Source organism: Drosophila ananassae, chromosome 3R, assembly GCF_017639315.1.
Source record: "Drosophila ananassae strain 14024-0371.13 chromosome 3R, ASM1763931v2, whole genome shotgun sequence".
Classification (NCBI taxonomy): domain Eukaryota; kingdom Metazoa; phylum Arthropoda; class Insecta; order Diptera; family Drosophilidae; genus Drosophila; species Drosophila ananassae.
The window spans coordinates 27,530,343-27,650,585 of NC_057930.1; the positions used below are offsets into that span (position 1 = coordinate 27,530,343).

Genomic DNA, 120,243 nt, shown 5'->3' on the forward strand with positions numbered 1-120,243 from the left:
CATTTGTTGCAGGCAGCTTTTTAGCATTTTTTGTTGGTCACTTTGCATCTTTCATTTTTTTATTGCTTGCGTGAAGGGTATCATCAGCTGGTCATTAGTTCGATGGGGGCTTGACTCAGAGGGTATCACAAAAAAGAGAGGGAGTTCCTTAATCTACTAACTTCCTTACAGGGCCAAGTCTTGCTGGATTCTCCTGCCAGAGCTCTATGAGTCACAGTTTATTCTACGACATTACTTTGATTAAAATATCCGACTTACACGGTATTCCAGAATCCATTCACTTCCAGTTATTACATCCACTTGTAGTTTGTTTAATGACTCGCTTTATGGGCGAATAAATAGCGATGGCTTGGTCCGGTTCTCGTTTCATAATTCAATAAATTCGCCAGGCATTCACCTGGCGGCGAGCGAGCGGTAATATTGTCATTACCCCTTCCTCCCGAGGCCACTAGGATGGGGCCGAGGCGCGGATGATCACTGGGCGGAGCGCATTCGTGACCCGTTATCATTTGGGGCAAGCGATTGCAGTCCGCAGCGGCAACCATTCGAGATAACTTGCCTGTGTGCGGTCGCGGTCAACTGGAAGCCATCTGTTACCCAGCTCCCGCCCGAGCGCTCCTTCGCCACAAGGCTGCCACGCCCTCCTACGCCTATTCGCTCCCCCGCCCAGAGATCGCCCTTGGGCCGGCCAGAATGCGTTCCACATGGCGGCAGGCCTAATTACATTTCCCGGCAAATGGCAAATGGAGAATGGCGTGATTGCACACGCAAATGCGCTCCGTTGTTTATATGCGTAGCAAATAGATTTATGCGCTCGTATTTTACACGCTTAATTCCTTAAGGGAAGGCCCAGAGGAGCCGCAACTGCATAAGCAGCTGAAGCACTTGCCCCGCCACGCAGAGAAAAAATGGTCACTTGAGGCAATTCCAGAGAATATGTAGTTTCAATAGACAGTCTAACCGTAGCATTCACGCACTTTACTTAAAGATTGAATCTTCCGAAGACCTAAAAATATACAAAAATATGTTAATTCTTTAAGTGCATCATCCCTTTACTCTCCTGTTCCCATTGTATATCCCACAGTTTCCGTATCTTGCTCTGAGCATTTCCTGCCTTTTTGCGAAGGAGTGCAGTGCTCGCACTCCGAAGGGAAGTGGATCCCTCCGTTTGCTGGGGGCATGCCATGCCAGTTCTTAAATTACCAAGTGAATTATTAGCCAGATCAGATTAAACAAAATTTAGAGAATAGAAATAGGAAAGTGTGGAGATCCATCTATGAAGATCCATCGCCACCCATCACTGCTTTGCAGTCAAGTGTCGCCGGCACTGGGAGTGTTGTTTAATTTTCAGGACTGTCCATTAATCACATTTTTCGCTATTTTCCGTGGCGTTGCTTTATTCATGTGCCCACATTTTTTCAGCGAGCCTGCCATTCGAAATTCTCGAGTGTTATAAATGGACTACGAAATGGCCTGGGCATCCCACCGCCCAGCACCCACCATCCTCCCTGCGCCAATCGACCGCTTAATTTATTTGTAAATATTAACACATAAATTGCTCGTGGCGAGCGCTTCGCGATGCTATTATTCCGGGGGATTTGTGTGGGCTCTCCGGACATTCATCAATATTTTATTGGCCCCATAAGCTTATTAATTGCCTGGGCTACCTTTCTGTGGGGATTTAATTAGCCGGCATTGGCATTGCAATTGGATTACCGATACTCCGGCAGTCCTGAAATCCAGTCGATTCATCGCCACGGATGACGGATGGCGGGAAGAGCTCTCCTGCCACATATGCGGAATTCGAATGCCTCGTAACACTAACCACAAAACCAGAGGGAGTGACAGTGCTGATGGGACGGAATGGGATGGAATGAAACGGAAGGTCAGGCCAGGAATGGAGTGGAATGGAGTGACAGCTGCGCCTGACAAGTGCACAAAAATGAGTTTCATGAGCTGGAGTCATCCGGATGGACTCCGAAAATCAGGGCTTGGAACAATGTTCCTTGGATGGACTTTGGATACTCTATTCTACATTAATCATAAAGTAAGAATACTAGATTAATATTACTTATTATGACAAATAATATTAATAGTCCCTTTTCAAAATATTTCCCTTTAATAGTTAGGTACGAGGTACCAACAGACCCCACCATCCTGAAGGGCATTCAAGCATTCCTTGTTCCGGCCTGGTTGAGTGGCAGCTGCTTGGCACTCGGACATTATGTGTGGCTCCAGCTAACCGTTTTGCATTCCTCCCCGCAGGCAGATAAAATCCCTCGTCCATCCCCCGTCCGCCCGGACACATGAAGATGACGTGACCCCCACCACGCCGCCCCAGGCCCCACCCGGCGATGATGATGGTCTCTGGCCTGGCAAGCAGCTCATGCTGAAAAATCCTGTTGACGAGGATAAAATGCAAAAACAGAGTGCGCCCGGCTGGGAAGAGGAGTTAAGTGAAGTGTAGACACACTGTCGGGATCTGTATCCAAGGACAGGACTTGGCTCCGGATAAGTTTATTGTTGTATGTGCCACACGAATTGTTTTCTGGTCAAATCTGTCACTCGGCCTGTCCAACTGTCACAGACCGAAAAGAGAAAGGAAAGTAAGTTTCGGCCCGGGAAAGGACATGGTATCGAGCCTAGGCCAGGACCAGTTGAACTTTAACCCCGGCAGCCGGATGCTTGAAGTAGATTGATGATTGCATTGTGCTGAACGGAGACGGAGCAGTGTCATAAGCCCATAAAGGCGGAGGAAATTGAAAATAAAATGTGGAAAACAAGGCCCACCTGATGACTGACCGGGGGTCGGGAGAAATAGGAAATACATTGCATTCTGGCCAGTTCCTAGTGAGCTCATTGTAAACGAAACCACTTCGATTACGAGCGCAAGCTCACTCGCAAGGAACTCAGGGCAGATTGGGCTGAGAAAATAGGCCCCCGCGGCTTGTGCTTATGGTCGATTACCCACAAAGACATTTCGCCGACAGCTGTCTGGCAGGCTGGCAGTCTGGAGCTGGCTGGCCCGGCCACCTCCTCCCGCCGCCGGCACCATGCTGATTTCAATTTCTCGCAACGCAACATGAAACGCTACAAAATAATAATGACTGGGATCGAGCCGGGGCACTACCTTCGATCCAAGTATATCGGGGCCTTGCGCATTTCTTGACTTCTCAATGATAGAGCGCTGCATTGTCGGCTTCTTTTTTGTGCCGTCTCGGGGATTTCTTTATTATTGTGCGTTGATTCGGCGATCCATCGAAGCAACCGCATGTGGTCGCAGCTCGGAGCCGAAAAAAGAAATAAATGGGCTTGGGAGAGAAACCGCTCGCTCCTCGCTCCTCGTCCGATCGGTTCATTCATGAAAACCCTCGACTAATTCAAGCTGAAATGTGTGAACAACAACCGAGGAACCAGTCTAATGATTAATGTATGACCATGAAACTCTCTCAACTCCATTTCCCGAGACATCTGCCCCATCCCAGCCAGTCCCCCATCCAGCCAGAAATCCAGTAGCCATGCTGCGCTGTCGATCGCACTGAGTGTCATTAAGGTTGACTTGAGCGCAGCTGGAGTCGCCTACGGACTCCTAACTAGAACTCTGTGGCGGAGAAAATGTCAAATCGTTTTCAGCGCAAAATGCGATTTGGTGTAACTCAATACAGGCCCACTTTCCTGACCGTAATTGCCAGCCAGTTGAGTTCATTTGAGAGCGTTCATGCATCATGCATGATGGCTGCGAATGGGAATATTGGGCATCCGGGCATCGGATCATGAGTTGGATACTGCTGCTGACGGGGCGTAAATAAATCCAATTTGTAGCGCGCGTGAGCGTTTGACTGTTATTCCAACTTAGACTCAATCCTCCATGCTCCGAGCTCCGAGCTCCGAGCTCCGAACTCCATGCTCCATCGGCCGTTGTGCCGCTTCGATCCAAGATCGCTTATTGTCTTGGTTTTCCGGTTGCCACAACATGTCAATCACGCTGTTTGCCATATTAAACGTACTTCCCATTGTTCGTCTTCTATATATTCGCCATAATTTAACGTGATCGCCTCGTTTTGCAGCTTTGGCTGATGATTTTATAATGGGATTGTAGTTCCAGCCGGCATAGATGATCAAGACGATGACGGCGCAAGGTGCAGAATGGTTTGGTTCGAGGAGCGTGACGAAAGCGTCTTGATTGGAAGTAATTATGATTGTATTTTTAGATTATTGAAGCTAAACAAATTATTTATATAAGAACCTTTAGGAAGTAACATATATTTATATCACCAAGTATCAGTTTTGTTTTAAAAATTATCTAAAAAGTAGTACATATGAACAACCATACGAAAGACTCTTAAAAATTATAAAAAATAGAATATTAAAATGAGGTTTCAATATTAAAGAAATAAATATGTATTTAACATAAATCCTTTATAAATTCCTTTATAAATTTATAAATATAAGAAAAAGCAGAAGCTGGAAAACGATGCATCTTTGGTTAAACGATTGGGGAGCAGAGAACGAGTAAGCCCAATGAGGGAATCCAGGAACAGATACTGCGAAGGCAGACCCACCAGAACCACTTGTTTTATAGCTGGCTATATTTTTGCATGTCATGGGTTAAGGCGGGGTGAAGAGGCTTGGAGGAAAGCACCGCCACCGCCGTCGCCGCTGCCGACTCTGCCTGAAAGCGACAAAAAGACGTTAATCACGTTGAGTTATGTGACATTCTTATATCTCTGCGCCACCAAAGTGTCACGTACGCATTTGTTCCAAGCCAACCACTTTGCTCTTCGGTGGGTGAGTGGGCGGGTGGGTTGGTGGGTCGGTTGGTTGTTGGATGTCAGGGCGGTTGGCTGGCAGTGGGTGGTGATCTGGTGGCTGGGAAGTAGTAGCTGTTGCTGCTGCTGTCAGTCTGGCATTGTTATTGCTGCTGCTGTTGTTATTTGCTGCAATTTTGCAGTTTTCTTTTCTCCCCGCCTGCTTTCTTTTCAGCCAGTCTGTTTGGGTTTTTATCGCCGGGATACCGAACAGAACTGAACTGAACTGAACTTCACTTCACTTCAGCTGTGGGCAGCTCCTCCTTCCGCTGCTCTTCCAGCATATGCCACATACTCCAGCAAAGGGTTTTCCGTTTCCATTTTCTTTTTTCACAAAGTTTTCCGTGATTTTTTCCACTCGTGCTGCAAAACACGACACAAGACAAAAGGGTATTTTTCTGCTGTTGCTTTTGTCATGTGTGTGTTGATGTTGTCTGTTGGCTGTTGGCTGTTGGCTGTGTGTTTTTTCTCTTTTTGTTTGTCATTTCTTTTGTTCCTTCCATTGTCAACACTCTCTCCTTGCTTGTTTGCGGCTGTTTTGGGTGCAAATTGCACTTTTGTTGGAACAAATGCGATGGAAACAATGCCACCAGAAACCAGAAACAACACACACATACTACGGACGGACGGTGGCAAGGAACCTCCTTTCCATTTCGCTTAACTTTTCACTTTTTCAAGTTATTTCAGCCAAGGCAACATCGCAGGTTCTGTGTGCCTGCCGTCGTTTGATTGTCTGCCTGCCGCTGACAGTTTGACTTATGCGGCTTATGCAATCTCCAAATGACTCTTTTGGCTCCTGCAATCGCAGATGGGTCTTTCCCGGCAAATTACTTCTCTCCAAAGAGGATAATGTGGATGCTAGACGACTGATACTAAGCTATATAATTTGCCTCATTTTATCTGCTTAGTTTTTAGTTTAAAAGTCTTGAGCCACGACTGAGTCTTAAATTGGTAACTTGGAAACATATTTAATATATACACTCCTCCCAGAAACCCCTGAATAAAACACGGCGAATATCCTTTTTAAATCGATCGATACAGCGACATAGATATACTTATATGGTAAAGATTCTGGATAGTGGAGAAGGTGAAGGATACTAGGTGGAAGGAAAAAGCTGTCATCCTCAATATTTCAGGCCACAAAAACACATTGAAATTAGATCCTAATGGCCTAATGACATGATGTTTGTGGTCCCGCGGAGCTCCTGCGACGAAGATCTGGTATTGGGGATACTATTGTCACTGCTCTTCAAGCATGATATGGCTGTTCATGATTTCTCCTTCACTTCACTTGGAAAAAAACAAAATTGGTAGGAGAATGCACTATGTTACATCCAAATTGGTACAATTGGTTTAACGAATATCTTAACTATTTCGCAACCGATTCAAAATCGTAATACCATTCACGAATCAGCGCTTAAACCTCCTTCGAACTGCATTCAAATATTGAAAAAGTAAAACTGAAAAAATTTGGTCCAATATTTGGCGAAAATCATGATGGTACCCCTTTGAAAAAATTCGAAAAATGGCTGAAAATTTTTAATGTCAGGTTTTGATTGAAAATGAGAGTACTCGAAGTTGTAAGCTCGCGAAGGTAAAACATGTTGGGATCTAGCCAGTATTAGCCGAGTTATACATATTTTTCCATCAAGAAAATACAAAAATGGCAGAATGTTTTTTTGGTAATTTTGACAGATTGGTGCTCATCGGCCGCAGAAAGAAAATTGTCCCAAACGGCTTAGAAAAACGGCAATGTGAATGCGGAGTAAATTAATTACTCGCTTCAATCACTTTGAAATGGATCCCCCTGTGCCCCGAATTGGGCTCATCATTTGTCAGAGAGCACCCCACGTCCATGCCGCCCAACGAAAATGTAATTCACTGTAACCCACTGGGCCTGGCGTGCTCGTGTCAGTTGGCCGGGTCGGAAGGCGTCAATGGACTCGAGGTGGGGAGGACGAGGCAGGGGCAGGGGCAGGATAGATCAAAGGCCATCAGCTCGAAGGCGGCGGCAGAAGCAACAATCAAAAGTTGTAATTATGCATTATTTATTTTTATTTATTGTGCATTACTCACAGCCAGAGTCGATCGAAGTGAGGGATCCAATTCCCAGCTGATTTATTGTCGATAGATTTATGAAAATTTTTCAGCGACCCTTTCGGGCCAGAACTGGCACTGGCAGTCTGGCAATCTGCTGGATGGTGGATGGTGGATGGTTGGTAACTCATCAATATCATTAATCATAAAATTAAGTATCATTTATATTAATTTATTATTGTGCCACAGAAATTTCAACAGAGCATTCGTTGGACGTTCTCCTGCCCCCCGGTCGCCCGGCTCCTCGGCTGGCTCCCAAGACTTAACATATAATGCTCATTATCATCATTATATTTATCATGATGACGTTGTGCTCATTTTCGTCAGTCCGCCGGCTCACTCCGTCTCTGTCTCATTCGCAGCCCATCATTAATCAGCAGCCCCCTCGCCGGCTCGTCATTAGCCCGCTGAGGCGTCTCTTTCGCTCCTCCGGAGCTCCGGAGCTACGGAGCGGTCGTGGCCAGCTCGGAGCGGTGTAATTAATTACGGTCTTTTGTATTCCACCGACAATTTTCAGTGCTTTATGGCCCTCCTCTTTTTGTGTTTATGAAATATCGTATATAAATTGGAAGCACTTAATCATTTCGATTTACATTTTAATTAAAATATTATATATCAAACGAGTCCCCCCTGATCGGACGCCGGGTCGCGGACGCCAGGAGGCGCTTAACCCGAAACATGTGTCCGGTGGCCCAGTCCGGCGCGCAGTGGGGCTTGTGGTTCACCACTGGCAACCAGAGACCTAACTGGTTGGAAAACAGTCAATTAAATAAGCCTCTGATTTTATAAATAGTTTTCCCCTGGTAGTTATCCATTTTATTTCTTTACGGGGCGACGTTTTAATCTATAACATTGGGTGTCAAAGGGCATTCCCATGAAAAATAATAATGGAATCCTGTGGACCGCTCGACAAGACACCAACAGTACTCCAAATACCAGCCGGGGCAGAAGTCAGACAGGAGTCATTACCGGGCAAACAATGAAAGCAATGAAAGGACCTGGTCTGGTCCAAAACAGGAGCCAAGTCACAAGCAGCTAAAAAATTAAAACCCATGCGATGGCAAAGCTCGGATCGAAGAGCCAAAGAGAACAAGCCAAGCGGAGCAGGGGCCGGCAGCTACTTGGCCGATTCACAATTTAACAAACTAATAAATATCTTGCTTTCGCCTTCCGGTGCTGCAAGCTCTGCGAACTGTGCTCGTTCCAAAGGACATGGACGTCCCTGGGCCTGGGAAAATGGAGCAATTCCTTTGGCAACTGCAAAGCGCAAGCAATACGGGCACGGAGGGAAGATGCTCCGTGTGCCTGGGGGGCCGGGAGGCTATATATATAAATCAAAGGTTGCACTAAACTTTAGCCTGCTCGATGTCGTTGCCAGGATAACAACAAGGACGATGAGCATTTCTGCGAGGGATGCTCGCGTGAGCTCTCAGTTCTCTAACTTGAAGCTAAAACAAAAGTATAACTAAACAGAATAGAGAACTGAAAGGATATTTCTAAACTCAAGTGAGTGATTGCTAAAAGGATACCAACTAATGTGAGTTATGGCTAAGAAGGACATGTGCGCCAAGCTGCTGAGTGCGTGCCACGACAGCATCACCAACGGGATCAGCAATGGAAAGCCATCTTTTGCCTGCTTGATAACTTGATAGGTGCAGGCTGCATTGTTGTTCCTGTAGCTGTTGTGCTGCTGCCAACAAGGACACTTCGGTCCTGGACCCAAGAACAGGAGTGAGCGGGAGGGCGGATTGGAGCGCAAGCGAGAGGACTTGCTGCCGACTGGGGCTTCGGGATCCGCACATGGCTTGCAACTGCCAGGCTGTCGGATATGCACTGACATAAATTGCTTCAACTGACAACGCCAGAGGACTGAGGACGCAGGATGGCTGGGGGGCGGCGAGCTGCAGGATGGATACTGCAGTGCCCAGGACCTTGCCCCATGATTACTACGCTGTCTCCGTCTCTGCCTCGGCTGCTCTCAGTCCTGGCAATAACTTTTCTGTGTCCGGGGCCCCGTCTGCTGCTTTGGGGTAAAATTAATATTAAAATGGAAGCATCGCCTTCGCCCAATGTCCGACGCATTGCAATGCCAGCAAGGACCTTTAGGTGCTTTCTCTTTCTCCTTTTCCTACAATTAAAAAAAGGTTTCATGTATTCTTTGCTAAACTGTTACTTACTTATATTCCCAACAACATCTCCCAGAGTTATAATAGAGAATTTAATGACATCATACCCTTATACTTTTTTTATGAGAAAAATCTGGTATTTCCTCTTACACTTGGCTCCTTTTTCTTTCAGTGAACTATCTATATCCCTCCCTCTGTATTCCTCAGCAGCTGATGGGGGCACTGCCAGGGCAAAGGACATTTCCAATTTATTTACGCTCAGAGGCACTTTGTCTGCTCCGCTCAGCTCTGGCCAAGCTCTCCTGCTGCTCCTTGTTCCGGCTGCTCTTCTTTCACTCTTTTCCCGCTGCATATGACAGTGTTTGTGTTGCCTGTCGGGCTGGGCGGGATGTCCGGGATAGGATGTCCTAGGAAAGGCAAAGGCAAGGGCAGAGGGAGGGATAACATCAGAGGTCGAATCTCTTTGCCTCTTCGCTAGTCTGCTTTTTATTTTTGACAGCAGAATGTTCCTTCTGGTCGTGTTAGCGTGAAAAGTGTTGAGAGGTGTGAAAATGAAAATTTACTTCGTGGCCGCCAAGATTTATGCTGGCGAATATCTTCGCTTTCCTTTTCAAAGGAAGTAGTAGAAGCAGATCCGAAATGAGTCCTTGAGACTATCCCAATAGCTATACTAAACCTATACTAAAGACACTTTTATGTATCCTGCCTCCATATCACTAATATAGACTCTAATATCAATTTCCGACTCAGAAAAGTATCAATGCAAATGTCCTTGCACAGATTGCCTTATCGATTGCCAGCAACCTGATCCAATACTTCACGTCGGTCTGTCATCCGCACTGTCGTCGATTGGCATCCCGACTTGACATATCCCCGCAGCAACAGCAACAGCAGCAGCAGCAGCAACAAATCTTGTGTCAAGCATCCCGACACGCACTTGATAAATTATTATCTGCAGTCCGGGTGATGAAAGGCAATGAAGCCAGTGGCGGGGAGCAGCAGAAGCTCCCCTGGCTGCACTTTGTGCTCTGCACTTTGCACTTCGGCACAATTTATATTTAAAAGGCAAAGGGTACTGGGGCGTGTTCCGAAGGACTATAGCCAGTTGGGAGGAAAACCGTCCGACAGCTCTCGGGATGCGACGCGTAAGTGGAGCGGTAAACAAGTGACCCGACCACGCCCACCACCCACCACCCGACCACCGACCACCGCCCATGTGGGGGAGGAAAGTACGAGGCCAGGAAGGTGGCAGTCGATGGAGGAGAAATGGAAAAGTGGCAGAAGCAAAATGCTGGCTGCCGTCGCTCAGCGGGCGGGCGCCATTTACCAAGTGTCAAAAGCAAAGCTAAAGCTATTGTCGACATGACTTTGGACAACAACAACAACAACAACAACAAGAGAGGCAATAGAAGAAACAACAACTAACCGAAAAAGTGGAATGCCTTTGTTGGCCAACATGGAACTTGGAAGTTGGAGGAGAACTTGCACTTCTGCAAGTCCCGGAGAGCAGGAGCCAGAGAGCGGCATGTGTCACTTCTTTTCTGGCTGAGAAAGGATTTTCCTCTCCGGCGGGTCAAGCCAGAGGCGGAGGCGATAGAAAAGTGGGTGACAAGTAACCGGAAAATGTATTTTATTGTTTGCATCCGGACATTTCGTTTTTCCGACCTCTGGCCCAGCTGCCCCCCCCACCAGCCACTGCCAGCTCAGCTTCTCCCCGGACCAGTGACTTGGTCCTTTGGCACTAAATTTGTCTAGTAATTGATGATATTGCACTTTTTCCCCCAAACACACTCTAGATGCCGGGCTGCAGATGTTATAAGAGTTGTGGGCGTTATTGCGGTGGAGTCCTGGCTGCAAAGAGTGGTGGGCCAATGGATGGAGATATTTCATTTGGGAGCAACGGAAATACTGCCATTGACGCCATGAAAGGAGCCAGAAATCAAGCTAAAGTGGAGCCTCTTAGAAGTATTTCAACTTAATCAGTTCAAGAACTAGAAAACTTGTCTGGGTATTAGGATTTATGATTATGCCAAAACAATATCTTAAAATGGCTAATAAAATAAGTAGTTTCACTTACACTGCCTAATAACATTAAGGAAGCTCTAATATTACTAATATGGCATTAGCTCTGGAATAAGTGATGATTTCTAATGCTCCAGGCTGAGCTATCATTACCCTGCAACCCCTGGCACCCACTTACCGCCCTGCCACCCAGGCACGCTAGCTTGATAGATTGTCCAAATGTGCTGCGTATGAATGAATGAATGAATAAGCGAGTGCGCCCCCGACCACTCGCTGGGTCCCCCAAATTGACGGCCCCCTCGAAAAACGCCCGTTGGGCCCGCCGCCCTGCCACTGCCGCCTGATGCTTCCCCGAGATTGATGGCCAAAATGGCTGTTGAAACAACGACGAGTCGAGTCGAGTCGAGGCGAGTCGGGAGGAGCAGCAGCGACTGCCGCTCAATGAAGAAAAATAATCACCAACATCATTTATTTTCCGTTTTGCCTGCCGACGTCGTACAGCGCACATCAATCTTTTGCAACAGCAACAGCCCAGGAACAGGAACGGCAACAGCAACAGCCAACTATCGACCATGACCAGGCCTGGACTTTGGCTGGAACTGGGATTGGGATTGGGATTGGGTGTGTAGATGGGGATGGGGATGGGGATGGGGATGGGTATACTGGGACTTTTGCGCGTGATGTATACTTTTGTGAGCTTGACAGCTTCTGACGTGGATGTGGATGTGGACGAAAAGCCAAGGCTCCGGGCCTGATGCTTGCTGGTTGCTCTGGCCTGGCTCCGGGCTCCGGGCTCCTGGCTCCCAACCAACTGACAGACGACTTTTGACGTTTGTCTGCAATTAACGATGCCATTCCACTGGCTCAGTGTTGAAAAATTACTGCAGCTGCAGGTGAAAATGGCATGGCAGAGTGTTGGTTAATGACATGACAACAGCCCGCTCCCCATCCGCTTCCTCTGCCCGGCTCCCTTCTCCTGTCGCGTTTAAATCATTAATTCCAATGACGAAGACCCCACACACATATCCCATCACTCAGCCAGAGTAATGTCAAAGATAGACGAGGCTTTGGAATTGCCTGAAGGAGGAACTCATCATCGGGGTCGGAGCCGGGCGGAGTCTCGTCCTCGTTTGCTGGGACTAATTTGTGGCCCTCGACTAAAGACGCCCACTAAGTGCCACCACACCGAGAAAATCGGGGGAACCACACTTAGACTTTATTCAGTTACTTATTATTTACATTTTTATTATATTTTTTATACAAAAAATATACAGGAAGGCCAATCAAAAAGGTTAGGCTACAATATCCTTTGGTTTGTAAATATTATAGCATACTTTTCAGGGTGAGTTTTTTCGCAGTGGAGACACAACTTTCCGATCCTTGGCGAGGCTCGTTATGTGACTGGTGACTTGGTTTTGTTGCAAGTCACTTGAAAAGTCATTAATCATTTCGGGGATTCCGCTTTTTGCACCATTTGGGGCGGAGTTGTGTGCCGAGCTGTCGGAGTTGCTGGATTTCGACTCAGAGTGCTGCAGAAATCCATCACGCGCCCAAAAGCCAGCCACTCGCACCAGCCGCCGCCCCACAGGAGAAACAGTCAACAGGAACAGCTAACAGGCAACATCAATGTCAACGTCAGCCGGAGCAGGACGCGGATGTCTGCGCGGATGTGAGCGCGGATGTGGACGCGGACAAGGCGACGGCAGCGACGTCTGACAGGCGGAAGAAAAGAGCCACCCATCAAGTGTGATGAGGAAAAAGCAGCAGGGGTGAAGGTGGAAAATGCGGGCGGGAGGCGTGGTCGAGGGGGGGCAACAGCTGGGGCAGGGGTGGGGCAGTCAGTCAGCCAGTCAGTCAGTGAAATGAAAGTGCTTTGTGATTAGGAGTCACAGCATATGCTTTTTAATTTGCATGTCAGCTTGCGGTGCCAGTTTGGCGTTTCCCTTACAGCGTCTACTCGCTGTGCTAGAACGAACATAAGTGTCTAATGTAGCATGGAGTTTCCTTACCATTGGTCTTATAGTTTCTAACTGGGCTTAGCTCTTAAGATAAGATATAATTCGTACAATTTATTCATAATTCGAATAATAATACTATATCTAATTACATGGCATTATGGTACATGGTACAAAAACTGTATTATATTTGGTTTAATTTGATCAACAAGACTGAGAGGCTGCTTTTATTTCAAATATGAATAACCCGATTACTTCAATTTACTATCTAAATATTTATTTTTTTAAATTTTTACTTTCAATCTGACATTCACGCCTCTCCGCCCTCTATTGTATGAAATTAGTACCACTATTCCAACTTTAGTCAAGTTTCCAACCAAAATTTCCCATCCGTTGGAGCAGGGAAATTTTCCCAATGTAAAATGTCAAATGTAACATTCGAAACTAACAGACAGTATTGAAGATATATCCTTGATTTCTTTGCGACTTTGCAACGCAACAGAAGTATTTTGTACATTTTTTTTCAAATTTTGTGGAGGGTCTCCATCGAAATTATAAAAAATCCAAGGTAGCCTCAAAATGTCCTCCAGGCATCTTTGCCAATATTTGTCCGATTTTTGAGGGGAATACCTTAAACGATTTGTACTTCGATTTCCTTCAAATCTGCCTCAAATTCTAAAAACAAATTATTTCTTACATTTTTTGTGAAAATTTGTGGGAAGCCCCTTCGAAAGGAATGAGGAATGCATGGGAGGCTCAATATACCCCCTTGCGATGGCTGTGTCTCCATCTGCCATTATCCATCCGATTCTTGAGCGGCATACCTTAAACCATTTCTATATCGATTCCTCTCCAATCTGCAACAAAATCTAGGAACCACTTATTTTTCTTTGATTTTTGATTTTTGGGGGATCCCCTTTAAAATTATAAAGAATAAAAGAATTAAAATTATTTTCCCAACCAATACATTTGTGGAAGTTCCATATCCTTGACAAATAAACGAACGCGGAAGTGTTAAAAAGAAAAATGAAGCACATCCATCCACAAACACTGGCTTCTTCCACTTGCCACTTGGCCATTGCAGTCGTAAATAGCTGGCCAATTAATAGCACACTCGTCTCCCACCCAACGGCAACCACTTACTTAATGTGGACTCCCCGAAGGCGCGGTGGCTAATTAAAACAGCGTTTAAATTAGCGTAGTAGAGCGGGGCGAGCAATTGACAAATTGTCAGGCAGAGGACCAACAGGTCCGGATCGGAATCGAAACCAGCCGCATCGATCAGCGGCGACAGAAAACACTTTGCCTGCTGTCCGTCGATCGTTTGGGTCTGGGATTTGGCCATCTGGCTCGTTGGCTCTCTGGCTATTTGGCCATTTGGACAGTTGGCGCTGCCTGGCGATCTGCCCCGTAAAATGCCGTTAAATGGACACGCAGCGCGAGCCAGAGCTGAACCAAACCAACACCAATCCCATACCCATCCCATACCCAATATCACAGTCGGACTGGCAACGAGTTCTGGCTGCGTAGCCTGCCCGAGATGCTTCCTGTTTGATAAATTTGAAAATCAATTGAAAATGGCCGAAAGGCCGACGCATCTTGGTGGGAGACAGGCTGGGAGAGATTCGCGGAAAAGCAGCTGGAAGCTGTTCCGAGAGGAATCGCCACCGAGAGGAGGAGATGCTGTGTTGTTGAATGGGAAACTGTGACTGCAGTTTGGTTTCAGTTTAGTCCACTTTACTATAATCATCTTAGGAGTATTATTTTCCGTTTTGAACCCTAATCAAGTAGAGTTCTCAAAACTATTTGTCAATATTGAGAACCCTGATCTCTTAAGACCAAAATAAAAATTAAAATATCTCTCAAGATCACGGTCCATCGAAATTTGTTCACTTTTCTTCGCTGCTGCAGCATCTCTGACGCTGGCCATAACCTAGAATATTTAAGTTGTTTTATTGATATTTTCTAGCCATCTATTTGCCGCGACTTCATCATCTGCCCCGGCACCCGAGCCCCGCTTCAATCGATGCAAATAAATCACTATGGAAAATGCAGTCGATGAAAAAAAGCGACGCGTAAGTGCCGCCAAATAAATTTCGCAATTTATTTATTGCAGCGTCCAGCCCGGCTGCCGTTCCATGGGGGGACTTCCCTCGACCCTCCGGTAGATGCTCAGTTTCTGGGTTTCTGAGCTTGGAGCCTGAGCTAAAGTCGGGCCCGGTCAGGTTTTTGGCTATCGGCAAAAGCCGCGCGTCGAGGAAGAGAAGTATTTTATTTCATTGCCAGCAAATTGGCAATAAGTGAAATTTGTTGGCCCGCTCGGCAGGTGTGTGCCAACGGCGATTGAAGGAAAAGGAAATTCGAATCGCACGCAGATTCCCTTACCTTTCGCAGGAGGAAATTGGGTTAGCAGTTCCATCTCCGAAACGGGGGCGTGGCCGGCCCTTTTAGCAGCTCCTAAAGAGCCACCTAATATATCATCGCCGGTTTTAATTTGCCGATAAGGTCGCGGATCGCGGGTCGAGGCACCTGCTCGATCCGACGAGGAGGAACCACAACGAATCGACTCTGACCCATTTCCCCATTGTTAACATTCACTTTTGTGTCGGTAATTTATTGTTATGCCTACACCTCTACTCGGCGGCATCAATTCTGCATAAATAAATCAGCCGGTGAGGAGTCGAGCGTCGAGCAGAGTGCAAATGAATTAGCATTTGTATTCGCGTTCGCGCTCGCTCGCCCGATTCCCATACGCATCATTAGCCTAAAAGGCAGCATCAAGTGCAATTTACCCGTTAACAAAAGCCTATTGTCAGCTAACAATCCATTGTGAGCGGAGCGAGTGTGTGGAAAGCCTTTTACCTTTTGCCCGCTGGCCCCAAAGCCGCCTCGCGCAGAGAAAAGAATCCGCGCAGACGCAAATTGATTGAGCCGGCGAAGGAGTCTTCCCGGCCTCCCGGAGGAGAGTCTCCCAGCGGAGAACCTGGCTAATGACCGCAAATTAACACTGGCCAAGGAGCCGCAAGACGAGTGTCATTAACAGAAGTGTGTTTGCCACTGGCCGTGGCAGGGGCAGGGACATCGGGTAAGGGGGTGCCACTTGGAATGGCAGGCCACTCACTTTAGTGCGGGCTTTTAGCATATCTTCTAATAGATCGCCAACTTGGCATACTTAACTTACGTCCCGAGTTAGTGTTTTCCTTAACTCTTTCTGGCCAGTTGACCGTGCTAAGTTGGGCCATAAATCGGCAGTTAGCGTTAGCAGATCTCTGGCTACCGTCGCCGCCACGAGTATTAATAATTCAAAGATATAGAAATCGGGGAGAAACAGGAAGAGGGCCTAGCTCTATAAAGGTACTTTGGCTTATTAATTTAGAGTGAGTCTATGGGAAGTAAAGCAAAGCTGGCATTCGACGTGGGACGTATCTGCCAACTAACCCATATCTGGTCCAATTATCCCAAGCTATATAAAGCTATCCACCCCACCCCGATTTTCAATTGGCAATTTCAGCTGCAGATCCACCGAAAATGCAAAATTTCGCTTGCAAATTGCCTGTCTGTGTGTGTGGGCTTCGGACGACTTTTTTATTTGTAAGGATCCTTCTATTCCTATAATTACCACAGAAATCGCATAACAAGCTGCACCAACAACGAGGACCAACCGGGGGGGCGGATGGGAAGTTACCGGGAAAACTGGGTCAGCGCTGTGGCAATATTGGTTTAGTGGATCAAACCGACAACGACTACGCAGAGGCAATTTGAGTTGCAGAGGAAAATGAAATAAAACAAAAAGCATGGACCTCCACTGGCAGCATTTATTAGATCAATGTCTCGGCAACAGCTACAGCGACTACGATTGCAGCAGCTACCCACAAGCCTGCTGAATAAATTGCAGAGGCAGAGGCAGAGACTGGAGCTGAGGCTGAAGCTGCGGCCTACTCGGGCTGCAACGAAAACAAAAAGCCAGAGAAAACACAAAATCAAACGAATGACTAGCATGAAGCCAATATATAATAATGGTTAAACGCCCAGGCAGCAAGCGGCGGACACAGCACTGCACTGCACTCCACTGCAACATCTAATAACAGCAGCAACATCTGCAACACAAACAGCAACAGGAGCAACATCAGCAACAAGAACAACCAGCCACAAACTGCCCATTAAACGGGGCTCCGAAGAATCCACCTCGATTGGCATTGGCGCAACAATTTAAATAGAATTCGCCAACATCAATGAGGAAATCGAATTGAATTAGTTGCTGATGCATGTGCATGTTGCTGCTGCTCATGTTCAATTTTCCAGCACCACCCAAACGAAATATTCGAAGAGTGAAAACAGCCATGAAAATGAATTGTTGGCTTAATATGTGAAGGCAGTGCATACCCTGGAAAAGACTGGGTTCTATTAATAAGAAGTTTTATGCGAAAGTTAATTTTAATAAGATAAAATTATTATTTTGTTTGTAGCCTAAATTTCTTTACAATTATTATTTCACCAAACTATGATATCAGACTGAATTCAGAACCCTTTCTTCTGGTGAGTTAGCAAATACCGATAAAGCCAGGTCGGCTACTGGCCTTGCCCGAGTCGGTTCCGCCTATTGCCGTTTGCTGGCTGCCTGAATATTAATTTATCTTCGACATTTGCCTTGGCCAGAAGAATTTCCAAACCACACCCAGCCACAATTTGTTGTTTGCCTCTGTCTGCGCCGCTGTTCGATTTTTAGGTTTTTTTGGCCACTTGCCGGCAGGCACAGGCCAAAATTCAATTAAAAATATTAAGGTTGAGCCTGTGCTACTGCTTATTAGGCTTTTGGGCTGAACTTTTCGTTATGGCATTTGATTTGGGGGTTCTCCCTGGCCAGCCCTGGTGGAGGAACAGTTTTGATTAGAGATCTTTGATCCCCTGGGCCAGCAAACCCCATGATCTACTGGAGTGCTTTGGCTACCGATCAATGATCAGGGAACTCCTGATCGACTCCATGACTATCACTGACTTTAGGCCTATAAACTTTATAGTATAAAGGCTATTAGTTGTATAAATAAGGAAGTGGAAAGGTGGGGAATTATTTAAACAAAGCCTTCTGTTGTCTGTTCAAAAAGAACAAGATTAACATTCGCGATGTGACAATTTTTGAGAAGCTGCCTTTACTTTAAACTTTGCTCCGGCACACCCAAGGCTTTTCCCTTTTGGGGAACAAAGTCAGCCCAGCCAGAGATTCACAGGGATCTTGACCATGCCAGCTCCCTCGGGGCGTGCTCGGTTACTTCATGACCAGAAAAAAGCACGCACCGTGCTCGCTCCGCTCCGTTAACCCACAGCCAGGAACGGAGAAACGGTCGACAAATTTACGACTTCACAGGTACCCCCAATCCCCGAAAATCTTTTGATTGTGTGGCCAACTACCGCGCAATTTACGATCGGTTCGTTTAGGTGGCCCATTGTCCGATGTTCCGATGTTTATGCAATGTTTTTGTGATTTCATATCAGGCCAGCTGGGAATTTGTAGCGGCAACGCCTTCGCCTTTCCTTGTGGGCGTTGGGCCACAACTTTTTCTCCTTTTTGCTTTCTGGCCTCGCAGCCCCTGGCCCTCTCCCTGGCCGACTCCCAGTCGCCTGGTTCTACTGGGCCAAGCGCATCCTAGCCAAATATGTGCGAGCCAAAAACGTGAGACGAACAAATTGTTACTGCCTTAAATAGCAAACAGATTTCGTCGTTCATTCCGGCCACGGCCACGGCCAGAGCCAAAAAGGGGGCCTGCGTATTACGGCAGCCAAATGGAACACGACTCATCGGAGCGTCATCGCTGCATCGCATTCGATTCCTCCCGAGCAATTCCCAGAGGGTGAGCTGGGTCAATCCGCGGCAGAGGTCCCCAGGAGCATTTAAAAATCAATTTGGGCGCATTTATGTTTCACACGATTGCCCAGAGAGACAATGAGAATCGGAGCCAGAGAGAAGCCTCCGGTCTGAGCCGGGAAGTCTCGTTTGATGATTATCTCGGTTTGTGTGACTTTCGGTTTCCAAGCTCGTGTACATTGCATGTAGATGGTGTATGCCTCGAAAATGGATGGAAATGTGTGTCACCAGGTCTCTGTGTCTCTCCTCCTTGCGGGCCATCCTCCAACTCAAGTGGAACTCCCATACCCGATCCACTACCATTCCACTCTGCCATTTCCATTTCCATTCCTAATTCGAGACAATTACCAATTGTTTATTTGTTCTTACAACTTGTTGTCGACTTCCTCAGTGGCTTGGTGGAGCTCCCACCACCAAGCCCCTTCGCTCCTTCTCCTCCACGAATTCATCAATTGCCACACTATCTTGATCTCGAGCCGGGGCACAGCACAGAAGCCTACTCGATCCGAACGGGCCCAAACCAACTCGAAACTTTCCTTGGCCACTGTGACAGGCGGCACTACATCTCCGCCAGCTTTTAATTTCACTAATGACAATTGACGATCGTACACGTTTATGAAAATGGAAACCAAATGAAACTGAATTTCCACAACGAGTCGGGACAAGTGTCCGTTGTCTGATCCATCAGTGCCAGAAGTTGGTCATCTGAAGAGCCAAAAATTATTACTCTGTCAGAATCGCGAAAGTGCTAACAAGTAAGAGGAGAACTCCTACTCAATTATTGTATTTTATGAACACACTATGGTGCTGCATTGGAGGCCAATCTGACACGAAAATAATACAAATATTAGATATACACCTCTCCATAGCCCAAATTTTAAAAATAACCTTCACCAATTACCTCTGCCATTGAATAAAATGCGGCACTGCCACACATATATTTGCGAATGCTCTCGAAGGCATTTCAGGATCGCGACTCTCGTAAATCGGCGCAAGCCTGGAAACCAGCCCACAAAATGATCCCGATGACAGTCCGCGCCACAAGGATGACTAGAAAAGTATGCCAGCCACGGCTTCGAGCTGCTTTTGTGTTATTGTGGCCGATGCTGCACAGGAGTTGTCATCGTCAATTAGTTTAAAAGCAGTATAAATTTATGTTAACAGCCACCAAACATAATATCCCCTGGGAGAGCTGGCGGGGCAGAGCGAAAACGAAACGAAACGAAACAATTTTCCCTTTTCAACATGTTGCTAGCTGAAGAAGCGGGGGCAGCTACCGTTTCTGCCACTGTTGCAAGTTGGGTTGGAGGCTGTTGCAGCTTCTTTGCTTGCTGCTATGCCTGTTGCTGTTTCTGTTTCTGTTGCTGTGGCATTGTCTTGCTGCGCGATTTCGTGGCCGTTATAACAGGCCCAAAGAATCCGAGGCAAACGTTATGCCTCAATGAAGTCCAAGTCGGACTTGGAGCGGAGAGCCCCCTCCCGTTCCAATTTATCCCCCAATTCTTCGGGAGAAGAAGGCCATCTGGGTCGTGGCTCCGCTGCCTTTTCTCGAGCCTTTGATGTTGTCGCTGTTTGTTAGAATCTGTTGCACCAACAATATGAAGCGAAAAAAGTGCACATGGCCCAGGCGTAGCATTATTTAATGTAATCGATCGTGATGGGTTTGTTCTAATTTGCGGTGATTTTGTTTTTGGCGCTTGTTAGGAGCTTCCAGGGAGAAAGACCCAGCGAAATCCTTTGAAGTCGGTGAAAGATTTAGTGTCGTATCTTTTATGGCATATCATAACAATTTACGAGGCCGCGGTTAATTAGTTGGTGCCAGGGCCTCGCGACGTGAGTGGATGGGGTGCCATAAATTGGCCTGTCCCGTCGAACTTTTCACCATCGAAAATTTAGTTTAGTAATTGGACAGAGATTTTGTTATTTTTCCAAATAGATTGTGGCTAAGATGAGGCAGAAGCCTATAGATTTCGGCCTCTAGTGATAACCTATTATTCTCGGAACTGTTTTAAGTTTGGAAATTATCTTCCGAAGGCCCCCTCCATAAGGCTAATTATTTTACTATCTTATCAATTGGCAGTACTACTTGAGAGCTCCGAAATTTCTTCATGCTTCAAGTGGCAATAAAGTCTTAGAATAATTACCTCAAAGTTGAATTTCCGGTTTCAATATCCTCAGCTTCTGAGTCCCATTTGTGGCTGCCTATCGGAGCTAATCAGTTCTCAAAACTACACACATGCAGAGCCTTTTCTCGATTTCAACTAGAAATTCCACGGACAACTAGATGGTAATTGCTGGTGTGCAACATGGTAATGACGTATTTGGCCAGAAGCCGGCAATTGGGGGAAATGGAGGCAGCAATTGGGGATGATTGGATTGGACCGAGCCAGATCAGAAATTGCGTCGGGAAGAGGTGGTCCACCCGATCGACTTGTTATAGTTATCGATGACCGCCTCTTGCCCGGGCTTGACCCATATTCTTGATGAGAGAAGAACAAATATATTTCTGCCAGTGGGTTGTGCAGAACAATAAGTTTTAAATGGAAAAAAGATGGCAAACGAGAAATGTTCACCTGCTAGGCCTGCGGTTAACCCCGATTGATCCCCGGCCTGCCAATCGCCCGAATTAAGTAATTTCAATTCCGTCACGTCAGTCGGCTGCCGGAGCGGAGGCAGCTGAGGAGATAATCGAATAAAATGGATTGTTAGCCAGGTATCCAAGCCAGGTTTAAAGAAAAGCGCCACTAGAGACTATTTGCCTTTTCTTGTTGATGGCTGTTGGTTTTCTTTTTGTCCCCACAAGGGTCAGGGACAGGCAGCGAAAGGAAAAGCGGGCAGAGCGTCGGAAAATCAAACAAATTGTATCGATGGCTTGCCAATGAAGTGAAAATCGTGATTCAAAAGCCAAACAGCGGCCTGTAATTTCCACTAATTTCAACAACATTTTGTTTTACTTCGGACTCGAGTCGGTACTCGGGTCGGATTGGCTTGTTTCCTTTAGCCAACATTTTGTCGAATCGCTTCCCAAGTAGCTAAACAATTATGCGAATTAACGGGGAATGGGAAATGGCTCGCGCAATTGCAATTGCGACTCCGACTCCGACTCCGATTGGGAAAAGTTCAAATCAATTGCGACTCATTTGAAGTGACGTCACAATCGCGGCAGAGGGCGAAAAAGGCAATCTGTCCATAAGAAGTCCATCTCACAGTACACAGCCGATGCAACAGTTCTCGGGAAAAACTCCATAAGCGGCGATGGGTTCTGCATTTTAAAATCACCAAAGGGTCTTCAGTCCATCCCAGCGCTCGTCCCAAGGGAACGTTAGTTGACATTTATGGAATCGGTCTCCTGCTTTCCAGCTACTTGGTTTTCTCTGCCCTTTGCTGGAAACTGTGCTGCGCCAGCAGACTGCATGGAACCAATGAACTGTCGTTTATTCAGCTGCGCTTTTTGCCCGACTCATCGGAATTACTTAAAATGGCATGTAATGAGGCGACTATCTGTATCTTGCAGATGCGCGCTTTTGTATCTTTCGCTGTTTTTCGGATTTCCAGGAAAGCTTGCGCTTGTTCGGGCGAAAGCTTTATTTGCACTTGCGCATGGAGCGCTGCCATATCAAATCGGGTTTCTGTCGCTCGTCGAACAACTGGCTCGTTGGTCTAGGGGTATGATTTCCGCTTAGGGTGCGGGAGGTCCCGGGTTCAAATCCCGGACGAGCCCAAGTGAAGCACTTTTTTTTTATTTTTTACTCTTATTTATTTTTTATTTTATGTGCTTAAACTGTTTTTGGTTTCTACCAACAATAAATTTGTTTCTGCCACGGGTAAAAGAAGTATACTTCGCTTAAAATCAATGAAGACCCAATAAAGTTTTTTTGTATCTCACATTTTATAAAAAAAGTTATATAGATTGAGCCATTAGAATTAAACTTCAGGCAACATATAATATTAAAAAGTATTTCTTGAGAGCTATGGGTAAAATAATAATGTACTATTGCCACGGTTACAAGATATACTGTATATAAAATCACGACGAAACAGTACATGATTTTATAATAAGTCGGGAACTTTTAAGAAAAAAGGTATTTATGGAGCAGAAGTAGCCATAAGGCCGCATTTAAAGTAAGAAAAAATAATTCGACTTAAAATAAAAGTTAAAAAAAAGAAATACAACCATTGGGCTCGTCCGGGATTTGAACCCGGGACCTCCCGCACCCTAAGCGGAAATCATACCCCTAGACCAACGAGCCAGTTGATCTGCCGCCGAAAATATACATAATTTCTTTTACAGTGCTATTGCTTGTGAAGATTTTGTCCAAAGACATTACCAAACATCGTTTAAAATTGATTAAAAACTGGTTTTGTAGCCACCACCAAGGCTAAAGCTTTCACTTGGCCGTGAAAGAAATCTGTTCGACGCGGTCGGCAAGCCAAATAGGCATTTGGACAAGCAGCAGGCAACTGGCTCGTTGGTCTAGGGGTATGATTTCCGCTTAGGGTGCGGGAGGTCCCGGGTTCAAATCCCGGACGAGCCCAAGTGAAAATAACTTTTTGTTTTTGTTTTTTTTTTTGTCAAATTATAAACATTGCTTATAGTTTTTATTTTTTGCACAAATAACGACTTATAGGTAAATAATATTAACATTTGTTGGTTTGCCCCACTATTTAGTAAGATTAAATTGCATTAATTTAGGCAAAGTATGTGATTAATACCAATGATTAACAAAACAAGCATAAAATTAAATGTTTATTTTAATGTTTAATGCTTTTACAACTTTAATGTTTAATGCTGAAAACAATTTCGATATATATTCAATACACACAGAAAAAAAGGTGAAACAAACAAGCCAAGTTGCTCGGACAACTTGGGGCTTAATATGCTTGCCAACTGCTGCGAAGCAGGCCTAAGACTAAGTAAACATAAATAAATGACACATTTTGTGGACATAGAGAATTGGGTAGACGTACAATAGAATAACATACAAGTACAATGGTAGAATAGACGATAAATACATAAATTTGGCCCAAAATCTTAACGTTGTAGCTGCCTTTGTGGTTGTGTTGTTGATGAGGCAGTTGTTGCTGCTCCTTTGGGGGTTGGGGTTAGTTGCTTCATTGCTCGACGTCCCTTCCAGATCGCTCCTGGAGGGGGGTGAACAGTCGTGTGTTAGCTCAACTCCGTGGGATCTCCTCAAATCTCCTCAAATGTCGCCTGCCCGCCACATCACCATCCCCATCACCAACATCATCATCCTCCTCATCAGAATCTCCACCAGTTTTGCGCATTGTTTGAGAAGTGTTATTGGGTTATTCTGTACATCTTGATGTTGTGCCGTTCGATTTTGGTAGCTTTCATTAATATACTTTAAATAATTACAGTTATTTATTATGTATTAGCACTAATTATTCTTTGGTTGATCCACTGGTTCGGTTTGTTGTTCTTGCTCTTGGTTATTGCATCCGTGATTGTTTGTTCATTGTGCTTTTTCTTCCTGGAGATAATCCTGGACATCCTGGAGGTCCTGGAGATTTTCTTGCTGGATGTTAATGACGGCAGCCGTTTTAAAAATTTTCTTGTGACTGGGCTTATTTGGGTTGGTTGTGGTTACTGTGGCTGTCGTTGTTAGTTCTGATGATGCTGGTGATGTTCGGGCAGTGGGTTTCCGCAAGCTCTTGCCAAACGTGGAGCTGCCCTTCAGACCTGCAACGAGTCCCCAACCGAAAATTAGCAATGGATGAGTCAATAAAGTCTAGGAAGGGCTTAGGGCCAAACAGATATGAGTGTGTGTGCGTGTTTGTACATCGAGAACAACACCGATAAGTGCCAGGAGAAATGTTCGGAAAGACAGAAGACAGGAGACAGCCGAGTGGGGATGGAGAAGAGAGTGCGCCGCCCCACCAGAGAGTAGAAAGAGTGGAGTGGATCGAGGAGAATTGCGTTTTGCGTTTACCTTGGAAGCTCAAACGATTCTGATAGATGGCGAATATATCGAAGGGCCTGTAGCATGGCTCGTAACCATCCCCGGGCCCATCGAGATCTCGCTCCGGGCTCTGATCAGAAGCGTTTCTAGCGGCAGGCACGGGGGAACAGTTTAGCATATGGGAGGGTATTACGAAGAGACTTTGCTCCATTTTCTCGGATGGCGCCTGCGATGGATACGTATGTGCATCTAAGTCGGAACTGGACTCTGTGTCGCTTGAGGCCGCTGACCTGGTTGTTGTGGCGGTGGTTGTGGCCGTGACTGTGGTTCTTGTTGAAGTTGCAGCCTTGTGGTGCACTTGTGGTGCAGGCTGGGTGTAGTTGTGGAGTGTTGTTTGTGTTGTGTGGTTTGATTTGTTCATTTATTATTTTTCGGGATAGTGGAAGATGGTAACAAAGAGGATTAGTTTTTGTCTGCCACTGTGGTGATTAGTGTTAGTCACAATTTTACAAATACTTCTTATACTATTGGCACTTGGTAGTTGGGACACAACGATCATACCTCGCTATCTTCGCAGTCGGCACCCTCTCTGGAATCCGTGGTCAGCCCCTGCACGAAGTGCACATCGTTTGCTGGATCGTCGGAAGCCAAGTGGGCGCGAAATTGCTTGTTTCTGTTTGAAGTTTCGGAAACACCATGTTTTAGAGATAAAGTTAAGAGTCTTCTAGGAAAAGAAATCACCTCAGTTCCAATTGTTGCATCTGCTGGAAGTGCCTCAGCTTGCTGTTGGCCAGATGCAGTTTCTCCTCGAGGGCAGCGTTCTCCACACACTTGATCGAATACTTTTCAGAAAACGAGAGAATTTCCAATCGAAGCTCTTCGAGTTCTTCCCTATTAGTCAGACAGTTCATAATTGTTTCAAATATAAGTATAATTATATAAATAAGAAGAATGTTGCACTTACTCCTTCAGCTTGCCACCATCGCCCTGCATGTGTTCCCCGCGCTGAACTTGCCGCAGGAACTCCTGCTTGAAGCGAGCCACCTCCCTCTGCACTTCGCTCTGGTGAGCTTTTCTCATGGCATCCAGAGCCGCCAGTGTGGCCTATTAGTAAGTACAATTTAAGCTTAAAATGCTCATGTATTCAGGATTCTCTTTCTCACCTGAGTCTCCTCGGCCAGTGCCGTTTCTTTTTCGGCCAGCAGTCTCTCAATTTCCAGCTTGTGCTTCTGCTCCAAGTCGCAAGTAAGTCGCCGATGCGATGTTTCCATGGCACTCAATCCCTTTTCGCAAAGCGTCTACAATTGATTATGATGATTTGAAATAAGTCACCACCAAAATGTACAAACTACTCACCCTTAGCTGCTCGATCTCTGTTTGGTATCGCTTTCGGAAACTCTGCTCGTCGGCTGCGCTGGCGTGTTCGTTGTGGTAGACCTCCCGCAGGCACTCCAGCTGCTTTCCATGCTCCCTCTCCAGTAGCTCCAGCCGCTTCTCCAGGCGCCGGCACCGCTCCTGCTGGCGACTCAACTCCTCGCTCAGCTCCTGCCGCTGTTGCAGCAGCAGCTCTTGCTCCTGCTCCTGGCTGGCGCATTTTTCGAGGGCCTGAGCCAGCTCGCTTTCCCGCTGCTCCAGCAGCTGCTCACTACGCTGCAGGTCTGTCTCCGTCTGCTGCTGCAGGGTCGAGAGCTTCTCCACCCGCTGCCGCAGATCGCAGCACTTGTGGCAGGCGTCCTGCAGGCAGGTGAGCTCCATCTGCTCGCTGACCATGACACAGGTCTCGGCCAGTGCTCGCTCCAGTTGGCGCAGACCGTCCTTGCGGTCGTTCATGGGCGAGACAGAGCGCCGCGTGCGCTGGCCCGCGCGAATCTGCTGGAGCTGGGTCAGACTCTGCTCCAGTCGCTCCTTGCTGCCCAGAAGCACGTGCTCCAGACTATGCAGCCGCTGCAGCAGGTGGGCGTTCAGCGGTGACTGGCTGCTGGACTCGCTGCTGGAGGACTCGGGTGGAGTGCCTTCCTTGCGATCCCCCGTCTCGCGCTGCAGTTCGCTCAGCTTCAGCTCGAGCTGCTCCTTTCCTTTTAGTGACAGTGAACGCCGCCTCTCTGACTTGGCTAGTTTCTGCTTGAGCGCTCGCACTTGCCGCTCCGAGCTGCTGTACTTGAGGGTAAGGTCCTGGATGCGGGCGGCCATCAGTTGCAGCTGGGCGCCGTCTTCGTGCTGCCGCCGTTCCAGCTTCTGTTGCAACGCCGCCTGCGCCAGCTCCAGGGCGTCGTACTGGTTTTGGGACTGCTTGAGCTCCCGTTTCATAGCCCGGATCTCGTTGACGGCCTTCTCGAAGCGGGACCTCAACTCGTTGTACTCCTCGGCCAAGGAGTCCCGCTGCAGGCAGTAGGGATCGATGTCGGTGATGGTGGTGAGGTCGCTAAGCGAGTCCATTCGCTTGATCTTGTGTCGCTGTAGATTGCTCAGTCCTGCGGCCCCAACTCCACCTACGCCTCCCCCGCCATTGTCCTGAGCCTGCAGCTCCCTTAGCCGCTTGTACAGGCCCTCGTTCTCCTCGATTCCCTGGGCCAAGCGGTCCTCCAGCTGCTTAATCTGCATCTGGCTTTCGGTCAGCTGGAGGCCCAGATTGTGCATCAGATCCGACGCACTCTGTTTGGCCTGGGTCAGTTCGCTGTTCAGCTGCTGCTGCTGCTCTTGCAGCCTGGCCGTCAGCTGCTGCTCGGTCCTTTGGAGCGTGGCCAGCAGCTCGGCCATACGGGCTTCTCTCAGGGAGGCCTCCGCCCTAAGAGTCTCGCATTGCTGCTTCAGCTCTCGGCTTTCGGACGGCTGCAGTTCCTCGGGCACCACCAACAGGGGCAACTCGTCGCTGGCCACACTGTCCACGGTGCTGCGTCGAGAACTGGGCGGCGAACTTCGGCTCCTCTTGTGCAGACTGGCCAGGCTTCGGTTCCGCAGGCAACTTCGCAGCACCGGTGGCGATGGTGAGAGCGGGGATCCCCAGTCCAGACTGTCCCGCCGACCGCCCTCTGATGCGGTACGGTACTCCTCGTCCGAAGAGAAATGCGGCGGTCCAGCCGGAGTGCCGGGCGTGACGGGACTAGAGGACGGCTGTTGTTGCAGCTGCGCCTTGATGAAGTCCTGCTCGATATCCGTTGGCGGAGGCGGTGTCTCCAGCTGTGGCAGTCCGGCCGCACTTCTCAGCACCGCCAGCCAACTGTTCCTGGACCCAGGAGACAGGCTCGCCAGGAGCAACCGCTGCTTGTCCCAGGTGGTCAGCTGGAAGGCGTACTGTTTGCTGGCCGTCGGCTCGTCCACGACACTAGTTAAGCTATTGACATCCAGGACGCCGTCGAGCACGCCTCGCTCCTCGCACAAGGGATCCCGGTAGTAGAAGAGCGCCGCTCCGCTGAGAGTAAACCAGTGCTTGGACCACTCTCCCGTGCGGTTGTCCTGCTTCATCAGCCATCCCTTTTTGGCGTTTAGCGAGTCCTCCGCAGCTGCCTTTACCGGAGGCTTACCCTGCCCGACGACAGACTTGCTGCTAGGTTGCTTGCCGACTGAACCGCGGAGCTCGTCCGTCTTGGTCATGTAGTTGACGCACATCTCGTCCAGGTTGCAGCCACCATCGGGATCGCCGCGCTCGTGCTGGTAGTGCTTCGGTGACTTCAGTTGCAACTGCAGCCTGGCAGCTGGCTTCCCCTTGTCGCCCTGTTCCAGAACTGTCGGAATCTTCTTGACTATGGCAGAGACGATCGCTGGAGTGGAGTTGGCCGCCAAGGGCAGGGACTTGGGTCGCTCGTTGGAGGTTCCCTGGGACTTGTTACTCGTGGGGGTCACCTGGAAGTCCGTTTCATCTCGAGAGGATTGGAACTGGCTGTGGTGATTGTAGTGGTGGTTGTTTAGAGCATTGTTCATGGCCGTGGACCATCGTTTGTTTTGCTGCTGACTCAGGTTGGTGATAGTGTTGGTCAGATCCTTAATCGTCTTCTCATCCCGTCGGATGTCCTCGATTAACAGGCAGGTGCTGGGCTGGGAAACTATAAATAAAGAATAATTTCAATTTAAAATTGAAACAAATCTATTGAAAAAATATATAATAACTTGTTTTGATACATATTTTTTTACTATGTACTTAATTTAATAGAAATAATCAAGAGAGGTATTCCAAGAGGTATGTGAATCGGCTGATAATCCGCAAAGATATTGCCATGGTTGGGGGCTATATTGTAGCCTGTAACCCTTGCCGGGACTCACTTTGACATTCATTCATTGACATGATGCATTCTTCATTAGTTTTGAAGGGGATCCTCCAAAAGTAGTAATAGGTATAATTAAGGTAGGAAACTCCCTAACATAAACCATATCCCCTTAAACGTTAGTTAATGAACAAAAAAATAAACAATCGCCATCGGATAATAAAGAGAGATCGTTTAGACAGATAATCAGGCACTTATAAGCCATAACTTAGTCCTTCGCCTTAACCGAAAACAAACCTCGGTCAGCGGTCTACACATTCTTTTCTCATAATTGGCCCAACGTCTTCATTAAATACTTTGAAATATGAGCATGTTGGTAATTTCATTTGGCCGGCTGTCTGAGATCTTCCGCCCAAGCAAACCATATCAATGCCATTGACTGAAATTAACTTAGACAGAGGATGGTGGATCGAGGACTCTGGATTGGGCATTCGGTATTGGAAATGGGCCTCCACCCCGGTAATATTTATGCCCAGCATAGGGCCATAAAACGCGCCGAGAGAGCCAAGTTATGTGCGCGCAAATATAATAAAATTATTAAAACGGGCCCAAGGAATTGTAAGGGGATACGAGGAGGGATCGCGATAAGCTGTCCATGGGAGAAAGAAGGATCCTGAGAGCTCTACGGAGTGCCATAATTTTATTAACACCCGAACAAGTCGCAGCGCAGATCCGAAGACGAACCAACGAGACGCAAGTTGTCCCATAAAATATGTGATTACAAAATATATATTTAGACGCGACCTGTTCCAACCAGCCGTCGCATTTAGGTTTATTATGATGATACAAATTTGCGACGAGCGAGTGTCTGGAGCAGGGACCGAGCCAGGGGCTGGGACTGGGACTGGAACTGGGATGGGAAAGGGACTGGAACTCTGAGTGGCTGAGTGGGCATCAATTCGGTCAGTCGAACAGGTTGGTCGCTTTTCGGCTGCTCCGCGGCGTTTATCTTGATTATTGAGCTGTTGCGAAAAGCGAAAGGAGGTGGACCAGCAACAGCAGCAGCAGCAGCCTCTGAACCCGCAGCTGCAGATCTCTGGATACCCGGCAGCTTAAGCTTCATATCCACCGCGCACTCTGACAGAAACGGAGCTGGACGGAACTGACTGACTGACTAACTGACTGACTCATGGAGCAGGTTCAAGGTTACTGTGCTAACTGCGACGACGGGCATCATGGGGTATGCCTTTAATTGGTCGACTTGTCGGCCCATCTTGCAGACCAAAGGCTCAGTCCGGCCAAAGTGGCCCTGGCGACGCTCCGTCGATTAGAGTTGCAGTTCGGGGCAGGGACTATGTCAGCAATGGAATTTATAATGCTTATGATATTACACATACCGGGGCGGTTGCCCAGAAAGACACTGGTACTTTGCGCACTGAATGGGGGTTCATTATGTTCATGCTGGCGCATTGCGGGATCCTGTGAGGTATTGAGACCTTTTTTAAGATTCTACCAATGATGGGTTAACTAATGTGTAGGATCTACACGAGGGGTTACACTTTATAGTTTGAAGTGAAACTAGTGAAGTGAAAAACTAAGCAAACCTTATTTAAAATAATATATTCCTAATCATTGCCATATTTAAAGTGTATTTCTGTAAAGAACCCTTGCCAGAAACTTTTCGAACCTTTTGCAGGTCATCACTTATTCGAGTCTCTTAAGACCACGACCTATCCTTATGGGGTCCATAAAAACTTCCCCACTTGCTGCTTTATTATCTGGGGCTCTTTGTTTCGCTTTTGTTGCCTGCCCTTGATGTGTTTTGCACCATTTAATATTTATTGTGGCTTTTACTATGCGCTTTCAAGTTCAAGATCAAATCGGAGAACTGCGGCCCATCCAGGCAGAACAAAAAATATAAAAAAGACGCGTAAGGTGCTAAGTGTAATTAAGTTGATAAAAACAGTGTTCGCAGATACATGGGCTGGCAAGTGACTTGATGCCGCTGCAGATTCAGAGAGCCCTGTAATTATAGTTTCTCGAAGATGAGAGCTCGCGGACCGAGACGATGTAAATGGGGTGGAAGTGGAATGCATGAGCCAGATCTGAAGTTTATACTGCAGGATTTTTGGAATTGTCTCTGGTGGCGACTTTTTTCGATTCTTTAATTAACAGAATTTGATTAATTATGGCCTCAATTAAGCGCACTCAGAACAGCCCACTCAATCATGGTCTAGCTTCCTGCAAATAACTCGTGAAGCCTCGATCCTTCCCCTTTCCTGCTTCTCTGGCCAGTCTCCGCCTCAGACGTAATAAATAATCAAATTGCAAGTTGATTTACCTGGCCGGCTCTGCCTTTTGGGCGAACGAAAGCGAAAATTGCCTTTGGATTGGATTGGGGGCTCCCCGCCTGCCCTGGAGCCCCCTCACACGATGACTTTGAAAAATTTCTAACTGGCCGTACCCCCGATCGCCGAGCGAAAAACAACAGAAAAAAAACCTCACCAGACCGGACCCGGGCATGTTGCATAAATTTTGCTTGCAAGTCGTTACACTTATGAATATTGATTGGTTATTGGTGATGGTGGTGACGGTGGTGGTGGTGGTGGTGGTGCTGGCGGTGGAGCTTCTGCTGCACTTCTCCAGCCGCTCCCGAACCTCGTAAATCGCCCAGCCAGCATCGTTAGCTGCCGAGACGCCTCCTTGCCGAGCTCCTTCCTCTCCTGTCTGTCCTGCGCTGTCATTTTGCATTTGTACAGAAGTTGTCCGTACTCCTCGGAGCGAGGAGGAGCGTTTGCTGCGGCTCATAATGGGGTTCCGCAATAGAAAGATAATGAATTCAGGGAACAACTAATGGAACTCTCTCCTCCAGTTGCCATACAAAGTTGCAAAGGGTTGTAATTAAGCATTGATATAGTATGAAGGTTACACAGGATAAGGACCCAAAGGAGACAGTTCCAGTGCAGTTCCTTTTCCAGAACACTGAGGGAAATCGACCCCCAATATAAATGACATTTTATGACTTATGTTCTGATATATTAACTTTGGAAAATATACTCAAATTTAAATATAAAATTTTAGGAAAATTAGTAATAATAGAAACTTCTTTCAGTGTCATTTTGTTCAGTGCATTCGATTTATGTCCTAGTAGCTACTTTGTTGCAATCATAAGTAGTTTCTCCGCTCGTCGTCTGCAATTTGTCATTGTAATACAATCTTGCACTTAATTCTTGTGCAACCTTAAGTTCTGCGGCAACTTGTTCGCCGTAATGGGCCCTAGGTTGAAGCTTTGATTGTTAGCCTGGGATTGTCTGGGGATTTCTGTTTTTGGGGCGTTTAATCGCCAGTTACTGGGAGAAGCGCTGCTGTATTTCGTCACCTATCCCGCGAGGCTGTTGAAATTTCTAAGCCCATCCACAGGCCGAGCCTTTCCACACCACTTCCCGAGATTTATTTGCACTGTAATTATTCACTTTGCCGTGAAACTTTGCCCATTACAAGTCCCAGTACAGCCACATGCCCACATGGATGCAGATGGAGACCTGGAGAGGCTATTGAAGTCGTGTCCAGAGGGGCCTATCATGTAGCGCTGACTTGGAAAATATTTCAACTGGCCCCGGCCTGACATTGGCCTGCCGACGGCTATTAGGTGTAGACAGTTTATAATCTTTGTCGTTGCGCATTTTAAGAGCTCTGCCTTTTCCCCATTCCGTAACACCCATTCAGAAAAAGCTGGCTGCCCCTCTCCAGCGCCCAATGAATTGCCTCATTTGCCGCACAATTTTGCTTATTGATGGAATGTAATTAGTCTGTGTCAGCACCCAGCTCTAGCTCTATGGAGCAAGTGAGCGAAATGCCCTAGAGTCCTACTTGGTAACCGATCTCCCAGCCACTCGAGACCCATTACGCGGAAACTCTTTGCCTCGAAAATCGAATAAGGTGGCAAGTGGAAAGGAGTTTTTTTGAGAAGCGGTACTTTCTGAACGAAAAAGTATTTAATACGGAGGAACATTGGTTAACTTGAAACATAGCAACCTAACCTAGCAACCATTATGTGTTCCGATTCTTGTCTTTTTAAAGTTTTCCCACCTCTAGAATCCGTGAAGTGCCCATTTAATTTCGCTTTCCATTTCGCAGGCTCCACAATTCGAACTGGTTCACGTACTTAACTGGCGATTTATCAACAGAATAATGCCATTTGATGTGGATCCTGAGCCTTGAATTTGCGACCAGGGCGGGAGTTGGGGCCGGGAGAAGGGCCCAGTGCGACTCCCCAGCCCGCCGGGGCATCGGCGATGGCACAACAACGGATCTGAGGGCAGACACACTATAATTTAAGCGTGAATATCATTTTTCCATGAACAAGTATCCTGCAGCAATGTATGTGAGAACATTCACAGTAACTGCAATTACCGACCCAACAGCCGATCCTCCATGGAGCTGGGATATATACCCACATATATACAAGTCTGTATTGTGTGTTTCTGAGTCTGTGTCTGTTTGCGGGTCTGCTGGGATCTAAAGAAAATTTATGAAGCCTACCATTATACGATCTTAAGTAGTGGTGGGGATTCTTTCTCAGTGCTCAGCCCTCCTGCGCCGGTGTGTGCGCGAATTCAAGGTTAATTTCGAGGCAGCGGCTTTAACTAGCTGCACGCACTGCCCCTCGCCATCCCCCTGGGGCCGAGCTCTGCTCTGGATATCCCTGCAATCCTTCAACTACTACTCTGTCTCTGTCCGTCGGTCTGGGGTTGATAATTTTGATTGCTGCGAGCCATAAATGATCATAAAAATTATAGCAGCCGATTCGAGCGCAATCGAACCCAGGCCCAGACAAGCAACAGGGAAGACCGATCTCGCGAAAAATGGTGTAAAGAGATTTATTAACTTTTAAAGTTGTTTTTTGTATAGTAAAATAATTGGGTATAAACTAATTAAAAAATCAAAGAGCCTATTAAGACTCTGTTTAGATATGTGTGCTATTTGAACTGAAAGCTCTTTATGATCTGGTTTGTGTTTTGGCTAATTTTTTGTATTTTTCTCTAAGTAATAATAATAATAACAACATGATTAAGCCAGCCAGGAAATGTAGCTTACCACGATTGGTGATCTCATTGCCCGCATTCCGGTTGTTCTCGTCCTGCCCGCCAATACAAGTGGTCGTGCTGGCAGTCTTGGGCTTTCTTGGCACCTCCTCGTCCTCGTCTTCCTCCTCGTCCACATCCTCTCCCGTCTCCACACCGTCGTCCTCCTCGTCGTCGTTCAGAGGCGACTGAGTGGTGGTCAGCGTCGATCCACCAGCCTTTGTGGAGCTGGGACTCAGGTCCAAGGTGCTGAGCAGATTGCCCGCCGACTGGGAGGACGTGAGCGTGTCCTTGTGGTAGGAGCTGTGCCGGTTGACCAGCTTGCTGGCCAGGGACAGGTCGCTGCTGCCCGTACTCTGACGGAGACTGCCCACCACCTGACCGCCCGGCAGGGTGGCACTCCGCTTATGGCGCCCCTTTGACTTGGGGAAGGCGGCCAGGATATTGAGCCACCACTGCGACTCCTCGGAGCTCGTGCCCTTAACGAAGGTCACCCGCTCGGGGGTGGTTATGGCGATGGAGTGGGGATGACCGGTTACCTCCACGGCCCCAGTCACCTCCAGAACTTTGGTCATATCGATGCAGGCCTGTGGTATGGTATCGGGCTGTAAGGAGGCATTTAAAGTCACTTAATTAGAAAGTGTAATATTAAGTAATGCAAATATGATCAAGCTTAATTGTAGCATATGGTTTTTAAACTGATTTTCAATTGCAAAGATTGAAACATAAATCATATTTGTGTCACAATACAACTGTTTATTTAAGACTCTGGCCAATTGATCAATTATAAAAGCTCGGAATCATTTTATTGCGGAAAATTCAAAAACAAAATTAGAATAAAAAGCTCTGCGTGTGGCATGATTTTTAATTTTTGGGCAGCTGATAAGATATGGTCAACGTTAAACTTTATTAATTTTCAAGAGCGAGGCCGTAATGCGCAGTTGGCACACATACACCCGATGGACATAGCAAACATTAATTGTATGGCTTTCTATGGTATGCTCGTTCTATTATTGATTGTTATCTACGCAGAATCTCAATATTATGAGGGGGCAAACAAACAAAAATAAACAAACTGGAAGGTAGTTTATGCGACAGTCGCCACTACAAATACAAATTTTATTATAGCACTTACATAATCATCAACCGAATACGTCAGCTCGCCATCGTCATAGAGAACAAACCATCGTCTTTGCCAGCGCTGAAAGAAAACAAAAATTTAGAAAATAGTTCTGATTCTATAAATATTTTAAAAATTATCTGTTGTCTAAAAGGAAAATATCAAGTCGATCATCTGATCTTAAAGGTAGAGAGACAGATATGGTAAGTAATGTTCAACGCCCCCGAAGGAAATCATAATTCCTTTATAATTCGTTCTTTCATATATTTTCTGGCGTTGTCATTCCCATGAAAGGTAACCCAGCACCAGCTCCAGCTCCAGCTCCAGCTCCAGCTCCAGCACCAACGCCTTCGCCTTTGCATTGGCACTGATTCTGAATCTAAATCTGATGCTGATTCTGAATCTGGATCTGATTCTGATTGTTATTGTTGGTTGCCAGAATCATAACAAACGTGCAGCAGGCCGCCGCAACGGTGTAGGACTCAACATGTGTCTGATATTTATGCAAATTGCTAAAAGTCAAAGCAAATTAAGCTCAACCTTCAGCGAAGATGACGTTGAAGTCTGTTGCACCATGGCACCAGGCAACGTTGCAAGTCGCTTGCTAGTTGCAATTCCCTGCAGTTGATTTCTCTTCAGCCAACAATGGTCTGGTGGGAGGGTTGTGTAGTTGCGGGGGGCAGGTGGGCTCTGGGGTATGTGTGAAGTGGTAAGGTGTGTCGAGCGCTTTATTCATAAGGCCCAGAAGAGGAGAACTCGCACACGAATAATCAAGGCTCAGTACCATTTTTCACTTTACGCTCTAGTTCTTTATTTATTTTTCGTATTTCCTTCTTTTTTTCGGATCTGAATTCATAAATATTGTATTGTACCTATTGGATTTTATATCTGAGTCTGTAGGGTGAGGTGGATTACTTCCATCTAGGAAATACTTTCTTTAAGATTTGTTTTAAAAGTAACTAGACTATTTCATATTACTGTTTAAAGTAATATTATTAATAAAAGACTCATACAAACACCCTATAGTTAAAGCCATTATGCATGCGGTTGGGTTGGAGAAACGAAAGTAACCTGATCGACTCTGGAACGAGCCTCTGCTCTCAATTACGTCGAACCAGGTTGCTTCACTTACGCCATTTCAGTGACTGTCTTGTGTCAAATAGGTCAAACATTGGAATAACAAATTAGATTATCTTTGCATCAAGATGCAATAGAAACCTCGCCCCAAATATGCATGTGGAACACGTCTACGGTTATACGGGGGCCCTCGAAGACACCTGAGCCCCCTCCGCATCCCCAAGATTTCCGTATCCCGCCTTCGGCCTACTAAAAAGGTAAGCCGCTTAGACGGCGTCGTTTAGAAGCCCCAGTTTCGTTTCAATAGGCAGACACTCTCAGCGGGAAGACAATGCCGCGGCTTAATTAGCCCGCCGAACGACATATCAATGGCTGCGAGTATGTGCGAGTACTTATGGGCGGGAGGGTGCGACCCAGTGTAAATCGGTTCTGACAGGTACGCTGTTGGCGTCATTACCCCCGGGAGGTTGAATGTCACCGACAGCGAGCCTTGGGGGCCAAACCGATAAGGCGAGCACTGCCCACAATGTACACTGGCAAATGAAATTATATTTATAGTGATAAGAGTTTATTTTTCGCATCGACTTCGTCTATAGCTTTAAAAATTTTTATATTTTTCATTGCTTAGTTAGAAACAGAATCTTATACTTTCTACATATCTCTTCTGTCAGTGTACACAATAGTGGAAAAATAAACAACCGACGGGTTGCCTGCCCCCAAATAATACGAACATGTTAGACACGTCTACTGATAAGATAAGGAGAATATGGCCCAGTCTTGACCAGACCTGGGACCATATCAGAAAGGCGTCTGGGGAAAAAAACAGTCATACGATGTTTATATCGCTTCCAAAGGCGTTGCCAGGTTGGTGGGGCCACTAGCTTGATTAATAGGATTAATTGGGAAACCCACTTATCGATTGCAATAAAATTGGATGAGGAAATCATCAGCAACGATCAGATCTTTTCGGAACATGCATCTCCTAAGCGTCAGTGCATGATTAGTGATAACAGTCGGTTTGACCTCTTAGGCTAATTAAATTTGTATACACACTTGCTATGAATAGATTCAATTCCAAAAAATAAATTGAATTTGCAGGCAGAATAATCAAGAAGTCCCTGTCTTCCCCAAAGGTTGGAAGCAATATTAATAGAGATAATTTATATATAGGTTCTAACCCACATATGGACTGGGATCCAAGCGAGGGTATACTATATTATGCCACCTCACAAAACGGGTTCAAGTTTTATATGCAAATTGGAAGCTCATTTCTTCCGCATACTTATCTCTCTCTCTCAGTCATCACACGTGCCATCGCAATACTGGAGCCCCTCCCGCAACAAACTTAACCCTCTGAAAACTGAGCATGTACTGGAAGTGTTCGGGATCCACTAAATTGATAAATATTTGATAAGATTTTAAATTGATTTATTTTTTTTGGGATTCTAGCTGTAGACTTATGTTGCGTTTATGTTTTGAATTATTTATGCAAAAGCATTTTTTCATTACGTCTTTAATGGGAAACCGTGTATGTAATCGAAAGACTTCAACGTTTCCAAAAGAGGACACAATCTCGGCGTCTTGCGTTAAATTCTTAATTTATATTAATATGATTTTATTACAATGATGCATTCTTTGGATCCTTCGTTCGTTCTTTGGATCTCGTCCTTATTGTTGCGATTTTTATTGGTTTGTTGAGTTCTTTATTTTATAAATTATTTAAGTTTTAGCTAAAGCTATAAAGTTCACATTAACCCCTACTATATGTCACATTTTAAACTGAACTATAAATTTCTTTCGTAGTGGGTTAACACTTAACTGTTGCTATTTGACTGCACTTGCATTGCGCTCTCTTGCTCAAGTGCCCACTTGAAACCGCTAGTCCAGCTCGGCTATAAAGTGGGCTTGGTCTCTGCCCGGCCTGTGGACAAGCGAGCATGCTAATGAGCTGCGTTTTGGGGGCGTGTGGTTGCCAGCGTGCTCGCCTCTATAGATTGATTCTGGGCAGCTGTCAGTTCTGCCCCCACCATTTCTGTTCCCCGGACGTTCAGTCTCCGTTACATATATGTAAATTAAGGCATAGTTCAATTGCGACCACAACGAGAAAAAAACAAGTCGGGATAGTTCTAGACTGCTGCTCACAATATTTGACATTCACCCAAGGTTAAAGCTCTTTATGTCTGCTCCCAGTGCGTTTACACTGAGAAAAATCTGTTTAAAGTTCTCTATATCCCCATAGCAAAAATAATACTATGATTTACGAAAGGGCAGTTATTGGAAAAAATATTAGGAAGAATCATTTAAGAGGCTCTCTAGTCGAAAAAAATAGAAATGTTTTCTGTATTTATTTTTTTATTATTGAAATACTTGAAGGTACATTTGTAGCTCTTAATTAGTCTCCAGTAGGGTCAAAATAAAGGATTAAATCTCAATCAACAAATATGGCCTCTTGGAGCATATTTTCAACATAATCTCTTAAACGTAGCCAAGAAATAAGTTGACTGTACTCTCAGCTACTACTTTCGCACACTTGCCTCCATTCATTTGCAGATCATTTTTTTGAGTAATAATATTGCATTTTACATATTATTGCAGCTATTCTGTCGCCGTTGCAGTCGGCGTCAACGCTGAGACGCCCACAGGCGGAAGAGTATTTAAGGCGAAGCTGGGGTCTAGGACTGCGATTATTGTATCAGTGCAGTTGTCAGGTGCAGTTCAGCAGACCGGCTTACAAGTTGCATTTCTTTAATCTCCCCAACTGATCAAGTAAGTAGTCGCTGACAGGGCGACCGATTAAATCAAGCCCCGCCGTTGATTTGCCGGAAAATTAGAATATTCGGGGGCTGGTGCCGAATAATAAGATTCTCAATAGCCAGATCTGTTAGTTAACTTCTAAAAATAGGCTAACATTGGCCGCCCCTGTTAAAGGGGCCTTGCCGGCGCTGGCTATCTCAAAACAAATAAAACCAAAAAAACCATGCGCGTGTAGACTAGCAGTAATTTTCCAAACGAACCGAGGCGCGCGCAAATCAGACGCCGCTAAACATAATTTACCCACATACTAACAAAATGCTAATCTAGAAAAGCTTGCCGGCACAGTATCCCAAACAAAAACAAACCGAAGAGTGCCGGAAAAAAACAAACAAGCCGAAACCCGGCAGAGCAGTCGGCGCTAACGTAGGCAGATTGTCACGTAAGAGTGATAATGTCCGACGAAAGCTTCACGTAATCGAAGCTTCTGGGGGAACTTCTTCCTATAAATACGGGGCAGCGGCGAACTGGAGACCAACAACTAACCCAGTCCTCCTTCCATCCATACAGATCGAGAGAGCAAGCACTATGGCACTATCACTCACCAACAAGAACGTGGTCTTCGTGGCTGGCCTGGGAGGCATTGGCCTGGACACCACCAAGGAGCTGCTCAAGCGCGACCTGAAGAACCTGGTGATCCTGGACCGCATCGACAACCCGGTTGTCATTGCCGAGCTGAAGACAATCAATCCCAAGGTGACCGTCACCTTCATTCCCTACGATGTGACCGTGCCCATTACCGAGACCAAGAAGCTGCTGAAGACCATCTTCGACAAGCTGAAGACCGTGGACATCCTGATCAACGGAGCTGGCATCCTGGATGACCACCAGATCGAGCGCACCATCGCCGTCAACTACACGGGTCTGGTGAACACCACCACCGCCATTCTGGACTTCTGGGACAAGCGCAAGGGCGGACCAGGTGGCATCATCTGCAACATTGGCTCCGTAACCGGCTTCAACGCCATCTACCAGGTGCCCGTCTACTCTGGCACCAAGGCTGCCGTTGTCAACTTCACCAGCTCCCTAGCCGTAAGTTCTATAGAGGATTGGTCTGTGAAATCCAGATACTAATTTCCACATTTTAATATTAGAAACTGGCTCCCATCACCGGAGTGACCGCCTACACCGTGAACCCCGGCATCACCCGCACCACCCTGGTGCACAAGTTCAACTCCTGGCTGGATGTGGAGCCCCAGGTGGCCGAGAAGCTGCTGGCGCACCCCACCCAGTCCTCCCAGGCCTGCGGCGAGAACTTCGTCAAGGCCATCGAGCTCAACCAGAACGGCGCCATCTGGAAGCTCGACCGGGGCACCCTGGAAGCCATCCAGTGGAGCAAGCACTGGGACTCCGGCATCTAAGGAGGATACTCGCACCCCACTAGCATTAGTTCATATTCAATATTCACGCATGGCAATAAGGCTGATTTGATGCACACTCACATTTCCCTCTAATACGATAAACAAACTCTAGAAGACCCAAAATTATACAAAATTGAGAAAGAATAAACGATAAGCTCTGCACTTAATTAAAATGGAAAATAGATAAAGGGGCAAGGCAGGAATGGAATGGCTATGGGGCCACTCCGATCCTCCGATCAGTCGTAAAACAGAGCTCGAGGAAAGCGGAAAAGAATGTTCGATTTGACGGGCAAGCATGTCTGCTATGTGGCGGACTGTGGAGGAATCGCACTCGAGACCAGCAAGGTTCTCATGACCAAGAACATAGCGGTGAGTGGATCGGAATCGGAATCGTAATCGGAATGGGAGTTGCAGTTGAATCTGATCGGTTGGGATCGGGACTGCCTTCCCAAGGCGGCTCCACACCGAACTCCAGTCGAACTCGAAACTAGTCCAGCCGGTCGCTGTCGAAACTAATTAAGTTAATGAGTTTTTCATGTTTGTTTCTTGCGCTGGCTGCGTTGCTCCTACAATTAAGTTTATGTTTCAGTTTTGGGCCGAGTTCTGTTATCACTTTCGCCTATCGGAATATTAAATTATAATTGTTTTCTTCTCGTAAACTAAATCTGAATTCAGCACATATTTAAGGTCGCTTTGAAAGAAACAAGATAAGAATATTTCAATATTTAAAAAAACCTAAGAATTCGAAGGCTTTTTATCTGACATTCAACTTTAGATAAGCAGTTAAAATACTGCCAGCAAAACTCGCTTATCTTAAAATAATCGAATTAGGCAATAAACAAAGAAATATATTAACTCATTGTTATCCTAAGCTTCCAAGTTTATTGTAACATATTTACTTGAATTTCCCCATTTTGTTTAGAAACTTGCTATATTACAAAGTGTCGAGAACCCCCAAGCTATCGCCCAACTCCAGTCGATTAAACCCAGCACCCAAATATTCTTTTGGACCTACGATGTAACCATAGCCCGGGAGGAAATGAAGCAATATTTCGACGAAGTCATGGTTCAAATGGACTACATCGACGTGCTCATATACGGGGCCACCTTGTGCGATGAAAACAATATTGCTGCCACCATCAACACGAATTTGACCGGAATGATGAACACTGTGGCCACCGTCCTGCCCTATATGGACCGGAAAATGGGTGGATCGGGGGGGCTGATTGTGAATGTTACCTCTGTCATTGGGTTGGACCCGTCGCCAGTGTTTTGCGCCTACAGTGCCTCGAAATTCGGAGTGATTGGCTTCACCAGAAGTTTGGCGGTAAGCTACCCTGATTTAATAAATGTGAAAAGTAACCCTTATTTTGCTCTTGATAGGACCCGCTCTACTATTCCCAGAACGGAGTGGCAGTTATGGCGGTTTGCTGTGGACCCACAACGGTTTTTGTGGACAGGGAGTTGAAGGCGTTTCTGGAGTACGGCCAGTCCTTTGCCGACCGCCTGCGCCACGCCCCCTGCCAGTCGACTGCCGTCTGTGGCCAGAACATCGTCAATGCCATACAGCGGGGGGAGAACGGACAGATTTGGATTGCCGATAAGGGCGGCCTCGAGCTGGTCAAGTTGCATTGGTACTGGCACATGGCCGATCAGTTCCTGCACTACATGCAGAGCAAAGACGACGACGACCAGAATTAAGTATCCGCCTAATAAACCAAGCTGTCACAAAAAGTAGGCAACTGTTTTTAAACCGCCAATAGATATGGGTCAAGCAGAAGGGTGAGAAACAATAATGGCGGATATGTATGGGGGCGCCTAAAAGTATGCAGCGAGCTCATATGGGCGTTATAATTAGATGGAACTATGCAAGTGTTCGTGGAAAAGCTTTTTCAGTGATTTGCGTTTTAGTTTAAATGTCTTTCAAAGTGTTAGAAGTAAAAAATAAATTTAAAAGGTTAGAAGCGAATAGAACACAATGACTACACTCCACCAAAAATACAAATTCTGGGTCATTTTTCCTTGATTTCCCAATAGAAAGCCAAGAGCAACCACTCAAGGGTTTTCCCCATCAATGTCCGCAGCGTTTTCGCGTGCATTTCTTGAGCCATCTGAAGTGTGCGAATGCATGTCGAAATTTCGCCAGAGCAATGCCGTGCAATGAACTTTGGCACATTTCCAAACGCACACACACCGGGCCGAAGGAAACCAATCGGGCGACCGAGAATCGAATGTGAAAACAAACAAATCTGCCGACACATTGCCAGGGAGGAAATGTATGTAGAAGTGCGGTTTCCCCAGGGGAGGGCCGGAGGAGTAGATAGAGTAGGTTGAACTGTGGGCCCGATGCCTTGGCATACTTCCAAATCGAGTGCGTTGCCGTTGTCTTCCTCCTTAGTGGCTCGTAAAAAATCAATAGCCACCAGACCAAAAAGAGCCACAGAGCCATCGGACATTGAGGACCCAACGCAGCGGAATGGAACCAACGGAACCGCCTGGATGGAATAGTTTCGGTCGGTCGGTTGGTCGGTTGGTCGGTTGGTCGGTCGGCCGGCTGGGGCCATATTAAAACATTTTTGCAGTGCCCGTTGGCCGCCATAGATGCAGTTTGCTTTCCTTTCCGCGGCGCAACTTAATTCCATAAATCGATTAGTCACTGTAAGCGAACCATGCAATTGTCCAGCATTTTTCATTTATAACTCTGTTTTTCGTTTAATTTTCTGGTTTCTTCCTCTTCGCTTTTTGGCACACGCTTGATTAATTTGGCGAACCGCTGGCAGCCAGGGGGGGACATTTAAAAATGCAGGAAGTAATCGATTGGTTAGGGCATAATAGCCAAAATGGGAGAGGCCGTGATTCGGATAAGTGTTGGGGTAGGTTGGCTAAATGAAACAAACAATATAAAATGAATCTACAGTCCCCCGACTTTTCTTTGCAGTTTTCTAATGCATTTACTATTTCTTTCCCGTATTTGGAGCTGTTAGATTATCAACAGCCCCAGATTCCTTTCAAGAGCATTTGGGCTTCGGCCAGTTTGACTTTTTCGCTGTCGAGATCGCACAAAAGCATGCGACCGACCGGTTGCCGGCAGTAGGTGGAGATTAATCAACAAAAAATGTTTAAAAAATGAGGAAAAAACTGATGCTTTTTAAATGGCAATACGTGCCTGGTCACCAGGTATTTTACTAATTAACCTGACGGATGCACGCCACGGCCGAAGAAGATTGTGATTATGCAACTGCACGGATGGAGCCAACTGTGTAGGGTGAATTGTGAGATAATAAAGCGCAGATCTGATGGGAACTCATTCGAGACGATGGAGCTAAATAATATTAATTACCATTATATAATTAGTGTTGTTCTTTGATATTTATTTTTCGCAATTTTTGTGTCATAGTCCATAAGTTCTAAAATATTTCCAAACCGGCTGCTTGGCTGCGCTCTTAGTTGTTTGCATTTCGCATAAACACTTTTGATCTAGTTTCCCCGAGCAAAGTTCACCAATCTTGATTCGTTTCATAAGACACAAAAACGAGAAAAATAAAGAAAAGCGCTTGGAACACATGTTAGATTCGAGAGCACAAGCCCGCACAATCGGCTACGAAGCCAAGACCCATTTGTATGCGGCTCTGTAACTTTGCAACTGAGATGTGGACGTGGATGCGGAGTTCGGAGCGGCGCATAAAGATTATCTACGGCTCGCACATGGCACCAGGCGGTCAGACAAGATTATACGAGTATGCGAAATGCGAAGCCAAATAACAAGTGTTACTCAAGGCAGCAAATTAATAGCCAACATTTTTCTAAACTAATCACGACAAGTGCTCCGGGTTTGGGACTGACACAGAAACTCAAACAGCCGGCTCAAAGGCGAGCTCACAGCCGCAGCCTAAGCTATAGCCATAGCCATAGCCAAGCCAAAGACAGATAGATCAGAGTGGGGCTTAAATGCCAGAAAATGCAGTAAGCGAAAAATAAACATGAAGAAAAATGACAGGCAAAAACGTTACTTGCCCTCCGGGGGTCGACGCTTGAAAACGCTTCTACCAACCCCTTCCTCACTCCCCAAACGACCCTAGCCACTCTGAATTCATGGACCATGGACAAGCAATTCCAGATTCGGGAGTGGAGCAGAACCTGAGCCGCCGATCTTAGATTCCGACACGTGCCGGGCCACAATGGGCCCGACAAATGCCCAACAATGTACCACAATGGCGGCAGGAGGAGTGCAAACAGAGCACATTTTGTAAATTTGCGTCCATTGACACTTTTCGCGATACACATCTCGCTGCTCTTGATCCGCAGCTGGGTGTAGGGTCACCCGGTTTAACCGGGAGGGCCATCTTGCCGGCAGTTCTTTGCCCACGCATGTTATCCGTAACCGTTTCAGCCTTGGGCAGCCACTTTGTATGTACAAGAGACGAATGTGAAGAGATGTCAGTGTACTGAGGGAAACTGGGGTGCCATTCCATTAGAACATTCCGAACAAGAGTAGTTTGACTTATTTTTGAATTTTTTCATCTCGAAAATGTACAGAATTTTGTGCCATAAGCCTACAAGATTCTACTATGCCTACTAGTATTAAAATGGTCTCTGTACAATAGTTTTCAGTGTAGAAGTAAGCAATATTCTCAAAGAGGGATTCAAAAAGGGTGGAGCATGGACGGGGGCCCCGGGACCGGTCCTGGGTGCATGTAACACAATCAGGAAGTAATTTTTATGCTATGTACCCATAGCATGTGTCGCCATCATCGTCGACGTAGATGTTGTTGCTGTCGCTGTTGATGCTGATGCTGCTGCTGGTGAGCAAGTGATCTGGCCAGTCAGGGGAGACAGTCGCTCAGCTAGCCGAGGAGTTGATTTGAGGAGTCACTCAGACTGATCTCAAGGCAGTGGTTGCTATTGCACTTTTGCTGCTGACGCTGGCTTCGTTCTGAACTCTCTGCGTGTTGTCGGGGGAATTGCATTTTGTCTGCCGGCTCCCTTTGGGAGTCCAGGGGGTGGGTCACGGCATTGATTGGCAAGATGATGATGACGACGATGATGTGAGGCAATCGTTGAATCAATCTTGGCCAGTAGTTCACCGTTTACTGTTATTAGTTGCTGGAACATTGCATTTTGAGCGTTCCGTATATGGTTTTCCACAGAATAGAAAAATGGGTGCGGATTGCACAAAAACTTGGGAAATTTAACGGATCTCCAGGCTCAGATAGAAGCCAGAACAGTGTGGGTCAAAAGTTCTTAGAGGACTTGTTTGAGAAAATGTTAAAGCTTTTATGGACGCTTTGAAAAACTACATAAGTAATTGTTTTCACCCGAGACTGAAATCGAAACTACGGATTATCCGGATCGTCGATCCAATCAACAACTCTATTCAGAAAACAAGTATTTCGAATTCAATGTAACATGCCTCACGAAAGACCTGCAAAATGGGGAAACTAACGGAAAAACAACGAATTGTGAAATAATTTGGCAATTTAAAATTTGATGGCAAGCGAAATTGCGGCAATAGAAATCGATTAGCGCCACGCTTCAACGGCCCAGAAAGTAGTTCCCCCTGGCCGGCCAAAGCTGAAGAAACTCTGGCTGCTTGTCCGAAAAAAATTAAGTTATCGAAAATGTTTCAGGAAAATGATCGGTAAACGGGCTCGTGCGGAATGCGTTTGGGCCTGGTTAGGCCCGGCTCCCGCTCCCGCTCCCGCTCTCGCTATTTCGCCTCCCTTTCTGGCTTTTCCATTCTCCGGCAAACTCATTCAGCCATTAAATGCCGTTATCTGCTGATTACACAATAAAAGCACAACCGCAGACCAGCAACAACAGAGGCTACTGCTGGGGCGCCCAGAGCCAAGAGACCCAATTCGAGGCGCATCTGCAGAAGAGTTGCAGCCACCGAGAGCAACTGCCACAGCAGCAACATGCAATAATATAACGTAACATTTAGAACGTGGTGGTTGTTGTTGCAACTTGCAAGTTACCCACAAAAGAGCAACGAGAAAAAGTTGCCGCAACAATTTCTCGCAACATTTTGCTGCCTTGCATCATTTGGAGCTGCACTGAGATAAATAAGTTAAGTTATGGGACTTTAAACCCGAGACCAATGTGAGTTTTTTGGGACAAGAGTCAACATATTTTTCTCAGTGCCCACTGCGGTCGCGGAGAGTCAAGGCGAGGGGACAGGCACTCTGGAAAATGGAGGAGCAGCTGAGCAGAACTGGCAGATTTGTGGCGCTCCTCCAGCCAGGATATTTCAAACAGCTTCCCCCATCGGCCACACACACAAAATCAGGCATTAAAAGATGGCCTTTCACCACGCATTTGTTGAAAGCAAGTAGAAGGTAAAAAAAGGCATATGAAAGGCCAAACTTTAGAAGCTATAATAATATTTTAAATAATATTTAATAAAAAAACTAACTATTCTTCTCCCCTCACTTAGCAGCTGAGCACAATAGTATAAAATAAAGTATTTTTGAATAAGGATAATGGAGTATCTCTTCACTATGTTGCATCAAGTTTAGATCTTACTAGTTCTTGACTATGCATATTACAAAATTTATTTAAGGGTATTTAAAGCCCAATCGAGGCCAGCTTTCATTTCTTGTTTTCCAGCTCGGAAAATGCCAGCCGATTGCCAGCATTTCTGCCTGGGCCACCTTGTATCTAGGTGCAAGAAATCGAGTCTCAAATTGCGCCAAAGCCGCCAACTGGCCCGCTCCGCTCTTGGCCATTAGTTATTAGAGCTTGGTCAGCGTGTGTGCCGCGGCGAGTCATTGTATTGGTGTCTTGGAATTTTCAACAAGTTTTGCTAAAATATGATATTACCCAAGCAGGTTGCAGTGGAAGAGAAAAAATAACACTGCCAGGGCAGCAACAACCGCAGCCAAAAATATTTATATGGATATTTGGAAATGGCGCCCCATTCCCATTCCACGTTGGGTGAACAAACTCCGAGAGTGATTCGGTTGCAAGACCCGAAAGTGCATATATGCCATCGGCCGAGGGGGGTGTGCAGTGTACACATATGTTGGGGCCCGCTGGAACATCGTAAATCAGTTGCCCATTGATTGACGTTGATTGTTGGTTCGTTTTGTTTGTCGCCCGTTCATTGAACTCATTTACAGATTCGGTTTCTTTTCCACTTATTTTGTATATTTTTTGCAATGACACAGCATTAAATGTCAGCCATTTCCAGTGCCGGCCAACCGCTGGAGTACCCCCAATATTTTGGCAGGCCATCTGACAGCCATGTGAGATTTGCGACCATGGAAGAGTCAAGACCCACGAAGACACTCTTGTGAGATAAAGTCATATGGGTTGATGCATACACGTGGTCACAACAATGAAGCTTCTGCATCGCGCCGGAGGTTGAAGGTCTTTGCTCAGGTTAATTTGTTGTCGAGCTTTTCGGTTGATTTATGAAAATTGCCAATATTTTTCTTTTCAGAGCTAACAAGCCAGACAGCTAGCAATTTAAGCAGATTTTCAAGTTGCAGGTTGGCAGAGTGTTATCATTCTTGAAACCACTTATAAAAACTGCCTAAAAGAAGTGTTATAAGTGTATTTTTTCAATTAGCATAGGGTTTTGTATTTTATTGTGAAGCTCAGTTACTAGTGTAAGTACTACACAAAGTTCTTCGTGCTTTCTTGACCTATAGAGGTTATCTGGAAGTGCTGATTGCAGTTTCAACACATTTAAATATTAATTCTGCTTTCATGACATTTTTCCCCCAGTAGCACTTTGGATCTGAAGCAAAGGAGACACATACTGCCATGCTTGTTCCCAGGCGTTATTTGATCGGACTCTTTACGTTTTTAATTTTCCTTGGAGTTTGGGCTCAACCGTCTCAGATAGACCAACCCATTGCCTTTGGAAAGCCGTGCATTCATGGATTTTGCTGGAAGATGCAGAAAAGTATAATACTAAATGCTAAAACTACTTAAAGCCTCCAGTTGCATAATAAACACTATTAATTTTTGAATCATGTGTCTCTTTAACCTAGTTCTGATGGCTTTATCTATTTTTTAGAGCCATGTCAGGCGGTTTGTGTCAAGTTTGCGCAAATATCTCCCACAGTTCAGAGAGCAGTTGCCATAATAAATTGATGCAAATGAACTTTTGACTAACGAAGGTCAATTGTCTTTTGTCAGAGTTTGTGTATGCTTTTTTAATACAGTCTCTGTTGTCATAGACGCAACAGAGATAGATGGATAGATGGAGGTTCCCGGACCCCACTCAGCTAAACTCGGGCTAATTATGAGCCCCAGACCCCCTGCCATCCCCTACCGGAGTACAAAACCAAATTAATTGAATCGGCAAGAGCAGCGGAAAGAGCCAACATAACCAAAATAGAAACTGAAAAAATCGAAGAAAAATGCCATAATGGGTTCACTAATTGCTTCAATTAGACATCGACCGAGTCTCAAAGGCAGCAGCAACAGGTGTGCGAAACGACCGGCAAAGTTGTGCAATATCTCTGGGGCTCAATTGCAGTCCGTCCCTCGGTTGGGGCCAAGTACTCGAACTCGAAATCGTACTCGGATCTCTCTATTGTTTTCGAAAGTTCACGATATTTTTGTTGTTTAGCTTTTGCGGTCACACCTTTGTGGATTTTTCAATTAAACGAACAGCTGACCTTGATACTTCGCTGGCAATCGAGTTTCTACTTACTCAGATTGATTTCTGTCTCTCATGGCTTACTCTTTACTTAATCTCCACTCACCTGAAAAGAAAGAAAAAATCCAAAAGATTCATTAGTCAGTCAATAGATGCAAGAACACAAACTTAAGAAGAACAAACACACTTCCTTATTGGAAGATGCCTAATCTGGTGGGCCATTAAAAGCCCATGGAACTCTCTAATGCACTGACAAAAATAAACCCAATGAATGTGCTTTTGAGGGTCTAGTTTAAGATACTACTTTTCTATGAGTTTCTCCAAATAATATTATTATTAGTCTTAAAAACTGAAGAATTTTGTTAAATTTTAACAGTGGCCTTTTTATTCCTTGCAGCCTGAGAGAGCCGGCTGGCATAATGAATTGTCAATCATTATGCAATCTTCGAGTGAAAAATGATGCAGCAGGTTTCCCGGCTCTCGCTGGGATATCTTTTAGCCGGAGAATGCGTGGGCCTCCAACATTTAGACATACTCCGACACAGACGGACAGCCAGACAGTCGGACGGCCGGCCGGACAGACAATCTTGTGATGTGCAACATGGTCTTAGATCTTTTGCCGTGGCATGTGGCGCTAGAGTAAAAGGCTTCAGGGAGAGAAAGAGGCTTGAACTCGAGCTGGGGCTCGAATCTCGACTCGAAGTTGCAGTCGGAGTTGGGCCCATCATTTATAACACGGACAGCTCTTCCGTACCCTTGTCGGATCGCATTTTGGCGTTTATTATGTGGCGTTCTTGTTTGCATACAGCAATACAGAAACTCGCACAAATACCAGCGCCCAGCGAGCTGGCCCTTTTAGGAGACAAGACAAGTTGCACGATGATGGATGCCACAAGCCCGGCTCATAAATTGGGCTTGTTTCGTTGCCCAGAAGATGGGCAGCCGTACGGGGGCGTCGGTGGCTTGGATAGCCTTGTCAACACACCCATTCCGAACGGGTATTGGGAAACGCTTTTGTGATCTGGGCTTGAAGGCACTGCTTGCGAAAGCGTTTTGAATGAATGAAAAATCGAAGAAACCATTGAAAACGACTGCGAATTCGATTCAAAGTAAACTAACATCGAATACCTCAGCATTGAATCATGTTTGAAGGCACTAATTGGTTATTAGAGTGCATAAATCAATAATGGTTTCTACTAATAATTTTATGAAAATATAAATTAAAGTTTTACCTGAGAAAACAGTCTGTGGGGAAGCAGGTCATTGCGTTAAAAACAACCAGTACCCCTAAACCATTAATATGCAATTAAGATTGTTTGGAAAACAAATCAAATTTAATGTTCACCGCAAGCACAGCCGACAATTACATTACCAGCTCGAATGAAAGACTACAAAATTGACAAACTGAAAACTAATCAATGCCGTAATGATCACTGCTGTTGCCAAAGCACCGCAGGAAGTCAATTATTGATTTAGTCATTACCAAAGAGCCGAGAGCTCTCGTTTTCAATATTCGTATATTGATTGTTGGCTGGGCATTGTTGTTCTCGGGTGAATGCAACTTCCTTTGGGGCGACACACAGCACTTGTTGTGCTCATAAAAAGTTAATAGAGTTAACTATTAACTTGTCAGTGGGCCCCACAGCGTTGGCCGTTTTCCGTTTTGCAAGAGGCGCCCATTGCGAAAGGCCCGTCCGTACTTACTGACATTCGGGGAGAATCCGGAGCTGGCAAGTCGTCAAGCCACCCAGTCGTCAATCATTTTCATTTCGTTAAACGTGTCAAATGACGGGCGCGAGCGGAAATCACCAGTTGCCTTTTTTATGGGTGACTGGGAGACTAGGAGACTGGGACGCTGGGAAACTGGGAAACTGGGAGAGCGGCAATTGGCTTATTAAATGCACCTTAATGCGATACGTGTTAAACGGAGGCAACACAAAAACAAAGTAAAAACAATTGCAACATCGCCGCCACGCCCACTGCTGCTGCTGCAGTTGCTGCTGCAGGAGGCGTTTTTTCGCAATCGGTGCGAGCGAGACACTCTTTAAAGTGGAGCCCGCAAACAAACGGCCTGAAAAACAATACCCCGGCATGGGCAACAAAAAAGGTAATTACGCGGAAATCAAACATCAAATGTCTCCCTGGTGATTTTGCAAAAAGCCGTTACCGTTATGATGAAAACTTTAGTGCGACTATTTTCCAGCCCCTCCATATGTCTATAAGTCTGTGTGCCTCTCCGCGACTACTTTTTGTGTTTGGCTGCACAATATTGCACAAAGCGCGAACCAGATGACAAAAACAAAACAAACACCGACAAAAACAATATGCGAACTTGCATAGAGCTGCAGCAGCAGCCAGCAAATGAAAAAAGTTGAGTAATATCTTGGCAGTCGGCCGGAGGGGCTAGCCGGGAGGCTGGGCCAGAAAGATGAGTAGAGATCTCAGAGTCGGCTGTGGGCTTCGAATGGGGAATACGCTGGAGTCAGCACAAATCGGGCTCTAGAATCTGCCGGAAGAATCCGAGGCACCACGGAGTTACGTGACAAAAGGTTTGTCAAATAACCATAAAAATTCTTTACATGAGTAATGACACCTGAACACGTAACTCACCAGCAGTTCGCTTGTCCAACCCATTCAAGACTGCGCTAAAAAGTCTGTACAACATTTAAAAACCAATTCAAGACAACGCGTACAAGAGTACGTATTTTTGAAGTTCTCATACTATTAAAGATGAAGTTTCCACTAAAAGTAAGCTCGCTCAGCAGCCCCTACATAGTTGCAGGGTAACCCCAACTCTGAAATAAAAAGCACACTCACATTTCATTAAGGCTAGTCCGCTAGGCTTGATGGGCACAATAAAACCACACCACAGTTAGATATATAGCCTCGACTGTCTCGTGGCGTCTCTCTCTCCACTGTCTGACAGTTCGTCAATGCAACCGCACACAGCCTGCCACATCCCCGCCTGCCATGTCCCCACCCAATGGTGCCCCATTCAGCGGCAATGACGGCGTGGAAATCCAATACGCGATCTCTCGAAGTCAACGTCATCTCCGTTAGACGCCGAGTCTACGTAAGTCTCGCCTTGTCTCTGCCCGCAGTTTTATGTAATGGAAAGAAGCTGAAGAAACAGGCAACACATTAGGAAGAGTCTTCGGGGTTATGTGGAGGATGAGGGAGAACGGAGCTGGCCATTGACAATACGTTGGAGTCTGAGCCGAAGTAGAGGCTACATCTCGAAGCTTGAAGATCGGAATTGGATGTTCTAAGTTTCGTTATACAAATTATTCAGCTTAGATATCCTTGCTCTCTTCAAATTCAGGACATTCATCGATTAGAAACTCCCTTTAGAAGAGTATTCGAAAAATCACTCCATTGTATCGCTGCCCTTTTGAAATATGACTTTAAACAATATGGTGCCTTCTTCTCGCTGCCAACTGACAGGATGGACGGAACCGCGAGATGAGTTTTGTTTCTTGACTTATTTTTTGTTATGTCGCTGTCCTCACATGCTTCTATGGGCTGGATTCTGCGAGTGTTTTTGCCATTCAGTTCCCGGGGCGTTGGTGGTCCCCCCGGGAGATTACCGTTAACAATTGGTGGCCCTGCGAGGAGCGAGCAATCAATTAACACACCTTCGGGTGGGTGGATGAGGGAAGAGGCCGGGCCCACGGCGAGAACTCCTTCCACGCGCGGCACTCCGCCGTTGACAGTTACAAATGCATCACTCGCTCGCGAGTCGTGGGCTAATTTGCGGTTTCAGCTTGCAGCCAGGCTAATTAACATATAAATTTAGAGGTGTTTCGCATTTGTGTTTATTTATGAATGGAGCTGACAGAGACGAAGCGGTGGCTGCTCGTGGAGGTGGAGGAGGAGACTCGGAGTGGGAGAGAACGGAGTGCACTTGAAAAAGATACACTTCGACGTAGACTGGGTTTTGGTTCAAGACTTCCAGCAAACGATTCTGTCAGTGTGGCAATCTGCAATATGCATCTCGACTCGTACTCATATGCAAGCCAAGGTCGCTGCGGGTTCCGTTCAACTGCAGCAGCATCGACAAAAGTCGATTGCAGTTTATGGCCGAGAGTTTAGCGGGCCAAGATTTATTGGCATGTTATTCTAATTGCTATTTATTAGCAGAGGGGGACCGAGCAGCGGCGCAGCTGCCGCAGTGTCTGACAATCACTCACTCAGTTAGTCATTCCGTTCATTCGCTCATTCAGTCATTCCCGAGCTGTCAGGCCGTCAAGTGTGCAAATTAGTTTGTTTGGTTTCGTTTTTATGCATGCGCTTAACCCACTTGTCTCCTGTGTGCCTAGAATTGATCGCCTAAAAATAACTGCATATTCGAGTAAATATTTGTATTACTTTCGAATCAGTTTCCCGAACATCTCAATTGTTTTCCAGGCTTCGATTGTGCAACACACTGGTACTTTCGCCACCAGGAAGTTGTTTGTAATTATCGTATAATTAGCGAGGTGATAATTAAAAAGGTCTGAGGTAGCCCCAATCGTGATCGATTAATTTAGAGGTGATCTATGGCTGTTCCCCCCGCCCAGGCTGCATACTTATTAGTTCTGGATTACAGATCTGCCACCTATCCATCCGCTTCGCCCACAGCCTCTCCGGCAATTCATTTCCACTTCCCCAGCCCGATCTGATCCGCAAAGCGAACTACACCCACACCCGGCCGGCTGCAGTCCGAGCGACTCAACCAATAGCTCCCATTCCGATCATCCGTTAATTGCGACTAATGGATTTGCTTACCTGTAGACGATTTTCAGTTAATATTCTAATTTGTTCTCCCCACCCCAGCCTCCCCCTAAGCGCTTGTAATTAGTTTCCAGAGGAAATTGCCAACGACTACGCACGCTGTGGGCGTAGGAAAAAAAACACGAAAATCCAAATCTAGACTCTTCCTCTATCGGCACTGGAGAGATAGAAGGCAAGCGGGCGATCGTAAAGTGGTTGATGCTTATTTTTATAGCGGATTCTGCCGACTATCAAAAGACCATAAACCGAGTCTGACCGCAAATCGCAGCTATTACCGCTAGAGAAACCAAATTAATATGCAGCATTTCGTGTAATTCGCCCACCAAGCCAAAACACTTCCTTAATAAAGCCCAGGGAGACCCGGCCCGCTGAGTGAGAGGCCAACTAATGCGTGCATAATTTTTAATAAATATTTTTCAAGATCTCCCTGCAGCTGCAGCTCGGATCGCGGATCTCGCATCGCGGATCTCGGGGACTGCCTGTGGAGGCAGTCCGAAAATGCTTCCTGGTTTAATTAATAAAGCTCTGGCAGCCCGGCAGAAGCACCGACTTCTAGCCCGCGGCCAGCTCCTGACCAACTTGTCAATCAACAGCGTTCCTGAATCTGGGACCAGCCATAACCACCGTGATTGTGAAGATCAATTTCATTATCAGGCTGAGGTTGAGATCAGCCCGAGGGAGGTAGGAGTGGGCAGAGAGGAGGACATGCGGCGGCTGCGGAGAAAACACTTCCGTTTTAGGAAGTCGGTACAATGAACTTCCCGCTTCAAGGCTCGACCACTCAATGCCTCCTCACGCAAGAGTCGTCATTATGAAAATATTTCCCCACTGGAACCAGCATCTCCCGCGAAAGCTTATCGGCTGCTGCTCAGCCAGCGCTTATGTTGCCCACGTGTCTGTCCGTCCGCCGCACCACTGTACAGCCACCGCACCACCATCCACCATTCACCATCCACCCGCCCCACTGTCCACCCGACGACGCTAGAGCAGGTTTTCCTTTCTGGAAATTATGCACTTTGTATGCAGAAAAGCTGGCTAGGCGATAAAAATCTGCATAATTTCAAGCCGTAAGTTTATTGCCGTTTCCTAGTGCTCTGCAAAAACCACCATATAGTGCAAGCGCAGCCAGACTCTGCGGCAGAAAGAGTCGCAGCTTCCCCCTTTTCCTGACCCTTTCATAATCGTAATCAATATTAAGATATATGATAAATTATCTGGTTCCAAATTGCAGCGTTTAACTTGTCAAAGGAAATTATCGGAAATTATGCTAAAAAGGGTTTCAGCGGCCGCAGTGCTGAAATTGCTTTCGGAACTCTGGACGCTTAACTTAACTGTCAATTTGTCTCGAGGGTTATGAGAATGATCGAATGTGTTGGTTCATCGTTTCGATAAAGATCGATGGGTTCGCTTCCCAGAGGAAGGTAGAGATAAGAGGCTGTCAGGTAAAGTCTCTTTTAAGAAATTAAAACGACTTTAATCGCTCAAGGGTTGAGTTTAGGACTCTAGAGTTCCAACTTGACTTTCTGATTGGTAATATCTGGTAAACAAAAGGCTTAGAGCTCAGCAATTGCCTTGCAACACCTGCAGCAGTTGGTCGCACAAGTGGAAGTGGGGCTCAGGGAGCAAGTAACTGCCTTTCTGGGGGCAGGAAAGGGAACAGGCTTTATGGCAAAGGCTCTTAGTGGGTAACCCAGAGCCCAGGGCTGTGGATTTGCTGAAGGCCTAGAAAGGGGAGCTGATGGTGGTTCAGGTGAGATAGCGAAGTCAATCTCATCGAGATTGTTCCCAAAAGGTAACATAATACGAAGTGAAACTGAACCTTTGTTTAAGATTTCCGAACGAAACTTTCTAGCAAAATAATATTCATACAGATCTTGAGGAAATACTGATTGAATTCCAACATCTACCGACGAAAAGTATCTACAGAATGGCTTCCTAAATGTTTTTCCTTCCACTACACGGTTTCTACTGCATCACCGCAATTAGCCACGCCCTCGACTCGAACCTCATCGTGAGTGCCTTCCCCTAGCTTTTGGACTTTCATTGGATCTCTGAGCATTGCGAGCCAGCACAGCAACAACATCCGGTTAGTGCTACTTGGCTGTTGTGCTGGCCGCGACCACTTCTGCGCACAAATGTTAATTAAATACCTGTCCATCTATTAAAAAACATACGTAAATTTATGTTGTTAACAAGGAAGTGCGCTCCGCGCATGCGCACACTTTTATTATTATCATCAGCATCGCTGTCGTTTGTGGAGTTTGTGGAGCCGTCGCTCAACTCGCATCAGGCCGCGGCCACCATTTGGTCACTACTACCTGTCCGCCAGCTCCTCCCCCTTTCCCCTTCCCCTTTCGCCTTTTGGCATCCTCCTCTCCCCGGCTGCTCCCCAGCAGGCTGCTCTCTATGGCAGAAAGGCCTGTAACTGTTTGCAGCCATTTGCATATGTCGCCGAACGTTTGCGTTGCGGTTTTAACGATGCGCTGCTGTCGCCACGTCGCTACGTCATTCGCTAATTGGTCGAGATACAAATCGCCACGAGAGAGTGAAGTGACGACGTCGCAGCCTCCAGCCGGGCATCCCAAGAGAAACAGGATGAGGATGAGGATGTGGTCGGGGCGTTGTCGGGAAGCCTGCCATCAGCTGTTGCCATTGCGGGGGCCTACACCGCCAGCATAATATTAAGTTGGCCCAAAACTTAAATAAAAAGACTGTCATGGTATTCTGTGTACAAATTCCTTCCAGTGTACTTAGTTTCTAGCGGCCATCATCGCCTTCCCCCAACCGGTGGCACTTTCTTCGACTGTGCGTTGTCTCTGCCCCGCCAGATGCTGTCAAATATTTGCTCAAGTGTTTCTACTTTTCACACCACCCCGCACTCCCCCCAACACACACCGCCCATGTCAAGCCTGCCCCCTACCGCCCCCTGGGCGGACAAGGCTGGCAATTTGCTTTATGGGATTTACGTGTAGTGGGGATAGGTGGTTTGGCATTTTCGGGAAAGTGGACATCGGAAATTTGGTTAGCCTTAATGCATTCAAGGTGTGATTTTTTCTTTTCCTATGCCCCCAAACCGACTGGTTGGTGTGGAACCACTCTTGGAAAGAGGATCGCTTTTAATAGTTGGCCCCACTTTGCAGCTCATAAACAAGCACAGTTTCCATGCGACTTAGTTCTTAAACTACGAAGTCTTATTAGCAAAGACTCAGACTCAGAAGCAAAAACTCACCTTTGTTCTGTATAAAGGATTGCTGAAGTCCCAGTCTGGCGCCACAAACAAATATCCGCATTTGGAGACCTTTCGCGATGCCTAAACGAATAAAAAAGAGAAAATGTTACCAAATATCCATAATATTATTATTGTCAATAAAGATTCGTAATACTAATAAACACATTTCGTTGCTAATTGGCTATGGAATATAAATTATGTAACAATGTCATAAGTCTACGAAAGTTGGGTAAATATTTGGCAGCCGTTTGATAACAAATGTTCAATAAAATATAAAACGAATGAATTCTGAATTAGCAAAACAAATTTTTGAATACTGCATTGGCGCCAGATACGAGGAATGGAAATGGTTATCAGAGTGAGCTTATCTTCCAGCCGAAAAAACAAAAAAATTTAAATGTATTTTTAATTAAAAATGCCAAATTTTTCGCAGCCCCTTTCTGTGGGGCTTTTATCGTTGGTTGCTTATCGCCGTCGACTTCTTGCGGCTGTTTGGGGCGCACGTGTCGCGCTAACCATGCCCCAGCCACAGATATGTACTCGCAGAAGCCTATATATCAATATACCCACATATATACACTGCTTCTCCCCCAACGATCCGTCTAAGCCATGACTAATGTTAATGACGTGCGCCAATTTAACTGTCTGCGTGGTATTTTTGCCTCTATTTTTTGGGGGGGTCTAAGCAAATAAAATAAATTACAAGTAGGAACAACTACAAAAACCAGACCACTTGGTGTTGGAAGCCGCGATCGGGTGGGGAGGGGCGAGTTCAGGGGGTCTTGGCCTTTTGCACACCTCGGCTCTAGAGCCCGCGAACAATAAGCGACAATTGGGCCGCATTTAAAGTGGATTTCAGTCGTTAGTCGCGCCCGCCATTAGGCTGCTGTCGGGCTCTTGTTTTGGATTGTTTTGGTCTGATTTGGGTGGGTGTTGTGTCTTTTCATTTCCAGATTTGACAAAGCTGCAAATGAGCGTTCCAGTGGCCCCAGTTATCTGGATGCAATTGATCCCGATTCAACTGCGACTGCAACTGCAACTGCGCTTGGGTCGCCAATCATTTACTAATTAAAGAAAATAGCCCCGACCTCGGGATAGAGTTACTGTTTCTACACACTTTTCAGTCCGTTTGGTTATATAAAATTCAAAAATTGTCGAGTGCTAGTAATTGTAACATGCAATCAAAACATACGTGTACGAACACATTTTACAAAGAGACCCCAATTAGGCCACCTTTCTGTGACTGACCAAACACTCTCGAATATGGCCAGGGATTTCTGTCCCGATCCCGACCGACCCCGAGCATGTCTTGTAAGCTGACACCATAAAATGTTTACAAAACAATAAAATCGCAAAGACCCAAAACCAAAACCAAAGCCCAGAAACAAAATGTGTAACTCGGTAGTACCCGGCCACTCACTCTCCAGCGGCTCCCAACTATCCAACAACTTAACAAAGTTGGCCGAGAAAACCTCCCACTCCTCTTCCACGGAGGTCTAATCGAGCCACTCTATATATATTTTTTCTTTTTGGGGTCTCCGGCTGTCTGGTTTGCAATTACGCTGGCTAATTTTATTTATCTGGTCTGTGCCTTTTTTTGCATTTTATGATACTCGTATTCTTTGTACTATTTGTTGTTGTCGGCGGTGGGTCGTTTAAATGCGCCATTAACATTGATTTATGTGAAAAGTCGCACGTTTGTATTCAAATATCTGGGGGATAGCGAGAGCGACTGGGTGAGAGACTTGCAACAGCCGCTGCAACAGTAGCTGCAATTTTAGTTGCCACTGCAAGTTGCAGTTTTCTGCTGCTGCTGCTGCTGCTGCTACTGCTGTCAGGCTTTCATCAGGTTAAGTCAGTCGACACGTTTTCCACATAAATTTCAATGGGTCCGAGAAGCTAAGTGACAGAAATAGGTTCAGGTTTAGTGGGTAGCACCTTCTAACGACCCGTTTGCGATCGGGCTCACACGATCACCAAATTGCGATCTACTTTTGTCACATTACGGCCACCGCTAAACTGTGCGACGTGTGGCGACTCCGGTTGTCTGATTGAAGAGTTATTGGGGGGTGTACTGGGCTCCCGAGTACCGTTGGCTACTCGTAATACCCGACCACGTATCTTAGACCGACTCTCTGGAACACACGGGGGCACAGCGCCATTCAGACATAAATTATCAATGCCAGCCCGGTTGTTGTTCGGTTGTTTGCACAAATAAAAAATTTATACAAAAAGTACTCGGGAAAATCGTGACTAAATGAGTCACAATTGTCTTCCAAATTGTGCGAACTGATTTTCGATACAAGAATATATTAAGTAACAAAAACAGCGCACATTTTAGAACCTTGAATACTCTAAGGTAGTGCTTGAAAAGAAGTCCCCACATGTGGAAGCAAAAACAGGCCTTCGAATGGATTTTAATTGTAACTTGGCCTAAACTGTCTCTTAAAAAATGGTTTAGACTACAAGAAACAGACCACCCTAGCCCCAACTTCTGTTTTGAGAGTATGCCAGCAAGTCCAAGCCCCATGCTGAAAATTTATGCATCGCGCATGTCCCCGCTGACACACAAATGGGAGCTTTAAAAACAGATCATAGCTGGGGAGAGGGGCTTCTGGGCTGCGCGTGCAGAATTTTGAGTGAGCCGATGGGCGGGATAGGTGTGGCACCGCCCCCGGGCGCTGGCTAATGAAGCAAAGTGCGCCGTGCAAATGTGGGCCGAGCCAAACAAAAGCCAAACTGATTGATCTGCGGCGAGTGAGTAACTCAAACACAAGTACGAATGCTAATGACAAATCAAAAGGTTGTGACTGCCATGGGGAATTGTGTATGTAACTGGAGCCAAGGTAAAAAGAGGTTTTCGGCAACTTGTTGATTGTAATCGAGAGCATTAAAGGTTTTTCGATTCCAATTTAACTTAAGGTACAATATTGTTCAGCTCATTAGCCGGCCTTCCAATTTAAAAGTTAACTCAGCTGAATGGTACTTATGGGTATGTGTGTACTACGTATCATAAAAAAAGACTAGTATCTATTAAATCTAAATTACTTCTAAATGCTAGGAAACAATTCGATTGAACCCAAACTACTTACGACGAAAACACATAAAGAAATCACTCGAAATGAAGTCATGCAAACACAATTATGTATGACAGACAAAAGTAAAGAAACTAGAAACGATTGGGCGCTCTTAGCTCATACTTATCCGCAATGTGTGCAGTTTATATAATACTTACTGGTTCTGCCAGGCCCGACGCCGATGCGGTTCGCTATTGCGCAAGCGTGCAAGATACGAATAGAGAATGCATTTGGTTAGTTGTAGAATTAAATACTAATAACAGTCGCGGCCAGAGAGTGAAAGATGGAGGGGGCAAATGACTCAATTAACGACGGCGAAGATGACTGCCATTGGCGGGGATGATGCTGATGCAGTTTGACATTTAGCCACATCCAAGATGACATTCAAGAGGCTCGAGATGAGGCGAGCCCGAGACTCTTCAAGCTGCAGCAGCCAAATGAATTTAAATTGCATGAGACCAACTTGTTTCCGATTTAATTTGATAACAAACCAAAGGCGAGAGGCAGCTCTTCATCGTCGTCGTCGTCGTCGTCAGCGCATACTTATGACTGTGAAATGTCAAATCAAAAGTCACGTTTTTCACTCACTGCTAGCTGATTTATTGGCAGGGGCCGAGCTATTAACTTAACCGAACCGCTGGCCATAAATCGGCTCCGAGCCCCACTTGCAGAGTTGTGGGAAATTTCACTTTTGCCGCTGCTGCGGTTAATAAGCCAAAAACCGATTGACAAATAAACAATTTGTGGCATCCCCTCCACAGAGCACGTATGTGTCTGTACATCCAGCCTTGTGTATAGTGAGGCCTGTTTAGTTAGTTAGGCTCACGCACACGTGGTTCATGTCCAAGTCAAAGTCAAGTCGCGTCACAAAATCGCCTCGGATTTGGATTCGGATTCGAGTTGGAGTGGAAAGTTGTTTCCAGCTTCAATCTCTTGAAGCTTGTTGAATCTCTGGGGCTTTTAACTCAATTTGAGCCTGCTTCGGCTTCGGCAGCGGCAACGGCAGCGGCAGCGGCACTGGATTTGTTTGTTTATTTATTTTTGTTTATTTATACATGTGTTTTTTCAATCTTGCCCCGATGTCGCCGCGGTGTAGTTGTTGTTTCGCTTCGAGTTTCTAAGTTGCGGCTTAATAGGCAAGCAGCCACAACAAGCGGCGAACCAACATCCTCAACCCATTGCTACAAGAGCAAAAGCAGCGGGCTAAATCATCATTAGCCATCACATCAATCCAGTTGGCAGTAAGATGGCAACAGGTTTTCTTCGCCGCGATAAGCAATTTTTAGTTTATGTATTCCTCTTAGTGGCTGTGGCTGCTAAACCCCAAAAACACCATATTTGAATAGTCTCTTTGAATCGATAAATTACGCATTGATATGATGAAGATTTTAATTAAAACATGCAGACACGAGATGTACCAGAAGTTCAAGGTTGAGTCCTATGATTGATGTGCAGAAATACCCCAAAATGCTATGTTATGTCGTAAATTGATGAAGCTCCCTACCAAGCCACAACAATCGGGGGAATTTCAATTATTTCCGCTGGTTAGTATGCTAATTAATTCCGTTGATTTCTCAATGAGTTCCCTTGAAACAGTTTTGCGGTGACAAAAACACAAGAATACTCAGTATTGCGCCGAATGGGGTTATCCAAACTTTAAACTTCTTAAAGGTAAATACAATAAAATTTCTCCAGAAAACAATTTTGGCTTTTCCCTTGCTGAGACATGAAAATTACAGGCCATCCATTCAGTAATTGAATCATCAAGTCCAGTCCCCCAGATATGTGGTCTTTTGTCATACCCTCGTCCCTTCGGAAATGGGGCAGACATTTGGAATTACTGATCACTGCCGATCGCCGATGAATGAAAACCAATTTTACCCGAAAACTGCCTTTTCCCCGGTTATGAATCGTATCAATCAATCGATGGGGAGGTTTCGGAGGCGCATAATTAATGTGTGAGAACAACTTTCTTTAGTGGCCATGAATCGAGCGGCTTGGGCCGAAACAAAAATGAAAGTGGCCCTCACTTTTGGCCACAGGCTCGTCGCCGATCTTAGGCGCGATTAAGCCGATGTCGGCTAATCTCTGCTCATTCATAAACATAAGTATATGTGCCTGGCCCACCACGCATGGAAGCGTCTCCGACATGAAATATGATTAATAAGATTCGCACGCTTATTAAGTCACCCCGGACCCCAATCGAAGGGAACAAGTTGTAGACTGTGAGAAGAAAGTGGTTTGCGATCCGTCCGGGCACAGGTTGAGTGACTGCGAGGGGCGGCTCAAGGGTTGCGGGAGGCCACCACCTGCCCGGAGCACTTTGTCGAGCGTTTTGTGGCCAGACCAAGCCAAGGCAGTAAACAGAAAGTGAATGACGCAGAGGGACAGATAAGCCAAACAAGATGGAAAGATACTAATTTAGAACAAGATAAAAAATAAAAGTACAAGATAGTGGAGAGCCTGTCTGAGCACCTAATACACCTGAGTAATAGTGTGTTTATTAAAAATTAATGTAAGCGAGTTGCCAGCTAAGTTTTATTTAATAATTGACTTGTAGATTAAATGACAAAAAAACTGAAAAATTACTTTTTCATACACGAAAATCCAAAACACCTTTGACAGCTTTTCAAGGGTATTGAAAATCGAAAGTACGAAAGAAATCGAAAGCAAAACTCCAAAACCTAAGCCAGAAACCAGCAGACGAACATTAAGTGCAACAAACCGATGAACCGTCGAGCGGAGACGGGGCAGCTGCCTGGTGGAGCAGGGGCTGTCATGGGCGGAGGCGGAATGGGGTTCGAGCGGCAAGTGCACGGTACGGCATGGCATGGTATGGCTTGAAAAATATGGTGTGCCATGGCACTGGGTAGCAAGTGTGACTGACCAGCAGCAACTGCGAGGCAACTGCAGTTGGAAATGAAAGCGAATGTCGTCGTGGTTGCTGCTGAGGTTGTTGTTGCCACTGCCGAAGACCGATGCGGTTTTATTTCGATGGTTTTGATTACAGTGGAAGAAAAAATTGGGATTTTAAGTGGTTCAAATACTTGTTAATTGATTTGCCACGAACTTCGGAAGGAAATCAATCTTTGCATCTCTAATTTGACTTTAATTGAATTATAAATCTGTGAAGTTTTTATGGACAACACATCTACAATATATTTAAAAATATTTTTCTAGTTTTCGACGCTCTTTCGTGGACTATTTTTCTCTGTGTAGCCGCTTGATCGACGCCTGCGGTGCGCGGTCGCGCTTCAAGCTCCATTTACGAAAAAAGCGGATCGAAGCGAGGGCCAAAGAGATTCCTCCGCATCGACGAGAGGAGGAGAAATCGAGGGGCAGACAGTATGTCTGTTTGTTTGTCTGCCCAGCTACGATCCGATCCGATCCGATCCGGAACCACTGCCAGCGATCGAATCGGACTCGAGGCGAGTCGATGCATCCCCACATCCGACCAGTTCTGCACTGCATGCCAAGAATTTCGCCTGCATCGCGCCCGGCTAGAGTGGGAAAGTTTCGGGGCTCTGTCTCACTTGTGGCTGTCCCATCGCCGTCATGCGAGTTATTAACATAACATAATATTGACTCGGATGGGCCGTGCCCATTGTGTAATATTTAAGAAAACAAAAAGTATTGGAAACTTCGGTTTCTCTCTCTTTCCGCATTTCTTTCTTTCACAGATCTGGTGGCATTTTCACTTTCGTTGGCGGCTGTGAGCTGTGGGAACTGCATGTGCATCATGCTGGGTCGGAATGGCGTCTGGTTGGATGAGATCACCTGCATGGGTGACATCGTTTAGGCCCAGTAATTAGTCATCATTATGGAGTGGAGAAAGGGAATTTAAAGAGGGGTAGGAGGCTGCAATAAACGCCACAATAAATGCAGGTTGCAGAAAGAAAACCAAGACGGATAATTTTTGATGATTGGAGAAAATAGCAAAGCTTGTAATGAATTGAAGTCGAATTTTTGTAAGCTCTCCAAACGTGTCTGTTATTTTTACCTCTAAAAATAGACCCTATTGCTTTCTGTACGACTTTATTTGTGTAATAAATCCAATTGCAATTTCCGCTGATATTTACCTAATGGCAACCTCAACAAAAGCCCAACCGCAAAATATAATTACAAGTAGAAATAACAAACTGAAGAGGCAGAAATTAAAGCCAAGTCTCAAATTGTTCGGATCGAAACCTCAGGCTGGGCAACTAATTAAAACACCACGTACAGCGCTTAAAAAGCAAACGAACCAGCTATACGGAAATAAATGAAAGCAATCGAACAAAATCTAGTCATGTAATGCGATGGCCACACACATCGATGTAATATCCCAATCCTTTCAGTTTTCTGAGGCCGTTGTATGAGAAATTACAATAGAAAAACTGTTTGAAATTGATTTTCAGATGGGAAAACAACGCACAGCCAGCCAGAAAAAATTACAAAACAATAGTTTTGAGCTTTGAGGCAACATTTCACTTTCAATGCACGGGGGCAGAGGTGAAGCAGGGAGTGCTGCCGCGGCGGGGCGGGCAGAAGGCTGTTTTATTGGTAGCTTCATCATCTTTCGCATTTGGGAGGCTGCTGCGTGGATGCTGGTGTTTCTGCTGCTTTGTGGCCTCTTCATTTGAAAGCTCGGCATTTGAAATCGACGTCCAATGGTGGAAAATCGTGCACATGAATTTCAGTAAGTAAAAGTTAAAATCACCTTCAACGTTTTCGGCTTCTTGTGCGCCGCATATGTTTGCATTTGATTGTATTTCTTTTTTGTTTTGTTTTTATATTTTTATTTTTGTTTTATTTTTATTTCTATTTTTATTTTTATTGCCGCACATGAGTTTGCAAGTTGCCGCTACTCAACTCGACTCCACTCCATTCGACTCCCAGCTCGACTCCGCTCCGACGTTTGGGCGATAGGCATCGCACATACACTCACTCGCACAGGTCGTGTCTGACGACTCCATGTTGCCGATCCGACGGCGGAGGACAGTCAGCCCCATCGGTATTACAATTCATTTAGAAATGCATTTAAAAATACATAAAATACCCTGACTTCGCCCGGCAGTGCCTGGAAAACAGCCGGCGAGGGGTGGCAGCGGCCACTGAAAGCGAAAGCGCAAAGAATGCGAAAATGAAATGGAAAGTTTTCGCCAAGTGTTCAAAGTGTGATCACAGGTATGCATCATATGTGGAGGAAAACTGGTAATACTTGCTGCCAATGGTCGGATTACATTCGAAACCGAGGTAAATACTTTGATTCGTAGCAAAATATTTCCAAGATATCCTCAATATTAATACGATAGATTTCTTAAATCCAAAAACAAGGATAAAATACGACCAGAAAATGTAGGCTTTTATATGGAAATTGCAGCTTGGCCAGCAGGAAAATCAAGATTTCCCCCGTCACTCTGGTTACCTTACCAATCAACAGCAATCATCGTTATTTATGAGAGTTGCACAACGACGATCAGTAAAAAGAGCCGAAAAAATAAGCAAAACCCAGGAACATGGGGCCCAGGACCACCTGGATTGATTGTTTTTGGGTATCCCAAATTAATCATCTGTCCGATTTCAAGGAAAGGAGGCCCAGACAGTGCAGGGCAGAAAGAGACGAAGGACGAAATGGTTGACAGATGACCAACAACAAATGATTCCTTGTCGTGCCCTTGTGTGTCAAATTCATCATTAAATGTCAACGCTTCGGGGGAGCTCATGCGAAACTCTCGCCAAAAACAAACCGACCCAGTACTAGCGGCGCAGGTCGGGGGAAATACAGAAACCCCAGCCGAAAGGGTTAACAACTCGATGCCAATTGAGTAACTTAACAAGGAGAGCCACAGGGCGCCTAAACGAAACAGAGCAAGGCGGAAAACTTGAGAGGACCGGAAAATTTTGTCAGAGGTCGACCTGTGGTTACTCTGCGATCCGGGGACAAGGATACGAAAGGGAAGGCCAACTAGGCTTTCATAATTATTCATTTCAGTCTTAAATGAGAAAATAAAGATTATTTCTGGAAATCAATGAACTTTGGCTATTGGCAGGCACAGTTACTGCCCTTATCCGAATACGCTGCATATAACATGTTCGTAAGTTTAATAAAGGCTCATAACAAGGTGTCTGGCAACGCGAGAAAACTCTCAACTGATGAAAAAGGCGAAATAATTGCGCGACTGCATAAATTTTCGCAGGCCAAAAGACGAAGGGGACCGATAGCGCGGCTCACAGCTACTTTCGTTTTTAATTTAAAAAATAAAGAAAATAAAGTACAGTATCGAAAGAGGAAAAGCGTTTTGCGGTTGTGAGTATGCTAGAGATCGTTGATCGTCGATCGCCGTCAAATGGCAACGAACCTTCGACAGACCACAGTCAAGTTTTGCCTTTGCACATAAGTTTTGTTTGGCCATCGATGGCGAGGAAGCCGAGGAAAGCGCCAAGGGGTGGCAGCGCGCACAGGAGGTGGCTGAGGCACGGAGGCAAGGAGGATAGGGATCGAGGCAGGGGCACAGTCACTGGCACGGGGAACTTAGGGTACTGCCGATGAAGATCGATGATTGTCATCGTCAGCGGCTGCTTTGCCGTTTGTTACCGCTGTTGCTGCTGCTGTTGACACTAAGTGAAAGTGAACTTGATGGGTTCGAGCCGACTTGATCTTAAGTCTTGGGTTTCCTTTTGGCCAGAGCTCTGCATTTTCCGCCGATCGTCCAATTAGAAATGTTTGACATTTAACATTGTTCCGGGACTTACGCAAAAGCTAGCACCACCACCGCTGGCCAAATGGGCGGCTACATATATGAAAACCAAAGCGTTTCGCAATTTGAATAAAATTTTCTCCATGCTGTTTTCCACATGTGAGTGTATGTGTCCATTTTCCGCAATTTGCGTTCGATTTTGGCCAAGAAAAAAGGTGAAAAGTGAAATATGACTATCAGTGAGAGAAACGGGGGTAAACGGCACGGAGGGGAATAATATCTGCAGCTGCAATTCAATTACTGGCTCTTTCTACGGCTCCTTTTCCGCCAAATTGCCGTTGTATTTTACAATTTGGTTTCTTTTCGAATTTTCGGCCAGTTTTGATTGCACTTGGGCAGATTAGATAAGCAAATGTTAAGTTATGCGATCGTAAACTTAAGCAGCAGGTTTTCCTTTTCCTCGCGTTTGAGTTTGACCAGAAAGCCGCAAAACACCAACTGAAAATATAGCAGGGAGACTTTGAGCAATTTACAAGGCGAGATTGCAGCGAATATTTTCCTGGACAACCTTTAAACCAGGGGGATGCAGTATTTTGTATGTCCAGTTTTTACAAACTGGGTATGGGAAGAGTATTTTTGGAATGTGTAGGATTACCTTTAAATAGAATAAATATACAAACATCTTAACCCCACTCATGTCGAGTGACCTCTAACTCTAATTTTGTGACTTCCACAACGTTTTCCACAATAGGCACCTTATTTAAATACTCCTTATCTTGCGTTCTTAACGGCCTTTCAGCTTACACAAATTTTACTTTTGTGACCGACATAGATTAGGGCTGGGATGGCGTTGTGTTGAGTGCTTACCTGCAACGAGATAAAGAAATAGTAGAAAAACGTTAGTTCGGCGACGATAAATAGTAACTTTTTACGGGCCACAGTCAATGATCATTGAGTGGTGCATTCAACGAAAAACTGGCACAAATGACTTTATTTGAGGCGGCAATCCAAGCCAGCCAACGTACATCCAAAAAGGTGGGGTTAACTTATATGGTTTTGGGGCCAGGCCAGGCCGGGCCAGACCAGCCAGTTGTTGTAATTACAAAATTGGTTCGGCAAGCGGCGGAGAGAGTTTCCCCCCGGCCAGACCCCAGCCATTCTGTTGATTTTATGAATGAAAACAGAGGCCAGAAACGGTTCGGTGTTTGCCTATTTATGGCCAGGCAATGCATTGCTCTACACATATATACACCTCGGCCGGTTTCACATTTCATTCAGTAGAAAATCAGTTGCTCAATTAGCGAGAATCAGAAAAGTGGGACACTACCGCGTCGGTGTGGCAACTTCCTTTTTCTCTCTAACAACTCCCCCATCGCATTGTCACATACATAATTGTTAGAGGCAGAGAAACCAAGCAGACGGCCCACCGAACCGATTTCAACAGAAGAAGTCACTTTGAGTTCCAACGCAAAAACATTTAAACTGCATTGCGCATACGCCACGTTAGCCACGGAAGCAGAAGAGGTCGTCGCCATGCCATTTAACATAATTTGGTCATGCCATTGCAAACGTTATTACTTTTATGGCAAGTTTTTGTGTTCCTTGGCACTGTTTGGAACTCACTCAAAAAAACATTTAGAATTGCATCTCGGACGAATAAAAATTCGGAGGCATAATGCGTATACTTGATACGTATACGTAATACAGATAGTCAATACTTGATGCAATGCGTATACTTAATACGTATAATTGATGCATATACTTGATACGTATACTTAATACTTATACTTGATTTTGATTTTAATAGTACTATTTATTTTGCTTATACTTAATACTTGATACGTATACTTGATGCGTATACTTGATTTTGATTTAAATATCACTATTGATTTTATGCGTATACTGTATACTTGATGCGTACACTTAATACCTATTCTTAATACGTATTCTTCATACGTATACTTAATACGTACACTTGATACGTATACTTGATTTTGATTACAATATGACCATTTATTTCATTTTTTATTATATCGGCAAGGGCATTCTCTATTCGAGTTAGAAGCAAACCCTTTTCATTTCTCCGCGCACATAGATGGGTAGGAGTAGAGCTGGAATTGTGTGCCTCATTGTTTCCTATGCTCAGTTAACTGGGCAGTTATGTGTTTTTTTCGGAATGTTAGTGTGTCAGTGGGGCAGAGTGTAATGAAACGAAACTGCTGCAGTTTCGGGGGCTTTTATGGTGTTTTTCTTCAAGGCAGTGCAATAAACCCGACGTAGCCATCCAGTTACATAAAGCCCGGGCTTGTTTTGCTTTTGGTTTCTGGGTGTCAAATGCATCAGGCCGCAGAGAAATAAAATGCCGCGACGTGGGCCGAGTCGGACTTATACTTTCGCTGTTATTTACGACCACATACTAATTTTCGAATCTTCGGAGCAATAAAGATTAGAGGGAGACGGAGCCGAGGCCGGGCCGGGCCGGGCCGGGCGAGCAGTCGAGATGCGAGTACCGCTAGAACGAAGCCTGCGCGCGCCAAAACAATTTCGGGCCGACAGCGGGAACTGCAACTGCAGCACCGAAATAGAACCGAGCCGTCTTCCATGCCAAAGAGGCAAGGAGCCTAGGCGAAGGCTGGCAACAAATTCGCATGACTTCCGTCATTGACATACAACATGACAGTTGATTTCTGTATTTGATATCCCAGCGAATTTACCCCTGTCGTGGCGCAACAGTCCAAAAAAGAATAGCGAAGAATCTCTGGAGGAAAATGTGTGATGAGTGCCAGACCGCAAGCCACGAGGACCGGACCCGGAGTCATCTTCTGTATTTGCAGTTAAAAGAACATTTCGAAGTTGCAGAAGCAGCCGGGAGAGTCGGGATGGGGCTCTCGAGAACTCGTCGGGAACCGTTAAATGGTACAATATTGAAATTTATTTTTATGCTGATGATGATGATCATCATTTGATGGGGGAACCGGTTGCGGTTGCGATGGCCCTGCTCCTGGCCATGCCAATGCCATGGTTTCCACCGGCTCCAGCGCCGGGCTGCAAGCTGCCAAGTTGCCGGGAACGTTGCCGTGTTCCAATGCCAATTGGCCAAATGTCAAAGCAACGCAAATTCATCATCAAGCAGTGACAGCAGCCAGAAAGCAGCGAAATACTGAACTTTAAATATGATGGGAATGTGAGTAAAGGAGTCGATGGGAATTCAGATATGTTTGGCCAGACAGTATTGGGCAAGGAACTCCTGAGAGTGGTTAAATTTTAAATAAAATTCTTCGGACTTCATTGTAGGATTTATTCTGTTGAGAAAAATACAAGCAAACAGCAGCCTTGCCAGTTTAATGTGTACAATTATTTATTTAAACGTGTGCTATGTGTCCCACAACCCGCACAGTGAAAACAAACATTACCAATCGAGGGAGCTGTGGTGGCTGTGTCTGCTGGCACTGCGTGCTACTTATCGCTTCTTGGCCAAGAAGTCGAGGTGGACGAAGAAATTCAAGTATAAATTACCAAACCAAGCAAAGAACCTGCTACCAAGACTTATGACCGTATTTGATATTGCCTAATGGTCTGCTGTTGTTGCTTTTTGCCTGGCTAGTTAGTTTTTCTATTAAATGTTTTTCTCTTTCGGCTGAAAACGCTAGAGAGAGAGGCAGCAACTTGGCTACTTTTCAACTAGAAGTAGGAGTTGTTGACTGGAATTGCTCAATTTGTGTGTGCAGCAGCAGCACCAGCACCAGCAACAGCACCAGCAACAGCAACAGCAGCAGCAACAGCCAAAGACAACGATGGTAGGCAGAGGCTGCGACCAAGTAACAACCCAAGTTAGATGACGACGATGCTGCTGCAGTGGCTGCTGACGTACATTGGGAGTTCGTCTCCGCCAGCCAGCCGCTCTCGTCGAGCCAATCGATGTCTTTTGGCCTGTTGGTGACGGCATTGCTAGCAGCCAGCAGCCGACATTGTTGTCCCAAAAGCAACAACCTTACCAGCAACACCAACGTAGCGCGTATCAACAAAAACAACAAAAACAACAAATCAACAAAAACAACAGCAACAATAACCAGAGGCACAACTTGGCAATTGCTAGTTGTATAATTTATTTATTTTTTCTATTTTTCCTCTATTGCATACCCTTGTTGGGAAGTCGGGTCTGCCAGTGCTCAGATGGTGTTTGCATATTTATTCTATCAGGACTAATTTCATGGGCTTGTGATTATGATGGAATAAGCCACAATTTTAATAAAAGTAATTAGATGGTTTTGAAGCCCAAGTAAGTGCATTCGATTTCCGTCCAACTTCTGCAATTAATTTGGCAGGCTATCTCTCGATACTCGATTCTGTTTTTTTCGCAATTTTGAATTGTTTAAAAAACACCGGTGCTGCCTGAGCCAAGTGCCGCAGTTGCTGCCGTAGATCGATTCAATGAATTTAAAATGCATTTAAGTTGAAATTTAGGTCACAAGTTGTTGCTGCTGTTGTTGCAGTTGCAGTTGCAGTTGCTGCTGCTGCTTTGCAGTGAGTTTCTGCCGTATCCACTGCACGTTCGTCAAGTCTAAAATATTCCTAGCCTGGCATTTGGAAACTACCAGCGACTTAGAATAGTTTTTGCCGTTCTGCAGTTTTCCGACTGGTTCAATGCGAAGATTGCGTATTTGCCGGAAAGTCGGCAGAGACCGGGAATGCCCTACACCACCTGCTCCCGGCCTCCCCCTGCCATTTCTAATTGCATTTTTAGCACAGTCTCGCCTGGTGCCCCTTGCCGCGTTCTGTCTCTGGTGGTGGAATTACTTAAAACAAGTTTGCTCTTGGCCACTTGTTGCGACTGCGATTTGCGGTTCGTAAATATTTATGAGCTGAGACTCGCCGGCGAATTCGAGTTAGCGACGAGAAAATCTAAATCAAACTAATAATTCGCTGATTTTCCAGGTGAAAATCGCCTAATTAGACGAATATCGAGTTCTATTTGTCTTAACCGGGCTTGAGTCCAATATATCACCGCTAATTAGTCGACATCTGGCTTCAATGGCTGCTGCAGTGCGGCAGCTTCTGGCAACTTTCACACTTTCCATTTTCACACTCGGAAATTAATCAAAAGAAAAATTAAGCACCGGCGACTGTTATTGCTGTTTCGGGTTTGGTTTGGTTTGTTTTGTTTTTGATTCATTGGAATGCCTCCAATGCATTTGGAAACTATAACAAATATTTTTATTGTAAATTGTTTTCGGCCCTAAATGGGGCGACCGGCTCACAACAACAAAACTAACAATGGCCATTGTGGCCAAGTGGAAAATAAAACAAAAGCCATTGAAATAATAACACAGAAAACACAAAAGTAATGGGAATAAATTGGGATAGTTGCGGATGAAAGGTGCTGTTTGGGAAGACATTTTTTAAATTTTACTATTTTTAAAAATATAATTTCCCTTTCTGCACAATTTTGTGTTCAATATTTACAGTTTCAACCGGTTTTCTTCAGAATATCTTTGGTTTTTCCCCAAATACCAGATCATAAATGGTCGGTGGGGCCTATGAAGCACAGATTCCTGCACATATGCAGTGGCGGGTGCTGTGGCCAACTCCCACCTCCTGCTTTTCAGAGCTCACACATCAGGCACATCAGCTAACTGCGGTTTTCACCAGAACTCTTTGTTCAATGGAAACAATGCTTTGAACTGTTACCGAGTCCAACAAAAAAACAGCTCGTAAATGGGTTGAGTCGAGGGGGCGGAGTGCGCATTCGGGGGCGTTTTCGTGTGGACAAATGTCTTTTGTGTCGAATTCCAAAAAACCAACTGGGTCAGTCACACTGCCCCCGCGAAAGCCAAAAAAACGAAGTAAATAAATGAAAAGTATTCCAGAAACTCAGAACATAAGCTTTCTCGCACTCCCTGTATCGGGTCTGGTCTGGTGAGTGCTCCTCTGAGCAGGAAGTAAAGCCAAGACAAGATCACTTTTCTGGACTTGCATTATCAAAAAAGAAAAACAAAGGAGGGGGAAATCTCCGAGACTAGAAGGCAATGGACTGCACCGACTTGTCAATCAAGCGATTGACTTTTGCGCAAAATCCGCAGACAATCTCGATGCCAGCGGAGTAGTAGCCGGCCCAAAAGACTGACGACGATGATGATGATATCTAAGCTCGGCTCAGCTCTTCACAGACCATCGACGGATTGGAAAGAGGCATCCAGCCATCCAGGCATCCAGGTCCACCCAACTAACTGTCGAATAGTCGACTCTAGAGCCTGCACTCCAGAGTCCGGACTCCGGAGCGTAGTTGTGGCATTTCTGGCTGGCCTTAAGCGAAAAAATTATTCCTTTGCCTAATTTGGTTTAAATGGAAATTCCGCACACCATATTGTACCAAGGACTTTAAATGACTGAGCGTCGACGACGGTCCGAATGGCAGGGCAATGCCAAAGACTTTGGTTTCGTGTCTTCCTCTAAGTGAACTATTTTTGGTATTTTTCCTCTTCGTGGAACGTTTGCGATTTGATTTGGGTCCGAGCAAAGGGCCAAGTCGCGGGGAAATTGATCTCGGATACGTTGCCCTCGTCCAGCCACTGCCTAATGATTTACGATCACGATAAAGAGATTAGCGGTCGAAGACTTTAGACTTACCGCGGCCAAAGCTCACTTTGAATGAAAAAGCGAAAATAAATGAGTTTGGCAATCGGCCCGGATCAAGAATAAAAGCCCTTTAAATCGAATAAAAATGAGAGATAATAAGGAAGTCTTCTAGTTGAAAAGTGCCTAATTAAAATGTTAATTGGAAGCTTAGTTCTTGGTTCATAAATACAAAAACAGTGGCGGCCAAGCCAAATGGGCAAATGAAGACTTGTTTATCATTTTTCTATGCAGATATAAACTGGTTTTAATTAAGCTATTAATTAAAAATCGCCCATATAAATTAGACAGTGCATATAGAGTAGAAATTACCTCGTAAAATAGTGGGATTTGCAAACAAACACATTTCCAAACAGATTATTGTTCAATAGCAGGGTGAATGGTACACACACAAGAGTGCTGCATTATTTATATAACGTAACTGCAGTCAGCTTGTAATCCTTTCTCCGGCAACGTCCCCAAACTCATCCTCGGACTTACGATAAATTCGCTGCAATAAGCTGGATTAAATATTGCAAGTCGAGTCAAAGACCAATAAAAATGCATTTAATCCCCCAACCATATAATTTATAAAAGTCGCCGAGCCGAGCCAAAGGCAAGAGCCAAACAAAAGTAAAAGTACAGAGGTCCCTGCCACGGAGCCTATAAATACCGCACATACCCACGACTGTGTGTGTAAACTCCGTGGAAACCCCGAAGACAGATTGAGATACCTTCGCATATATACACGTTTATATTTAGGGACCAGGTTCGGAACGACGCATGTGGCATGGGGCACATTTGAACTTTAACACTCGACCGCGCGAGGCACAATAAAAATTTCAAGTTTGTCCAAGAGACATATGGGCTGCCTTCATGGGCACAGATCCGCTGATCCGCGGGGTCAACGTTATAAAATCGCAAGCAGCAGCAAGCTGCAAGCAGCGAGCAGCAAATAAAATAACAAAAAAGGCAGCAACAAGCAAGTAATTTATGACCAACTTGATGCATGGTGGCCATTTAAGTTATGGACCTCGCCAAGGGAGCCGGCGCGCCGGGTGTGAACTGCCCGATCAGCAATTGCAATTGCAGCACATAGCCGCCTGTATATACTATAACTATATAAAATCCGATGACGCATCGTCTGCGTCTGCATTGAATGCACTTTTTCTGCAATTTGACTTTCGTCTGCAGTCGGGCCAAAACCAATGCAGACGAACTGTCTTTTCGTCTACTCTTGACAGAAACGCGGAGCGGGTTGGCTGCCTCTTTGTTTTTGGTTAGTTGTCAGAAGTGGGGAGGAGTGGCCGGGCGAGGGGGCGGCGAAATGGGGCCTTACTGACAGGCGCAGCTGGCCCCGTCCCCGATCCCGTCCACATCCCATTCAAAAATCAAAAAATAAAACTAGTCTGCCTTCCAAGTGGGCGTGCCAGACTTTACTTAGACGCAGTGAAAATTTCATAAGACAACAATGTAGGGGGAAGAATATTAAAAAACTTTTTCCAGGCATCGTGGGCAGAATTGAAGATGCTCTTCAAAGAAAGTTATATCTTCAGAGCTCCTTTGAATGGTTTGGGATAAAAAATATATATTTGAGTGTGAAATATGAAACAAAGAACATTCCAAACGATTTCGCAATAACTTTTTGAAAGCTTAAAATGATAAATGGCCCAGGGGCGAAGGGATTTGTTAAATGGCTTGTCATCCGCCTCTTTAGCCTCATTCTGCTCCCTTCATGTTGGGTTAATTAGCATTCACGCATAAACGCATTTCACCAAGCCACCAAAATCTGAAATGTGTGTCACCAGGATGGTGGGGTCGAAAATTTTTGGCACCGCAATCGCGCGCCAGAAACTCATGGACCAGCAAACTGTCCGTCCAATAACAATAAACAGCTCACCGCAAACAAAACCCAAATACAAATACTGGGGAAAACGCTCATTGATGTTAATTATTTTGGCAGTTGGATGCAGCGGCCGGCAGCCAGACAAAATGTTTATTTTTATAATTCTCCTTCTCAATTGTGAAATGAGCGCAAAGTGCATATTAAAATGTCAGCCGAGCGGACAGAGATTGGGAAGACAGTCGCCAGTCAGTCAGGTTCAAGACATGAAAATAAAGGAGAAAAGCTCAGAAATGTACAAAATTACTTTGCCGCTGCCAGCTTTATTTTCGCAAAATTTTCCAAATTTGGCCGAAACAAGGCAAAAGCCAAAAATTGAACGACACAAAAAACCGAGAATAAATAAATAAACAAATTCAGTGCTATGGGGTTCGCTCGACCAGAAAACAGTCGCCTCAGCACAAAATATATATACCAGGCGAAGCCGAAACAGTTTTTGATGCAAGATATCAAGTTGTGTCTGGAGGTAACCTCCTCCTCGGCGACTTGAGCTGCAAAAACCGAAAAGCAATGGCAGGGTTGGGCGCTGGCCAAGTAGACCCACTGTCGACATTCATCTGTCCGGCCCGTCTTTGTTCGATCTGGCCCGAGTGCGGCCCCAGAGCGGGCCAATTAACCCTTGTGCCGCCAGATGCAGATCCTTTTAATTGAATTCAATTTTTGATGAGCTTTCATAACGAGACAAACGATGGGGAAAATGGAGATGAATTGTTTTTTCTCCAAACAATAACACATAAATAAATGTGTATGTATTTGATTACTTAATATTCTAGTTCTTTTAAGATTGATATTACAGCTGAGAATACATTAATTATTTGATACACTACCCAAAAAAGACCCATTTCTTTGTATACTTTATGCCTCAGAAGCTCGCAGTCCAGTACAGGGTTAAGGAATTCCTTTGCCTAGGCAAAAGACAATCCGACAATGTCGTAACTTGGCGCTAAGTTAAGCGGCTATGAAAGCCAGTTACTCCACCTCCTGATCGTGTCGGGGCTGCGGCTGGTGCTGGGGCTGCCAAGGCGACTTGGCCCGTTGGCAGTTCCAGTTTCTAGCTGTTTTGTTTTTGCCAACTGACTCCGCTCATCAATTGACAGGTAACCGCTACGCTTCAGACATTGATATGATTAGCGACTTTTAATTTAACGCTCCTTTGAAGCGCGTTAGAGCAGCAGAGCCCCAACACCAGACCTCTGAGGCAGATCTGTCCAACTTTGGGTTTGCATTTCCGCAACAAGCGGCGACTGCAGCCAGAGCCGCATAACTCAAAAGCCCGGCCAGTCCAAGACCAAGACCTGAGTCGTAATTTGTCAGCTTTTAGTAATAACTTTGGACATTTACCGTAAGCGACAGCGATCGCGATAAGTTTTGAACCTGTTGTCTTGCTGCAGCAGCGCTCTCTTCCACCAGATAAAAGAGATACACATTGCCGCGGTCCGCGATCCACAAGATACTTTCCGAGACCAAGTCGCGGACTGCGCCTAATTGATTTTCGCATGCGACGTGACGGCCTCTTGGCTGCCTTTTGGTGTTTCTTCTGCTTTTTTATTTGGTGGCATAATTATTGTCATTCATAAATTGTGGGCTCGTTATCTATAAGTGCAGGAGATAAATGTGCAAATGATTTGCCAACCGCGATTTATGCCACAACGGTTCTTTTTTTAGCCTCTTTCTCTTACTCTTTATGAGCCCCATAAAGCGAGTGACAGGGCAGCTCCTTTCGCGAAATTAAATGACAAGAAGATCGGTTCGCTGGGGGCGTACTCCACCGAATTGTACGCCTGATAATGGAATTATATGCAATTATAGATTTTATATATCGAATGAATACTTGTGTTTAATTTTTATCAAACTTTCTGGAGAATCCTCGAAATTGTCAAGAATGTGTCAGAGGCTCAATATGGCCCCCAGCTATATCTTTGCCAACAACCATCCGATTCTTAAGTGGAATACCTTAAACGATTTGTTCACCGATTCCCTTTCAATCTGCATTAAAATCTAGGAACAACATTTTTTTTGGATTTTTTTGGAAATTTTGTGGGGGATCCCCTTCGAAATTATGAAAAACGTATGGGAGGCTCAATATGGCCCCCAGCGATGGCTATATCTTTCTCAATATTCATCCGATTCTTGAGCGGAATACCTTAAACGATTTGTACAACGATTCCCTTCCAATCTGCATTAAAATCTAGGAACGAAATATTTTTTAGATTTTTTGTCAAATTTTTTGGAGCATTCCCTTCGAAATGATGAAAAACGTATGGGAGGCTCAATATGGCCCTCGAAGGCTATATCATTGCCAATATTCATCTGATTCTTGAGCGGAATACCTTTAACGACTTGTAAATCGATTACCTTTCAATCTGCAGTAAAATCTAGGAACAAGTTATTTTTCAGATTTTTTGTAAAAATTTTGTGGGGATTCCCTTTAAACCTGTGAAGAATGCATGGGCAGCTCAATATGGCCCCCAGCAATAGCTATATATTTCTCAATATCAAAAATTCATTCGATTCTTGGGCGGAATATTTTAAACGATTTGTGAAACGATTCCCTTCCAAGCTGTATTAAAATCTAGGAACAAAATATTTTTTAGATTTTTTGTCAAATGATTTGGAGCATCCCCTCGGAACTGTATGAAAAGAATGGATAGAAGGCACAATAGAAACCCTTTTGGATGCTATATCTGCCAATTTTCATCTGAAAGTGTTGTAACTTTTCCCTGTTCTCTAGACACATTCCCTTTTCGACTCCTTGTCAGCCTTTAATCTTTAACTCAGTAATGATTACAGTCTTTTCCCGGTTCCAAAGAGACTCAATTTTTGTGATTATCGCAGAAAGCTCATCTTGATTACACAATTCACTCCCCAGCTTAACACTCGAAAGAAAAAAACGAAATTGTAGTTGCAACAGCGACCAAGTTTGGGCTGGAGGGGCAAGATTTTGCAAATATTTGCTACATGTGGGGCTTTCTTATTTATTGAGTTGGTTTTTGCTCGCTCTGGCTTTTGTGTTTTGTTGTTACTGGCGCTGTATTATAGCTGCAGCTCTTGTAAGTTTCAATGTGAAAAAGAAGTCAAGTGAGGTCGAATCTGGGTATGAACATTTAGCCGCTGAGGCTAATAACGACAACCTCCAAAGAGTCTGCGACCCATTGAGGTGGGCGAGAGGCTGTGGTTTTTGCTTCTCGATTTTTTCTTTACGCTTTTGTTTTTCAAGTTGATTGCAACTTTTTAAATTGTTTTCTGCTTGTTTTTGCGGCTTGTAATTGTTGTTATTATACAATTTGCAAAAAGTAGCAAAAAATGTCAGCAACAATGTAAGCTGCTAAACAACAATAAGCCCGAACAAGCACTACCAGTGGCCAAAGATCGTATTTTTGTGGTGCACTTCTTACTGCATATTTGACATTTCACTTGCGCAGCTGTAATGGTTGGATCTTGAGCTTTATTTATTTATGCTTATTTATTTATTGTTTTTTCCTCTCTGTGCAAAATTCAATGATATTTTGCTGCGATTTTTCATGGCAAAATATTTCAGATTTTTGCGATAGATTAAATGGAAAAACAATAATGCGACAGACTTGAGGCTCTTTGTTTCGTGTTGTTGTATTTTTTGTGTCCTTTGATTTATTGATTTTACAGGCAGATAATGTGTGATTTTTCCCATAGACTCCGCAATTGCTGCTGCTGCTGCGGCTGCTGTTGTTGTTGCTGGTAGTGTTGGTGTTATTGTTTCTTAATGTGAGAAACTTGTGTGTCAAGAGAGCTTTACCTTTGTTGCATAAGCTTTCTGGCGCCCCGCTCCCGCTCCCACACCCCCGGCCACCCAGCGGCCCAACTCAGCCCAGCGAACCGAACCAGCTACGCCGACGTCAGCGCAACGTGATCTTATATCTTATGTGAACTCCAAAAGGCGGTTTCGGCATGCCTCAAAAAAGGAAAGAAAAGATATAATACAGAAACGTTTTAAACAGGCTAATATGACAAAATTTTCAGACAGCTTGTCTGAAAACTTGAATAGTAGAGGGCCTAAACTTTGGTGAGGCATTCAAAAAGTTTTAAAAGCGATAGTACTTGACAGTACACAGCCTAAACTATGTGCATTTCACAAGGAACTAACTAGTATGATGCTATTACCTCCATACAATAGACTACAAAAATCCCGGAATACCAGGCGGCTGGAACTATTTGTCCTTCCCTCGCAACCTGCAAGAGGGAGTAACTTGAGCTGCTGGAACTAGCTTACCTAGCCTGCAGCCCAGTAACGTAAGCGTCGCCGACGGCCACCATAAAACGTCATTTGCATAATTTCTAATTAAAATATTTTTAAACTGGCAAGACAAAGATGCAGGAGGTGGAAAATGAGGTGGGACTGCAGGGAGCCAGCCAGCCAAGAGAAGGTAGGCAGTAGACAGGGTTCCACTCGGTTTCAGGTTTTTTCGGAAAACTCTTTTGGGCGTCTAGATAAAAATTTCAATTAATTTAAATTTGATTTTTATAGCCGTTCACCTGCAGGAGAAGACAACGAGTCGGCCGATGCATTCGTAATTAATTAAATCGCTTAGAGGTTGATTTTTCGCTTTTCGGCTAGGAACTAGAGGAGTGGTATTTAAATGGGCGGCAGACTTGGAGGTGGAGACTTTTCTTTTTGTCAATTATTTGAAGGGGAACGTGCTGCGGCAGTAAAGTGAAAGTTGATTCAATTTCAAATCAAACTGTCTTCGCTGGAAGTGAAAAAATTAAGTAATTTTTCAGTTAAAATAGGAAAAAAAGAAATCAATCATGCTTTGTAGGCATTCCTACATATAATTTAATAACTCGTTACTGTTTAGCAGAAAAAATGTACGTCTTCAGTGGAAAATAATAACAAACCCCGAACCGATCATCATCACTTCACCTGTTTTACTTTTTCCCATATTTTCATTTCTCATTTGCTCAATGCTATAATTTCGATTTTTTAAGCAGATCCCATTGATAATGATCTTGCGCCAGTCACCCATCCGAACTTGGCTCGTCAGCCGGTTTTCGTAGTGTTTTTTATTATGTGATCGACTTTGTCCGATTGCCAGTCAGTCAAACAGTCATTCTGTCAGGTGTATTGAAGCATTCGGAAATTGTATCGAATTATAAACTGAAACGTATTGTAATCAACTTGACTGGACTCGGGCGCAAAGATCACAAAGGAAAATATGATATTGGATGTGAAATGTGCAGAGGTATGAAGAATAGTCGATTAGGTATGCAAATCTGGGCTGTAAAAACTTTTAAAAATCATAAAGGCATCATACGTCGTACCCCGAGCCCAATTAACTCATTATTTCAGTTTGTTTAAACGTTCATTTAATACAAAGGCTTCCATCTCCGACGTCCCATTGAACCTGTCAAGTGTTTTGTAAAAACTGACCCAATTAGAGTATTTAACCTTCGTCGTTTAAAAAATTTCAGCGTTTTTGTTTGCTTGCCGTAATTATAAGCGCCTCTTTTTGCAATGCAACACAGTCGGCTTCTACCTCCGTCTGAGCCCGAGTCTCGGCCTCCGTTTATAAATCATTTCCCTGGTGGATCAGCAATTACAAACACATGGCAGATGCCGGGGCCAGAGCGGCGTGGGGGAGAAGCCCTGCTTTTGATTACAAACGGTGGATAATGGGCAGATTCGTACAGATGTGCGGCTCAGACATATAATTTAATAGAATTGTTGTAAAATGTGTTTACCCAGTGCGGTTTGAGGTTTTCTCCGATTGCCGTGCTGCGACTGCGACTGTGCCTGTGCCTGTGCCTGTGCCTGGAGGTTGCCCGGTACTCGGCATTCAGCCTTTATTGCGGCTAATGATAATGCTACCAAGCGGAGTGGTGGCTACGCATTCGAAGGTTGCCCCGGCTAAGGAAAGTCCTACACGATTTGCATGTCTAACGGTGGTTCCGCCGAGCCCAATATGGCCAGAGCATATCTGCCAACAATGGTGAATGTTGTTTTACATCCTACGATTATTTATTATTGCCACTTGAAACAATAAACTCAATAATTCAATTGCACATGGTACATGGTACACACGTGAAAGTGCAGCGGCAAATTTTTGGCGAAAGGCTCGGCCGAAAAATATAATTAGTAATGCATTAGCAATCCCAAAAATGGTAAACCGGGAAATGGGAAATTGAAAATGGTAACCGTTCGCTGCCCAGTTGCCTTATTACCGCGCTAGGCTGCCTATTTCGCAGCCCCATTGAAACCAAAAGTAAAAGCTTGAAACCCCCGACAAAAAAAAACTTCAACTTGAAAAGCTCCAAAGCCGCCTTTAAAGAGATCACTGATCAGTGGGTGTTCCTCCATAAATGGGTCATGGCTAGATCCCTCCTCTCCACCTCTATACTTATGTCGATATCTGGCTCACTCTCGGTATCTGGCAGATCAGCCGTAATTGTACAGTGGAGCTCCTCATTACACCCGCCATGACACACTTTCGATCGTGGCCAAAGATCGTGAAATGGAGCACTGCCTTTGTCTGATAAACCCCGAATTGAAATCGAAATGAAATGATTGATGGATCCAATGATAATTGAAAAAGAGAGTAAAGATCTTTGATAACGGAAAAGAGGCTGAACAATTGATTTCGGTTACAGCAGTGGAGTAATGAGGCCTAATAGGGATTTGATGGGATGTTCTAAATGAGTGCTTTTCAGGGCAGAGAAAACTGAATCGAGGAATGACTTTCCCACAAGGGGATAGTGTGAATGGAATTGGTTTCCACTGGGCACTTCCTTCAAAGAGACAGTTCTCATTTCGATTGGATTATTTGTGATTATTCTAGATTATGTTTTTCCCTTCGAGAACGTTTTCAATCGTCTTCAACGTGTGCACATAATGACAAGCCACAAAAGTGAGTGAACAGAAAAGAGTGGGATGTGAAATCATTACAGTCCCCAGACCCGGCTCTAGGATGGGAAGAACCGTGGTGGTTCCACCTCCGCCATCTGCATACTTGCCCACATTGACGCACCGGGCCGGGCAATCCTGAGCACAATGCATTTGATTGAATAATGAAGCCCGAGTAATGGCAAAGCCAAACAACTTCGACAGCGGCACACACAAAATAAAACCTGGTTCGAGCCGAATCCAAGGCAAAACGCAGTCGTAAGCTCGGCAAAAGGCACAAGTCGAATGATAAACAAATGCAGGTATAAAGAAAATAAAAGCGAAAAGAAAACATTCGAATACAAAATAAAGTAGTTACAGTTTCGAGGAAATTACATAACATTAGGCATGAGCATTTTGAGGCAGAGCCGCGCGCGAGTTGGGCAAGGCGAAGTCATCGCGCGAATTAATGAAGTGGAAAATAAACAAAATCATATAATCTGCGAGGGGGGCCTAGTTTTCATCCGCCTAGCCGGCAAGCTGGCGGAAAATGAAATTAACTCCGCAAACAGAGACACAAAAGACTATGACAATTTTCCAGCATTACATAACTCCCCTTGTGCTCGGTTGTCATTATGCTTAGGCTGTAGTAGATGCTACAGCCCCATTGTTTCTGTTGTGGTCACTGCCCCCCTGATGGGCTGTCGGTGGGTGGAAAGAGTGCAGGGCTCGCCGGCTGTTCTCGCAAATTACTTAACAAATTGCCAATGTTACACTTGTTAACTCGTTTCGATTTGCTGAGCAGAAAACAAAGACATTTTAAAGACAAACAATGAAATAATCTTCCCGAAAAGAGTGTGAAATTAACATTGCCAGGAGGGACTAAGAGACTACAGAGGTCAATGATTGGGGTTTAAATATCTTACTTAAGTGTGAAAGTCAATAGAGACTGGAATGGTATCTTTGAACTACTTTTGGATGAAATATTGGAGATGGAAAAAACAATTACTTTGAATATAAGTTTCATTATCATTGTTTAGTTTGTTTTGGAATTACCTTTATTTACAACTTCATTCAGGGTTGATTACTTTATGGTGGGAAACTGAAAATAATTACGGCTGTACCCCAGTGACCCCTCCACGTCGCGACGGGCAGAATCATACCCAGAGGAGGAGGAGATTGAGACCCTCTTCAGTTCAGTTCTCAACGCTTTTAATGCTTGACGCTCCACCACTTTCAGGTATAACTGTCATAGACACAACCGAACCGGGACACTGGAGCCCAGAAGCGGAAGTAGGAAGGGGCAGGTAAAAACTGAATAATAGCGAAGAAATCGAGAGACGAGTGGTACGCGTTCTCAATGAGCTTTACAGTTAAATGTGTTTATTTCACAGTGCGTCTTTCATTATTGCTTCTTGAAGGTAAGCGGCGGGAATGGGCCAGAAAGCCCGCTCCATTTCGACCACGTGTGCAGTGGAGGCCCAGGCCCCATCCACTTGCTCTGCCCCTCCTTTCGACACGTTTTGGCGATCGTGCCAATAAATCATTACGCTTGCCTCTATCTGCCTCCCATCAGCCGGTGCTGGGGCTGTCCTTCTCGGTTTTCGCCCGCTGCCAGACAATGCCAATAAATCAAATCTCAACCGTCAATTGCTGTTAATTTCTTTGGCGTTGCAGAAATATATTTTTTATCCGTTTCGTTTCGGGAAAACAGAAATATTCATATACAATGAATGCATTTGCATTTTCCATTTTGCATGTGTCTGTGCAAAATGCATAAATTATTTATTGCTAAAAAGCAAAATGTCATAAGTGTCTGTCCGTTCGTCTCCCTGGCATGTGGACACTGTGGGAACCTTTCAGTTGCCATTTTCCGCATGAATTGGGTTTGGCATGAGTCGCTCGCCCCCTTGCCACAGCTCCCAAAAAATCCTCTTGCCTCCAACTCCTGCCCCTTTCTCACTCTTCCGCCCTGTCTGCAGCTTGGGTTGAAATATTTCGTCATTTTGTCCAGTCAATTGGCGGTCCGCAGTCATATCGCGCCACCGCTCGGACACTGGGCGCCCCGACTGACCAGCTGGGCGTTTTTGTTAGTCATGGGGTCCCGGTCCAGGATAGCTTGTTATAAATTGTGATGTATTGATTAGAGTGTACCCCTCCTTCGAGCGGCGTTTCCAGGGGGCAACATAAATTGAATTCTTGGCTAATGCAGTGAGCTGAAGTAATAGCTGATTTTTTATAAATAACTGAACACAAGCAGGCTGCCAAGAATGGGTTTGGAAATAAGATACTTTCCAGCTTGAATATTCCAATCTTGAATATTTCCTATCGCTTTCTTAACAGCTTTTCAAACTCAACACTATCTCCATGCGGCCCTTTAAAGCAGATAGGAAGATTCCCCAGGGTTCTATTCTTAGAGCAGCTCATTTTGAAATTAATTGCTTCGCATGTACGGGAAAAACCTGTTAGCGCCGCTCTGGCCGGCTTTCTGAGCCCTCAGCAGCAGCAAGAAAAAAGGTCAGCATTTTTTATTGACCCAAAAAAAAGGCAGCAAACGAAAACCAAAACAAAACAGAAACAACTTGAACGCCAACGCCGAGCAAAGGCATCGTTTCTAGTCTTGTTGTAGCAACAAGCTTGGAGGCTCCACACAACAGCTGATAATTCTGAAATGTCTCGGGAGGTCACTCAATAGAGCGGGGATCAGCTGATAAGAGCCCAGTGTCGTGAGTCTCCAGGGGTCCCCTCTAGGTGACTTGTAGCTGTCCGTCTGTTTGGATTCAATTGAATTAATTTGGATTTTATGGTTAATTTGAATGGGCCATTTTGGGGCGCTAATTGAAGAAGGACTAGAGATAAGATCGGGCAGTCGTGGTGGGAAAATCAAATATAAAATGGAAGTAATCCAAGCAGTTTACTCAAAGTGACAGAACCGAGAACAGATCGATTACGACTTGCCAATAACACAATCTACGTTTAGTTCGCTGATTTTTGAGGAAGTTCGGAAGAGTAAATGAACCTCGATTTTTGCCATTTTGACAAAAAGGGCAGTCTGCTTTCAGGGCGTGTTGCCCGTGAACTGGGTGCTGGTGATGAGAGCCAAAGGATGAATCGGTAGGGCCTTGTACATAAGGCAGGAATACCATTACCGGAGTAATAACAAAAATTTGCATAAGAAAAACAAAGTCTGTGTGTAATAACAGTAAAAATACCTGAAAATAATAACACGTGAACCGAACAAAGGGGAGTACGACGAGCTCCGAGAGCGGAGTACATAATAATAATATAATTTTCTATAATAGAACTCAATACCCCGGGTGAGGGGGCCAGCGGGAGAACAAACGAGCTCAGCAGCCACTGATTGAGGGAGATGAGGAACAACAACAGCAGCAACAACTAAAATAATAACAACAACCATAACAATACAACAACACTCCACGGAGAAGCAGAACACACAGCCCCGAGTTCAACAACCTTTTCACTGGAGGAGCCTGAAGAAGAGCAGCAAAAGAGAGATAGTACACGGCGACAAAAGCGGTCTTAATTGGAAATAAATGGGACAATATTGGGCTTTTCATAGCCTATCTAAGAGAGCTATAGGGTATTAGATAAGAGCGACAGAATATATATGAAATAAGAATCAGAAGCCCCTATTTTATTTAAATTTTTACAATCTAGTCACTAGGTCTTGAAGATACTTTTTCACGTGTAGAGCGAGAAAGGGAAAAGGGTGGGGTGGAGTGGAGTGGAGTGGCTCCAACGGGGTGATTACTTCACTCACACCACACATTCGTGGCATCCACATCCACATCCACATCGATGTCGATGATGATCGGCCAGAAGAAGCAGAAGAATCTTAAAAAGTGCAAGGGGCAGGGGGAGAAGGCTGTGTACTGGGCGAAAATTGCCCACAAAGGGCGCCAACAACAAAAACAATGAACGGTACCTGGCTTCAGAGCTGGGACTTGGGAGAATCTCGAAAGTTTCACAAATCAAATCAAAATAATTTACACAAACGTTAAGCAAATTGTTTTTCAGCCCCTCCCCCAGCTGGATATTGATATGCGAGGAGGGGGGCAGATAGAGATGATGTGGTGGTCGGATGGGGTCTTCAATTACCTTGTAAACATGAGAAAAATATTTTCGAACGGAAGTCGCTGATAGCTGATGGCATTTGTTCTCTTCCCGAGTCGGCTGGGAGTATCTTGGGCACACATATCTACACATATCTTTTTGGTGGCCCGTACTTTCTATTTGTGAAGCGCGGAAGCCGCACACCACCAGATACAGTTCGCTCTACTACCAGATACTAGTGCTCTATTGCCTTGCCCTAGGTTGTCAGTCATTTGCATTTGGCGCGGATTGCGCCATGAACTGTGTTATGAGTACTCATTCACACTCATTCGCACTCACTTCAGTCACATTTTCAACCACTCTTTGTCCGCCGACCGGCGCGTGCAAGAAATCCAAAGCGACCAACAAGGTATCTGAACACGCATTCGATTCATATTCAAATCAATTGTCCGACTTCTCCATCTCAACTGACAGCCGTGCTGCACCTAGACCTTGTCAACGAGTCTGTGAAAAAGCCAATCGCGAAATCAAAGCCACAACTCCTCCGAGCTCGCTTTGAAATCAACAGAGAAACCATTACAAATGCACTCAACAACCTTTGAGGTTGGACATTTTTAATGGGTGATGTTTAAGGTAAAATCGACATAAGAAAAGGTATAATGCAAGATATACCTATCTACCTTTAGGTATAGAAGAGTACAATTTATTTAATTTTTTACTGAAAGTTTGGAAAGAAACAAGTGTATCAAGAGTTGTCATTTAATAAGTCTTTTCGACTCGTTGGTGAATTGTTATTGTGGTGTGTTGTTTCAATAGCTGTCTTATTGCCCGAACAAGCCTCGCAGAGTATGATCTAAACGAATTGAATGGCGGCAAAGTGGGCCACACAGCCTCGCACTACAGCACACCTACAGCATACCGGCTCCAGTTGCTTGGCTGCCACATTTGTCAACCCAAATGAAAATGAATGAAACGCAATGAAATTTATCGAGTGTGCGAGTGTGTGTTGCATGTACGACCGTATCAAGTCAAAGGCCAAGCCCAACTAACGCCTCAGAAGCGAGCTGGAATCGGAATTTCTGTGTCAAACGCAGCCCCAATTAGGTTTGTTAGTGTCGGGCCAGCAAGTAATCATGTTAAATGCAAAATAATTTGATTAATTTAATTAAAATTGCTTAATTTGTGTGAAGGAATATGCGGCGCGAAAATGAGCCACTGACTTTCACACAAAATCCAGCTCAGCTGATGGAGCGACAACATTAGCCCAATTCGCTTTGATGATTTATTAGGTTTTTTCTAGGTTCTGTAAATTATTTTTCTGTGTTTTCTTCGTTTTCGTAAAATTTCTTCTGCTCGCATTGGTTGTGCAAAAAATTAATTTCTCTTTTTTCTTCTTGGCGGAAGTAGGTTAATAACTGATAACGCGGCGAAAATGTAAACACGGCCAAAACGAACGTGCCTCCAAGTTGGCGAAAACTGCCGGACTTTATTTGAAAATCGTATTCCATCAACAGATCTATTCATCTCACTTTTACGAAAAAGAACTATTTTCTTTCCAAGTTACGTGGGTGATTAAGCTTTAATTGAATTTAATTTGTGGGCCAGTACAGAAGATCTCTCAACAGAAAGATCTTTCCCTCCATCAAATGTCCAAGACACAACAAATTAAATTTCTTTCTTAATTAATTTCACTTTGTTGCCGTTTAACTTTTCTGAAAGACCAATAAAATGTTATTCGTTTTAATTTATACGTTGAATTTATTTGATGGACAGATGCTAAGCCTGTCCTGAAAGCCATTCAAAATTTTTGGCTGCGTTTTGAAAAGCTAATGGCCGCCATAAAAAGCTTGTAAATACAAATACATAAACTTTTATTGGTCATTGAGATTTAAACAAATTAAGAAAAATAAAAAGTTGGATGGCCTTTGATTGCCCACATGAGTGAGGAGAGTAAGTAAATTGGCAAGATTCGTGTGGACTCTAGCCCGAAACTTTGAGCGCAACAATGTGAAATACCACTCTTCTAAGCCAAGCTACGAAATAATAGATTCCTTTTAGAGCAAAATACCTTAAACAACCTTCGGTTTGGCTAATTTTCGAACAGACTTTATCGTGTTGTGATGTTTGGCAGAACGTAGTACACTTTGTGGCTTTATTTTCATACGTACCTGAAACGAAAACAAGAGAAACGTAGAACAAATTAGTAACGAAATGTGAAAACGGTGTGTACGTGTTGTAGGGCCCCAAGGCAAAAGACTCAGAGTTGGAAAGATCTAGCTAATTACCATACAAACCGAAACCCACCATCAGCATCATCAGTAGCATCATCAGCTCGACCCGTAAAGACAAGAGCCAAAGTTCTTATCTCAAATGATTCATAATTGTGCAAAAAGAAACGTACGTTTTGTTCCTTTTCCCTCGGGTTTTGGGGTTAAATATTTGCTTTCGAAAAATATTGTTATTTAAAATTTCAACAACAACTAATTATGGCCCGAAAATGCCTATTAATGGCCAGCATGATAAATGATTTTGGATAGGGGGGAAAAGACAAATTAGGGCCGCAATTTGCAAGTCAACATTTTGGCAGCCTGTGGTCGCAGTTGCTGTTGCTGTTTCTGTTTCTGTTTCTGTTGCCTTTGTTGCCGAGGCATGCCACATAACAATCGCAATCGCAGACCAAATATGGCCAAACAAGAAATATATCTAAAATATCTTTAATTAAAAGTACAAACGTACAAATTATGCAAGACGTGCTCAAATATGGCAAACACCTAAATATTTCATGAGTTGATAAATTACACGCATATCGCCAATCCAAAAGTGCCACAGGCCCAGACACTCGCAGATACACATATCCACGTATCTGTGGCTCTGTTCTCTCACCCACCGGCGTACATGATATCCCAGAGTGAAGCTCGCCCATTTGCCGTGTTTGTCGCCAGCTCTAAAGATACAGATACCACCACATCCGACCTAAGCCGCAGCCCCAGCTAAGCGGCAACAACATCGCCAATCTGCAACGACCCACGTACTGTGGGAGGCAAAAAACAAATCGAAGACAAAACATAAACATTGCAAATTGTGGGTGACTTTATTGGGGAATAGGGAGATTGGGTGGCTCGGTAGTGGCACTACTCCCACCCACACCAGTTGCCGTTGTCACAGCACGCGGAATCGAATTGCTTATTAAAAATGCATTTTTCCTGGGTTTGTTTGCCAGCAGCAATGTTAAATGGCTGGGCCGCGAGAATTGGGATAAAACATTTGGCAATTCCGGCCATTGGAAGGGGAAACCATAGCCCATATATCATAAAAGTTTTGTTATTTATTGTGTGCGACATCAAGACCCATTTGCAACTTCGAAGCTTATTGAATAGTTACAGTTCTAGCTCTCTGGTGATTAATGTACACATGCACTATTTGGAGTCCAGTTCCATCTCGCGTACAGACCATAATTTGGCCAAATTCAACGCCCTCTGCTCCAACGCTTCCAGCTCTCATTTGCATTGTATTTCGGGTAATTGCAGCCTGGCTCACTGCTTTTTCGGGCGGCCGAATAACAAATCTATTTTATTTAAATAAAATTCGCCCGCGGGCAAGATCGGCGGGGCTTGCTATTATTTAGGGCGCGGTTTCAGATTTTTTTGGCCATGTGTTCGGGGTGTCTGCAGCGAGGCGAAATTATCATGTCCACCTACGTAATTTAGTATCTGTTGGTGCAGTTGTTGCTGTGCTGCCTAAATTATTGGTTATGAATAAGTGTGTTTGCCTTTGTCGTCGGGCCTTGTTCATTTTGTCTATTTTTGGGACCGTAATTGCCAATTTCTTGTGATGATTGTTTCTGCTCAGGTTCCCCCATACAGAACGCCCGCTTTTGGATCAATCTCTTTTTGCGAATGTCGTTGCCTCACTGGGCACGTCTGAGACCGGGCAGAGAGATCTCCAAACATCCATTGTTTCCGAAACTTGGATTCCAAGAAGCTCAGGCCAAAACCCCCAAACGCACAGAAAACCAAAATCAGACACAGCCAAATTCTAAACTGCCAAATAAATGGAATGTATTTTAGATGATTTATCTAGACGCGGAGCAATAAAAACAAGCAGAGGAGAACACAAAATTGAAACTTCTACCTGGAAGTGTTAAAGCTCCTCAGCGCTGTAGGCCGCGCCCGGTTCGCTTCCTCACCTGCCTGCTGATTCCTATTGAATTTCGACTTGACTCCGACTCGGCTCGGCTCGATCACCTTGACCGTACACAGATACCAAGCGGCCTGAGAGAGACTGGCGGAGAGAGCCAAATTTACATATGGATTGAGATTCGGCCCAGACAGAAAACCAATCTTAAAAAAAACAAGAACTTTGAGATACAAAATTGTGTGCTCAAAAGTGATATGGATTTCAAAAGACAGTAGACGTTCCCCGCTAATCTACTTAACAAATTGGAAGAAACAAATATGGTTACAAGCAATTTGCTGATTACTCTTCCCATAATATGATTTCATGAAAAACTCCATTAATCACAAGCTTTAGTCGCCATAAAGCTCTTCTAGCTCATGGTTGTTTTTAAACATTTTGACAGGTGATTTTTTGATTTATAGGATCTGTCCCATGTTTATTCATGAGCGCCGACATTCTTCTCATTCGGTAACCCTCGAAAACCTGACCGGGGCATAAATATTTATTTATTTCGTTTTAATATGTTTCCCTGTATTATACAGGAAATTAGCATTTGATAGTTAATTGCAAATGCCCGAGAGGCAAGTGGATTTCGAATTGTTCGGTTCGCCAGTGCTTGGTGCTAAAATATGCGCGCCAATAAATATTTGGCCAAGCAATTCAAAAAGCCCGTGGATTGCGGGGCGTGTGGAAAGCTTAAATTATGGCATGCAGTTCGAGCCAGGCCCGGTCTAACAATTTCTGCCGGGCCGCAGAGCTTCCGATATCGTGCAAATTACTTTCCAATTAAACAGCAATTTCAATGGCCGAGGAAGAGAAAGAGTGGAACGGCAAAATACAGGTTGCAGTCGTGGCAAAATCATAATTATAAACTAATTTGAAATCAAGATGCCCTTCTCAACACGTCATTATTTCAGGAAAATGCCAAGACGAGTCCCCTTCTTCTGGAGCTTCTACTGCCACCGTCTTTATCGCTGGCGATCTAATGGTGTTTGCCAGCGGTGTTGCCCCTCGCTGGCTCTTTCTCTCTCTGCCCCCCACATCTCTATCTCTTTCAAAGCGAACCGTGCCCAGGGGCAGGTGTAAAGATGCCATAACTCAGAAGATTTCGCTCCGCGGCATTTGAACTGGAACTTGCGCCGTCGCTGGATCGGCGGCCAGAGCTCAAGCTGGAGTGCTACCCGAGTCCCGGGTCCCGGGTCCAGGGTCCAGGGTCCCGGGGCATTGTGTCTTGATTGAGTGAGCCCGGGAAAAGAATAAGAATTCAATTATGCAGCAAAATGTCACATGGGACGGCTGGCGAAGGGAACAATGGCTGGAGCCGGGAGCGTCCCTTCCTCGTCTTCGTCCTCTCCCCCTCGCCGAGAGTGGCTGATGTATGAAGTGGCAAAATCGTTGCAGCAAGCAACAAGTGGATGTGGACGTCGGCTCGTCTCTGGCTCTTTTCTTGGCTGAGCGCTGAATGCTGACTACGAGGATTACTAGACGAATGGCATGGCTTGGACCTGCCTTAGCCACTGAACAGAATTAGCTTTTAATTTGAGCAGTGGAAGGAAGCAGGGGCGATGCGATAGATAGTTTGCAACAGTGGTCTTATACCTATAGCTTCTACTTCGCATTTCAGTTATCTTGGCGAATTATTTTTCGTGCGAACTATACCCAGATTAGTCACCAATCGATGGCCAAATTAATTCACAACTTTCAAATTCTGTGAAACTCGATATCAGGGCTTTGGCTCTTATCTTATCCCACTGTCCGGAGGGCCTGAAAAGCCGACTTAATTAAGGCATAGCGCGGAGACAGAATGGTTGGAAAAAATAAAAATAAATGCCGCCGCAGCGGAAGATGTCGCCGGGAGTTTATAAACTAAACTCCAAGCTCGAGAGGGGGACTTTCGACCAAATCTGAGGAGGGCTGACTTACAGATCTTGCTCTCAGACTTTTGCCGACTTCGGCTTGTTTTTATAAAGAAATCTAATAGCTGGAATAAAGCCAGGTCTGTGCTAAGCAGCGGAGGTAGCAGCTGCAGAGATGAAGCTGTTGGCGTTAAGAAGTCGATTTGGTTTTGCTGCTGCTGCTGCTGTTTCTGTTGCTGTTGCTGTTTCTGGTGGAATGATTGATGATTTGTTGGCTGTGTATCGCGATAAGGTTGGTGGGCCCATTTGTTGGCCCCAAAGAAAAAGAGCGCAGACCAGAAACTTTGAAGAAGCAGCCGACTTTCTGGGCATTGTCTTGAGTTACCTTTGCTCATGTTTTTGAGCGACAGCGAAGTTCGTGCTGATAATTGTGACACGGCTTCATGCAAAGCGAGGGGGCAAAGGAGGAGAGCCCCCAGACTTGAGAGCCAATTGTCGGAGTGTCTGTGGAATATGCAGACGATGCCTTTCGCTAATTGCAGCTACAACAAAGGGAGTAGATATGCAACGCAAACAAATCGCAATCACTAAGTTAGACAGATAGACCTTAAACTTTGAGATCGATGTGCTATACGATGGGCTAATACCCTAACCAGTGACTTTATGAAATATCAACACCAACAGCCTGGGAGTTTCCTAACATTCTAACTGATTAGAAATAAAAAACATTTCGCCATGCACATATCTTAATGCCTGGCACTACAAAACGAAACATGAAAGATAACCTATCCGACAAATTAATCCAAACATATCTTTTGAGGCCCCCGCTAGAACAACAAGCCCCGGCGTAGCCTCTGCACCAATAAGTTGGCTTTGAAGGAGAAGAGTTGACTTCGGTTATCTGCTTGACGTTGCTTAGAATGCGCAACTGCCAGCTACATAGTATCCGCAGAGTGTCTGCTGCAGTTGTGTGTATCTTTCAGATACGCTGCCTTATTTATCGGGTCTTTAGCTAGTTCTTTTGTTTTCACACTTGCACAATTGTTTGCCTTGGCCTTATCTTTATGAAGTGTTGCCTTGATGTTTAACAATGCATCTGTCTATAGATTTAGATACTAATAGCAGATAGATGACCCCAAAAGCGCCGTCGATGACACAGGTGACTGGGCGGAAAGGTCAATGGCCTGCGCAGCACACATGCATACATCTAATTAACCTACAAAAATGCAAATTTCTGCAACACACCCACTTGACTGTGGAAATGGAAGAGGCAGAAATAGAAGTAGAAATAGAAAGGGACAGGGACCGAGACGGAGACGGAGCCCAAGAACAATTTCTAAGCCAAACAATCAATCAATGTTGTTGGCCACTTGAGCACGTCGTTGGTGAAAAGGATGCACGAAGGTATGCCACAGGTGGGGGCAGGATGGGTGTGCAAAAGTAATATTTATTATGTGTATACTTCTCTGACAAACAACACGAGAACTCGGCCTGCCCTGGCCTGGCCGGGCCGGGCCAGTCAGAAACTGAGACAGAGCCACAAAGGGCCAAAGGGGAACACGAGGACCGAGAGAATGAGGTCTGCCGAGAACTGAGAACTGCGAACTGCGCCTGGAAGACTCACCACTGGAGACCTGGGCACCACTGGAATGGTATAAGAGTCGAGTCGAGTCGCGGAACCTCGTCTTTCATGGCATGCTGCCAATAGCTCAATAACACCCCGGGGACCAATTGAGATCTTTTTGGTGGGATAGGCAGGCACCTAGGACACCGATTCTCGCTGGCTTAGACAGTGGAACCCAGAGAGAGACACCGACAGAGAACATGAAGGGTCGCGGAGCAAAAGCAGCGGGGGCACACAGGTCGCAGTGACACCCGCTTTCCCATAGTGTGACAAATGTCATAAAATGGCAAAAATTTTAGTAAATAGACAAAAAAGTTATATAACAGGAAATGATTGATGGCCGTGCAAAAGAATTCCAAGAACACTCCATTGTGTCACCTATTCATTTGACAAAGTGGGTTGTATGGGCATTTTTATGATTTTGGAAAACCATAAATGCTGAAAGTATAGAAACTAATGTTTTTTATTGGCTTTGCTTTGAAATTCCCGGCTGTTTGCCCACTGTGTCCCATTCCAATTGTTTTGCCAGACAAATAGACGGCCGCCACAAAAGCAAAAAGTCTACAATTACTGCCTGTGGGCCAGGCCACTTGGTGGGGTCCCAGCCTTAGTCCCCAGTCCTAATCTTAGTGGGGTGCCCAGTCACGCGCCCGGGCCAAAAAAAGGATGAGAGATGGGGTTTTCATTGGATTTTGAGCTGGCTTTGGCGTTTCAGGGGAACCCGAATCCAGAACCGAGGCGAGCCTTTGACCCGACCTGTCATCATCGCACAGCCCGCGAATCATGAACGTCATATTCTCAATGAGTCCCTGAAGTGGATTAGAGTGCTATTTTTTCTCAAATGTTTCACTTCATTGACTTGACAATGCATTCCGACATCCTCGGCAGGTCGCTTTGGTCTTTGTTTCGCCATCTACAAAGGGAACCCCTAACGATAGGTGGTCCTCCCATGCCATCGCCTCAGATCGCAGCCCAGCCCAGCCCATTCCATCCCAGTCGGTCCCAAAGCAAGGTAATCCGAGAGCCGTGTTAGGGACCCTTTTGCCGGCTTCATTAGCCTTCAGATCTGCGACAGACAATGCAACAATTATGGCCCGGCATTTATGCACTAGCCGCACCAAGGCGATGCGACAACGGGTGAGGACAGGCGAACAACATGCATCGCCTGCGCCGGGGAACGAAAAACAAAAGCAAAAGTGCTGCTAAATTTAGACCAACTGTCGGGGGCCGGGAGGGGCTCTGAGCCTGTGAGGTCTGCCGGTTGAGTAACCGCAGAAGGGGATCGCCGGAGCTGCATAGTAGGGGGGGCTGGGGAGGGCGAGCTGACTACTGCCTGACGCCTTCTAATTGCCGCTCGGCGAGCGGAAGCCGGGAGTTGAGTTCTATTTTTGTATGCATATACATATTAGCTGCGGAGGAGCTACAGAAACAGCCGCAGGGGGAGCCAAATGTGGAACAAACTCAAGCAGTGTAGATGCAGATGCAGATGCAGATGCTGAGAAGTGCATAATTCCCAGTGGAAAGATTTGACTTCAAAAGGCCTTCAAGAAACTCTAATGATATTCCAGTGATGGGGAAGAAGTTCTAAAATATTCCTAGGACATATTCCCCCAGACATTTAGTTTCATGCAGTAACTAGGATGTCCAGCTTCATATAAAAGTATGGAGCGTTTACGGAAATTAGTTCGTTTAGAATATCTTAGCTTGGGAGCTCAACCTTACATCAGCCTACATATGGAAGCTCACTCCTTGATCCACTTCCTTCTTTCCCCATCGGCCATCGCCTTCATCTATTAACTTGTTGACACAGTTGTTCTACCCACTGGATATTGACTCAAATGACTTTCACACTCAAATAGTAAAGTTTATTTATTTTTTTCTTTGTGAACACTTGACTCCAACGCTTCGCGCGGCTCGGGTAACTCAATATTGTAACGCGAGTTATTTATAAATTAGGAAACGTCGCCTGGAACAGCTATACCAACAAATCGATCCACTAGTTCTCCAGTTTACGGATCACTTCCATGCCCCTCTTCCCTGGATCTAGCTACTCTGTACTGTATTTTTCACGGCTGTCAAGTGCTGTTGGCCTCGGGTCTTTTGGGAGGTGTCTCTCTATGGGTTCTTCGGGTCTGTGACTTCCCCAATAAATGGTAAACAATACAGAGAGCCCAGTGTGTCGGAGTCCGCTTGTGCTAATTTCATGGGGGTCACTCCGCGTCCGCTGCTTGCCCGGCTTCGGCAGATCAGTCACGCGGTTGAAGCATTCTCCCCCTGCTCATGGACACATCTGAAGCGTTTGGGAAACAAAAGTCTGATTTCTACGCGCACTTAGCCCACAAAAAGCCATTTGCGCCTCGGGCAGGCCAGGCTGCGCTAGAAATCTCTTTCGCAGCCGTATAATTTCGGGTGATCAATTAAAAAGACCTATTCCAATTTGGCAACAGACAAGCGCCGCGCCATACATATTTTTCAAAGCACGTAATTCATTAACAGGCGGACTCGCTTCTCAAAACTATTCAAGAAAACAGCACTTGTGGGATGTCAGCGTAAGCGATCGGAAATAAAATAAGGCAGAATAATTAAACATGTCTCGACCCATAAAACATGGTCGAAAACTGCACAAATTCCCCGTCTACGAAATTGGGAACGAGAACAGCCGTAAAAGCAACAACAGATCACAAATTATTAGGGTCAGATGTTTATAAATACATTTTCCCAACACGACACAAAAAACAAGACTTATAAAATATTAATTAATTGTCTGACAAGAGGGTACAGTGGCTGAGCTAAAAATAGTGCTAATGTGGACTGCCAATGGGAGAATTTATACAGATTTTTGGACAAGTAAGATTGGGTAATAAAAAGTGGCAGTCTTTGTTTAATTTCCAAATTATAGTGCCTAAAGCGACTAGTCTCTGAGCATACTTCTTATGCTAATCAGGTGGGCATCGTTTTTTTTAGGATTATGCCAGAACCTTAACTCTTTTCGTGTGGAGTTTCTAATCTCCGCCAACAATGAGATATTATCTTGGATTATGCCTAATCGGGATTCCTTATCTTTCAACAAGTGTTTAGAAACAGTTGACACATCTTTTTATTGTGTTCTACCTCCCTGATTAGCATACCACGGCCCACACCAACCCGAAACTTTCCCAATGCTAAGCCACTCTTCTGGTTTGTTTTCCAAACAGGCGAGACTATGCCCGATTTTCCTCGGTATTTTATGACGACGATTTTATGTTTATTAAATACAAATTCCAAAACTTATCATGGCGTATAAAGAAGCCGGTTGCCCTTTTGGCTGGGCCTTCGACTCTGGCTTCGGTCCGGGGCGTTGTATTGTCGTAAATTTTTTGTGACCCAGCCCGCCTCCTCGGGTAAGCACAATAAACGATTTTCACTTTTTTCAGTTTCAGTTTTCTTCTCTTTCTTTCTTTGGGGAGCGTTTGGGGAGTTTTATGTTTCCTATGCTTTGATTAGTTTTTGTTATTTTAATTAGTTTTCGGTGGCATTTTTTTCGTTTATTTTCATTTATTTTCTTTCCCAAATTCTAAGCCCAGATTCCAGTGAAACGAGAGACGAGAAAGCGAGAGTTTTCCTTTGTGGCACCGCGATTTTATTTGTTTTATAAATGGTGTTCGTTGTGGCTTTTTTGTGGCTTGATTGAACGAAAGTTTCAAGATTAGAAGACATTTTCGCCCGGGGCGAGTGCTGCTTGGGCCAGGTCGATTAATTATGTTGATGAATCAATCTTTTCTTTTCCAAAACAAAAGTTTTGAATCGAATAAAAATGTGTCAGCCTTGACGGCTCTATTCGTTCTGTTAAACTATCAGATAATTTTGATTCATCTTTTGGTTTCCAAACATTAGGGATCTGTTTCTCGAACGTATAGCCTAACTTTCAGCCGCTTCGGCTATCTAGAGAGACAAAATATCTCCTGTTCGAAATAAAACTAATCCCCAACATGAATTCCTCAATAAATTGTGCCCCTGCCCCGGCTATCGGCTCCAACCTCTCCAATGTCCCACATGCACCGAAGTCTAAAAACTAACACTCCAGAAGAAGAGATAGAGGAACATAAATTTCACTGCAACAACAGGCCAAGAATAACAAAGACTGGCCAGAATCGGAAACTAAATAAAGATTTATGCAGCACCCACAAAAATAAATTTTAGTTCTAGCTTTTTTCTGGAAGTAACTCCAAACCGTAGCGCGCACTCGTCAGATACAAGGGGAGTGTGGGCCTCAGAGATAAACGTTCTGCCCTTTGCATTTGATCATATCATTTGAGATAAACCCAAAACGCCTTCTGATCGATAGTCTGACTTACCCTATTGCATTCCAAGGCTGCTGCCGAGTGCTCCTCCCGCTGCCGGAAGCAGTGGCTGCACTTGCTCTTGTTGAAGATGTTCGGGGAGAACTTGCGGCAGTCGGCGGTGCGGCCGTTTCCGTTTTGGGCCGAGCTTCCCGATCCGAGGCCAGTGGTGGTGGGCGTGGGTGGGGCCGACACGGAGGCGGCCACCGTGGTTGTTGTAGTTAATGTTGACATTCTGCGGCTCGTTCAAACAAAAACAAAAACTGGGGGGCCGTGTGGGGGTGGTGAGAGAGACAGAGAGATAGTGCGGAGAGGTGGCTTCAGACGCTCGAAAATTGCATGGCAGGAGGACTTGAAGCTACTCTGGATTCTCGATTCTCGATTCTCGATTTTCGTTTGTTCCGCAAGGAGGCGGCTCCAAGTGGTTATGTAAGCCGAGCAATTGTGCAGCCTGACATGTTGTTGTTGTTGTTGTTGCTGGTGGCAGCGGCCCCCTTTGTTTACCGCACTCCGCGCTAACTGTTTCTGCACTTGCTGGCCGATGGCTTTTATCAGCTTTATTTTATTTTTACGCTTTTTGGGGTACACACAGCGAATGCGAGGCACAGAGACGGGAAATTATTCAATTTCGCTTTGCACTTTGATTCTTGGCTTTGGCACACACACACACACACCAGAACGCGAGCTTGTCGTTCTCTGCTGGGGAGCCGAAAAAGCCCCACACACTCGCACGCAAAAATGCACACACACACACACACAAACACACACGAAACCAGGGCAGAAGTTCTGAGATGCTTCTTCTTGGCCTTGTGGGGCGATCTGTTGTTGTATTTGTTGTTGTTGTTGCTGTTACTCTTATTATTATTATTGTTAGCTTGTTACTTTCGTGGTCGAAGCCCGCGAGCCGGTATTGGTATCAGAAGCTGTATCGGCCAAAATACGTGACAATACACATCAGTATTTTGTGGCAGCACACAGTATCTCGCAGATACTTTCCACGCAGAACCAGTGCGGGCGAGATACTATTCGATGGAGTTTAAGTTTATCTTTTCCGCGTCCGAGTTTCGGATAATTATGTTTTCACATTCAAAGTTCGGCGAAAGCAGTGATCCAACGATTGGCCGGCGAATGACTATCTCGAAGCGGGGCGAGCTTAGAATCTGTATCTGCTGTATGTATTGCTGAAGTATTTGGTTTGCTTGGCATTCGCAAGATACTGTTTTGGTTTTCACACGCGAAAACGAATGAAATGCGAGCGGACAACGCGGCGGCGACGCGCACTGCTTCCGATCCGAAACGACTCTTAACGTGGCTCAAACTCAAATGGCAAGTGGCCCGTATTTTTGTTTTGGCCGGGCTGCTGATTGGAGCTGCTTTGCAGATACAGATACTTTTTACATCTACATTCTACACTCGATTTCTGTAGTTCGGCTCGCTCCGAACATGCTCGGCAAGGTTGCGTGCAAGCGAGAGGTGCTTATGGAACCTCCTATTTGCCTCTCGCTCTTCACAACATGTTGCAAGGTGCTTCGTCGAGTACGAGTGAGAGATCCCACATTTCCATCCCTTTCCGCTGCAACCTGGAACCTTGCAACATGTTTGAAGCGACCCGAAGACGAAAGAGCGCCTACCAAAGAGCAACATTCTTCGAAGACCGAAACCTCAACCTCTCGCATGTAGTTTTGAGATTAAGATACTCTTTGCAAGATACTGTATTGCAAAGATACTTCTCTTCCCAAGTGAAACACAAGTTCTCTTTAGCATTTTCGTTATCTACACTGCAATAAATACGTTTTTGAAGGTTCATTACACAGGTTTTTCCTGGTTAAAAAGCTAAGAAGTCAAAATAATATGCTAACATTGCATTTTCCGGGTTTTCCGGCCATTAGCCGAATAACAGTCTACTAGCCATGCGCAGCTCTTCCTCTCTTTCCGTATCTTTCCAAGATGCACTTGTTGCATTAAATAAAGGACAGATTTAAATTGAAGACAAAAAATCAAATTCACTCTTCTGATAAAATAATAAATCAAACATGAAAACTAAAATTTGTTTTTTCTTATTATTTATTTTTTATTCACAAAAAATCCAACTTCCCCTCCCGCTCATCATCGCAGAGGAGCTGGAGACTGTTTCCAGGCTTCCGACTCGTTATTGATGAGGTTTTTGACTCTCGGGCTGGAAAAATGAATTATGCTGGTGGAAAAATCAAAGCCGGCAATCGTTTCATTCCTCAAAACAATTTGTTTACGGTGCCCCCAACAACAGCAACACAAGAAGGGCAGTAACAATAACAATTAACTGCACGCTTCATTAACAACCTCAGACAACAAATTTTCAAGTGCGAAGCAGAACCCTCGAAATATAGGGGGAGCGGTGAAGACGAACCCTTTTCCAGACATTTTGGAAATTGGGGCCAAAACAAAATGGGAATACACTGAAAACATTCATGATTTAACAGAAATTCTACATACAATTTTGAAAAATTTTAATAAAAATACATTTTTAAATTCAAAATATTTTTCTGTGCATTTAAGAAATTGATTAATTACACTGGCCGAGGGTTCTGACAATTGCAGGGCGTGCATCAGGCCGGTGTGGGAAAAGGAGCACTCGATCAAATATTTTGACTTCCACCTTTACGAGGGGGTCCATAAATAAAGGTGCTATGGGTCTTGAAATGGGAAGACTAATATCTGGCGATGCTGAACTTAGAAGAGACAAGAAGGTCAAGGGGTCTTCTGATAATTATTTGTTCAATGCATCCTTTACCATCGCCAAGTAAAGCTTATTTAGGAAGCTTATATACAACTGAAATATACTTATTTTTAAAAACAGCAGAGGGTATTTCTACCGAACATTAATGCGTTTTAAATGAAGTTGAAATGGGCCTCCCTCCTTCTTATTCAGTGATGCCACATCATTATGGGGCTAATGTGGGGCAGCATCCTTCGATGTAGATAGACAGACATTAAAACTAGAGTGAGAAGTGCCGAGTTCATTGACCATCAGGGCTACCGTGGCTGGCATTTGAGGTAATTAGTCGATTTCGGCTCCGAATTTCGGCTGGCTCTTGTGCAATTGCCGAAAATGCTGCGATCGGTTTCGGTTCTGATCGTTGTTGCTGCTTTTGTTGCATTGGCAGCTGTCTTGCAACAAAACATTGCATGATAATGGCTTCTTTTTGTGGTCATTGTTGTTGCTGTAATACCTGCATAGCACAGAAATGCATTACCGCATATTGATTTCATCGGGTGGACTGTGGAGGGTGTTTTGTGTGTGAGTGTTTCTTATTTTTTGGTAGCCGCCGCTCGTTTTGCACATTTTCCACTCTCATTCAAATGTCAATCGAGTCACGAGTTGAGTGTCCCCTTGAGTACGCCCCCCAGTGCTCCCCCATCGATCCTTCAGCACTCAAAATGAATTCACATTAATGTGGAAGACAAACAATGAAGAGGAAAACCTATTTTCCTAAATATTTTTTAGGTCCTTACTGCCAATTTTAATATGGATATTTTGAACTTTGCTCTGGCAAATTACACAACGAATATGTAAAATTACTCAATCAGTTATTGGGCTGAGGAGAGAGAAACAATTTAATGGAATTATTGTCTTATGCCTTGGTTTAGATTGTCCTTCACAATGCATTTTAACAATTTGTTTGTCAAATTTTAAGGAGCATCCCCTTTAAAATCACGGAGAATGAATGGGAGGCTCAATATGGCCCCTTGCGATGGCTATATCTTTGCCATCATATATCCGGTTCTTGAGCGGAATACCTTAAACGATTTCTATATCGATTCCCTTCCAATCTACATCAAAATCTAGAAACAAATTATTTTTTAGATTTTTTGTCAAATTTTGTGGAGGATCCCCTTCGAAATAGTGAAGAATGCATGGGAGGCTCAAAATGGCCCCCAGCGATGGCTTTATCTTTGCCAATATTCATCCGATTCTTGAGCGAAATACCTTAAACGATTTGTAAATTGATTCCCTTTCAATCTGCATCAAAATCTAGGAACAAATTATTTTTTCGATTTTTTGCCAAATTTTGTGGAGGATCCCCTTCGAAATAGTGAAGAATGCATGGGAGGCTCAAAATGGCCCCCAGCGATGGCTGTATCTTTGCCAATATTCATCCGATTCTTGAGCGGAATACCTTAAACGATTTGTAAATTGATTCCCTTTCAATCTGCATCAAAATCTAGGAACAAATTATTTTTTCGATTTTTTGCCAAATTTTGTGGAGGATCCCCTTCGAAATAGTGAAGAATGCATGGGAGGCTCAAAATGGCCCCCAGCGATGGCTGTATCTTTGCCAATATTCATCCGATTCTTGAGCGGAATACCTTAAACGATTTGTAAATTGATTCCCTTTCAATCTGCATCAAAATCTAGGAACAAATTATTTTTTCGATTTTTTGCCAAATTTTGTGGAGGATCCCCTTCGAAATAGTGAAGAATGCATGGGAGGCTCAAAATGGCCCCCAGCGATGGCTTTATCTTTGCCAATATTCATCCGATTCTTGAGCGGAATACCTTAAACGATTTGTAAATTGATTCCCTTTCAATCTGCATCATAATCTAGGAACAAATTATTTTTTCGATTTTTTGCCAAATTTTGTGGAGGATCCCCTTCGAAATAGTGAAGAATGCATGGGAGGCTCAAAATGGCCCCCAGCGATGGCTGTATCTTTGCCAATATTCATCCGATTCTTGAGCGGAATACCTTAAACGATTTTTAAATTGATTCCCTTTCAATCTGCATCAAAATCTAGGAAAAAATTATTTTTTAGATTTTTTGTCAAATTTTGTGGAGGATCCCCTTCGAAATAGAGAAGAATGCATGGAAGTGAAATGACTTTTACATCGATTGCCGTTTAATTTGCATAAGTATAAATCTTCATCAAAATTTTAGATCAAACTAGTTTCTCCTTCAAAAATGTACATGGTCTTTGCATGAAAGGTTAATGGAAAGAAACAGCTTCAGAGAAAAAAAAATGTTTTTGGTAACCAAATTTATTCCCCAACTTTAACAAATGCTAAAAACTTCACACAAGTTTGGAAAATGTTTCCCAAACATTAAGCTTCATGTATCATTAACTGATCCGCTGGCAATTAGCCCAATGCATTTACCCATGGAACCAGCAACATGCAACATGGGGCAGCAGCAACAACAAGTGCAACCGAGCCCGCCTTCGGGGTGTGTGACCAAAAACATGGATCACGCTTCTTGTCGGAGCACTTGGGTTAATAAGTATCTCGTCTAGCCATGCAAATCGTGAACTGAATTGAAAATCAAAGCACTGAACTTGAGGCAATCTGAGCCGTCAACTCCCCCGCCACCCCGTCACACTACAATTTTTTGAGTAATCTGCGCGTGGGTTGGCACTTTCCATATCGACTCTGAGGCATTTTCCCAAAGAAAATATCCGGCAAAAAAATTATCCACACTTTGCGCCCTTTTGACAGCGAGTGAGGCTCAATTCATGGGTAATTTGGAGAGTTTGGTAGTGAGAAGGGGTGGCAGATTGGGCGAGGCCTAAATGCTGCACAAGATGTCTGTTGCTTGCTACATATTAAATTCATTGCAGCTGCAACACTTTCACTTTTTCTATGCTAATTTTAAAAAACGGTTAACAATTTTTGGGTACGCCTGTAAAAGGTTGTCGCATTTTCGCATTTTTTTACATTCCTGTAGAGAGGAATTAAAAGAGATGTTGCCATGATATATCTACTTAAGTAATAATATTATTAAAAGTAAATGGAATACTATTTATAAAATAGTTACTGACAGACTTAGAAGATATTACTTTTTTGATGTACACATTTTTAAAATGACTATGAAAATGATATGTTTTCTATAGTACAGATTTTTTATCCTAGAGAATATATGCTGCAGGATGTTATGATATAAACCAAAGATCAGTATATTTTAGCCAATATTAGTCTTTTAGCCAATGACTTCACAAATGACCAACGAAACTCAAGCTTGTATCGAAACCGAAGCCTTCCCGAAAGCATTTTGCTTGTCCAACGGAAACCACCTGCGAGCAATTTTCATTCAGCAGCTTCAGATACAAGAAAAGCCAACGAAAAATGCCGCAAATCGCAGACTGTCGGGCTTCGCCTGGTACCAATTTGGCGGCGATTCGCGGACTCACGCCAGGTCCAGGGTGTGGATGGAAGCCGGCGGAGCGGTGGTGTCGGGCAGGGGCGAGGAGATGGAGCCAGTGGAGCAGGGGGATAGGGAGAGCGGTACCACCAGCCGTCCGTAGACCTTTTTGTGAAAGTGAAATTTTTCGCAAAGTCAGAGTATGTGTGTGTGTGCTGTGTCTGCAAGCGTCGAGTATGGCAGTCGTTTGTTTTCCTGCACTTTTTCAAAAATGCATTTTGTATGAATACCCTCAAATATAAGTGCTTTAGTTTTGACACTGAACGAGAGTGAAAAAGGCTGAGAAATTTCAAGTCCAACAAGTCAGGCTTTGCAGCTTTGTTTTTTCATTTTTTCAAGCAACATTAAGATGTACTTTAAAGTAATTAACTGAAAATTTGTCAAGTATAACTAAAACACTTCTAAATAAAAGTGATTTAAGAAATATGTAACATCTTAGGACAAGATTGCGAATTAATTGTGAGAGCTAGGAATGGGCTATATCACTTTTTGAAAGATTAATGATCTTTATAGACTTAATTTCAGTTTCAAACTCTTCAGTTTCAAGAGCATAGATGGGTCGTTGACTCCTCCAAAGTTGAACACTCGCTTTCCGCGTTTTTCGGCGGTTTTGATAATTGACTCTAAGCGCGTGAATAATAACAACCAACAACGGCGGTAGTGGCAGAAACTACAAACAGCAACGGCAGCATACAACAGACGTCAGCGGCAACAGGCAGCTAGGAAATCGCGTTTCATTAACGTGGAAAAAGGAAAATTGAAAATTGGGGAGGGGAAAAGCGTCACGGCCGTGACATGTGTCGAGGTGGTCCGGCCAGAGCGGCGAGGGGCTAGGGGGAACTGGCAACCGTAAGCCGTACAACGTTGCGTATACTTGTTGCGGTCGGCAACTTATCTATTTGAGCCATTTTATTTTTGTTTGAGGCCGTTTGAGGCTCGTTTTCCTTTTGAAATAATACCTTTTCGCTGGCTCGTTTTTGGGGGAAAGTGGAAGGAAAACGCTTTTATTTTTCATTTTCAATGCAAAATAAAAATAAAAGCGGCCAAAAATGTTTTATTGAGGAGTGCGACAACATAATTTACCGTTAACTCTTCATCAACGCAACTGGGCACGCAAAGTAAGAAACGCGGTTTTCCATTTTCCGAGTTTCCCACTAGCCCGCTCGGTTTTGTCGTGTCTTATGATTTATTTGACATGACAGCCAAATGAACAATGATTTATTCATCAATGCAGCATTTTTAATGAATTTTATTTTCAATTAATTCTGTTTTTTTTACAGTATCTCAGTATTGGCACTGCGCGGGGGAACCGAATCGAAGTGCATTTATTTTTCCTTGGACAAAAGCCAGAGGCAGACCAAACACGCAATTCCGACGCCCAGTTGAGTTTCGAGTGCTAGTTCACTTTTTTTTTAACAAAATGAATACATCATGTGGGCTTTGCTAGCACCATTTTTGTGCACCTGCTGGCCGGCGGACACAACCAATAAATGAAGCTAAAACACACACATAGGAGTAACAAAACCAAAATCAATTATAAATGGCTTGAGCAACATTTAGTTTCCCAATCGACTTTATGACGACAAATTCGATACTCTCCAGTCTTTATGATGGGAAAACGATCAATGACACACTGATGATCTTCAAATATGGTCTTTTTTAAGTTTATGGATGCAAAATTATTGAATAGATTAATACTCATTTTGCGGAAAAGAAGTGCTATTGTACTGTATACTCTCAACAAATCTAAGTTTTCCCAACGATGCCTCTCAAAAACGAGGCATACCCACCTTTGTTTACCATTTATTCAGCAAGGGCAAGCAAATATTAATTTCACTTTTGACTGCACTTGACCCACTCTCTTTTTAACTCAAAGTGAAGTGCATCTTCCCCGCACAGAAACAGAAACAGAAACAGGCGTAGTATGCAGATAAATCATATAATAAACAGAACACAGCAGGATACCTCTTCTCCGGCTTGGCTGGCCCCAAAGAGGCTTGAAGCTTTGATTCGATGACGAGTTTCAGCCTTCTGGTCGGTCGGGAAGAGATTTCGCGAGGTTGTTGTTGCTGAGTCACGGATGCTGGAGAAGGAGTTAAAACAAATTGAAAGCCGCCATAAAATTGCACAAGAAATCGATAAACGCAGAGCAGTAAAACAAATTAAATTATGCTCTTGAGGACTTAAAAACCGAAACCGAAAGGCAAAGTAAAAGTCTAGCCCATAAAAATGCATTTGATATGCGTATTTAATTGAAACTCTTTTCCATCGCCGTTGCTGTTGGGAAACAATCTTTATAATCCACATGCAGCTCCAGCTCTGTATATCTCTGCAGTATCCCAAAAATATTTCCGAGCTCTTTTCCGACTCCACTTTGCCATTTACCATTACCATTTCCAAATCTCCTGTTGAACATATCTCGTTTCCCCCGCCTTTACATAAGCCGAATGCAAGTTGCCTTTGAATACAATTAGCAGTTTATGATTTTCACTTTTACAACATTTTCGGCATGGGGCAAGTCGGCTTCATCGATAAAGTGCAATGGCCAGCGGACACCACGTGTGCTGCTGTTGTTGGCCATGGTAATTTCGGGCCGAACAACTCATTTTCGATTGCAAAACAAGTGGCAAAAGGGCAGGCATCCAGAGAGGCAGGCACAAAGAGCCAACTTAATAGGACAATTGATTGCTTGGGAGTGTTACAAAAGCTGGAAAACACAAAATGTAACCAATTACAGATTGCCAGGGAGGCCGGAGAAGTCGAGGTGTTGCCTGAAATGGTAAAATCAAAATGATGTATGAGTATGAGGAAATTTTGAGGGGTTTGCTAGAAACTTATGATGTGTTTCTTCTCAATGAGTTAGGTAACACAATGCTCTAACAATCACAACTCTGTTCAAATTAAATCGAAGTACTTACTGTAAGTTAATGTTATCATCTAGCTATCCAAAAATAACTCTTTACTGTCAAATTGTAACTTTCTCCCACATGGAACTCTCCGATCCAGTTGCATTCCCAGACCCAACTGAAAAACCAACAGAAAAGAGGGAAGTACGAGAAAATGGCCCAGTCCGTTTGGCCGTCATCAACTTGACCCAAACACCTCATCATGTCCCGAAGTATCACTTTAAAACGTTTTACAAATTACGGCTTAATCGCGTGCTGCTTGAGCCCAACAGCAACAGCCTGAACAACAACAATGGGCAATGACAACCTCAACAACAACACTTGCGACGACAGCAACAACCTCAAGTTCCAAGCCCCAACAACAGTTTGTAGGGAAACTCATTCCAAGCTCTTGGAAATTCTTCGGTCTTCGAGTCTATTGAGCCAGGGACGGTAAGTGTTCAACATGGCTTAATTAAATCGGAGAACTGGCCTTCGAAAATATCAGTCAGAGCTTGAATATTTGGGTTGTAGCTTTGGGTTGGCTCATTCAGAGGATGAATCTCCAACATATTAGCAGATTTGGGTGAAATCTTTTCCTTTCATTAAAACTTCCCATCCACTCAGACTCTTGTCATTGATTGATGAAACGAATCTCGCGTTTGGAGTATTGTTTTAATGGCATGACAAGAATGTCACGAGCCACTAATACGGAACACCAAAATTAATCCAAAGCCAAAGCTGGTACGAAAGAGAAAACTTCAAGTTGATCGATAGGCTACCATTTCACTTGTCCGAAAAGTAAAGCGACAATCAAAATATTGTCGAGTGTCCGGCGAAATTCGCACGACAGCAAATGGAAATCAAATAAGAACACCACATGAATATGAATATTCGTCTGAATGATTGAATGCAGCAGTGGTGGCCAAGCCACTCCGCCCTCCCACACCACCCCGTGGCACCACCCATTCACCACTCACAGTCAAGCCCCCTCTGCATGAACGAAGACGTGCCAAATGTATGAATGACGGACTGGTTGACTGAATGAGGTGGCAAAACTGTGTGCCAGTGGACAGTGGGAGAGAATGTATTCGAATGTATTCAATAAAATAAATATACTGTATAACAAGACTCATAAGTCAGTAAGTCCTTTTAACCTACAGGTCTGACAGTTTCTTCAGAAACAGCTCTTTCAGTCTTAATAATGATGTGGTTGCTCCGTACAAAGCTGGCAGAACCACTGTACTTCCTCTGATTTGTCGAGTAGGAGTCAAGTGGAAGTGGAGTGCACAGTGAAGAAGTGTAAGTAGCAGTAGCCCCTGTCTCCGGCTGTCTCCGGTTTCTGTGTCCCGGCTCCCTGGCTTCTGGGCCCCCGGGCCGGGAAGCTGTCGCTGGCTGACGTACGCCAAAAAATGCCTGCAAAACCGAAATCGCATTTAGCTATAATTTAATCAAAATTGGAATTGCGGCCTGGCTGGAACACATGAGTGTTCCGCTGGGGGAGAGTGCTTTTGCTCGCCTGCCCCGCCCCACCATTCAGCATTTGCATTCGTTTTCTTTCGGCGATCCGCTTTTGACAGTGTAACGGCCGCAGCTTGTCATAACAGATGACAGACAAAAAGCAAAACTTTGCAAAAGCCGAGATACAATTTACGTTTGACGGACACTCGCCGGATTGGTTGGGTGAAATTTTGAAGGCGCCGACGACGTTGATGACGTCCACAGGTGGACAGTGATGGGTACGATCGGGCTCGTTAATTAGCTGCTCCCTCACCTGGACTGCAATGGAGGGCACTGTCTGCGGCCGTTGTCCAAATGGAAAATAGCCTACAATCGCTTGATCACAGCTGGTAGATTGTGAGCTGGACTCAACACTTCCAGCCGAACTGTCGACACTTGTCAGGGGGTCGTAAAGGCGGCCACTCCCAGTCGAAATCGAGCCTAAGCACTCATAAGTATTCATATCCAACTCTGAAAACTGCACCCAAGTTATGCTCATGCTTTCCATCAAACACTTTATGGATTATCGTTTTCGTCGCGGGAACTGTATTCTAATTTGAAGTTTATAGATCTTCGATGGGCGATAAAAACACACTGCTTGGAACTAAAAATATGTTAATCCGTGTTGGAACTATGCCATAAACTTATTTATGCCCAGCTCCATAATGGCTGTCTGATTTTAATCAGATAAATTGATTTCCCGTGCTGTAAACTCTTGTGAGTGTGCCATAAGCCTTGAATAAGATGTAATATTTTGCATAAAATTAGCTTGTTTTAACCATAAGGTTACAGAACTCACTCTTCAATTGAAAACTTTGTACCTTAGACTTCTCCCAGTCATTAAAGCCTCTTGCCCCGTTCTTCAGCACACCGTTTCCTTCAAGAACTATAAATATCCACAATATGCCCATTTAAATTATTCACATAAACAAATAGAAATCTCTGGCTGATGGCTGGATAGAATTAAAAGCCAATGAGGGGAAAATTTGAATGCACGTGTGTTAATCATAAATTTTAAACATGTTTCAAATGCAGCCAGCCCGCGGTGGACAAATGGCCTGACGGGCTGGTGGACTGGCGGACGTACGGACGGACCGTGGCGGTGGCGGCGTCCAAAAAAGCGAACGCAGCAATAATAAACGCATGAAAATATGCCCGAGGCGTGCGCCAAGCGATTTCACCTACAGATACCCGTACTCGGATCTGAGTGTGCGTTAGCGTACTCCGCAGAGGTGGCAGTGGGAGGGCGCTGGGGAGTGGGGCATGGGGCATGGGGGTTTCTGGAATCGGGGGCTGGCCGCAACCACGTCGACTTGTCACTTTTTTGCATAAACGCACCCAATTTTCGATGCGTATATGAGTGAGAGCGAGCGAGACTTTGGCCACATGCCAGTGCGTATGGCTTGGGATGTGGCAGAAGGCAGCACCAGCCGGCAGCCGGAGAAGGGGCGGCGGGAAATTGCTGGCCGTGATGGGAGTGGGAGCGGGAGCGGGAGAGGAGGCCTAAGAGGTTGCCGCGCCTCAGTTTCAGTCTATTAAAAGAGCTGCAAGCTGGGTTCGGTGGTTGTCAATTTTATACCATTTTTACCCCAACTTTTTACCTTTTTTTGCCTCGAAGATCGAACCTTAATGCTGTTGTAATGGGCCCACAAATTGCCATTGCCATTGTAGTTGCTCTTGTACCCCTTGTTGGCCGAGGAGGTCTTTGCGCCCGATCGTGTCGTGAATTGGCAATTCGAATTGTTTTTAGCCGGCAACAGTGGCAAATGTCACAGAACCCTGGATAGCGAAACTATGCGACCATGATGGATCAGCCGGAGATGGAAGTTCGCCAGAACCAATCTACGAATCTCGGCTTCTATCTACCCAGTGCCATTTTTTCACAAATTAAGCACCAGTTTTATTAAATAAGAGGACTTTGAAAACTTATTACTTTTTATACTGCTCTTCAATTTTTATGGAGAAACTTTTATTGTATTTGTATTTTATGAAAGATAAATTTGGTAGTATTTTTTACCTCTGCGGCAGTGGGAATTGTGTACCATAAAATACACCAATAAAAGCCCCAATAAATTGGAATTATTTTTGTTTGCAGTACTTCGAACTTTATGAGTCAGCCTTATGAATATGTTCGGATAATTAGCGGGCTACACGTTTGTGATCTCAAAACATATTTTTCCATACAATCAGCAATTGTTTTTGCAAAAGGCCTTATAATTATATAGCAATTATATTGCAATGAGTGCAGAAAAGCTCCATAATGACATTTCTGCAAAAATCTCATCGCCCTGCCAGCCGAACCATCCAGACATGGCTCATTTTCTTTCAGGTAAAAACTAGCTTTCGTGGGCAGCCATTTTTACAGTTTGTCATTGTGAAAATGAAAGTAATTGTTGGTAAGTTTTCCTGTGATTGCATTTTTTGTTGCCACAGACTGTGGACAAAACGATTTTCAACAAGTTTGAGAGATTGCATTGCCCCGAACATTTCCACACTTCGGAGTGAACGAAAAGGAAAAATTGAAATTAATTAAATAAATAAGCAGTTCGAAAGCCGCTTGTGCCCCATGAGCCCCCCACCTACCTATCACTGCCAGTCCGCATTGCAGCCCCTCTTCGGCCACATGCCCCACCTGCGAGTCACTCAATCAACTGTGACGCATCGTGCACAAAAATTGTTTGTCAACAAATTGGAGCGCGACCAAGCCCACAACAAACAACAGCTAAAAATGCAATTAAAAATCGAAATGGAAAAACAATAAAATCACAAGAAAAATATGTGCTTAGAGCATAAACTTAAAGCCAGCCCGCGACGGAGCAAAAAGCGAACAAAATATTTTACAACACTTTCGCTCGTTAGAAGCGGGCGGGTGCAGCATCAGCCAACTCTTACACAGTGCTGCACGAAAGTCTGCCGCTTGCTTTCAGGTGCACTTTGGATAATTTTCTTTAAAATTTAACTAATTTTTCATTTTCACAAAAAACATATACCATCATTCAGATTTAAAAAGGCTTCATGCTGCAACAGGTTGCAAATTAAGTTTTCTTTATTTGAACATTATTTAAAGATTGTTAATGTATTTGACCAGTTTATGTATCTTTTCTTTTACTGAAGCATCCAATAACTATTTTTTAAAACTGATTTTTGAAAAGTGTCTAAGAAGCTGTATGTGTTTTAAAATCATTGCTTTAGATATAGTTAGTTTTCCTGTATTTTATATATAGCTAGTGTTTTCTGTCAGTGGCACTACTTGTCTCCTCTATATGCACTCATTGCCGCTTTAATTGCCCGGTGAAAATGTGCAGCAACTGCAGTGGAGGCAGCCAGCACAACAATACTAAGGCGCTTACCCGCGGCTCTACTCTAATTACCCCCGGAGATCTCGAGAGTCGATGCCTGTCTGATCATCTCCGATCCCTTTTCGTAAGATTTTTGAAAGATGCCGCCTTGCACAGCACTGCCAGCAAGTGAAATTCAAGTGAAATTAATCAAATTTTGTTTGAATTTAGGTTGAGACGTGCTCCGATTTGTCGGGAGAGGGCCAGCAAGTGTAATTATCGTGAGACTGTTCAGCAGGTGAAAACTATTTCTGGAAACAGACAATTTAGACGAACTTTTGGGTAACTAGTTTTGAAACTCTATGAATCATGATTTAGTGATACGGTTATTGTGTTTCACACACAAATAAAATATTCTGAAAAACAAATAATTCGCAGTACAACAATTCATCAAACAACGCCCATTCAATGCCAAGTGGCTAAGTGGCTGGGTGTTCGCCAAGACCTTTCTTTCGCCATTGGAAACTCAATTTCAATTTGCCGCCAGCCCCCTCCGCGGCCAACTGACAGCTCCGTGGCCCAGCACCTTGGCGGGACCTGGGTCAATTGGTTGCCATAAATCTTCATAGAACATTGTTGACTGCCGGCGACAGTGCGAAATAAAAATAAAAATTTCATTACAATTTTTCCGATTCTTTGCTGGCAATTTCAAATTATAGAATCGTAATAAATCAAATTCTCGTTAACGCGGCGCGACGTTCAAATTTGTTTTAGATTTAAGCGAGGGCCAAACAGAAACAGAAACAGAATCGTAATCTATTCTAATTAAATGTACGTACTATGTAGTGCTGGGAGTATCCACTAGGTCCAGCAGGCCAGCAGGAGAAGCGGGCCCCTCTTCTGATTAATGCCGTCGAGCAAGATAATGACGAGAGAACACCCAAAAACCACCCAGTTGGGGCGGGCTGGGCTCTGGGGATATAGATATATGCGAATCTCGATCATCTCGGACGGCCTGCTGTTCACTCGTGTGTGCAACAGCCGCAGCAGCAGCCGAAGCCATGGCAGCAACGGGAACCTGTTGCAGTGTTGCATGCAACCAATGATTAAAACGGGGCAAGCTCCAAACTCTTAATTCTAAGGCATTTTCACTCAAATTGTAAAATATAATTTGCAAAGAAATTCTTTCTTTCATCTGGCCTGGCTGGCAATTACTACGTTTCTCTTGTTAGCTCAGTTTTCCTTTTTCGCTCGCATATCAAATGTGCGCCCGACCGTACGTATATTGTATCTTTCGTTCATTATGATTTCTTCTAGGCTGATACTTTTCATGCGCGACTTCATTTAACTGTGCTTTGCATGATTATTGCTCCAGTTATCTGCGACAACAGCAGGCGCATGAACACGAACAACAGCTTCTGGGACAGCGGCCAGGTAAGATTATGTTCAACAAACTGCAGCATGTTACAAATATGGGCACTGGCCCAGCCTTGCCGAACAAAAAACGAGCAACATTAAAAAACACAAACTAGGTGCAGCAGGCAGATCGCTCCGAGCTCTCCTGAGCAGAAGAAATTTCTGCATTCAAGCCTTCGATGTGGAGAAGTAAGTTGCAGTTGATGAATTTATTGTAAAGAAATGTCTTTAAATTTAAGTGCCATCGCACAACCACCTTTCTAGTATTACAATTAGTTTCCCGAATTGCGTTTAACATAAAATGGAATGGTCTGCACAGGCTATCCCATTTCCCTCGTTATTTATTTAGATTTCCTTAACAACTTCCACCAACTAGCATTGCTCGTGGACCTCCAAGCACTTAATTAAATTTACATTGCAGCAATGCCAAAGCTGTGCGACCTAACTCTAAGGGGGAACTATTTCTGATTTTATATTTCAGAGTTTTTCGCTTAGCGTTTGAGGGAAACTCGCTCGGGCTCACCTGCTGCTCGTTATCTGCAGTATTTATGTCATCGTTAAATTTGGCTTCCAGCTGCTTTTACCTGGACTGGAAACAAGTGCACACGAGCGTTCTTGTTATTGCTCGCCTAGGTGTGGCGCAAAATATTTAAACACAGCATAAAAATTAAAAACTAGTCTAATCACAGGCCCGAGCCAGTTCCAAGTCGTGTGTTTGGGGGGCTGGCAAAAGGCACCTAGTGAGATCATTTACCGTACAACCCGGTGATATGGCAGTCTGAGGAAAAAATAAATTTAAACCCAATAAAAATGCGAGGTGCTATGAAATTATTTATTTTTCTTTTAATTGGATTACTAATCTGTGGAGTTTAAAAACAGTGGATGCCATACAAGCGACTGTCTAATCCTGCCTAGAACTCCTTCAGCAAAATATTTTGACGAAGATGAGTGTGGAAAATGGACCATGGCCCATTTCGGCCAAGACACTGAGCCAAGAGCGTGGAATCTGATTGGCGATTAAGGCTCAAAAATGAACGCTAATCCCTGGCACCGAAAAGTTCTGGCCACAGCAACGCGTCCGAGTCTCAAACTCCCCGGCCGGCAACAGGTGTAAATGATTCTGCGACGGTGAGGCAGTCCCCCGGTCGCTCCACAACCGGCCAATGCGTTCTTAACATTTTCAAGTGTTTTCCTTAGAAAACTGGTTGCCCGGCGAGGTCTTAGTACGTCGTATTAAGTTTAATTTGCATGGCAAACTAAAACTGAAAAAATGGAAATAGTTTTAAAAAGTCCCCCAGGCGCCAGTGTCTTGACACATTTCTGCGGGCCATGAGAATGAACTTTTTGCGATGGAAATGGTTTTCCAATAGTTGACCCAATTGGAGAGGAGACAGCCACAGGGGAGCGAGGGAAGCAGAGTGGGCTCGGTAAGGGCGACCCGGGGATTGACATCAATCATTGCACTATGAGACATTATTCTTAACGTCATCGTCTTGCCGGCTTCGCTGGGTCAATTAGAAATGACTTGGCAGCTTTTGGGTAAAAGTACGAATGCATGCAGGCGGGGGGCGAACCTTCCACCCATTCAATAGCAAAGAAAATCTGTAGCTAAATGACAATCGATTAAGGTCAGCCCTGGCTGGGCTTGGAAAGTGGCGCCCAGCAGTGAAAAATGTAAGCCAGAAGCCCACAAAAACCTACACAAGAAGAAACTATCCCAAAGGACGCAAACTTAGTGATTGTTTAAGGGTCTCCAGAGTAGATATCTATTTTATTTTGGAATTATTAATATTATTTTGAGAGCCTATAGTTTGTTCCTGTGTAGCCACTGCACCGAGATCATGCTCGAGTGCAGAGCAGCAACGAGTAACCAAGGCATGGTCAAGTGGCTGCGATTTGCATGACCAGTCGATGGGTGTGCGTGAGGTGATCCCTGAATCGAATGGAGTGCATCCCAAGAAGAGGAGTATCGAAAGTAGAGCACTTCACTGCCACACCAATTACCGCCTCAGTTCCAACTTCTCGGCTTCTCAGTCATGCAAGCGATTTTCCGGTGTGTATCAGGTGCACCGGAGCAGGAGGCATGGCGGGAGGATGGGGTTTCTTTTCTTTGGGTTGGGTGCGGCTCCCATCATTGGATAGTGGTTTCTGGTGGCTGGCACAGTGAACCATTTGATCATTTGACCGTGCGATTTGCATATAGCCAATGGTTATATCCGCACTTTGTGGTTCTTCCACTGACTCGCTCAATGAAATTCGGCCGACATGGCAAATCGCTTAGAACTGTAGTTAGCCATTATAGATGGAAATTCTAACTATTCTGTGAGAAAAACTTAACAGAATCGTAACATTACAGAGTTACAGGAAAGAAGTCTTGTTTCCGTCATATATAGTAGTACGTCAAGAAAATTTATATGACGGTTACAGAAACTAAAAATTAAAATATCAAAAAGACAATGTATCTGCAGAATAGACATACATATTAAGAGTTATATTTGAGTTAAAAAAGATCGCAAAATTATCGTTATAGCCCATTAAGCACCTCAACACCAGCTGTCAATGGGTAGAAGTACCGATTCAGCCAGTTTCACAACCAAAAGGGAAATTTTGCCTACTTTTCAGCTTGAGATGTAGATACACTCAGAAATGTAGAAATACATTGTAGAATACATTTTCAACATATTTCATGTAAATTCGGAATTGGCCTAATGGCGCTCGAGTCGTCTTAATAAATGGTATTTGTAAAGGCGTTAAAACAATTGCTTACCATAACTGCTTATAATATATTAATCTAAGGATAAATGATCTTTACGACATTTATCCTGTTTTGACAGAGTACCTGGCAAAATCAGAACTAAACCTTAGTGAAAATTTTGATACTCTCAGGGGCGTCTTGCCCAAGATTTTGTAAACATTCCTAGAACACCTGGATGTTTCTACCTTTCCTCCCCCATAAAGAGCACCTTAAAACATTAAAGCTACTTTGCAGTCGAGCCCCAACAGGTGCAAATGTTTAAGATAGCTTGTGTGTGAGTGCCAAGATACATATCAAGCACGCCCCCATTTGCCGGACTAAGTGAGGCGAATAATTCATGTCAATATCAAAACTCATTTACCTGCGGTTGTCTCACCAGCTCATCAAAAAGCTTGTGAGGCAAAAACGTACTCAGAAGTAGATCCAACGGGGGTCGGAGGCCAAATCCAAGGCGGGGCGAGTGGAATTCGGGGGCCCATTGAGGAGGATGCGTTCGACTGGAATGCCGCCTATAAGCTATCGTTGACAACTCAACCTATAACCTGGTAGCCGGGAAACGAATGTTCTAAATCTTGATTTGAAATATGGAAAAGTTTCGTCTAAGCTCCCAGATAGACAGGACTGACAAGGAGCGATTTTAATTACTTTTCCTCCGGTCATTCATTCACTTCCACTTGTTGCCCATCAGTTAAAAGTCAAAAGAGGAAGCTCACCAAATGGTAATTCCATTTTCCATTTCCATTTCGGACATTTCACGCTTGAAAGGATTTGATCCCACCCCGATGCCTATCGCACTGTGGCCATTACAACTTATTGCTAGTGGATACTGTGGCTACTTTTAATACACTAAATTAACTTTTTCGTGGTGCTACCCCCGATGCCAGCCCCCGATGCCAGGCTTACCGCCCACCCGAATGCCAAGGACGCGTACTTTATCTGTCGGTTATCTCGCCTTTTGTTGATTAATAGCTTTGCGGTAATTAATTTGGCCTGAATGAGGTGTATTTGTATGAAACCGAGGGGGGAGTTGGAAGGGAATGGGGTCAAGAAACCATGTGACTTTCATAAATAGCTGAACTCTGCCAGCAATGCCATTTTTGATCAGAAGAGATAACCAAAAAGATGTGTTAATTATCTCGATAATATGAGACCAATATGGGAGTATATTATAGTATTTTAATAATTAAATTAAAAGATAAATAAATGCAACTAGCACTAGTTAACCTTCCGGGATATCTACTTTCCAGAATTACCTCAAACTTTTCTCATTATATCTACACTTGCGCAGAGACAAACGGAAGGAACTTCTGGATTCAACTTTCCGCCCACTCACAGCTTCTTCGGCTTTTACCAATGACTTCCGTCATCACCGGCACACTCGACGTGTAAATTTGCATTTGCTTCTAATTACGAGAACAAGAAATTGCCCGGACCCGCATCCCAGCTCCATCGCATAGTATGGTAGCATCGTAGCATCCCAACATCTTGGCAACTCGGAAACTTGGCATCTGCAGATGGAGGAGCTCTTGCGGCAATTGCAATTTAGAATTTTCAATTATATTTATATTTTTTATGAGGTTAGCGGGTAATGGGAAATGGGAAATGGAAAATGGGTGCCGCTACCTAGCCCCTTTGGCCCGCACCCACATACGGAAGCACTAGAAAACTACAAATCAAGTGCCACGCACGCAAATTTCCTTTAATTAAAACCAAACTTTTAAGAGCCCCTCGTCGTCTGCAGCTTCTTCAGCTCCACCTCCCCGGCTGCAGATTCATCTTCAGTCGCCTCATCCAGCTGCAAACTACTAGGCTCAAGTTAAGCGGAGCCAGGGCGAACATCATCTTCGAAATGACTCTGAAGTGCGGGCCGCTTTTGTTGGTCACAGGCGTTGGTGATTACAGCCCAAAGTTTGTTCAGGTGTATAAATACAATTAGCGACTGGGATAAGTGCAAAAGTACAGGATGAGTACATAAAACTTGCAGGATGCAGGATAGAAAAAACGAATGCATAGGCTTGTATCTTATTTGTAACAATGGGAACCTCGTACGGCCTCAAGTAAAATCAATTATTATCCCTTGCTGCAAAAAATACAATGCAGATTACATTTAAAAAATCACAAGTGCAGGCTCTGTTAAATCTCAACTTGACTCTGAAATATTTTTCGGACAAGCATCTGTCAACCTGCAAAGTTCAGCTTTCCTTGCGTGTCTGCCGGAAGTGCATTCGGCATTCGAAAAATAAAGATGGCAGAGAGGGAAGAAGCCAACGGTAGACGAAGCAAACTTCTCTGGCCAAAAAGAAGCGAGGCGAATGCTGGGAAAAAGTTTCTAACCCATATTAAAACATATTTGCGCAAAAATATGCAGATGCCGGGAGAATGCACGAAAGTTAACCGAGTATATGCGTTATATCTATACATATGTGGCTATGTACCAGGTGGGGGTCTTATGTGTGGCAGTCAATTGCTCATTGACTTGGCTCGAAAATAGTTGAGTGTTGAGTTCTAAGTCCTAAGCCGCCACTAACATGCCAAAGTCAGAAGGCAGCTGGCTATGAGACGCACAGTGGCCAAAGTTCCACCTTTGGTCTTTAAGTTTAGAATCTAAAATATTGAATATTGGAAAATAAATTGAATTCTTGCACATTGCTTATTTTTTATGAAACAAAATCAAGTCATAAAATTGACCTCTAACCTCAGTTTGTTTCGAAGAAGAGGAGGATGAGAGGGGGTTTTAAGAAAAGCCGAAATTCCTGACACCAGACACGAAAGAACCAACATATTTTTCTTCGGAGTTCCATTTTTTTCGAGTTTAGTTTCCAGTCAAGTTTACGTGAGCTTGGATTTCAAGCTGTGCGCGCACATAAGTTTGCGGCTTAAGCATGCGAGATTCATATGGATGGGAACACACAAGCCCTCGTGCATGTGTACAGTACGCACAGTACGGTACCCTCCCAAAAATTCACTCACCTGGCGTAAAATACTGGCTGGGCTAATGCATTGCTAGCTACCCTAATAACCTTAGACATCCCGTCGACGGGGCGCCAAAGAAGTCGCACAAAGTTGCTGGTGCTAGTGGAAAAAGTTTAAAATTAAACGGAGCTAGGATTGCGAGATTCGTTGTCAGGGGGATATAAGAAAGTAAGTAGAGTATTTTAGGGACAAAATCTATGCTTGGCTGAAAGGGATAGAAATACTACCTAATTGGACTAAAATTATTAATATTTTCATGCCACCTCCCTTTTATTTTATTAGAGTTTAACTTTGTGCATAGTTTCTTTTATTTTTTCTTAAAAGTGGGCTGAATTCCTCAAAAATGCCGTGCCACGCAAGGCTAATTATGTTTATGTAAAGTGTTTTTTGGCTTTTGAACCTAATGAAATATAATTTGAACAAAATTATTGAAAATTGACGGTAATTGAAATGAATTTGAACAAATTTGGATGCATGGCGCTGGGTGTCGTGTTGGACCACCATCAAAGGAGTCAAAGAGCGTTGAATGTTGCAACTTTGACACGCGACCAAGACGTTGGCCCCAGAGTGTTTCCTTCCAGCTCTACAATTTCGCGGGCCAAAGGGTTTCATTAGACATTTTACCAAAATTACAGCACATTTCCAGAGAGAACTTGTCTATGATTAGGCTTCAAGTAGTGGATTATTTCCAGCAGAAGGTTCCCTGCTTGAACAAAAACTTGAACCGGATAAAGAAATAAGTCCCCCACTAAACATCTCGGTTATCCCGCCCGACTAGAAACAAATTCAATAAAAATAAAAATAAATTAGCTGCAACTAAATGAGCCAAATAAATTCATTTAGGGCTTTATGCGCTCCACTGGAGTATGCTCCCCAAAAGACATCGCCCCTCCTGCGCTGGCAAGGCTAAAAGCCAAGTTAAAGCCAACACGTATTGCCAGACTCGATTGCCGTGGGCGTCGCGCAGCAAATGCAATTTCACCTCGTCCTCCTCGAGCTTCCAGCTGAGGGTTGCAAGTGCCACGAAAAATACAA

At 44.6% G+C, this 120,243-nt stretch overlaps 3 protein-coding genes, 2 long non-coding RNA genes and 3 other non-coding genes across 11 annotated transcripts; 6 read left to right on the plus strand and 2 right to left on the minus strand.

The window, feature by feature from the left end:
• Window positions 1–22,517: 22,517 nt before the first annotated feature.
• On the plus strand, window positions 22,518–22,589 carry Trnap-agg. Its single transcript has one exon. It is a non-coding gene; the product is annotated as a tRNA-Pro (tRNA).
• Window positions 22,590–23,046: 457 nt separating this feature from the next.
• Trnap-agg lies at window positions 23,047–23,118 on the minus strand. The gene has a single exon. It is a non-coding gene; the product is annotated as a tRNA-Pro (tRNA).
• A 213-nt stretch (window positions 23,119–23,331) lies between these two features.
• On the plus strand, window positions 23,332–23,403 carry Trnap-agg. Its single transcript has one exon. It is a non-coding gene; the product is annotated as a tRNA-Pro (tRNA).
• Window positions 23,404–23,587: 184 nt separating this feature from the next.
• Window positions 23,588–99,647, minus strand: LOC6497822 (protein outspread). 4 transcript variants are annotated; one of them, XM_001961484.4, is made up of 12 exons: window positions 98,244–99,647; window positions 60,290–60,322; window positions 57,055–57,135; window positions 35,208–35,273; window positions 34,086–34,677; window positions 26,146–28,829; window positions 25,953–26,087; window positions 25,754–25,893; window positions 25,531–25,680; window positions 25,351–25,462; window positions 24,820–25,159; window positions 23,588–24,569 (listed from the first exon to the last, which is right to left on the minus strand). In XM_001961484.4, the coding sequence occupies exons 1-12, from the start codon at window positions 98,460–98,462 to the stop codon at window positions 24,343–24,345; spliced, it is 4,779 nt and encodes a 1,592-aa protein (XP_001961520.2). In that variant the 5' UTR covers window positions 98,463–99,647; the 3' UTR covers window positions 23,588–24,342. The 4 variants fall into 4 exon arrangements, with proteins under 4 accessions (XP_001961520.2, XP_014761835.1, XP_014761838.1 ...); XM_014906349.3 differs by lacking the exon at window positions 60,290–60,322; XM_014906352.3 differs by lacking the exon at window positions 24,820–25,159.
• On the plus strand, window positions 38,882–40,608 carry LOC6492907 (alcohol dehydrogenase). The gene is made up of 3 exons (XM_001961486.4): window positions 38,882–39,035; window positions 39,591–40,112; window positions 40,175–40,608. The coding sequence occupies exons 2-3, from the start codon at window positions 39,609–39,611 to the stop codon at window positions 40,439–40,441; spliced, it is 771 nt and encodes a 256-aa protein (XP_001961522.1). The 5' UTR covers window positions 38,882–39,035; window positions 39,591–39,608; the 3' UTR covers window positions 40,442–40,608.
• On the plus strand, window positions 40,696–42,178 carry LOC6492908 (alcohol dehydrogenase-related 31 kDa protein). Its single transcript, XM_001961485.3, has 3 exons — window positions 40,696–40,810; window positions 41,364–41,768; window positions 41,825–42,178. The coding sequence occupies exons 1-3, from the start codon at window positions 40,715–40,717 to the stop codon at window positions 42,140–42,142; spliced, it is 819 nt and encodes a 272-aa protein (XP_001961521.1). The 5' UTR covers window positions 40,696–40,714; the 3' UTR covers window positions 42,143–42,178.
• On the plus strand, window positions 47,691–48,417 carry LOC123257422. Its single transcript, XR_006507479.1, has 3 exons — window positions 47,691–47,821; window positions 47,883–48,051; window positions 48,170–48,417. It is a non-coding gene; the product is annotated as an uncharacterized LOC123257422 (long non-coding RNA).
• Window positions 53,279–54,010, plus strand: LOC26514666. Its single transcript, XR_001408566.2, has 3 exons — window positions 53,279–53,403; window positions 53,460–53,583; window positions 53,641–54,010. It is a non-coding gene; the product is annotated as an uncharacterized LOC26514666 (long non-coding RNA).
• Window positions 99,648–120,243: the final 20,596 nt, after the last annotated feature.

Coding starts and splice junctions, on each gene's coding strand:
- LOC6492907 (XM_001961486.4), top strand. CDS start 39,609: ATGGCACTATCACTCACCAACAAGAACGTGGTCTTCGTGGCTGGCCTG. Junction 40,113..40,174: donor ACTTCACCAGCTCCCTAGCC/GTAAGTTCTATA, acceptor TTTTAATATTAG/AAACTGGCTCCCATCACCGG.
- LOC6492908 (XM_001961485.3), top strand. CDS start 40,715: ATGTTCGATTTGACGGGCAAGCATGTCTGCTATGTGGCGGACTGTGGA. Junction 40,811..41,363: donor TCATGACCAAGAACATAGCG/GTGAGTGGATCG, acceptor CATTTTGTTTAG/AAACTTGCTATATTACAAAG. Junction 41,769..41,824: donor GCTTCACCAGAAGTTTGGCG/GTAAGCTACCCT, acceptor TGCTCTTGATAG/GACCCGCTCTACTATTCCCA.
- LOC6497822 (XM_001961484.4), bottom strand. CDS start 98,462: ATGTCAACATTAACTACAACAACCACGGTGGCCGCCTCCGTGTCGGCC. Junction 60,323..98,243: donor CAGCCTTGGAATGCAATAGG/GTAAGTCAGACT, acceptor CTTGCGCAATAG/CGAACCGCATCGGCGTCGGG. Junction 35,274..57,054: donor ATCCTTTATACAGAACAAAG/GTGAGTTTTTGC, acceptor GTTTTCTTTCAG/CGCTGGCAAAGACGATGGTT.